The sequence below is a fragment of the Pelodiscus sinensis genome, chromosome 1 (assembly GCF_049634645.1).
Source record: "Pelodiscus sinensis isolate JC-2024 chromosome 1, ASM4963464v1, whole genome shotgun sequence".
Classification (NCBI taxonomy): Eukaryota; Metazoa; Chordata; order Testudines; family Trionychidae; genus Pelodiscus; species Pelodiscus sinensis.
The window spans coordinates 289,826,064-289,942,156 of NC_134711.1; the positions used below are offsets into that span (position 1 = coordinate 289,826,064).

The 116,093-nt window shown below is 43.1% G+C and overlaps 3 protein-coding genes and 2 long non-coding RNA genes across 12 annotated transcripts; 3 read left to right on the forward strand and 2 right to left on the reverse strand.

The window, feature by feature from the left end:
* Nucleotides 1-799: 799 nt before the first annotated feature.
* Nucleotides 800-10,290, reverse strand: LOC142826501 (uncharacterized). The gene is made up of 2 exons (XR_012900678.1): nt 10,151-10,290; nt 800-1,735 (listed from the first exon to the last, which is right to left on the reverse strand). It is a non-coding gene; the product is annotated as an uncharacterized LOC142826501 (long non-coding RNA).
* PHF11 (PHD finger protein 11) lies at nt 10,276-40,594 on the forward strand. Of its 3 annotated transcripts, none has more exons than XM_075919072.1 (11): nt 10,303-10,440; nt 14,441-14,563; nt 15,558-15,690; nt 18,363-18,470; nt 18,903-19,036; nt 20,888-20,934; nt 30,397-30,455; nt 34,209-34,275; nt 37,080-37,202; nt 38,290-38,361; nt 40,405-40,594. In XM_075919072.1, the coding sequence occupies exons 3-11, from the start codon at nt 15,583-15,585 to the stop codon at nt 40,539-40,541; spliced, it is 855 nt and encodes a 284-aa protein (XP_075775187.1). In that variant the 5' UTR covers nt 10,303-10,440; nt 14,441-14,563; nt 15,558-15,582; the 3' UTR covers nt 40,542-40,594. The 3 variants fall into 3 exon arrangements, with proteins under 3 accessions (XP_075775185.1, XP_075775187.1, XP_075775186.1); XM_075919071.1 differs by lacking the exon at nt 10,303-10,440 and adding an exon at nt 10,500-10,637; XM_075919070.1 differs by lacking the exon at nt 14,441-14,563 and having other exon boundaries at nt 10,276-10,637.
* Nucleotides 40,595-47,429: 6,835 nt separating this feature from the next.
* On the reverse strand, nt 47,430-90,155 carry RCBTB1 (RCC1 and BTB domain containing protein 1). 6 transcript variants are annotated; one of them, XM_075919065.1, is made up of 14 exons: nt 89,842-89,996; nt 87,114-87,203; nt 85,808-85,860; nt 73,583-73,756; nt 71,862-72,012; nt 69,703-69,869; nt 65,340-65,498; nt 60,987-61,094; nt 60,040-60,182; nt 56,114-56,304; nt 54,984-55,110; nt 53,873-54,024; nt 52,745-52,875; nt 47,430-48,414 (listed from the first exon to the last, which is right to left on the reverse strand). In XM_075919065.1, the coding sequence occupies exons 4-14, from the start codon at nt 73,706-73,708 to the stop codon at nt 48,274-48,276; spliced, it is 1,596 nt and encodes a 531-aa protein (XP_075775180.1). In that variant the 5' UTR covers nt 73,709-73,756; nt 85,808-85,860; nt 87,114-87,203; nt 89,842-89,996; the 3' UTR covers nt 47,430-48,273. The 6 variants fall into 6 exon arrangements, 5 of the variants coding, with proteins under 5 accessions (XP_075775180.1, XP_075775183.1, XP_075775184.1 ...); XM_075919068.1 differs by lacking the exon at nt 85,808-85,860; XM_075919069.1 differs by lacking the exons at nt 85,808-85,860; nt 87,114-87,203; nt 89,842-89,996 and adding an exon at nt 90,135-90,155.
* LOC112545514 (uncharacterized) lies at nt 90,018-100,054 on the forward strand. Its single transcript, XR_012900679.1, has 4 exons — nt 90,018-90,148; nt 93,255-93,368; nt 93,444-93,555; nt 99,703-100,054. It is a non-coding gene; the product is annotated as an uncharacterized LOC112545514 (long non-coding RNA).
* A 5,679-nt stretch (nt 100,055-105,733) lies between these two features.
* Nucleotides 105,734-108,943, forward strand: ARL11 (ARF like GTPase 11). Its single transcript, XM_006121357.4, has 2 exons — nt 105,734-105,850; nt 106,167-108,943. Exon 2 carries the CDS (start codon nt 106,184-106,186, stop codon nt 106,754-106,756), a length of 573 nt encoding a protein of 190 aa, XP_006121419.1. The 5' UTR covers nt 105,734-105,850; nt 106,167-106,183; the 3' UTR covers nt 106,757-108,943.
* Nucleotides 108,944-116,093: the final 7,150 nt, after the last annotated feature.

Below are 116,093 nucleotides of genomic sequence, written 5' to 3' on the forward strand. Positions count from 1 at the left end.
CCTGCCTCTCTCCTCTGGTCCCTCCCCTGCAGGTGTCTGCCCTTCTGCTTCAGCCCCAGAATCCCCTGGCACCTGCACGCTCCTTCCTTCACTGCCTGGTATCTCCCCCTTCCTTCACTGCCCCTACCCCATTTGCCTTCTTTTTCCCTAATGCCCACCCCCTCACCACCGTCTGCCCCCATTCCCCTCATGCCCTTGTGCCCTCACACATGCCTTGCTCCATCTCCACCTTCCTCGTGCCCACCCCTTCTTTCAAGCCTTCTCCCAGCACCTCCCCTTCCCCCCTGTAGCTCCCAATGCCCTTAACCTCTCCTCTCCCAGCATCACCCTGTGCTCCCTCCCACTGACACCTCCCCTCCTGCCCTTTTCCTCATTATCTCCATTTGGCCCCCTGGCATTTGTCTCTCCTGCACCCCTGTCCCTTGGTGCCTTCCCTTTTCTTTTTCTGACCTCCTCCCCTTCCCTCCCCTCCCCTCTGTACAAGCTCCTTCCCCCTATTTTCCCCCCTTCCCTTCCCCTCCCCTACCTGGCTTCTGCCTTCCAGTTTGCGGGGCTGCCGGAGCCTTTTTTTAATCCGGCGGTTGCCGGCCGTGATGTCACGACACCACGTCACGTCAGCGTCCTGGTGTCTGCTGGTGTGTCACCCTCTGGCTCGCACCCCACCTCCTTGTGCTGGAGCTGCATGCAGGCAGCCCAGCGCCAAGAATCGCGGCACTTACCCCTCTCCAGCAGCACTCCACTTTTTCACCTGGCCGGCGGCTTGTTAGAAGGGACTACCAAAGACCAACAAGGCACCATAGATGAAAAGATTGCTTGGTTCATTCATGCCACAAATTCTTCTTTTCACATTGTTAACAATAAACACCTTAACAACTCAACCAAAGACCAGGCTACACTACACCTGGTAGAGCAGACATTGGTGTAAGATTGTCAGATAAAATGTATGAGAAGGAATGTAAATGGTGTACAAGAAATACAGAGGGGAAGCTTGTTAGTTTGATGGGTGGAGTAATATACACAATGATTTAGTAATATGTGCGTCTATACAACAGAAGATGGAGTTGAATATCTTTCAGAAACAATAGATACATTGGGAAATACCCACACAACAGAATATTTAAAAGAAATGGTCGTGAAAGCTGTACTAAAATGTGAACAAAAACTTAACTGTCACACACACAGTTTTGTCACAGACAATGCTGTAAACATAGCAAAGATGAGAAGATACTTAGAATAAATGGAAGGATGCTCCTTAATATATGGCTGCAGTGTGTCTTCTCCAGGAATAAAAGAAAACGTTGAAGTCACCAAATACTTCTGTAACAATCATTTAGGTTGAGGGTCTCGCTGGACCAACTGTTTCCCAGCACTGCGGGGGCCTTGGTGTCCCCGGGGGATGGGGAAGGGGTGGAGGGTGATGAGGGTGTGGAGGAAGAAGCAGGAGTGGGAGGAGGAGCAGTAGCTGGGGAGGCAGAAGGCACTGGAGCAGCAGGAGACAGCATGCTCTGTACCAGGGTCTGCAGGTGCTGGCAGATGGCACGGCCCTGGGCAAGCTACTCCCGCTGGAGCTGCAGGTCTTCTTGCACCCAGTGCTGGAGGGTGCAGTGCAGGGCTCACAGTGCCCCCAGGTGCTCCTGTTGGTACCCCTCCACTGCAAGGGTGGTCCTGCGAAGCCCTTGGGTGCGGGAGGATGTCCCGGGTGGGGTGGTGTGTTCTGCACATGCACCTGGTGCGGCTGTGAAGAAACAAGAGAATTGGTCAGTTATCCTTGGGGACACAGTGGGTGAAGCCTGGCCCCCCTCTGCAAGGCGAGGATGACTGTGCCCTGCACCATCAGAGCCGATGTGCTTGCACTGAGGCCATGTTTGGAATGTCCTACTATACCTGGGAGTGAGAGCTACTCAAGACCACACCAATGGCCCTGTGCTGTATGCAGCGTTGGCCTGAGCCATTTTGGTGCCCCGGGCCCAGGCGCGCGATGCCGCCCCCAGGTGCACGGCGCATGCGTGGGCCCGCCCCTGGGGCGCATGGCGTATGCACTGTCCGGCTACGGCCGCTGGCACGCAGCCCAGGGCCCGCCCCCGGGGTGCACGGCACATGCGCTGCCCAGCCTGGCCCGGCCACCGCTGCTGCCTGCAGCCTGGGGCAGGCCGCGCCTGACCGTGCAGGGCCCCGCGGCCGTGGGGGGAAGGGCGCTGCTGGCCAGTGCCGCGGAGATGGGGGGGCCGGCGCTGCGGGAGCTGGGCATGTGGTGCCTGATGGCAGCTATGAGGGATGCTCTGCGCCCTTTATAGCTGCCATCAGGCACCCCCTATAGGTTGGCGCCCTGAGCAGCTGCCCCGCTAGCCCATCCCTTAGTCCAGCCCTGGCTGTATGTAGTCTGTGTAGCGTGGCCTTGTAGAGGGAGGGCGTCCTGCTGTCCCCCACCCAGGAGTCAGGAGACTGTCGTGCTTTTTCATACATATACGCATGTGGCTAACAGGGTGTTAGACGGTGGCCGGAGCAGTGAGTGGTCTGTGAGCCCTATCTGATTGTATTTCTTGGGGTGTTGGGACGAGTGCTGCTAAGCGGTTTAGTCCCGCAATGGTTGACAACCCCGTTGCCAATTGGGTCGGGTAGGCAAAGCTGTTTCCCAAGACAACCTCCACTCCAGTCAAAACATACTTCCATCTCTGTCTGGTGGAGGGTAATGGGCCAATGTAATCAATTTGCCAGGTTGCCCATAGTGTTTTTCCCTCTCGTATTCTGGCAAATCGCTGTCCCTTGTTAATGTGCTTTCGGGTCTCAGCACAAAGAGCACAAGCTTGTACTAAGTCCCTAGCTTGCTGATGGGTAATAGGCCACCCCCTGATATGTGCCTGCCTCACCAGTTCCTCATTCCCTGTATGCCCCCAGAGTCTCGTGTAGCCATGTGTGCTTCTAGACTGGCAAGATTTTGCGCAAAAGTGTCTGCTTTTGTGCAAAAACTTGCCAACTGTCTACACTGGCCGCTTGATTTTGTGCAAGAGCACTGACGTTCTACTGTCTGAAATCAGTGCTGCTTGCGCAAATGCTTTGATGCTCCCGTTCAGGAAAAAGCCCTCTTGCGGAAATGATTTTGCGCAAGAGGGCCAGTGTAGACAGGCAGCTAAGACATTTTGTGGAAAAGCAGACTAAACGGAAAAAAGTTTGGAGACTCCGTAGCCATAGTCAGCTCCTGGACTTCCTGGTAACCCGAGCCCCCTTAAAGCAGACGCAGGCTGCTGAGGTCACGAGGCAGGAGCCCTTCTTGAACCTCTGGCCACAGCTCTGCCACGTGGCCCCTACTGTCCCCAACAACACCCAAGACCACGATGGCAGCTCCAGGGGGGGATCAGGCACCCACACCCCCAGCACAGGAGGACTCCAGGGCCAGAACGCAGACAGCACAGGAGGACCCAGCAGGGCCATCCAGCCCTGGAGCAAGTCTGGGCTAAAGTCAAAGAACTGCGCCTGGGCTATGTCCAGGCCAGCGAGGGCCAGGGGGCAGGAGCCGACACCTGCCCCCACTACCGACGGCTCCATGCCATCCTGAGCCAGCCAGCACCGCAGGGACCGGACGTCCCCGTGGACACCTGCATGCGCCGCATGCGCCCCCGTCACCAGGACCACCAAGGCAGGGGAAGGAGACACCAGCAGTGGGTCAGAGGACGAGGCCAGGACTGCCACCCTGCAGGCCCCCTCCGGCAGCCCTGACGTCTCCCGTGCGTCCTTGGAGGCCGGGGAAGGATCCACCGGTGAGTGTTGCACTTTGCACTCACAAGGGCGGGGAGGGGGAGCCAGGCGCCCGGAGTGGGGAGGAGGAGAGCACATCACTCAGACCACATGAGCTGCATGGGCTGTGTAGCATTAGGCAATATGCAGCATGTGCAACCATGTGTCTGCAGCAGGCAGCTCCAGGGCACGCCTGTGACCGTGCTGCTCACAGACATCCGGCGGGACCGGGGGGAAGGGTGGATGCCAGTTGGAACCAGCCAGGGCCCCAGGGGCTCAGGCCAGAGCCCGCACCTCCGTAAGGGTGCAGCATGCAGAATGGCACACTGTCCTATGCCTGGCTGAGAGGCACAGTCAGCTGCTCCTGGGAAAACCGCAGCATCACAGCCCGTGAGCGTGGCCCCCACTGAGCCCCTCGCCTGTTCCCGGTGCCTTGGCTGGCCCCCTGAGGGAAGTCCCCACTGCGGCCACACATGGGCTAAGTGTGTGAGGGCTAGCGGGGTGCAGCTTCACTTTCCTGCCATAGGGCATAGGACATTCCTGTAGCTCCCATGGTGAGGTATAGGTGGAACGGGGCATTGGGATGGATTGGACCCAGAGCTTGATGTGTGTGTATCTCGCTTATTAGCTGCCGCAAAGCTTCCTCATGTGCACTTCCTCGGAGGTGTCTCCCCCTATCAAGATGTCATCTATGTATTGTAGGATTTGGACGCTCAGCGGCATAGTTAAACCGTCCAAAACTTTTGATAGCGCCCCATGGCAAATTGTGGGGGAATGTTTGTACCCTTGTGGCATACGTGTGAAGGTATATTGAACACCCTTTCATGTGAAGGCAAATCTATCCCTATCTGTGGGTTGCAGGGGAACCATGAAAAACATGTCCTTCACATCTAGCACAGCTAGCCACTGTTTGTTCCATGTTTGTATGTTGTTCACTATGTCTACAATGTTGGGGACTGCTGCTGTTAAAGGGCCAGTGTTCCTATTTAACTTCCTGTAATCTATTGTGAGTCTCCATTTACCATTAGGATTCTTAACTGGCCATACTGGTAAATTGTACGGGGAGTGTGTCCGAATTAATATGCCCCATTTCTCCAGGTCTCTGATTAGCTCTGTGACAGGAGTTATAGCTTCAGCGGGAATATTGTATTGTTTTACACTGGTTACAGCTGATGGTGGGAGGGCAGGAGTTTGGGCTAGCAGGTTAATGTTATAGAAGGGAGCTCTTCCCTCATCCAGGACTGTTGCACTGGTTTACAGCCAGCTCCAAATGCCCACCTTTCCCCATTAATAATTCCCTCTTTGCCCCTCAGGATGTCCATGCCGAGTATGTTGGCATTCCCGAGTATTATCTCGTGCTTGGGGCTGTCAGTAGGGGGTCAGGGGGATATTTAGCTTTACTTTGACTAAGAGATAAGGCACGATAGTGCCATTTACCCGTGACCAGTACCTGCTTCCGGCCAGCAGGTGGAGGGCCAGGAAAGCTTTTTCGTTTGATCATTGTTAGTTGAACTCCCGTGTCTATTAAGAAAAACACAGCAATTTTATCATTAACTGTTACTGAGATTCGGGGGGTCTTTGTTGGAGCATTCCTCCTCTGCTGATTTGAGCTCATTAATGCAGAGAAAGGTTCGACCCCCTCCACTTAGTTTCCCTGGTCGATTTCAGCTGAGGGCGTCAGCTCACATAATTGCTGCCATAGTGGCATGTAGAGGGTATCTGAGCCTGGGAGAGCGCTAGGAATTACAGCAGTCTTCCCCCGCTCTATGCCCTTTGAGGAGGCCAGGAGCTGTAGTTTCCCAGTTGGCAATCTGTGTAACAGGTCTCTGGGATATCCTAAATCCAGACACTTTTTCCACAGCTTAATCCTCTGTTCCCTTTCCTCAGGAGTGGCCTCACATCTGGGCTTAAAGCCCCCTTTCCTGTCTCCAGGGTCCCCTTTCAAGTGCTGTACCCTCACTTTAGTCTGGGGCGTCTCATCTTCTCCAAGCTCTCGGAGGTCCCACTGCAAAGACTCAAATAATGTCTGGTAGGAAGGTCCCTGGTCTCAGGCAAGGTTTCTCATGGCTAGTGCTATCGCTTTATAGGACCCGGGAGCTCCCTTCAGTATAGGTCTCATGTCTGCTACTCTGACTCTCTGCTCCCCTGGGCTCTCTTCCTCCTCTCTGTTCCCAGGACCGTCTTGGTGAAGCATAGCCACTATCGATACTGTTTGCAGGGCCTTCCTAAGCTCATCCTCATTAGTCCACGGGGTGCTAAGGGGTTCGCCTCTATCGGCGTGGTGGATTCCCCGAGCCCATGTACAAGCAAAAGTCCAGATCGATTTTGGACCTTCCCCAGGTCTGGGGCTAAGGAATACCCCTGCGCCCAGATTCACTCTCTTGCACTCTTGGGAGGACAACTGTGTGTGACCAGCCCCTGTGTCCCATATTCTAGTTAGCCATTCCACTACTCCTTCCCCGGGCTTCTTTATAAATTCGTCCTGCAGCTTTTTAAGCTCTGCAGGCTCATAGCTCCGTGTAGTCCTACGGGTGGGTCATTCCTTTCTACTATTACTATTATCCCCACTGGCTGAGGGAGCATCACTATCTTTATCCTTATTAGCCCCCTCTCTGGTTCCATCTGCCCCATAGAACACATCTTCCTGGAAGGTGACAATAGGTCTCATCTGAACTGCAGACTTCCTCATCTCATGGGAGGGGTGAGTGAAACACTCATCCTTGGAGGAGTCCTAGATATCTCCATCCCACTCCTCCGGGTCTAACCAGAGAGCAGCCTCCACTTTGGCTCTGTTAATGCTCCGTGGTTTGCTCTCTATTTTTGGTCTCCGTTCTGCTCCCTCCTTTTCTACCAGTGGAACGAGGCGCTGTTCTATTGGTGCACATCATTATTCAGTAGCCGTACCCGGGTGTCTAAGTTCTGGCACCATTGCAATTACTTATTTCTCTCCCTCTGGACTTTCTCTAGTTCTGTTCCTAGGTCCCAGTGGCTCTTATATGCTGCCTGCAGCACACCTTTTAATAACCAGATGCAGACTCCCTTTCCTCTCCCCTTCTTTAACTTGCAGGCAGTTCTCCACTTACAAAACTGCAACCACAATTCTTCAGGATTTCCCCAATCCTTTTCTAACATTTGTTTATCCCATTTTGGGTCGCCCCAACCTTCCTCGGCAAAATTCTTTTTTACTTTACTGAAATCAGTATTTACATGACTGGCTTCATGTTGCTGTATTTAAACTGATAACACAATCCTGCCGACTACGCCAATTCTGTTAGCCAGTGGCCAGGGCAGTGAGTGGTTTGTGAGCCCTATCACACACCCGAGTCTTCAACTGCTAGGACAAAAGTCCTTTCGCAGCAGGCAGCCAGGAAAGCTGACGGGCGCCCTAAGAGTTTGCCCCGTGCAGGCGGCACAACCCAACTTTGATTATTGTCAAGTAGCAGAGGGGTAGCCGTGTTAGTCTGAAACTGCAAAAGCGGCGAGGAGTCCTGTGGCACCTTATAGACTAACAGAAGTGTTGGAGCATAAGCTTTCGTGGGCAAAGACCCACTTTATCAGATGCATGTAGTGGAAATTTCCAGAGGCAGGTATAAATAAACTTTCTTGGTATTCACACCTCCAGATCAGCTACTAGAAGTGGGCCTCATCCTCCCTGATTGGATTCACCTCGTTATCTCTAGCCTGATTCTGGCCTGCATATTTATACCTGCCACTGGAAATTTCCACTACATGCATCTGACGAAGTGGGTCTTTGCCCACGAAAGCTTATGCTCCAACACTTCTGTTAGTCCAGTGGTCCCCAACCTTCAGAGGCTCCCGGGCGCTCGGGAGGTGGGGCCACTCACGCGCCGGGCGCTCGGGAGGTGGGGGCCACTCACGCGCCGGGCACCCGGGGGCGGGGCCGCTCGTCCGGGGGCACGCCAGGGTACTGGGATGCCCTTGCACCCGGCGCCGGCGTGTGCCCTAGGGCCGGGGCTGGGGCCGCCCAAGAGCCTTGTGCCATGGGCCCGGGGCCGGCGCTGCCGCCCAAGCCACGCGCCTGGGGCCGGCACCGGTGCCGCTCGAGCACCGTGCGCCCGAGCGCCTGCATGTGCCCCGGGGCTGGGGCCGCCCGAGCGCCGCGCACCCAGCGCCGGTGCATGTCGCGCACCTGGGGCCGGCGCCTCCTGTGCGCCGGGGGCAGGGCTGGCCCAGGTTGTCGGCGGGCGCCCACGAATGCCCCGGCGGGAGCCATGGCGCCCGCGGGCACCGCATTGGGGACCACAGTGTTAGTCTATAAGGTTCCACAGGACTCCTCGTCACTTTTAATTATTGTGTGGTTAAATGCCATTCCACAACAGTACAATAAACAATCCAGCATTGGCTGTGCTGCTCAAGAAGGGAAGGGAGATTCTATTGGGAACTATTGTTCCTAAATTTGAAATGTAATGTTTTCCAAAAGTTAGTCTTTCAGAAGGATAGCCATGTTAGAGTATGTCTACACTTCATTCCTCTCAAGAGAGAGGAATGAAAATGCAGACATCCGAAATTGGAAATGAAGCGGGGATTTAAATATCCCATGATTCATTTGCATAATCGCATTATGGCACTATTTCAAAATAGCGCTATTTTGAGAGGAAAAATGGGGTTATTTTGAGATAAAACCCTTGTCTCGAAATAACCCTTACTCCTCAAAAAATTAAGTTTAAGGGTTATTTCAAGGGAAGGGTTTTACCTCAAAATAACCGTGTTTTTTCTCTCGAAATAGCGCTGGAAATGTCCTATACTTAGCTTTTGATGTCAATGAGGTGTTAAATATAAGGAACATTGGTTTATAATGGGCAAGCTAGTTAATGCCTGTTTTCAGGCCTAGGGAAACTGTGCCAAATTTGCGTGTGAAGGTCAATTCAGCACTCTCTCTCTGTAGTTAGCTTGTAAAATTCTTTTGTAGAACATTAGTTACTTTTAAATCCATTAATGAGTGCCCAGGCAAGCTAAAATGTTCCCATTTCTGGTATCTTACTTATCCTTTGTCCTAGAGATTGTCCAGTTTGGCCAATATACATGACAGAGGGGCATTGCTGACATTTGATGGCATATTATCACATCAGAGGCTCCTACAACTGCACATCTTCTAATATTGAGACTAATGTGGTTAGGTCCTATGATGGTGACACTTGTGTAGATTTGTGAACAGTGTTGGCAATGGGGTTCATTGCAAAGGTAGGTTCCTGGGTGAGTGTGTCTGAGGTGTGATGTGCGACTACTGGAAAGAATTTGCTTCAAGTTAGGGGGTTGTATGTAGGCAAGGATTGGACTGTCTCCCAAGGCCTGAGAGAGTGAGGGATTTTTTTCCAGGATAGGTTGTAAATGGTCAATAATGCACTAGAGGGGTTTAAGATGGGGCTGTAGGTGATGACTAGTGATGTTCTGTTATTTTCCTTTGTTGGGTGTGTCTTCTATAACAGAACCCCAACATCACAGATAAAGAGCAGCATGGGGCAGCAAGCAGGAGCCCCCTGTGTGGGAGTCCAGCTCAGCTGTTCCTCATCTCTCACAAAATTCTGAGATTATATAGAGGTTCTGATGTTATGTCATCCTCATACATTCCAGTGTGCACTGCTGAACTACAATATCTTGGCTAATTTAAGTTTGACATTTCTTGCTAATTGTTATTGGGATTATTATTGAAGCCTTTGTCTTGGTTGGGAGGCTTTTCTTGGGCATCAAGCAGCTTCAGCTCTTGCTCTCAGCAATTCCAGCTCCCTCCTAAGCAGGGTTTCCAGTCAACTGCTCTGCTGCTGAAAAGCTAGGTTCTCCTTACTTAAGGTTGCAAACTTTTCCTACTGGACACTATTTGTGAATAGCATCCAGTCCAGAAAGCTGGCAACCCTATCAGGATCTTACTCCTGTAGCTGGGTTATTATGCCCTGGGTCCAGCTGACTTCACTACTGTGCCACTCTTTCAATTTTATTATATGTCTTGTGATTTAGTGATAGAAATGTAGCCGTGTTAGTCTGGGGTAGCTGAAGCAAAATGCAGGACAATGTAGCACTTTATGATTTATACACGTTATGATCACACACTTTGTGATTTAGTGTGTTTCTTAAGGTCTCAGCTCCTGGAAACAAGAGATTCAGTGAGACTCTCTCTTTTTTTCCCCTTGGCCACAGAAATATGACCCACGCGCAACCTACCAGCTCCGGGCCCAGGAGGCAATCAACCCCTCTCCCCCCAAATATATTTTTAAACCCTCATGATTGGATCCTGCGTCATCCCCCACCAGCCTGAGCTGCTGAAATCGGCCAAGGCCCCCACCCTGAGCCATCTCCCACTCTCCCGTGGGGTGACTCCTCCCACTCGCATCAGGTGACTCTCCCGGTGCCGAGCGAGAATTAGCACGAAACGCCCCTTCGTGCCCCGCTTCCCCCGCCCTACCGGTGCTCTGCCGCTCCGGGCTCCCGGCGGCTGCCCCCTCTCCCCATGCCGTAGGGTTCCGGCAGCGGGAGCCGCCCCTGCCGCGCTCGCCTCCGCAGCTCGAAGCCGGCACTTCGCCGCAGCCAATGAGGCATCAGCAGCGCCAAGCTCGGGTCAGCTCGTCCCGCGCGGGATTCGAACCCGTCCGCGTCGGCGGGCCCGGCTCAGCATCTCCCCGCCCCTCCGCGGTCTCATTCCGCGGGTGGGGAGCGAGTCGGGCAGGCACCGTTGGGTCAGCGGCTTCGGCAACGGTTAGTGAGCATGCGCAGATGGCTGGTACATGCTCAGTCCCAGGGAATGAGCCGGGTCCATCCGACACTCTCCCCGTCGGGCACGCCCATTTTCTGGCCCCTCCCCCGACCCTTCGGGAGTTTCCAGGATCCTGCCCTGTGTTGAGGCAGACGCAGCAGCTCAGGCGGCGAATCATTGTCCCCTCCCTCCGCCCACGGTAAGTACCATTGGGGTGGGGGGCGAGATCCGGGCTGTGTCCCGTTTTGTGCACCCTCGGTAATGACTGGTTCCCATCCCCCCCCTCACGGCTGCAGCCAATGGGCCGTTCCGCCCCGTCTCCTGGTAGGCGGTGGGGCTGGCAGGGGAGGGGCCCCTAGTATGGGACAGGCTAGGCTGCGGCCACTGGGCTGGCCCTCAGGCGGGGCCGTGCTGACCAATCCTCGTCCCCCCCCCCCCTTCCGGGGAACCTGGGCCAAGCCGGCCTCCTGCCACAGGCCGTCAGAGCCAGCACAGCGCCTCCACCCATCCAGGCGGTCACTCCGCGTGGAGGGTGCCAGGGTGGTGCTTGCGCCACGACGTGCCCTGCACCCCTCTGACCCCTGCGGTGACACAGCCCTTGCTGGATGCCACAACGCACCCTTTGCTGTGCACCACAACACCCCCCTTGCCACGCTCCCTTGAGGAGCCCACAGCACACCCCTTTCACTGGGCACTGGAGCATGTCCTTGCTGGGTGCCAGGATGCTCCTGTCTCTCTCTGGCCTTCACTTTAAGCCGTGGCAGAATCCTGTCCATGTCTGTGGTGTCTGCCATATTGGGGTGTCAACGCGCTTGGCACACACCAGCGTGGGAATCCTGCCCTGGCCCTGTGTATCAAATTAAATAGTTGTATAACTGCATACAAAATATTATCACCCTCTCTCTTACTGTGATGCTGGGGTTGAAGGAGACTGATTTGTTACACAGCTGTTTAAAACAAATAGCTGAATAAGTAGGCAGGTAGGGGTTTTCTCATCTGCAGCATGGAGACTTGTTCATTTCAAAACTGCACCAAAGTCTAGACGATACTAACTCTCTTGCGATTACAAATGACATAGAAAGTAACCAGAACTGGAAGAAATGAGAAAAGCAAAACAACTTTCTCCTTTTTGTTTTTTCTCCTTTTGTTTTGAACAAGTCAACAGCAGGTGGTGCAGAGCCAGTTTCTCTTTTGTTCAGTTTCATTTCCTCTCTGACTAGCAAGTGATGACATTATCCTCACGTTCCAAGTGGAGTTCATACATATCCTTTCTCCCTAGTCCCTAAAATATGGCGTTTAACAGTCCCAAAATAAAAGAGAGCTGCTGGTGTTTTACTATCTATGTAGCTGAAATTTGAAAGTAGCAAATAACTAGACTAGAGAATGCTGTGTTAGTGTGATAGTCAGCATTTTGGCCAACACATAATATTGAACTGGAAGGTCAGCAGTAGGGAGCCCTGCAGGGCTGGCAGGGCAGCAGACTGCCTGCGGCGAGTTGCTGGTGTGGCCGCCCAGCACACGGTAGCGGGGCTGCCCAGCAAGGCTGGGAAACTTGGCATCTGGCTGCCTGGCGGGGCTGGGAGCTGCAGCAATGGTAGTAGTGGCCCAGTGATGCTGGGAATTGCTGCTGTGGCAGCAGCCCAGTGGGGTCCGGAGTGGTGTCGCACAGTTGCCTGGGGGATCCAAGAGCCCCGGTGAATGGCTGCTGCAGGGGCCCAGAGTGGCAGTGTGCAGCTGCCCCTGAGGGGGAGGGGCAAAACCCCTGATGTGTGAAGAGGGGGTGGCAAGAATCCTAGTACACAGCTGCCTGGGGGACCCGAGAGCTGTGGCGCACAGCTGCCTGGGGGATTGGCAGGGTGGCAGACCTTGCAGCAGGTGGGGAGCCAGCTGGGAGCCCAGCAGGCAAGGCTAGAGCTGGAGGGGGACAGCGGCGGGGGGGCCAGAAATGACCACCCCTTGTCCAGCAAAATCCCTCATCTGGGACTGTTTAGGTCCCCATGCTGCCAGACCAGAGAGGTCCAATCTGTAGATACTTCCATGAGACATATGTTCCTCCCATTTATGTACTCTTGATGTCCACTTCTGTACCTGCATGCAAACTCCCATTTGGGATTTTTTGAATGTAACACAGAGACAAACATTAAAAATGGGGAACAACCAATTTAAAAAAAAAAGAAATATCTTTAGAAGGGAGCTGCTTTACTTCTTTTATCTGAAATTGACCAATTTTAGTTTAATGAATGGATCCTGGTAGTACCCTGGTGAAGTATAATTGCACAAGGAAACTGAATCACAGAAAGGTTTGGTGCCCAAAGTCACACAGCATCTGTGTCAGAGCCAGGAACAGAACCCAGGTTCCCTGACTCCCGGTGCCAAGTATGAACACTTACAAGAAAGTTTCCTTCATTATTATTTTGCAGTTTCATTTTACACTATTGGAATGCTCTTTTCAGTCTGCAGATAAATACTAAATATTATTTGCTAATGTAGGAATTTTTTTCTTCATAGTGCTTAGCAAAGTGGAGGTAGTTCTGTGATTTAGATAATGCTGAACAGTGTTCTGTGTATGGGTCTGTAAGAAGACAAACTCTCCCTAAAGAGCTTTCTATCTAACTATTTCCTGCAGCTGGCTCCACACAGGTAGACACATGTACTCTGGCAGATCCAGTTCCAGGCTGTAGCCCTAAATAGACAGCATACAGGAGCTGGAGATAGATAGTACAAGCCTCTTTCTCTTTTCTTCTATTATCCCTTCTTTGTGTGGCATTTGTTTTTATCTGGGCTTTTTTGGTCATAGTTAGCCTTTATGTAAGGGATGTCAATGTGGAGCCAAGTACACGATTACCCAATGAGCCTGGGCATATGGTTAATCCTATTGACTACACACGCTTCCCCCTCCCTGCAGCTGCCTCTGTGTCAGAGGCAACGGGGGGGGGGGGGGGGGGGAAGGGAAAGCTGGTGATTGTGGGGAGCCATTGTTACCTCTCTGTTAGAGGAGGCTGCTGCAGAGCAGCCGCTGTCCACAACAGGCCCAGGCTCACCATGGACAGAGGCTGCTCCGTGGGATGCCAGCGCACCCTCTGTCTGAGGGGAGCTCAGCAGCAGCTGATTTTTAAACTAGCTCCCCTTGCAGATCAGCTCTCGCCTGCCACCCCGCACTGCTGTCTCTGACACAGAGGTATCAGCATGGAGTGACAAGGGGCTCGCTGGCAGTAGGGCCAGGAGCACACTGACTGCTGGCCCCACCCCCGGGGATATCGAATAATTGTGTAACCGCTAAAGTTTAATGCAGTTACACAATCATTCAGTTACATGATATCTAAAAGAGGGATGTCAGTGTATAGCCGAGTAAGTGATTAACTGATAAGCCTAGGCTTATCGATTAATCCTATCAACTATACACATCACCACCCCTTGCTGTCTCCAGGGACTATCGAATAGTCGTATAACCGATAATATTTTGTATGCAGTTACATGGCTATTCAATTACACAATATCTAACATCCCTAATCTAATATACCTACTTCTCTTACATTTTACAAATTATACTTTCTTACATTTTACTAATTATTTGTATTAAGATAATGCCTTGAGTCCCCAGCTAAGATCATGCCTCAATGAGCAAATAGTTAGAAACAGTTTCTACCCCAAAGAGCTTCAAAATAGGCAAAATAGATATTGGTGGGAGGGGAACCAGAGGTAACTTGCCAAAAGTTAAACTGCAGGTCAAGAATAGACCCTTAGTCTCCTGATTCAGTCCAGTGCTCGAGCTTTCCAGCAGACAGTGCTGCCTCCATTTTATGGATAAGAGGACTGAGCCTAAATTACTTGTCCACAGTCCCAAAGAAATGTGAATCAACAACCAGGATTTGAATTTAGGCGTTCCTGGCTCTTGGTGCTGCATTTGACTGTGTAGCTTCTGTCTCACTCATGCAATACAAATACATTTTTAAATCCACATACTCTTGGACAAATTAAAAAGGGCTTTCTCTGTCCTCACAGGTAGTAGGCTACAGTGCTCTCTGTGTGACATCACCAGCAGAGAGCATCTTGAAACATTGCGCCTCATGGGAGCTAGCTGTTGCTGAGGATCTGAGTATCAGGACTTGCATGACAACTGAAAAAGTAAAGCTTATAGTTCTCGTATATTGAATGAACCACTTATCTGGGCTTGTGGGGAAGGAATTTATAATTTTATGGGCAGATTGTACTGACTGAATTTGAATTATGACTTTAATTTGCATATAACCTTAAAAACTCACTGCAACTGTCAGATAAGAAAAATGAGACAATGTGGGAGGTCAAAAGAGGATGAGGAGGAAAGTGTTGGAAGGCTCAAAACAGGAAAAAAAAAGCTTAGAGGATCTCTGTGACAAAGCTAGGGATTTCATATTTTTCTAGCGTATGTAAATTGGGTGTTGTCCTGAGTGGTGCTTGATGGCCTCTTTTCATCTATTATTGAACCATCTTCTAATCTCAAACTTCTTGTCTTTTCCTTTCCCCTTTTTACTTGTAAATCTTTTCACTGTAATCCCTGTATGTTAAGGAAACATATTTTCCTCCTCCTTTCCTGTGAACTCAGGAAAGATATTTGGGGGAACTGAGGGTGGTACTTGTCTTATTTAAACTGTGGCAGATATTTTATTGAAGCTGTAGTCAGATGTGTGGAACAATAAGCTTGAAGTTTTGATGGCAGCAGACTAGCATCTTCTAAACTAAAGGTGATTCGCAAGCCTCTGCCAGGTTGTTGGTATGTGCATGAAATGTTCTTCACTGAGCCGTGTATTGCCAGCAAGTTTGGAAGTTTTCATATTTGTTGCTGCCAGCCCCTCTCTCTCTCCCTCCCCCCGCCCCCTCAGTTACTTTCCAAGAAAAAAATTCTAGTTCCTATTCCTCTAGTACCAACTGCTAGAACACTAGCATCTAGCTTCTGATCTGTTTTCGTCTCAGCAAGTTTTACTCAGGCCAGTCAATTGCTGCTAAAGTGGTTGGGCACAAAGTCTACTTGGGTGCAAGTGGAATAGCAGCTAGGTTGGGAAATGCTAAGGGTCCTCACCAGCTATCCTCTCCCAGCAGGTATAGGGTGGCTGCATTAACGGTTTTATATTTTGTTCAACAGTCTTTGTCCAAGTGGCTTCCAGATAATGGAGAAGATGGTGAAAAGAAAGTGTGCATTTTGTCCAGCAGATGAAGAATGTGCCATAATGTACATTGCAGAAAAGCAAAATCTTGCAGTTCATCAAGATTGTTTGGTGAGAGTTTTTATTAACATATTAAAGCAATCAAAAAGGACCAAAAGGAAACATTTCAAAGACAATATGGACATTATACATAACTGTCTACTTTAGAACAGTGGTTCTCAGCCAGGATGTGCAGAGGTCTTCCTAGGAGTATATCAACTCATCTAGATATTTGCCTAGTTTCTAGAAAAGTCAGTAAAGTAAAATTTCATACAATGACTTGCTTATACTGCTCTATATGCTATATGCTGAAATGTAAGTATAATATTAATATTGCAGTAAATGTATAATTGTATGGTTAAAATGAGCAATTTTTCAATAATAGTGTGTTGTGACACACTTGTATTTTTATCTCTGATTTTTATAAACAAGAAGAGGTGAAACGTGAATATATACAAGACAAATCAGACTCCTGAAAGGGGTACAGTAATTTGGAAAAGTTGAGAATCTCTGCTCTAGAAAAAAACCCAAAACTCATTCCCTCTCTGTTTCAGAATGCAGTGAATCATTTACTATTTCACGGTCTTCTGGAGCTCCAGCGATTAGAGCTTTAGAGAGTTTTATTTTTTCCCAAATAGCTAATGCATTGAACTAAAGGGGAATAAGAAGACTAATGCAGGAGTCAAAATGGCATGTAGAAAGAGTAAAAACTAGCTAATTCACTGTTACCTTGCTCTTTGAATAGTCATCAGTGCCAAGTTACTGTAAAGTGGTGTTATATTAGAATATTAATATTTGACATCCAGTTTTCATGGGTATAACTAGCTACATAAGTTGTAAGACAATACCGGATTGGGCCCCAGATCTTAGTAGGCAGTAGAAGGAAGGACAACAAAAAAGCAGGACTGAAAATATTTGTTTTGCAACTAATTCGCCCATCTCGCTGCCATCAGAGGTTTCAGAGTTCAAGACAAGTTTGATATTTTGGTTAGCCCTTGTTAAATTTAGAAATTATAGAAACTGCCTTAACATTAGATAAGCAGAAGCCACAAGAAAAATGAACTTGTTTTGCAATAACTTTGAAACCCTGTTTCTTCCAATGATTTTGAATGGCAAAATAGGTTATTTCAGTCCCTGGCCCACTCCTGCAAAGATTTATGCACATGCTAAAGATAATGTAATGTGAGTAATTTTGATTGCAATAATGGGATTGGACTTCTTATAGTGTGCAAAGATAAACATGTTGCAAGTCTTTGCAGGATCAGGGCCATCATTTGTATGATCAAGGTGGCAAGATGGCAGTTTCCTGTGTGTCTGAATATATAAGGAATAATTAAGTGTGGTATTCATTAAAGATTTGACTATGTAAAAATGTTCTTGTGAGGTTCTAGGTTTATTTTGATTCTGACTATAAATAAAATGTCTTATATCTACTAAGTGTGCAGTCTTATCCTGGAATCTGAAAGTCAAGCTGAGTTCTTTCCTTCTTTCACATCAGCACCAATAATAAAGATTCTGGACATCATATTCTGCTCTCATCTAGGTTAACTTAAGAGCTGAATTTGGCTGTGCTTTGGACCATAATTAACTATTCCGGAGACCCATATGAGAGAGCCCTCTTCCTAAATTGGTTTGTTTTGCATTAAGTGTGCAGGCACGTTTTTAAATTCACAGGGAGCATTTCTATTGAGTTAAAAGGTGCCATCTTTGCAATCACTTTCCTTGCTATAACTCTACCTAGACATTATTATTTTAGTGTGTAGGTTACCTATTACATTAAACTGGAGTTTTTATTTTTTTGATAACATAAGTCACGGATCCTTTGCTTCTCTTTTATTTCTCCTTTTAATAGTTCAGCTATCTTACTGCTCTTGCTGTGTTTGTAGCATGTACATTTCAAAAGCAGTCCTGGCACCTTGTACATGTACATTTCAAAAGCAGAATCGCAGCAGAATCAGCCCAAGTAGAAACTGCTTCAGTCCTCACTTCTGCCATTTCCCACTGTGCCTCTACCTGGCTTGTGAAGACGGTGCCGGTGCCAGCACCAGCTCCTGCTCTCCCCCCTTGCTGCCTCTCTCTGATAGATGCAGCAAGGGAAGGGAAGTGACTAGTCGCATCACTAGTCAACTAGTCACTTACATCCCTAAATCATATGTAGTTAATTATCCCTGTTAATGACATCGTTCAGTACATCAGCAAGTACTCACACATACATTTCTGTTGCATTTTTGCAGTCACTGTTCAACTTATTTAAGTTGCTTCTCCAATGTCCCATTACCGGTCTTTGCCATATACCACATTGAGGACTTCCTGAAAGTTCCCGTTGTGTTTCAAACCTACTGGGCTGATTGGCCAAAAAAGGGGGACTGGATAGTATGATGGCTTATCAAGGAGGCTCTGCAGAAATGCCATGTTCCTTTAATGTGGAATCTTCTTTAACAGTAGGCGGAGTTTAGTGCCACCGCTTCTGACTTATAGGAGGGTGGAAAAGCTAAGCAGTGTTCCCTACTTAATATGGGATGATGCTTATTACGAACAAAGAAATACAGGTTTGCCCATTTAGGGACCCACTGCTTTGTGGGTTAAATAAAAATGCATATTTTTGAAGTGCACAGTTCTCATGCCTGATATTGAATGGAAACCCCATCTACTTTTTATAATTCCTTACTGATATACATCAGAGTTTCTCACTGATTTACTCTCTGTTAAATATTGCTGTCTTTTGTTGTTCTTGTTGTTCGTAGTTGTATTCCTCAGGATTTGTAGAATCTGAAGAGCATAACCCAGAGAATCAGGAGACAAGGTTTGATGTGGCCTCAGTTCAGGATGAAATCAGAAGAGGAAAGCGGCTGGTAAGACAACTTTTTCAAATATTTTCTCGTTTATAATAACAGTAGCATGCTAGACCATGAAGTTTTGTTTATGGCATTTATATGAGCTACTGACATAGATGCTATATGCTAGGCATTTTTGAAAATTGTACTCAACGTCTGTATACTTGTAAACTGAGCAGATACTGCCACTATCATTGAATCACTTCTAAGACTATTAACTGATTTAAATATAATGTTGTGAGAACAGAGAGAATAATAGAAAGTTGGTTGAAAAATAAGCTGAGTTGGGATTTGGAAGAGTGAGTTTACATGTTGAACAGGAAAATAGAGAGGCTGAGTCAAAGATTTAAGCATGTTCACTGATGAAGATACTTACTCTCCAGTATAAGCTTTTAATTATTCATTATAAAATGCATATACATGCTAAAAACACAATTCCTCCTGCTGTAGATGTGCAACTTCTGTCGCAAGAAAGGAGCCACTGTGGGGTGTGAGATAAAAAACTGCCGCAGGAGTTATCACTACTTTTGTGCACTGTGTGATGATGCAGCATTAGAAACTGATGGAGGACAAGGAATTTACCGGTATTTAACAAACCATTTTCTAATTGTACATTTTGATAGCATTGTTAGAATAGAGGTTAACTTTTTTTTTAATGCTGAAAGCATCGATGTATATGTCCTACCAAAAAGTCCTTCTCAACCCTGCCATGTTTGAAACTATATGTATTTGGGAGCTGTGGAGAAAACGTTCCTATCGAGTACTGCAATGAATAAAAAACTTGATTTAATGACAGGAATATATAGATAGTTCTACTCTCTGGAGTAGTACTTGCTGGTGTCAGGTTGCGGTGTTGCTCTAGTACCCGTTGACCATAGCTGCTTTGGCCCTGTTTATGGTCTGTCTCTGTCTTCCACAGCCCAGTCATCCAACCAGGTCATATTTAAGTTCTGTCTCCTTCCAAGATAATGAAGGTTCAACTAAAAATGAAAATAAAACTCCAGACAGATCTTCCTTCTGCCCCTTCACACTACATTGAAGTTCCCTGTTTTGCACCCCTTATTCCTGAGCACAGCAGAATTCCTTCTTTGCACATTAGATTGAGCTTATTCTCTGGAGGACACCTTCTTAGCAGGTTTCCCGACTCCCTTCCCTCCTCAAGGACTCTGGAATCTTCTCTCGGGGCTTCCCTGCTTTTTATAGGCCATATCTATAAAGCTACTCAGCTTCCTGGGGTTTTCTCCAACCTGCCTTCATGATGCCCTTCCCAGAGACAGGAAATTCCTCTTTCTCTTTCCTTTGGAGGGCCATCCACCCTGGGACAATATCCATAAGTCTGACAGAATCCCAAAAGACCATGGAGCTAAAACTGAGATACAGTTTTTATTAGACACTTATCAATAAAGACAGAGTTTTCTGCCCGACAAGGTAGAGTGTCTGTGAGAGACCAATTCAGGTATGCCACATTCTCTAGGGGACCATCTCACTTAGAAAGTTTTGGTAGTTTTCCTTCTAGTTCAGTACCTGGCATGGTAGTGGAAAACTCTGTGTCCCAACGCAAAAGAACTTCTCATATTTCTTATGTGTTCTGATGACCAACAGAACTAAACTAGCTTTGAATAAGTCTTCTAAATATTCTCAGCCCCACTGTTATGGTGGTATCTGCACGTACTAGAATTTTGTAACTTTAGCACCATAGCTGGTGCTGGTTGTTCAGAGAAAAGAGGTTCTCCCTCATTATTTTAAATGTGGGGATTATAGGTTGCTGATATTTTGGTACAGTTTTGAGTGCTCAGAATCCATAGCACCTGTTCCTGTACTAAGGAATGATCACCGTTAAAGCTTACTCTGTCATTGAGGGTGTGGACTTTATTATTGTTACCACTTCCAAGAAAAGGCAAGGCACTACTCCAGTATTGGTCCTAACATAACAAAATACACGCACCTCTGGATTATTTGGTAGGCCAAGAATGACAACATTGATAGAGGTTAGTTTGGACATTAATTTGGAGCAAATGTTGTGGGGATAGAACCCACGCTTTTTGGGGGGGGGGAGGAGGAGAGGGATTTTACATAGGGCCCTATCAACTTCATGGCTGTGAAAATGCATCACGGACCATGTCACAAGAGAACATGGTGATTTATATGTTAGTTCAAAAATGTGCCATAACAGCATTTGAGTGTAGTCAAGTTCTATAAATAAAGTTACAGGAGTATGTATTATTAAAGTGCCCGCTGTAAGGCTCATTGCTGAGGAGGATAATTTTCAAATTTGAGTTTTAACCAGGTTCAGTTTTGTGTTCAATTTTTTTTGTATCATTAGTATGGATGCTGGTGAAAATAGGGAAAATATCTTGAAAATCAAAGTCAGTGTAACATTGTTTACATATTAATACTCTTTCTCTCTCATTTTTAAAATTGAACCAATATTGTAGAGTGTTCTGTCCAAAACATGACCCAGGCATAAGGACCAATCATTATGGTGAGTTTCTTTAATGACTTGATTTGCTTGATTACTTTAATGGCGTATATTTTTTAAATATGCATTCTACATTATTTGCAGGGAGAGGGGTCAGTAATTCATTTGAACAAAGTCCGTCTCACTCTTTTTCAAATCTTGCAGAAATGGGTCGACTGAGATCTATGATTTGCATAGAAAACTCAAAGAATTTTACTTAAGTATTTTCTATTTAAAAGTTGTTGTGAGCTTTCTCAAATAAATGTTAAAACTATAAAATATAAATAGCGTGGACCAGATTCTCAATAGAACATTAATTTGCATGAGCTGAGAATCTGAGGTATTTAACACTAGCACGTTTACCTGGCATTTTTCGGATCCTTAACTCAATTAATGTTTGTTTTGTTTTTCATTAAAATCATTGCTTGGGGATGGGGATGCGGGGTTCAGTATGCAGGCTGCCCTAGCGAGAGAGAACCACTCCAGTCCTCTCTCACTACAGCAGCTGAGGGCCAGATGAGAAGCGCCTCTCCATGGCAACTGCGGCTGGCACAGCCAGGGGTGGGGTGCATGTCCCTCGGCTGGGAGGACAGACACAGAGAAATAGACATACAAACAAACTCTCTGAAATATATAGTAGGTAGCTGTCCCTTTCTCTACCCTGCCCTCCTGCTGGCCCAGTGGGATTAGTGCTGTCCCAGTCCCCATCTCTGACCCCTTGCTGCCTTTCAGTGGTCATTCTGTAGTATAACTATCCCTCCTAACCAACCCATCTCTTTCCATTTTATGAGAAGAAACTGAATTCCAAGCACATCCCATTGTCTTAGGGGTATTGTTGTGCTATCTTGCTTTGAGTTATGATAAGAGGAAGCTGCATACCAAATTTGGTGGTCCTAGCTCTAACTGTTTAGGAAGAGTTCTTGGACTTACAGACAGAGAGACAGACTAACAGATTCAAATTTCTAAAATATGTACTTAAGATCATAACTTCTTTCTATGGCTCTTATAGGGCATGTATACAGCAGCGTTATTTCTAACATAGAGTGCGTCTACATAGCAAGCTTGTTATTTCGAAATAAATTTGAAATAACGGGCTTCTTACTCTGACTTCTGTAAACTTAATTGTATGAGGAGTAAGGGAATTCGGGGGAAGAGTGCTCTATTTCGAAATAAGTGCTGTGTAGATGTGCCCAAAGTCGAAGTAAGCTATTTCAACTTAAGCTACACAATTGACGTAGCTCAAGTTGCGTCGCTTATTTCAAGTTTAGCCCTGCTGTGTAGACATGCCAACGCTGACAGAGCAACATTTTCAGAAAGTTGTCTTGCATCTACATTTGACTTAAGTGTTTTGTTTTAAAAACATTCCACAGTTTCACACGTGCTTCTTATCTTTTGCACTTTCATATTACTGGGCTGAGCAAAATGGCTTGTAAAATATGAGAACAGTACTAAAGATGCACAAGTTAACACTTGATTTGCCAAAAGAGAGCTGTTAAAATAGTAGTCATTTTGGGAATTGTATTTGTAGTTATATTAAACTTTTTCAAATTAGCATTTTTCTCGTTCAGAGTACTTTATAGTAGCATCATTCTGCAGGATCCCAAAGAGCTTTATAAATGTAACACTGATATATAAACTACATATAAAGACCTCTTCATCTGTCACTTAAATGCAGCCAGTTTGAGAGTGAAACACCTCAGCTTTGTAGCACATTAAAGCCATACAGAATAGAAAATAAAGAAAGCTGAATCTGATTGAACCTGGGATAAAAACTAGGGAGAAATTCTGTGGGTTTTGTAATGACCACAAGAAGGCGAGGCCAATTTCATATCTCATCCAAAACTATGTCCTCTCCAGAATCACAGTATCATCTAATATTATTCTAGGACAGTAATATAATGTCCACTCCTACAGCTGAGTACTGCTCACTGAGGCTTTGTCTATACTTCCAGCATTAAAGCGATTGTGTGGTCCCAGCTTCAGTTGAGGGAGAGCTCTTTCCCAGCACTTTAGGAAAACCACTTCCACAAGGAATGTAGCTCATATCACTGTAACCCTGTCTATACTGGCAAGTTACTGCACTGAAACTTGCTGTGCTCGGCATATGGCTGATTTCTCCTCCCTGCCCCCCGAGCGAGAGAGTTTCAGTGCAGTAACTTGCCAGTGTAAACAAGCCCTGGGTTGGCAACACAAATTTCTGCATCACTTTTATATGGAAGACTTATTAAACTTCAGAGTTTAGATAGGCTTAATTAATGACTGTAAAATGCTGCTTAAGTATTTTTATGAGCACTGTGAAATCTGGTTGTGGATTGAGTTAAAACCCCGTTCAGAAAGATAGGTATGAACTCACATTCGGCTAACGGAACTGTAAGCATCAGCCCTACCTAATATAAAAGGAGTGTGAGCCACCCAGAAGCTTTTTTGGCTGAGTTTGCTTTGTATGGGGGTGGGGAGGGGATGTCTCTGAGTAAGGCTATGCTACCCTTACTCTTGGGACCTGGCATATACAACACTGTCTGTTATTGTCACCTATTAATTGCACTGCGGTGCTTGCTGTCCATGTATAATTATTATGCTGTTTGTCACTGATCCTGAGTTCTGTCACCCGGTGGAATAACAAATAGTAAATGCTTTGAGTAGCGCTTGACATTCTGCAGCATGTGGTGTTAAGTAAGAAAGATGAATTTTTTACCAAAAAATAGATGTATATTGCATACCAAAAGCAGTGCAACAAACCAATGTGCAATGATAAAACAGAATAAAAATGTCTGAAATAAATGAAGAGAATAGAGGAAAGAACATTCATGTCCATTTTAATTCATTTTGACTACACATACAGCTATCCTAACCACTCACCAATAAGCGTATATGAAGCTGTGTTTCTTATTGTGTGTCAGTGTGTAGTGGTAAGGGTGGGGATGAAGCCTTAGATGCCATGTGGAGAGACTGTGGCTGTTGGACCCGTCAGTCAGTAAGAATCTGCAGCATTCGTGTTTGCTGCCAGAGAAGCCCCATTATGTCTTGATGCATCTTAATCTTTAACTCTTGGGCCCCTCTCCATTCAGTCAGCAACATCCACCCTCCATGCTCCGTGCAGCACTGGCTTTCAGGATCACACTATATGTCCTCCTGTGTCGTCTTCTTTCTCCTCCTTATTATGGTGAAGTGTTCTGCATTTGTAGAAGAGAGAGCCCTCCTGGCCAAAGCAGCAGAAGTTACAGATAAAACACACAGAAGTGTTGTATTTAGAGATACAACAGGATGTGAAAATTAAGTTTCAGAGTTCTCTTCCTTTGATCTGCTAAAGTTTTAAGCACGACATGCTTATTGACACTGCAGCCGCACTACCCTCCAGCACCGCACTATCCTCCAACACCAGCAAGGGTTCTGTTTTGGCCAGGGCTGGTAAGGAGGAGGGAATCATTCTGTTGAATGAAACAATACAGTTTCCATAAGCGATGGTGATTCTAGCTGATATGTCACTCCTGAGGGCAATAAAGACGTAGGGTACGTCTACACTATAGCACTAATTCGAACTAACTTAGTTCGAATTAGTTAATTCAAACTAAACTAATTCGACTTAGCGCAGCTAGACTTAAAAACTAGTTCGAATCAGCGTTTTGCTCATTCGAATCAGCGTTTTGCTCATTCGAACTAGCATGTCCACACTGAGTGGACCCTGAACTGGGGTTAAGGATGGCCGGAAGCAGTGCCGGCAGGGCATCAGAATAGGACTTAGAGCATGGAGCTGCTGTCTCAGGCTAGCCGAGGGCTGTGCTTAAAGGGTCCTGACCACCACCCCGGACAGACAGTTCTCAGGGGTTCCCCGCTTGCAAAGCAGTCCTGTCTTGGAGTGCCCTGAGTGCCTACACTCGGCACATCACAGCACTCGGCCATCAGCCTGGCTGCACTTGCCACAGGCTGCCATCCGGGGGGGGGGTCAATCGGGGGGGCTGCAGGAGAGCTTCCACCCCGAGGAGCCCGCAGAGCCATCCCAGTCCTCCCCATCGGGGGCTCGTACCCCATTCCTCACCTCCATCCACTCACCCCTCCCTAGCCCCCCTTCCTGATGTACAAAATAAAGGACACGTGTGTTCAGAAATAGAAACTCTCTTTATTTAACAGAACTCGGGGACACTGGGAAAAGGAGGTGGGAGAGGGGAAGAGAGAGGGTGGGAGAGGGGAGGGCAACTAAAATGATCAGAGGTTTGGAATAGGTCCCATATGAAGAGAGGCTAAAGAGACTGGGACTTTTCAGCTTAGAAAAGAGGAGACTGAGGGGGGATATGATAGAGGTCTATAAAAGCATGAGTGGTGTGGAGAGGGTGCATAAAGAAAAGTTCTTCATTAGTTCCCATAATAGAAGGACTAGAGGACACCAAATGAAATGAATGGGTAGCAGGCTTCAAACTAATAACAGAAAGTTGTTCTTCACAAAGCAAATTGTCAACCTGTGGAACTCCTTGCTGCAGGAGGCTGTGAAGGCTAGAACTAGAACAGAGCTTAAAGAGAAGTGATATAAATTCATGGAGGTTGGGTCCATGGAGTGCTATTATCCAGGGGGTAGAAATGGTGTCCCTGGCCTCTGTGGAAGGCTGGAGATGGATGGCACGAGACAAATGGCTTAGTCATTGTTTCGGTCCATCCCCTCCAGGGTCCCTAGTGTTGGCCACTGTCGGCAGACAGGCTACTGGACTAGATGGACCTTTGGTCTGACCCAGTACAGCCATTCTAAGCTCAGGGCTCAGGGTTGGGGGTCTCAGTGGGCCACCCTGATTTTCATGCACATCTGCTCCTGGGTGGCCAGGCTGGCAGCTATCCTGCCCTAGACGGCCACTTTCCTGTGCCAAGTGCGGAGGTCGTGGATGAGGTCCATGATGTCCGCACTAGACCAGGCGGGCGCCCGCCTCTTGCAGACCCGGGCAGGCTCCCGGGAGCTGTCAGCCTGGTCCCGGGAAGAGGCGGAGGGCTGGGTGACAGCGGGTGGCTGGCTCGAGCCGTGCCAGGTGCAGGGTCTGCTGGCTGGGTGCTGGCAGGCTTGCACCTGGCATGGGCACCGTAGCCAGCCCGTGCCCCTTTAAGAGCTCCGGGGCCGGGAGGGGGGCAGACGAGTTTCCCTGGTGGTGCCCAGAGTGGCCACCAAGGAAAGCTGGGGAGGGCTAGCCTCCCACTAGTTCGAATTAAGTGGCTACACAGCCCTTAATTCGAACTACTTAATTCGAACTAGGCGTTAGTCCTCGTGGAATGAGGTTTACCTAGTTCGAATTAAGTGCTCCGCTAGTTCGAATTAAGTTCGAACTAGCGGTTTGCATGTGTAGCGCCTATCAAAGTTAATTCGAACTAACGTCTGTTAGTTCGAATTAACTTTGTAGTGTAGACATACCCATAGAGAGCAGAGCTGCTGCTTGTGTCCCAAAGCTATCCGGGCCCATATGCAGCTAGCCTGTTTATGGCAATGGTGATGCCAAAGTCACTGTGGAGTGATGTGGGGAAGAGTTCTACCATCCCTAGAAACCTGTGGAAGAGGACTGCAAAGTATGTCCATGGAAGTTTCATTGTTGTCTCCCATCAGGATTCAAGGGTACATACTGATCTGCCTGTGCCTCCCACCCACGCCCATATCTCCTCGGTCCCTGGCTAAGTCTACAGGGGAATGAAAAGCAGATAATAACTGTGCATCTTTGTGTTCTAGTGCCCTACAACATTGGGGTCAGTGGCATCTGCTCTTTTAAGCATTATAATATAAGGGTGGGCTAGATGTGACATGCCAAACCACTGTCTCTAGCCTGCCATCATCCCATGGCCCAATGCTCAAAACAGCCAGCTGTGGGGGCTGGGTGCTCTCTGTGCACTGCATGCCCCAGGAGGAGGGAGCTTTGTGCGCTGCCCCCAGCACAATCTTGCCTGGGCTGTGCTTGCAGTGTGTGGCGCTTCCCCCCCACCCACCCAAAGGGCATGCGGAGAGCACATGGCTCCTGCAGTTGGTTGCTTTGAGCGCTGTGGGGGGGCACAGAAGGCAGGGAGTCTGTGCCAGGGTCTGGCTGGACTGCTGGACAGGAACCACCTAAAGTAAGCACCTCCCAGCCGGAGCCTGCACCTTGCATCCCACCCACTCCCTTCCTCTCCAACCCTCTGCTCCCCCCATATACTCCTGCCTTAAGTCACTGCTCAAACCCCTGCACCTCCTCCTACATCCCTATCCCAGGTCATAATCTTCTGCACCCATACCTCCTCCCGGACCCTACATCCCAGTCCTCTGCATCAGGTCACAACTCCCTCCTTCACCCAAACTCACTCCCATACTGCACGCCACCTCCTGCACCTCACTCCCCTACTTTGAGCTCTCTTCTTCATCCATCCTCCATCCCAGACCCTGCACCTTCTCCATTAATATCATGGAAGAGTGCAACCCTTGACCTCTTATCAAATTCTTGGAGGAGCCCTGCCCTCAAAAATTATTGCCTACCCCTGCTGTAATGGGTTACCTGAGGTTCCTTCCCTGACATTGGATTCACTCATGGTCAGTTGCTGGGATTGTCTAGACTGCAGTGGAGTTTTGGAAAGATCCTGTCTTGTGGCATAATTGGATCCTCAGGCTGTATGTCCCTCATTCTCCTTGCTGAGGGAAACAGCAGGAGTCTGTGTCTGTGGCTCCCTGGAGGTATCCAAAGTGCTGGGCAATGGGCAACCTAGGCCAGCAAATGGACCCAGGATAGGGTAGTTTGGCTAATTTCGCTTGCATACCTAGAGTTTGCAGGATGTGCCAAATGAACCATAGCAGCAGTTTGAATGCAGTGGGAGCACATGGCTTTCACAGTCAATGTTGTATGCAGTCAGTACGCCCTTCACTTCATGTGCCCTAGCTGTAAGTGTCTGTCACTACAGTAATACTAGTAGGAAAGAAATTATGCAGACGGAAACCAGCAGAATCATGGGCAATAGTAAATAAAATGTCTCATGGGCTACACATAGAATTCTGATGGGCCACATGTAGTTCTTGGGCCGCAAGTTGCCCACCACTGGGTTGTGTGGTGTCTACACTTGCACTGAATTGACCACAGTGGGTTGACCATGTCTCAATGCTGTTTGGAGGGATGGCATTACTGTGTCCCCATAGGGAGGCACTTATGTTGGCAGGACACCAGTTTGAGTGTAGACATGTACACAAATAGGTTGATGCAAGATGACTTACTTCAAGCTAACTTCACAGAGTGTAGCTCAACCTTAAGGAACTACTCCTTTTATTTTTGGTTCCTCCTGTATTTAGTGAAGGACTTTGTACATTTCTTGCAAGTAAACAAAATTGCATCAAAGACAATACCATCAATTTCTACTGATTGGGTCAAAAAAGTGCACTAATACCATTAGGTTTCCTGAGAACAGCCTCTCTTCCAGCGCAATACTGCTGCAATTAATATCAGTAGAGGTGCTTAAGCTGGAGGGATGGAGATGGAGTGATGTCCATTCATAAGGGAATCTTTGAAACACACTTCCTCCACTGGTCTAAAGCCACATCTTCACTACCAAGAAGATTGACGCTGCAATGATCAATCTTACGGAGTTCGATTTAGTGAGTCTAGTAAAGACCCACTAAATCAAATGCTGATGGCTCCCCCATTGACGCCATTACTCCTTGATTCATGAGGAGTAAGGGAAGTTGCCAGGAGTGTTTGCTCCCATCAACCTCCCGCAGTGGAGATGGCGCTGAAGGTAAAATTAAGGCAAGTCGACTCCAGCTAGGCCATTAACATAGCTGGAGTTGTGTATCTTAATTCAACCTTCCAAGTAAGTATAGACAAGACCTTAGATGGTTTAGAGCAATAGACTTGAAAAGAATACTGGAAATTCTATCTATTTTTCATTTGGGAATTGCAGTGAGAATAATGTTTCTGGGGAAGGTGAAGTGCTTCGTTTCTTAGTTGTGGGTGGCTCTGTTGATTTGTGGACATTTTATTTTATGAAACGTGGCTTTAATTGATGCCATGGGTGCTTTTATATTGCATTCTAAACCCAATGAATATTCACCAAGTACAAATATTCCTTAATTTGTGAGATCTGATGGCGATAAAAAACCCATGGAGTACCTCATTAATCTGTAGCCATACCATTTTGTGGTATGATCCCAAGAGAGCTTCCCCTGGAGATACAGCATGACTACACTGTCCACTTCACAATGCTGCAGTGGCAGAGTTGTAATGTGGGCAGCATAGACATATGCTTAGACAAGGGGGCGCTCTTAGTGAATAGCTCTTTGTGTGTGAATGAATGTTTTCAAATTTGGGTGACTAAAGTTAAGTGCCTAAATAAATGATACAATTATTTTGAAACAGTTCAGAGTGCCTACAACTCCTTTTAAGTCAGTGGAAGCTGTGGGTGCTCAGCACCAATGGAAACTTGGCACTTAATTATAAACTTAACTTTAGGCTCTTATGTTTGAAGATTTGGCCCTACTGTCAAAAATGGATTGATTAGTTCCTCCCAAAAGAGTGGTGTATAATAATAATAATAATTAATAATAATAATACCTTCACACATTTGACCACACAGAGGCAATTAATTTTGGAAATAAAGAAGGATTGTATAGCCTCTTTTTCAGTTCCGTTTCCAGTTTGTGGGTTTCAGTGGTTTGGGGTTTTTTCACTTGCTAAGAACATTTACATGAAAACAGCATCTGTGTTCTTCAGTTCATTATCTGCGCTTGCTGCTTATGCCTTGCCAGAAGTCATAAGTCTCTGTTTTCAATGGTGGAATCACTTCCATGGGAGCTAGCATGATATCTAAGAAAGTTTGACACATTTTGGCAGCAAGTACAAAGTGGGAGCAGGTGAACTTTTAAGAACAAAGATCCCTGTTTTCATGTAAACATTGCTAAATACTTTACAAACAACACAAACCTGACACAAAAGTAAAATTGTTTCTATATAGAATTTTTTTCTGAGTTTTTCAGGAGGTTGTTTGGTTAAAGTTTGTGAAAGACCACTGTATATGAGGTGATTTGTGGTAAATTTCTCTGAATAAATTTACATTCACAAAATAGTTCTAGTCATGAGTTGCATTAAAATAAACATGGGTTCATTTGTAGATTAAAACTGCTTTCTGAACTATTTGTAACAACTCTTATTTGAAATGTTTCTTTTAAAAATACATGTTTTACTTCTGTCTGTTAGCCCAAACTCGGGAGTGGAAATTACTGTGCAATGTAGAGTTAAAAATCTGAAGTTTTCTTTACAATTTTAGGAGGAAAGAAATCCTAGAGGAAATGTGTAATTATTTACATGCCTTTTTAGGCATCTTTAGTGATTCAGCTATATTTTAGATTTCATTAAATTAATGTCCATCTGAAATGTTAGAAAGTCAGGGAAGCTAAAATGCTGTGACTATTATCCAAAGTGTTTGCCTTTATAGTCCCCAGAATGACAGATGTAAAAATTAAGTGTGAAATGATCTATCTTTTGTCTAAAAATGCTGTCTTTTGATTTCTAGATGCAGACAATAAGAGGAATAGGAATGGAATGAAATCTTCCGCCTTCACGGAAAAAATGGTAATGGTAATTGGAATCCAAGTAGCTGTATTTCAAACCTACCCACCATTGTAGCTAAAGACATGGAGGAATCCATTTTTGTGTTATGAGTTTAGCTGGATTTCAGCAAGAGACTGTGTGAGCATATTTCACAAATGGGAAATCAGGCAATGACTTGAGCCATGCTCACAGGAGCAGCCACATTTAATAGAATCATAGGGTTGGAAGAGACCTTAGGAGGTCATTGAGTCCAACCCCCTGCTTAAGCAGGACCAACCCCAACTAAATCAACCCAGCCAGGCCTTTGTCAAGCCAGGACTTAAAAAGCTCTAGGGATGGAGAGTCCATCACTTCCCTATGTAACCCATTCCAGTGCTTCACCACCCTCCTAGTGAAACAGTTTTTCCTAGTATCCAACCTAGACGTCCCCCACTGTAACTTGAGACCATTGCTCCTCGTTCTGTCATCTGTCACCACTGAAAACAGCCTCTCTTCATCCTCTTTGGAAGCCCTCTTCAGGTAGTTACAGGCTGCTATCAAATCCTCCCCTCATTCTTCTCTTCTGTAAACTACATAAGCACAAATCTCTCATCCTTTCCTCATGTACTCCAGCCCTTTAATCATTTTGGTTGCTCTCTGATGGACTTTCTCCAATGCGTCCTCATCCTTTCTGTAACAGGGGCCCCGGAATTGGACGCAATACTCCAGATGTGGCCTCACCAGTGCCGAATAGAGGGGAATAATCACTACTCTAGATCCTTCTAATGCACCCTACTATGCCATTAATCTTTTTGGCTACAAGGGCACACTCTTGACGCATATGCAGCTTCTGCCTCTCTGTAATGCCCAGGTCCTTTTCTTCAGAACTGCTGCTTAGCCAGTCAGTCCCCATCCTATAATAATCCTTGAATTCTTCCGTCCCAAGTGCAGAATCCTGCACTTGTTCTTGTTGAACCTCAGATTTTTTTTGGCCCAATTCTCCAATTTGTTTCGGTCACTCTGAACTGAATCCCTACCCTCCAGCATATCAACCTCTCCCCTTAGCTTAGTGTCATCTGAGAACATGCTAAGGGTGCAATCCATCCCTTCATCCAGGTCATTAATAAAGATGTTGAACAAAACCGGTCGAAGAACAGATCCTTGGGTCACTCTGCTTGACACCGACCGCCAACCAGACATCGAGCCATTGATCACTGCCTGTTGAGTCCAACAATCTAGCCAGCTTTCTATCCACCTTACAGTCCATTTATCCAATCTATACTTCCTTAATATGCTGGCAAGATTACTGTGGGAGACCGTATCAAAAGCTTTGCTAAAGTCGAGGTATATCATGTCCACCGCCTTCCCCATATCTACAGAGCCATAACAGAAGGCAAACAGATCGGTCAGGCATGAGTTGCCCTTGGTGAATCCATGCTGAGTGTTCCTGATCACTTTCCTCTCTTCCAAGTGCTTCAAAATGGATTCCTTCAGGATCCCTGCCATGATTTTTCCAGAGACTGAGGTGACACTGACTGGTCTGTAGTTCCTTGGATTTCCTGTACAGCAGTTTATATTTCCTTACTTCAATCTTGCAATTCCCTTGGAGCAATACATTTCACCTTCACATATACTTTGAGTGGAGCTAATTCTACCCTGGAATCATCTAGTGCAACTGCACTGGAATTGTGGCCACTTAAACCCAGGGCGGTTTTGGCTCTGTGACTGTGATCTTGGCTTATACAGAAAGGTGGTTTGTTTGTTTGTTTGTTTGTTTGTTTGTTTGTTTTTTCCTGATTTGTATTTCTTCTGTAAAGTGCCAGGTCACACGAAAACACATGAGATTCTATGACATCATTGTCTGATATGACAATCAGCCATACTAGGGCAGCAGGATTCTGAAGCATATGAGAAGAGTGATTTTTCCTTAAACATGGAGGATTTAGATAGCCAAATACCGCATTATCATGGGCCAACACCTGGCATCCCTTTATTAGTAACTCACATTCATTTTAGCTATCATTTACTTCATTTGAGAAACTACAATACAACTATATGGACAGATTTTAAATCTTAACCTGAAGGCTCTCTCAACCTAAGACTGCTTCTGGACTTTCATGAAGGCCTTAGGCCAAAACATGTCTGTGGTTTTTGTTTGTAAAGCAGACTTTTCACTCCAATTTATTTAGACTCTCAGGATGATATCCTGGCTTCATTGAAATCCACATCAAAGCTCCTATTGAATTTCATGGGGTTAAAATTCCACCTGAGTGCACTACAAATACATATATGTGATCTATGGATATAAAAAGCTAAAGAGAGCCTCCAACATCCCGAGTTACACCCATGATTATGAAGATATTTAAAATGACAGGATGTAAAAGTTCATTACTTGATTATATTCTAAACACGAAAAATGTGCTGGCACAGATGTTTCAGGGGATGCCACACCGAGCTCAGAGTTCAGGACAAAATCATAGCTCAGTCTTCTGGTTCTCAGCTGGAGAGCAGCACACTGGTTTCTAAAGAGCAGGATACACTTTATGCATGGTGACAACCCTGCTAACAGAGAGAAGGAGAATTCCTACGTTTCCATGGGAAGACATGTCAAGCTTTCTTCTGTAGACAAATATTTGCTACAACTCCAAAACCTTGATGTTAAAGGCAAACCAAAAGAGGGTGTATGGAGAATCCTCAGCTTTCAGAGTACTATTTTGATTGGTAGATAAGCATATTTAGACAAACTAATCTTTGTCTATAAATCCACTTAAATAGGAAATGTTCTTACCCAGAATTTTTTTTCTGCTAGCAAGTGTCCCCCAATTCTGGATGCCTGGGCTGTTCTATTCCTCTCTGTAGCCGACAGACATTCAGAAATGTGGGAGACACTGGGCTACAAAACAGTGGAATTGCTCCAAGGATGAATTTGGCCCAGCATGCATGCAGCGCTACTTCTGCAGTTTTCCCCATCTGAGAGTACTTCAGAAATGAACACGGACACAGGCAATAAGATGCAGAAGGCCTCCATATGCCTTTAGTTAATTCAGCGTAAATCACTTGTCACAGTACTAACCAGAAACATCTCTGGGATCTGGAATAGTCCAAAGTGTAATTTTTTTTCCCTCAACAGCTTCATATCCTTCGAACACCTTATCCACTTCCATGGATTTGTGGATTAAACATTAGACTGGTACATCTATCATACCAATACAGCAAGTTATAATTTCACTTACAGATTATCTCAATATGGGTTTATTTTGGTTATTTATAGTAATCAGAACACTAAAATCAGAAAAGGGTTTAGAGGGTCTTTTTTAAATCATATCCTTTTTGTTGCCCTTCTTTGGTTGTTTATTTTTTTATTGTAAACACACAGGCTAAATGACTTTAGACAAACTAGGTGTAACTATTTAAATACTGGCTATTTTTCTCTCTCAGGCTTTGGGTACACTAACACATTTGTTGGTCAGGAATATAAAAAAAACCCACACCCTTGATCAGCATAAGTTTTACCAACAAAAGTGCTGGTGTGGACAGTGCTAGGTCAGTAGAGACCCCCTCCTGCTGACACAGCTACTGCTGCTTGTTGGGGGTGGTTTATGCTGGCAGGTGAACTCTCTCCAGCTGGTCTAGAGTTGCTACACAGGAGACCTTACAGTGGTGCAGCCGTGCTGCTGCTAAGGCAGGTATTGTAGACATAGCCTTAGTAAATGTAGAAATAGTTGTTTTCTTTACTCTAAGCAGTAAATGTCCCTACTGGTATAAATGTACAGTATTTTGTTTTGTTTTCAATAGAGCACTGAAGAGACAGCAGCAGAAAATAGTTTACGTCTTTTAAGGAAAAAACATAACAAACACAAAGGTTTGAGAAACCATTCATATTATTACAGCTCTTTGATGCTATCATAAATTGTACTGAAATGGCCAGTCTGGGGTCAGACATGCTGCAAAGCAGCTGAATCTCAATCTTACCTTTCCTCCTTCTCTCAGTTAGCCAGTTCTCCACAGGCTAGCAAGGGAGAGGGATTCTGTTTTGCAGAACAGCTGTGTGATTTCAAAATAATCGTGTAGGGAGCAAACCCCCTCTACTTTGGCAGAGGGTCATTATTATCCAATAAGAGTCGGTGGCTCCTCAGTGGTTATATAATCCCTCTATGCTGAGTGGGTGCTGGTCTCAGAACTCCTCATCCCTAGGCTCATAGCAAACATGGACGCCTCAGCTTCTGCCTACTCTCCTCCCTCCAGATATAAAAGTAGATTACAGTTAGCAAGGAAAATTACACTTAGCTGGAAAATTAACATTAGCCTCCTTTAAGGGGAAAGGAGGAGCAAATCGGGGGAGATATTGAGAAGGCTGCTATGATGTGGGCTTGTGGGGGCAGAAGGTAAGGTTACCATTGTAGGGGCTTTAAAACAACGAGCAGTCCTGTGGCACCTTAGAGCCATAAGTTATATAACACATTGGTGGGTGTTAGTCCTTAATTTTGCATTTTTTAGTCCTTAATTTTGTGTTGCAACGGGGCAGTGAGGGCCTTGAAAATCACCAAAAAACTGTTAACTAATTTATGAAAAACCCTGTTGTGGCTAACAGAATGAGGAGACTTGAGGCCAGTAACCAGTTAGGATTACAGGTGAGAGGATGTCAAGCCCATTTCAGTACAAAAACTATTCAAAGATGTTTCCCGTTACAGCTGGTTGGTAATGAGCTCCTCAAATGTTTTAGGTCACCATGCAATTATTACTTCAAAGGGAAGCACTATCTTTGAATAGTGGATGTACACTACATTATAAAATGCATTGTAATATGTGTGTTCTATTTTGATTTAGCACTTGTAATTGAATGTTTCTGTAGTAAAGCAAGTTGTCAAGCAGCCTGCTTAGTAAGTAGCATTCCTTTCCAATTCTTTATACTGCAAAAAAGCATTCTTGTAATTACCCATTGGGATTACTCTCCCAAATAATTAGAGTATGTCTGTGTTTACCTGGTATCAGCGCTATAGTGATCAATCCACCAGGATTGATTTACTGGGTCTAGTGAAGACCTGCTAAATTGACTGCAGAGCGCTCTTAGAGATATTCAGGGTTAACTAGTTAACCACTTACCCAGTAAGCATGAGCCTTACTGGCGTGCTGTGGACAGGAGAGGTGGGGGCTGTGCCACCCAGCAAGGCCAACCATGCCATGTGGGTGGGGAGCTGCTCCAGCCCAGTTGGGCCAACTGCACAGGCAGGAGGGTGCTCCAGCCTGACCGGGCCAGCTGTGCCCTGAGCGGCAGATGGTCCAGTCCAGCTGGGCTGAAGCAGCACGCTGGTGTGCAGCAGGCCCTTCCCAGCCTGACCAGAGCAGCCCCCACCCGCACCGCGGTGGGCTTGACCCAGCCTGTCCAATGCAGCTCCCCGCCACAGGCTCACAGTTAACTAGTTAAACATTCCGTTTAACCATTTAACTTTTTAACCAGAATTTTACATCCCTAATTGATCTCCTGTTGACTCTAGTGCTTCACCAGAACTAGATGTGTAAGGTAAGTCAATGGGAGTGTTTCTCCCGTTGACCCAGAGAGGTGTAGACACCACAATAATTCATCCTAATCTATGTCAACTCCAGCTATGTTATCCATGTAGCTAGAATTGTGCAATTTATTGTAGGACCAGGCTTGAGAGATTTTGTATTTGAAAAAAGGGTTGTAAGGCAAAAGTGGCATTTACCTACTATGTATGGTGGCTAAATTCATTGAGTTTGAAATACATTCCCATTTTTTTTTAAATTATACCAATCTGTATTACTCCTACAACTGTCTTTCAATTATCAGAAGACCCTCATAAAAATACTGGAATATTTTATTTGTACATTTTAAGACATCCTGTATAATAAGCAGAACTGCTTCCTTTCTCTCAAATTCTCCCCAATAAGAATATATATATACATTAGTCTTTTAACTGGCACTTATTCCTGTAATTTATTTTCCACCTGAAGTCCTAATTCTTAGAGCTGCATCCTCATAATCCTCTTCACAATCACTGATGTCAAAATGTAAGATCATGATTTAAGATGCCAAAAAAACCCTGCAGGAGCAAATGACCGTAGAAAAAACAGCCTCTTTTCATGAAAATGTTGTGCGAAGAAACAAACACAGAGCGAATAGTAATTTTTTGTTTTTGGCATGTTGTCCAAAGTTGCTTATAAGTGTTCAGCAGCTCTTTTAATTGAGAACCCTTGCTTTAATCATGGGATTTGTTATACCATCTCCAGAGGTCTTTATTCAAGCCTTTCAAATAAAGACACAATTTATCGTTTTTCAAAACAAAGGAGGTTCACACTTTAATACAAAGTATACATACACGTGCCTCCTAGCCTTTTTAGCATAATTGATGACTGTTCTGCTGCCCTAACACAGACTAAGAAAAAATAGTACATACATTTTTCTAGTTATTCCACAGCCACAAAGTTGACATATAAAGTAGACCTGCAATAAGGCAAATTAATTAAAATTAGAACAACCAGAAATCTGCATGAATAGCCATGACTGTAGTTTTTTAGCTGTTGTCCAAATCACATCCAGAAGAGGGCGAATAGGAGCTGCTACAGTTGTGTAAGGGGCTTCTAGATACTGCAGTGACTGTGCTGAAACACAATTTCAGTAAAAGTGCGTGTTCTATATTTTTACAGGAAAAATAGACTTTTTTAGGAAGTGCAAGCAGGCTGGACTCCTGGATGGCATATTTAAAGAGATGCTAGACACACTTCAACTTGCAAAGGAAAAACTGATGGATGACAACACTTCTGAAACAGGTACTGGAAACAAACAGGAGCTCTGCTTTCGATAGAGATTCTGAGCTGAGCCATTTAATTCTTAATACCTTTAGCTTTGAGTCATGCTCATCTTTTTGGAGCTCTGAATGGTTTGAGTGTTGGTTACTTAAGAGACTCTCTTTTATTCTGCTATACTACTATAGTAGGGTGTTAGTGACATGAGAGGAAAGAGCTGCCAATAACTCATTCTCTGTGAAAGTGCCTCAAATCTGGCATTTTTTAATCAAGCTCCTTCCACCAACATACATACACAGAGCTTAGGCTGCCAGATACTGGGTACACTGCAAGATGTACTAGACATTTAAAGAGGAGGGTGTTTGAGGGTTGTGAAGATTTTATCTCGACTTGGGTTCTGCTTTATTTGACCAGAGAGTGATCAGCACTTTGTGTTAAATATAGTTACAGTATATGAAAAAAATGCATAAAATGTGTTAAGTCAGGGTTTTGAAACAGTGATTTGTACAAAACACTTTTCTTGAAGCAGTCCCCCTAGCTTTATAAATTCATGGAGAAAGCCTGGCACTGAACTATAATTTAACTATATTATAGTAATAAACCCCATTTAAGGATGTTACAAAGTTGCTTCATGCATTTAGAAATGTAAACAATTTTTAGGCTCTTTTACTGGACACTTTCATGTCATGTGATTTGCAAATAGCAATTAAATTGGTTGCCAGACACTTCTATCATATGGTCCCAGAAGTGTTGCAATAAACTAGATTTTAAAACTGATTAAATACATTACATGAACTTGGTTACCAGACACAAAGGCCCGATTTAAATGGGCCTGTATTGAAGTGGTACAGACTGTATGTAAAACATAATGAGAATCCCATTTATATCTTATGGGCCATTGAAAATTTGTGAATCAGGATTGTGAAATGGACACTTCTGCCTTGGTATAAAAATAGCAGAACGGAGGTTAGTATTTTTCCCATTATTCTAACTTTCTGAGCTTAAAGCCTCATAGCTAAAACAACTTGTGTAATGAACAGATTGGTAAATATAATTGTGCATTTTTAAAGTTTAAGTTGACAGTAAATCAACTTTTTTTTCCAACCCCTAGAATACGAGGAAACAGTAATATCACTTTTTGACTGTAGCCTGTTTGAAAATGTACTTACAAATGTTCATTCAGGTATGTAAATGTATATATGCTACTATATTAAGTAATTCTCCCATACGAGTAATTTTTAGAATTAAAGTTATTTTTCAAAGCTCTATAGCACACTTCCTTAATGTTGTATGGATACCCAGGTGCAATCATTGGCATCACTATCCCCAGTAACATATGTCAACAGCCCTGTCTGTCTGATTTAAAGCAGGACATGAAGGCTCTGTATGGTTTTAACAATTTGAGTATCAAGAACCTCTTCTGACTTCTTGATTCAGTGGACCCTGCCTCTCTCCTACATGACATACTTATATCACAGGATTTCCCAGCGGTTTGGGTTTTGTCCTATATTTCTCCAAGGCCATTATTCAGCCATTCATTTTAGATAGAACTCAGATCTTTCAGGCTGACTGTTTAAACAGGTCTTTCTATTTTCCTGATTCCAACAGTTAGCTCATAGAACTCCATCCGCTTCAAATGATATATATGTAGTAGTGGTGCAAATAGTAAGGATATTAGTAAGGGCAGTAGTAAGGGTCTGCTACCGGCTGAATCAATGGGCAGCGATCGATCCAATGAGGGTCAATTTTTACAGAGTGTAATATAGACACGATGAATCAACTGCAGATCACGCTAGTGTAAATTCCAGTACTCCACTTCAATGAGAAGTACAAGAGAGTCGACTGACAGAAGAGTGTCTCTTGTCCACACAGTGCAGTGACGACATTGCTGTAACCAGATCTAAGTATGGGAACTTCAGCTGAACTTGTGTAACTTAGATCAATCTTGCCCAGTGACATAAATCAGCCCTGAGATTCTTTGAAAGAAGCCTAAAAGGGCAGAGGGAAAGGAATGAAAATGGGGAAATTAAGGGGAAGATAGTTGAGAAGGCAGAAGTGTATTGGAAGGGATATGTTCTCCTTCTGCTGTGCATTTGTTAATGCATCTATAGAAACAACCAATTTTGAAAACAGTGCATCAAGGAGAATACACGGGTGTGTGTTTTGGGCCTACACAGTCTCTGTGCGCACACAACCTTGTGCTTTGATAATGAAGATAGATGCTTTGGAAACTAATGCTGGAACACATGCATCCACATGAAGGCTGCTCTTAGAAACTTTGGCCCTTTCCATTGCTTTTCCTTCAGTTTTAACTTTCTCCACTGGATAGAATCTGACCATATGGCATTTTGAAACAGTCATGGAAGTCATGAGACTATACAAGCTACATCTGACTGCATAGAAGGGAGTATTTTTCAGTCATAGTTGAGAGCTAGGGTAGCAGCCAAGTCTCTAGTAGTAATCTGATGGCCTGATTTGCAGAGGTGCTGAGTGTTTACAAATCCAATTGAAGTAAATGGAAACTGCAAGGCTGTGTCTACATTGGCACCCTTTTCCGGAAAAGGGATGCTTATGAGACAAGTCGGAATTGCAAATGCCGCAGGGGATTTAAATATCCCCCACGGTATTTGCATGAACATGGCTGCCGCTTTTTTCCAGCTTGGAGCTTTGCCGGAGAAAAGCGCCAGTCTAGACGGGATCTTTCGGAAAATAAAGCCTTTTCCAGAAGATCCCTTATTCCTCTTAAAATCAGGAATAAGGGATCTTCCGGAAAAAGCTTTATTTTCCGAAAGATCCCGTCTAGACTGGCGCTTTTCTCTAGCAAAGCCCCGAGCCGGAAAAAAGCGGCAGCCATGTTCATGCAAATGCCGCGAGTGATATTTAAATCCCCCGCGGCATTTGCAATTCCAACTTGTCTCATTAGCATCTCTTTTCCGAAAAAGGGTGCCAATGTAGACACAGACTATGTATTCCCCACTCTTCCACAGTTCAGCAACTCCAGTGCTTATATTGATTTTATTCAAATAAAGTAAAAATACCACCTTTTGGTAGAGACCAACCATAGTAGTGGTTAGCTTAAGGAATTTTGTTTGAGAAAGGTATGAAGATTTAATATTAAATCACAACTTTTACTTAAAGCCAGAGATAACACTCTTGTTAAATTATATGAATATGCCTATATTTATGTTCTTTACTGTGAACAGTGCTTTTTGTTTTGTTATTACAGGAACAGAGAAAAAACTTCAGGAGCTTCTGGAAACACGGAAAAAACTGGATACCCAGATTGAACTACTGAAAGATTTAAAAGAAGTCATTCCTTTCCAGGAAAATATAGCTAGTGCATCTAGTTCAGTGTCTGAATAACCAATACTTACTTCTCTCTATATCAATTCCATATTAAAGATTTTCTACTCATGGTCAATGTATAAAAGAGATTTGTTGAGGGCACACAAGAAACAATTAGGTGGTTTATTCATGTTTTATACCTCACTTTTGCAATAACTTTGTTATTTGTCCTTTTCCTTTTCAATTTTGTGTGGTTTAAAGAGTGTTAAAATTTAAAATCCTTCTGTACAAGGTTTTTTTTTTAAGTACTCCACAAGCCACTTTTTAAAATAATTTCAGTTACAGCAACCCCTATCATGTGATTTATCTGTGATTCAATGTCTGCTTATTAGAGACAGCAGACAAAATAATTGTTAAGGCTTTCCAAAGAAGAATTAACAAGACTTGCACTTGAAGAAGCCTTCTGAGTTCGAAGAAGCAGAAGGTGTTTTTTATTATGCTTTCTCATTTTATGGTTCGCGTAAGCAATTCTGTTTTAACTTCAATGGAGAGAGGTGGTATCCTTTAGTTGCTTGCAAACACTTAAGGATGGCTGGTGATCACCCTCTGAAAAATCATTTATGTAAAATAGTTAGGGAGTCAAGTACTACAGTAAGAACATTTATGGCTTCCATGTGTTATTTTGTCTTAAGATTATAATATTAATTGTTTAAATACAGAAAAGCAGAACATTTAGCTACAGAATTGCAAGGTAATGAAAAACTTGACAATAAAATGTTTTTTGTAAAGAAAGCTGTGTGTTGAGGAAAACTAGTAACAAAAAACAGTTTATGCACCAAAATATTTGTGTTTACAGTACAGCCCTGTAGTTTCCTGTGGCTAATCCACAGCTTTACCAGTTCTCAAAAAACCCTTGGCTTCATCTAGGAATGTTAAATTTTGATTAATTAACTAATCAAATAGTTGATGGGATTTCCATCGACTATTCCATTAGTCGAAAAGAACTAGCATGTTCTGCCTTTGAAATGTGCAAGAGCCCGAGTGGAGGCTCTTGTACATTTCAAAACAGAAGCACCACATGGAGCCTGGGGTCAGTGGAGGAGTCTGAGTTTTCCGCTGACTCTGCCCCCCGCTGATCCCAGGCTCCCCATAGCGCTTCTGCTTTGAAATGCACAAGAGCCCTCACTGGGGCTCTTGGCATTTCAAAGATTGAATGCCACGTGGAACTGGGGCCAGCAAGGAGTCCTCTGCTAACCCCCAGTTCCATGAGCGCTTCCACTGTGAAATGTACAAGAGCCCCAGCGGGGACTCTTGTACATTTCATCATTGGAAAGCTGCCGCTGTGCCCCTGCCCCCTCCCACAGAGCTGGAGCTGGGGGGAACCGGCTTTTAAACCAGCTTTGCCCCAACACTCCCTCCTCTTACCCCCCCATTGCTGCCTCTTTGTGATAGAGGCAGCAAGAGGGGGGAACCGACTAGTCGACTAGTGTGTCGAGTATCCAATAAGCTTTTGCTTACATCCCTAGATTCATCATACTTCAGAGCACAGCTGTAACAGAAGATGCAGTACAATAGGAGAGTCATAGTAAGATTTTTTTCTTAAATATACTCAAGAGCCTTTGCTGCCTTACTACGAAATACATGAAATTAAACTACTTAAAAATAAAATATCTCTTGGTGCATTTAACACTTCACTTACTGTTATATAAAGTTAATAATGCACTCTGTCATTAGTGCAAATTAATATTTTTATTGTCAGCCAAAATATTTTGCAAGAGTCCTAAAGTCACAGATTAATATTTCCAAATAACTAGACAATCTATCAAAGTCTTTCATCTCTCCCTTCTAGGGAAAAGCTACTAGAAATGCTAGATCAGGGTGTGAGGAAACTTTTTGGGGATCAAGGGCCGCTGACCCACAGAAAAATCAGTCGGGGGCCATGCACAACTGAGAAGCAAAACAAAAACAAACAAATCCTCACTGATATGGTCCCCAACTGCTGAGGAGAAAAACGCTTCCTACATTTCCCTTGCACACCAGAACCTGGGGCGGGGGACTCAGCCTAGTAGATTTTGTGTGCTCTAGTCCAGCAGTGGGGGAACTGGAGCACCAGCACAGGCTCCCCAACGCTGGAGGGGCCCGGAGTCTCGGGAGGAGGGGGCAGATTTATGTGAGCCAGGGGCCCCCTGGGCCTGAGGTTCTCCATCCCTATGCTAGATAGTATAGTATCGAGCAAATGTACACCCTATCTGTGTTCATAGCTCTATTTTTATCTTGTGCTAATCTGAATTTAGACTGGGGTTTTCAAAAATGCCTAGCAGATGGGATCCCAAATCCCATTAATTTCAAATGTGGGTTGGGCACTTAGTGCCCTAAACCTTTTTTTAGAAATCTAAGTCTTGCTCTCCTGGTACAGTGGTTGGCTTTCATATGTACACTGTGCAGTTATATTAATGCACGTATCCCAGGTGAGGGGCAAAGCTGTACCCCAGCAGTTTGTGTGGTGTTGCAGCTACTTAGAGCAAAGCTAGCAGATAGAAATGTGCAGGAGCTAGAAATAATACATGCAACTCCATACAGTTGCACTCACAGTAGCAACAACTTGGATAATACTATGCAATATCATTTGCAAAATTGCTTAAGCAGTCTAAGAGTGTAAGAGTATTGAATTTCTGGAGGACTTAGGCTCTTTACCAGATTTGAAAACAGAATTTTATCCAGTGTTAGTCACAACATGTTCACACACCACAGCCTAACAGCCCCTCAACCTGAAGGGAAGAGCGAGGGCCATGGTAAGCTCTAGAACCTCTGCCTTTCCAGGAATACTGGACTTTTTTTTCCTTTGGAGACACCTGTGTGAAGTAACCCATACAAACAAATTTTAAAAGACAAGATTTTTAGTAGTATTAAAACAAAAGAAACTGGTTAAACATTTATATTTGCATTTAGCTGAACTCATAGGATTCTCAGTTTAGACAGGGAAAAAGTGACACAACCCTTTTTCTGACCACTCTGATTTTCCTGTCAGTGACAATAGCTGCCCAGATAGCAGCCGCCCTTTCGCTGCCTCTAGAACTTGCTTTTCAAAACCTTGTCACCAGGTCAGCTTGTATGTCCAGACATGACTCTCCCTAGGTGTCCCTCATACGTCTGTTACTGTAGCAGGTAGGTTTTATTAACATTTACAAAAGTAGCCTTTGGTCAGGAATGCCATTTGAGTGACAGAAAACCCATGAATGATGATTAACAGTGGCCTTTCAAAGGCTTAGTTTCCCCACTGCCAGCGCCTTTAGCTGCAGTGGGAACGGTTCCAATAGCAGGACAATACACTGCTAAAAGTAGCCGTGTAGATGGGAAAAGCTCTGCTAGGCAGAAAGAACCAACCACGTAAAGTACAGAGCCTAGGGTTCAGGCCTGTAAGGCATTCTGTTCCCCTAAGCCAGTGGTTCCCAACCTTTTGTGGCTGCTGGGTGTCTCGGGGTGGGGCCACTCGTGCCACACGCCCGGGGTAGGGGTCGCCCACGCACCTGGGGCCACCACTGCGCATGTGCCGCACACCAGGGGAAGGGGACCACCCATGCGCCCTAAGCCCAGGGCTGGCACCGCGCATGTGCCGTGCGCCAAGGGGGTGGCAAGCCCAGATGTTTCAGCGGGAGCACACCTCTCTCCATTGAAGTTAAAACAGAATTGCTTGAAATGCGGTGCCCAGAACTGGACACAATACTCCAATTGAGGCCTGATCTGAACAGAGTAGAACGGAAGAATGACTTCTCGTGTCTTGCTCACAACACACCTGTTAATACGTCCCAGAATCATGTTTGCTTTTTTTGCAACAGCATCACACTGCTGACTCATTCAGCTTGTGGTCCACTATAACCCCTAGATCCCTTTCTGCCATACTCCTTCCTAGGCAGTCGCTTCCCATTCTGTTATGTGTAAAACTGATTGTTCCTTCCTAAGTGAAGCACTTTACATTTGTCTTTATAAAACTTCATCCTGTTTACCTCAGACCATTTCTCCAATTTGTCCAGATCATTTTGAATTATGACCCGATCCCTCCAGAGTAGTCGCAACCCCTCCCAGCTTGGTATCATCTGCAAACTTAATACGTGTACTTTCTATGCCAATATCTAAATTGTTGAAGATATTGAACAGAGCCAGTCCCAAAACAGACCCCTGTGGAACCCCACTTGTTATGCCCTTCCAGCAGGATTGTGAACCATTAATAACTACTGAGTACGGTTAGCCAGCCAGTTATGTACCCACCTTATAGTAGCCCCATCTAAGTTTTATTTGCCTACTTTATTGAGAAGAATATCATGTGAGACCGTATCATAGAATCATAGAATAATAGGACTGGAAGGGACCTCGAGAGGTCATTGAGTCCAGCCCCCCACCTAAGTAGTTTGTTCCAGTGCTCAACTATCTGACAGTAAATGTTGCCTAACATCTAATCTAATCTCCCTTATTACAATTTAAACCCATTATTTCTTGTTCTGGCATCAGTGGATGAGTAGACTTTATCACTTTTCCCTCTTTAGAACCATTTTTCATGTACTCAAAGATTGTTATGTTGTCCCTCAGTCTCCTCTTCTGCATACTAAAACCCACGCTTTTTCAGTCTTTCCTCAAATGATGTAGGGCAGTGGTCACCAACCAGTAGATCAGGAACTAATGGTAGATTTTGGAGCCTCTGACAGGTGATTCCGACTGGTTTGGCCAAGAGGCTATCAAGTGCCAGCACTTCAGCTGCCCTCCCCCTCCCTGCTGCTCCTCTCCTGTCCTTTGCCTTGGAGCTGCCCCCCCCCCCTTTTCTGGAGTCTGCTGCTTGCAGTACAGAGCAGGGAAGGGAGAGGAGGGGGTGCTGATGTCAGGGTGCCCCCCTCTCCCACCCTGTATTCTATTTCCACAGAACAGAAGTGGGGGGCACAACAGGGCTTTGGATGGAGGGAGTTTGCTGGCTGCCTTGGGAGTGGTGCAGATCCAGGGCAGTGGTGAGCCTGCCTTAGCCCCACTGCACCACCACCCAGGAGCCACCTGAGGTAAGCGGTGTCCAGCTGGAGCCAGCTCTGAACACCTGCCCCAGTCATAAACCCTCTCCTGCACCCCAACTGCCTGCCCTAGGCTCAGTTCAGAGCCCCTCTCACACTCCAAATCACTTAGCCCAAGACCAGAGCCAGCATCCCAACCCTCTGCCCCAGCCTGGTGAAAGGGAGGAAAGGTGGGGAAGGGAGGATGGAGTGAGCAGGGGCAGGGCCTCAGAAGGGACACAAAGGAGGTGGGGCAAGGATATTTCAGTTTAAGGTAGCTCTTACATTCCACTTGAATTCAAATAGTGATCCTGTGATTAAAAAGGTTGGAGACCACGGATGTAGGGTGTAGAAAATGAATTATGTTGCTCTCCTCTGGATTTTCTCTAAGACCATTTACTGATAAGCTGATGCTTATCAGTTAAACAGTTGATCCATTCAGTTCAAAAATCCCTAATAGTCTGTTCTTGAGCCTTTAATAAATGTCTATTCAAACAGCTACCAAACTCTCCTGATATCTTTTTTCCTTTAATGTTAGTTTTGCATCCAAGATCTATTCTTTTAATCCAGATACTAGCCACCCCTCCACCCCAACTAAAAGTAGATAAAACTAAAGACTGAGAGCCATTAGACACTAGCTCTCTGTGTGCCTTTACTCAGGAGGCAGGAGAGAAAAGCCAATTAACACTCTCCTCCAAAAGACTGACTCTTTTCCCAGATATTCTCCTAGAGCACCACAAAACTGCAAGTGAGTTGTCCTTGAACTCAGAATGCATTAAATCTAAAAGCATGAGCCTTAATTGCTTGAACTAGAGGACTTGCACACTTTTAGCAAAAACAGATTCAAAATTTCTATGCCACTAGAGTAGAAAGACCCAAACTGTTAATGGGGGTACACATTTGTCTTAATTTTATTCCAAAGCCACAACTGAAAAATTTATAGCAGCACAACTACAGTGCTGTTGTGCTTCCGCTGAAGACTTCTAAGCCAATGGGAGTGAGCTCTTCTACTGGCTTAACTCTACCACAGTGGGAGCTGGCAGCTTATGTCAGCAGATCTTCTCTTGATAATATAGCACCATCTATACTGGTGTTTAGGACTGCATAACTGCATTGCCTAAGAGTGTGGATTATCCATATATCTGAACAGCAGTTATAATGAAGTAGATTTGCAGTGTAGACTAGGGCTAAGTCATATTACAACTATCTTTCCTGTTTTACAATAGAAAAATCTACACTATTGCCTAAAACTTGAAAGCAATTTCCTTTAGAGGACAATCCATCCATTTCCAAACTCTGCTCTTCCCAAATCAACTGTTTATTGTACTGTAATTCACACTGCTTCTCTGAACTGTTTTGTTTTTGGCTTGCAAAATAAATTCCTTGAGGTACTTAAATGCATTATTTTAGAAGAAAACACAAAAATATCAGATGCCAAATATCTTTTGGAATAAGAATAATCATAGAAAGTGAATATACTGATCTCTGAAATGCTATGCAAGAGTTGTAATTCAGAGAGGAAGGATGGTTCTGTGATTAAAGCACTGTGCAAGCTCCGAGTTTTCGGTTTTGCCACTTTTTTTTGTGTGTGGGCGGGTCACGGTGCCTCAGTTCTTCTGAGACATGGACATAATATTTTCCTATTTTACCGTAGCACCCTTTTTGTCTAAGCACTTCCCAAACACTTCAGGGAAACCCCTACATCTCTCTCATAGGATTGTCATGATAAAGTAATTTGACATTTGAGAGAGACATATTATATTGATGAGGGTCAAGCACATGAATAAATTCTCTATTTCCTGAAGTATGGATTGTTTGTTATGTGGAGCTGGACTGGAACTGGATTCTGTCAATATACATTTGCAACTTTATTTGTGGTAGATGTAATAAGAGATATGATATATCCCTCAAGTCAAAAGAGTTTACAGTGAATAAGTCAAAGAAATGTAATTTTATTACATGTAATTTTACAGTTTTTTTATACAATATTCCAATGCAAAACCCCCCAACTTTCCAACAGATTCCTCTCCCCTTATGTGGGATAGCCTCAACTTGATTTGGCCCTCAAAACCAAGCAGTAATATCTTTCAATTACTATTATAAATCTTCAAACAGCTAGGTTATATGTTGCAATTTGCATGTCAAAGTATGCCTAAAGGGCAGCTTTACTTCCAGTTCGATTAGTAAATTATCTGAGCATATTTTATAGCGACATCATCTTTCCTGCAGTTGTCTCTAAGCTTTGAATACATTTGATTATTTATACATAACAAAACTGCTACAAATGCATAATCATGCAACCACAATACAAAGAAATCTATCCTGTTTGTTCCTTCAGAGTAATTCTACAGAGCTAACATTTACAGGAAATGTTTCAATGGCTCAGTTCAGCTTATTCTGCAATGCTCAGGAGGTCCCAAAAGATAAGTTAGGAAATCCCAATTCCTGGCACCAAATATCCTCCTATCCCCTTCCTGATTCATTTCCTCCCACCTCAGAAGTAAACTCAAACACAGCAATGTGAAGATTTCCAGCTCTCCAAATGTGAGTGAATGTTAATCTTCTGACTTGCATCAGTTCAGAGTTTTTAAAGCATGGATACAGCACACAGATAATTTGCTGCAATTTCTGTATAGAGTTTTATATCCTCGATATTATGCAATTAGGTTTGGTTTGTTTTTCTTTACCTGCAGGGTTACATAATCCTCTTACGCATGAATACAGCAAACCAACTATGCCTGGTGCAACCCTACATCGTCCAAAACTTACAGCCGTGTGTTTCAGTTCTTAAAGGCGCCACATTTACTGGCTTTAGCAATGAATTCCTTTAGCAGAGGGCCATCCATTTGCCAAAACGCTGCAGTCTGTGTCACTTCCGTCAAATGATTGACACAAAACTTAAAGCAGAATTCTTCTAAATCCTAGACACAAAACAAAACAAAAAAGCCTTTTTATTAGCTTTTGTTAGACCATAAGAGACTATTTAGAACCAGGCTCAAATGCTTTTACATGTCTTTTGTAAATACATTGGAATTAAAAACAGATTACAGCGCTACATCAACACTATCCCAGCTGTTCTCAAAACTTTTCTATACCATGCCCCATATTGCAACAGAAAACAAATCCTCCAAATTAACCACGAAGAAAAGAGGATACCCATGACTTTCAAACCTGTTTACAACTCTCAGTTTGAGCATCCATGTTCTATTCAAAAAAGCACATTTTACTGAAGACAGATTCAACTGCCTCATCTCACCTCAAAATTTTTCCCTAACCTAATCAAGAGTGTTGGCAGATTGGATTGGTTTCAGCTACTTCAGGAGGTGGCATGCAGGATGAACTGAGAACGCTGACAGATGAGCAAATGCCATCTTTGAAAAACAATACCAAGGACTGTGGATTGAGAAAATTCAGAGTAATTCTATTTCCACATTAAAGCCTGGTATAAATACAAAGTTACACTGGTTTACCTAATGGAGTGATGCTGTACTGGTTTAAAGCAAAGCTAATTACAGTATATCATATCTAGATGGAGATGTCTTTTAAAAAAAAACAACCAATAATGTTGATGCAGGACACCTCTATCAGAAATAAACCAGTAGTGAAATGACAATTTGTTTCTCATAGAAATAGTTAGCAGGAATGTATTGGGCATAAGGCAGCCCAAGCCCTGTACTTCAGTTCTACACCACACTAAAGTCTGACCCACAGCCAACCCAGAGAGCACCTTTCATCAAAAGATCAAAAAGCACCTCAAATAATTCACTTTGCACCCACGTGCTATTAATATTACATATAGAGTTACTAATTCTGCAGCCAAAAGCGAAGTCAGCCATAAATCCCAGATGTTGGCAGAGGATTCAATGATGATTGAAGTAGTCAGCTGTTCCATTTTAGAGAGGAACTTTATCATAATCTAGCATTGTAGCATGAAAGATAATCTGTTATAGCAAGGACTGCTGCATCCTAAGTATCCCCGCTCCGTGGAGAAGAGCATCAAAGTGACAGACTTATCCAGTCTTATTTCAACAGCCAGTCAACAGAACATGTAATATTAGTTTTAAAGGAAGACAAGCCACCGATCACGTGCAAGTGTGATTAGGTGAAGCCATATTTACATTTCTGCACTTTTAGCCATTATGGAGAATTAGCTCATTGACATCAAATCAACCTTTCTTGACATAGGAATGCAAAAAATGCACAGGATCAGGATCGCTGTATCTGCATGCATGTCTTTGCTTGTGTTATATCATGTCTGTGTAATAAGTAACAGGCTTATGAAAAGATGAACATAGCCGTGAATTTTTATAACAAATGGACTAAAGTGATTTTAAATAAAACTACATCACATACACATTTACTGTAGTACTTTATTAATAGATTCCCATACTCCAAGTCCGTAACAAAAATACAAGCAGTATTACCATTACATGAAGAGACTTTGGAAAGTTTAGAAATGTCATAAAATTCAATAAGTCATATTTGTACACTGGATCAAAGTACAACCTCCATGTGTATACATAGTGATAAATGACAGAGGCACAAAATACTTCCAGTGATTAGTTAGCTGCAGAGAGAAACTGGACCTACAGTATTATTCTGACCATTACAATTCATTAATCCCAGAGAAACCAATTGTATCTTAGTTCTGAAAAGCATACAATTTCATCAAATGGAAGCTTAAATAGATTATGCAGTTTTAACTGATATTTTCTAGAGAAAGGACGTCCCATGGTATAACTACATTACTAAAGTCACCTGAACTTTCCATTTAGCTTACTGCACATGTCATTATATATTAGTGACATTTAAAATTGGCCTTTTGTATATTATAAATGCCCAAGAAAAGCTCAGGCCCGCAGTGCTTTCTATTTTTCTTTGGTTTGGCTTTTACACCTGTCAGTTTGTAAGGCTGGCTGGGTACACAAACCTCAATTAGCAAAAGGCAGAATGGTCATCCTGTAGCAGAGCAGCTTTCTTCTCCCACTCTTTAAAAAGGAGAATCATGAAGGCACATGGGAAACACATTCTGCAGGACTATTTCACCTCCGCCTCCCAAACCATACCTGCCTTTGTGAAATTAAAACAGATAACTTTCCATTTAGAATAAAAAGCTTTGTATTGTCATCTATTATCTCCAAAACAAAAAGACTTTGCAAGTAGCAAAAGGTTTGAGAAGTGCAATTCTTTTAACAGATGAAGTTAAGCTTTAAGGTAAGCACAAGTTCAAATGGATACCTATGTACATCTACAAAACACAAGAAAAAAGTGAATGATATGTGATCTATGAAATAACAGCCTTTGATAAGAGTGAAGAACCTATAGGAATGTACTGAGCTCCAGCAAAGTTGCACATTCGGTAGCAAAGGCTAGTCTGAATACAAAAATGCCAAAGGAAATCAAGAATCAACAATGAGGACCTATAGATCCTCAAAGAGCAATCTGCCAGCTGGTCTGATTAAACAGCAAAAGTTAAATATTACTTCATAATGAGAAAAATGTAGTTTACATGTCCCCTCCATGTGCCACCTGCCTGACTTCATAGTTTAGTTAGCTGGCTCCATGAGGAGTTTTTCTTCCTGCCATTAATTCCGCTGTAGCAACAGATTCACGATTAAGGGTTGGAAAGGAACTGTACTTTGATTATAAATTGATTTTTGTTAAGTTAATCAAAACAACGCTTATTTCACTATATTTATTAGTTGAGTAATTAAAGAATTTAGATCTCTCAAAAAACTGAGACACTGATTGGGAGTTGGAAAACCAGTAAAGATTGTTTTCTACTTCAAATATAGGAGTAAGAATTGCTATGAGAGTGGCTACATCACTTACTCAACTTCTAATTTATTGTTTGTGCCTTTAGAAGCCATATGCCTGAAGATTAAAAACCAGGTGAGAGGATGAGTTCTCCAAATTCTAAAAACTTGAAGGAGATGGTCACCAGAAGAAAGTTTATTTCACTAACAGATAATACTTACTTTGTTGAATAAATCAATGTTTTAAATGCAAAACAGGTATTGTTGGAAACTTTTCTCTTATGCATTTAGCATATTTTAGATAGTTTCATTTAATTAATGAAAAGCAATTTTAAATTACAGTTTGTGCATTTAATTGTATTCCCAATTCCAACCAAATGCATCTTGACACGTTATGACTAAAAATTAATCTACTATATATGTAAAGCATCATTCACCATTTTCTAACAATAAAAATGTAGCAACACTGAATATAGTTATTATACATAATTTCTTAAATAAATATGGAGAGAGGCATATAATGTAACCGCCTAGTTAGCAGAAAGTACCACCACATTTAGTGTAAAGGCTATATTTAGTTGCAAATCAACATTTAATAATTACCAACCCGTGAGACTTTAAAGTAGTTAAGGAAATAAACAAAACAAAAAAGGATAAAATGTGAAACAAGATTAAAATCAATTTCCTGCTTGCCAATTTAAATTGGTGATTAAAATTGCTTTGATTTAAAGTCAATCTACCCGGAGTGCAAGGGAATGGAAATTTCTATAGTACCACTTTGATTCTAAGTATAAATCAAGAGGAAGCAAACAGGTCCATCTGGTGCCTATTGTGTCACCTACTTCTAAGTTACTTTATTAACAAAGTTCAGACACCACCGTCAGTACCCCACCATCAATAATGTTACAAGAAAAATCCTGAACACATGAAGAGGATTTAAAAAGCTGTACATATTTAAACGTATTAAACAAAGATTAGTGTTATAAAACCAATCAGCAGGACTTTTAGAATCCCCAGGTTTTGCTTTCTTTTTAATGCCTGCCCTTTATTTGCAAGGTAGTATTTTCAACCTCCAGATAAAAAGTTTTCAGCATAGAATTTTTTCCCCCCAGATAACATGGAGCAATGCTTTAGGAAGCTAGGAAAAACGGCATAAAATTGCTACTATGAACTAGACAAAATGGAAGTTATTTATATTATGCCTCATTCAGTAAGTTGATTATATATGCATAAGGATTATTTCAAAATGGTAGTTAATTTGTCTACTACAAGTTCAGTGGAAAGATCTGGCTTTCAATCTGAACAGAATGGCTACACAATCCAAGGAACAGGGCCAGAACTGTACTGCTCTGATTCTGAGCGCAACAAGCAATTCTCTCAATTAAAATGGAGATGTATTAATACAGTTTTTTTTTAAAAAGCTGTCAGCTATGCTCCATGGTTCTGGTCAAAACGTAGTTGTCTATTTAGTGAATTTAGTCTTTTAGAAGTTTACCTCTGCATCATATCTCACTGCAGCAGAGAGCAATGAAAACGCATTTTCCACAGTGATTCCTCTCTTGATAATGTGTTGACACAGTTTTTTCAATCTGTTTTCACAATAAGATGTAGCCAAATCCAAAAGTCCTGAAATTAAAATGCCATTATATTAGCCACTTCTACTCTCAACTTTTACAGTACGAAGGCAAGCTCTAAACCATGTCTTCATTCTATGCATGAAGTATAGTTATGTCTACACTGCAGCTGAGAGCCTACCTCCCAGCCTCAGTTGATGGGGAGGAACTGTGCTTGAACTAGCACACTACAAACACTGCAGAGTAGGTGGTAACCTGGGCTAATCATTCACATGACAAGGATCTGAGCTAGCCCAAACTGCCACCTGTGGCCACAACTGCTATTGTAAGCTTGAGCAGATCTAGTACATGTGTGTAACTATCCAGGCTGGAAAGCACACTCCCAGCTGCAATATAGACATACCCAAATACTACACCATACATACATTGAACTGGGTGTTATTTCAGAAGATCAGCTTTACTGACAGGCAAGAAGAAACAGAGGACTTTTCACTACTTTTAAGCACCATCCCATTAACACTTACATAAGAGCTTATCCCTAAGCACAAGCTGTTCCACTGACATCAACAGGACTACACAGATGCATAAAACGTTAAGTACACGTGTAAGTGCTTGCAACATAGGAGCCCTGGTTACAGAACAGGGAAAGTATAAAGTGCAAAACTGTTATTATAAAAGCTAGAGTTTAACTCAGGGCATGTCCACTCTTCTGGGAAAAAACTACCACATTATATGAACTGAATTTTTTGTTCAAGTAATTTCAAAGCATAATTGATTCAATTTAGCAAATGTATAAATGCTTTCTTCTGAAGAGAAATTTAAGCACCTCCTGTACCCTTTTAGTCTCTGTATTTGCTGCTCAATTTATTCACAGCTTACACAGTATATCTGTAGCAAGTTGTTAGTTTACTTTTAAAGCATAAGTTATCATAAAACTGATCATATGTTGGTCTTAAAAACCATACATGCATCATTATTCCCCCGCACCTTTTTTACCCGTTTATCAAGACACTGAATTTATATAATGTGGCCAAAGAAGGCTGTGCTACCTATCGCATCTTCAGGTGGCAGATCAACGCTGTCTGTATATAGGTACTCAAGGAAGGCACGATACACTGGGTAAGAAAACTGGTCTATTTCTATCACCTCTTTCATGTCCTCATTCCAATATGACTGGAACATGGTTCTGAAGTGTTCACATCTGGAACAGGAAGGCAGAATATTTCTCTGGCATATAACATGACAAATGAACACTATATTAGAGGACATTTTAAATAAAACTTCTCTTCATTTTATCTAAATACAAATGTCACTAACTACCAAAAAGAGTATGTTCTCTTCCCAATACTGGCGTACATAAAAAGTAATATTTGTCATCAAGAAATGAAAAGCAATTGTGTGTATGACACATCAGACAAGAATTTGAAATAAAGAATTAAGTTTGGTACACATGGAATTTAATAAAAGGTTTTAATAATTTTTAAATAAAGAAACAAGCCCTTGCTGTTAAGTCTGAATAACATCTTCTGAGACTGGATTAGTAAAAACTGGCATTTTGATTCCTTCTCAAATTTAGTATTTAACATTCTCATTCCAGTAGGTTACACTTAGAAAAATAAAATGTAAAAAGAATGGTGTTTCATTCATGTGTATTAAGAGTCAATGCAATTAACCATTTAGTCACTTATCTTTGTTAACCAGATCTTTTAAAAACAAGATATTACCCAAGAAAATTCCAAGACAGCTACTGACCCTTGAAAAAATAAAGATATCAACACACTGATTCAGACAAATCACCCTCATTTCTAAATATATTTTTGTGGAAACTGTGTCGAACTCTTCATCTGAAGAAGTGGGTTGTGCCCACAAAACCTCATGATACCATCTACATTTTTTGTTAGTCTCTAAGGTGCTAAACTATTTGCTGTTTAAGTTTTTTCACAGCTACCCCTCTGAAACTTGTGTCAAACTCATCCTTTTAAGTAGTCCAAAATACAAACTTAAATAATTTCAATAATAGTGAACTGTCTTAAAAGTTCAAGTACACCTTCGCTGTTGGACAGCACTGTAGATGGATTTCTTTGACAAGACAAGTTAATGGGTTGCTCTCTATGCAGTGTAGGAATTGCTGACCAAGAATCCATGAAACATGAACACTACCTGATTTTTAGAACAGCTTTATGGACATGGATGTATTTTCCATCTACACGGAATTTTAGGTCTGATGTTTCTGGACTGTCAAATTCTTTCTTCAGAGACTCAGCTACTGTTAAGGAGTCTTCATGCTCTAATGATTTAAAAAAAAAACAAGTTTTGAAAACAAAATACATTCTGCCTAATACATTTGCAAACTGGCTAGACAACAAGAGAAGATGATAACTACATGATGTTTACTTCCTAAACATCTGGCAGATCTATGCTGGTAACCCTAACTGTGGTTCAGTGTTACCAAGTGCTCACTTTATAAGCCAATTATGAGAACACAACATATGATCAGTGTGTCATGAAAAGAGAGGGCGATATGACAGCCTTACAACTGCTATCAAGGATACAGTAATTCAGATTTAATTTTCAAAACAACCCACCAAAATGTATGTTAGCATTAGTGAAAGGTGCTGGATTAAGCCTGGCAACTGAAATCCTTCATTTACCTATAAAAGTGTACAAGTCAGTAGCAGCACAAGCTTTCAGAGACTAGGGGCACTGCGAGAAACCTAACCATGAACTCAGTAACCCCAATTCTGACCACCCCCAAGAACTGGTGAGAGCCCAGTGGGATCTACTGCAAGCGTGTTTCATGAGAATGCATGAAGAATGATTAAGAGCATCATTTCATGTAGTATGCTGTGCCCCACAATGCTATTCTCTTACTCATCTGACAGCGTTCCAACTGCCCTTCATTGTACTAGTTACAGCGTTGCTTACTGGTGCAGGGAATACTGACACCAGCTTTCCACAGCACACGTTGTGATACATCTGCACCCAGGGACCCCTCATTTCTATGCAGAGTTGTAAGTCATGCAAGCAGAGAAGCACAGTGGTCTATTCTATTCTTCTGATGGTGGATTTCTAGCAGTCCAGTAGCATACATGACAATGGTAAGTGCACATTATGTGGATTTTTAAGTATGTAAACATCTATCACAAAACAAACTGGTTTTACCCTTAGCTATAATGGAGCTACTGCTCCACACTTTTATACAGATTCTAAGCACACACATTTTTAAACTAATAGGAAATTGGTTCCATACAAACACTTGCACTGCATAACAAGTCCCAGCTTGCTCTCACCTACTGAGAGGATGCGCCACATCACAGCAGGAGTAGAAAAGCAAGCAAACACATCATCAGTGCATGTAAAGTGAGTGAGGTGAGGAAGAACAACAGACTGGCCACGGCACTGGCCCCACATGTACACTTGGCCACCTTGGGTCTTGGCAGCAGAAGTGTGAGAAGAGTGGCAGGCTGCAATCTCTACAACCCTATGAATGGGGGGGAAAAAAAATCAAAAGAAAGTGCAGTTTGTCTACAACGTGTATTTAAAAATCAGATGCATAAAATTCAAGGATAACTTAAGTGTGTTCATAGGAAAAGTAGAAAATATGCTAATCTGCACTCCTGTATTTTCTTTTGACTGGTTATCAATTCAAGCCAAATTGAACAGCCTTCACATAAACAGATTCAGTATTAAGTTACAAAAACATAAGCATGCGCGGTATCAGATTAGTGTGACATTTCCAGAAAATGGCACCCAAGTCTTTCAACCAACATTCTTCACATCTTATCCGCAATAGGTACTTAACGGGCAAAGGTTTCTAATACAAATAATCAGGTATTGCAATACATATAAGCAAAACCTAAGGATAAGCATGAAAAAAATTACTGCCTTCATATTTGTGACTAGATTTGGGAAGTAGCCTGGAAAGCTATTCCAAAATTAATGGTACATGCTTTCCACACCTTCTGTTTTCAAACACTTCCATGAGATAGTTCTCTCATTTTAAATTATTAATATCACTGCATTAAACATGTCTTTTGAAGCAAGCACTTAAAATACTTTATTAAAGAATCTCCCAGGCCCTCTTTGTATGGGCTCCAATATTTAGATAGGGATACAGCCTGCCATAAAACATGCCTATGTTTTTGGCATCATGTTTCATTTAGTCCCACAACCTACCCCCACACTGTTTAATACCCGTTTGGAAAACAACAAATTGACAGGATCATAATTTTAAATATTCACATTATTCCAAAAACTGAATAAGTTTACAGTAAAAAATATGTCCACAGTGTTTGAAGAACTGCAGCTGCTGTCCTACACTTATTCTGCTCTCTGTGCTCAAATGATCGCTGAACTATTATCTGAAATAATTATATACACATAATCACATTCCCATAAATAGAATTGTAAGGACATGTCCAGAATCTTGTTCAGCTGGAGAACAATGCCATAGAAACAAAGAGCAGGGGGATAAGAACTGTCTTTTCTTGTTTCTCCCCCACCCTCCCTTCCCCATGTTAAAAATATAGCCACCAGTGTTTCAGGTTCTTTTCACATTTAAAAAAGTCAGTGGTAGAGCATAAGAATGGCCTTGCTAGACAGACCAAAGATCCATCTAGCCCAGTATCCTGTCCAACAGTGGCCAATGCCAGGTGCCCCAGAGGGAATGAACAGAACAGGGAACCTCCCTTATTACTCATTCCCAGCTTCTGACATTCTTCTGAGGGTAGGGACACCATTCCTGAACTTACCTGACTAGTTTTCCTGCCCATCTTGGCTAATAGCAACTGATGGACCTAACAGCCATGAATTTATCTAGTTCGTTTTTTAACCCTATTAAAGTCCTGGTCTCCACAGCATCCTCTGCAAGGAGTTCCACAGGTTGACTGTGTTTTGCATGAAGAAATACTTTTTTGTTTGAATCGTCGGCTGTGGTGTTCATGCTCTGGGAGGGAGGGGGAAGATAGGGACAGATCATGAATCAAAGAATCTGTGGCACTCTGAAACTGTTAGGAGGAAAGGGGAGGAGTAAAAGTGCATGGCTCCAGTGTCCCAGTGTGAAAGATGCATGGAAGAGGAGTACAGACAGGGTTCCCACTAAGATTTTCCACCCATGAGTGAAGCGAGTTTTGTCTTGTGCACCAGTACTGAGTTCATGTGCACTTGTTCGGATGTGTGCCACTGTGGCATTCAAGTTATTAATAAATAGCTTATAAACCTCTCCCTTTTCCCTTCTGCTGTCATGTCTCCCACCCCTCAACCTCTGTTGTCTTGGCTCCTTCCCTTCTCACTCCCTTCACCCCTATGCTATTTTTAGTGCCACAGTCCTGGCCCCAGCTGCTCCCAGGGCAGGACCACATGCCGGGACTGGAGCAGAGGCCACCCACAGGGCTGGTTCCTGCAGACGGCCTTGGCTCCAGCTGGAGTAAAGCAGCAGCCACACGAGGCCTGTTCTAGCTGAGGCAGCCTCATGGGAACAGCCTCACCTCATGTGCCCTGGCTCCAAACGGGACAAAAGGGCAGCTGCCCACCACCAGGAACCCACCAGGCCAGAGGCTGCCACCACTCACCTTCCGTTCCAGCAGGAAGGCTCTTACAAGGATGAGAGCAGACCTAAAATTGTGTGTGTGGCCGTGCAGTTTAGAGGGAACACGGATACAGACAGGAGGTATGCAGGCCACAGAAGGAACCCCAGTGAGCTGGAGGCTGCAGATTGCCCACCACTGGTCATGTAGCCCACTTAGTGGAAGGAGTGCCAATCATCTGGCCCACTCTCTAGTTCTGGTTGCTCATCACTGTTTGAGAATATAAGCTCCTATGGTCAAAGTTGGTCTGTATTATAGCGAATCAAGCACATAGCCTTTTATTTATTTCTTTGATAGAGGTCCTCTATTTGGTGGTCAGCTATACTCCAATTCTTTTCCTCAAGGTTAAAGCTCCAAGTTACCTCAAACTTCCTTTTAAACTATTAGGCTTCATCCTGGATGTGCAATCCAAATTCAATGACACATCATACTTATTTCTCAGGGCGGCATGGCACTCCAAAAAGATTTGCAAATAGCTTGTATTAGCAGTATTTATATAGACAGCATATTGGGTAATATGTACAGAAAACAGGAGCAGCAAGCATTAAAATATAGCCCACCTGAAAAAAACTGTCATATAGGCACTGACTCCAAGAAAAACTAGTCAGGTAAGTTCAGTAAGGGAGGGTAGGTTCATCTAAATTGCTTTTTTTCCTGGAACATTTTTCCCATTTTATCATTAGCAAGCTATTATCCACTTCATATTTCTGAAATACAGATTTTTAAAACAAAAATCCCATGCCTCAAGACAAATTCAGAACCAATCATAAGTTCTCCATGCACCTCACTTGAACCACTATTTAAGAGAAAATAAAACCCTCTTCTGATCTTTCCTCCCATCAGTGTTCTCCATCATCCAGTTTGTTTCTGATTCTTTCACTTGAATTCCTTTGCAAAAGCACCATTTTTTACCCTCTTTAGTGTTGCTGAATTTTTAGCAGACTCAAGACTGAAAAGTTTTGTCACCTCACAATAAGATGCAAAGACATTTTGTGAATGGCCTTGGTTTCCGAAATGGAAGATGTAGCTGTATAAAGAAAAGAAAGCCAGATGCTGAATGTCTGCCCATTAGATAATTGCACAAACAGGACTAGGTACAATGAGAACAGATCACTTATTAAAAATTGACATAATTCGGAAACATTTTGACTTTTAAGAGGAACTTACAGAACACACTGTTGGCTTTTGACTATAGACGCTCTCAGACTTCTGACTTTCCTATTTCTTCTGCATCATCAATCATCATCTACCAAGCTGTTAGTTTTTTTTAAATTTAGGCATCAATATAGTTAACTTGGAACATATAAGCCAAATGTTTTGATGAAAGAGGTCATTAGTGGAATGACTTGTTGAAATTAACATTTGGACTCCTTGTCCATTATATCTCTGCACAAGCTATGGATAGAATTTACATGCTTTCAAAGGTTAGCATAGGACGCATTACAGATACCAAAAAGCACCCACCTTGAATTTAGGGGGGAAAAAATAGGATAAGAGTATGGCAGAGTCCATGATTAACAAAAATAGGAACAAGTATTCATAAAGCAAGAAACACCTTTCTAGAACTACAGACTGCATAATGCATGCTCGCACAACCCAATTTAGAAATACGTTAGCTGGAGCAACATTACCTTTCTTTTTCCGTCATGATCTGGACTGGGCTTAGCTGGTTACTTTTACTGCCAGTTCCCAGCTGCCCGTAAGTGTTAGCTCCCCACGAATAGAGCAAACCCTCATCTGTTAGTGCTAGTGTGTGTGCATAGCCACAGGCAATCTGTAAGTAAATTTACAAGGATGACTATTAAAAAGAGAAATGAGTGGAAGACAAATTACACTGATTACATTAATATACCTGAAGTATGTTAAATACCTCCATCATTCTCCATTTTCCACCAGAAACTACTATTTCCTGATACTTACAGCTAACATAAAATGCATTAGCCCCAAGTACAAGAAAACCCCAAGCACTGTTAATTTAGTGTTCACTGTTTATTCCTCACTGTTTGCTGAAATTCAATTAACAAGTAATTAAAAAAAAATCTAGTATTCTTTGTTTCCAAAAGCTAAACAATCTGTCATAGATGAGAAACAAATTGGGTGGGGTCACACAACCACTTAACCTGGTCTACATCAGTCCTAACTGGAATGCTTTCTCCTGACTCCTAGCTCTGAGGTGCTGCTCACTAGTTTCTTTTCCCTAACCCACTAGATAGATAGCATATTAAGGCAAATCCTTTGAACTTCTTAGTTTCCCTGTTCTTACATGCCTTACATTCCTTACATGCTTGCCCACCATATCCCTCTTCACCATGCCCCACAATATATAGAGATGGCACCTGCATGACATATTGCATGCACCATTTATTTACATGATTCAGTTATAATGTATTTTGAAACATTCATGAGGTTATACAAAAGCAAGCATTATACAGATTATCCACAATCCGTCAGCTTTAATAGGTTTTACAAGAGCCTGACAACTAGAACACTGAAATCCTGAATTTAGAAACATGCTTATGACTCTGGGTGAAATTGAGACACAACAGTCACACACTGTTTACTTCTACTTTGGACTTACCTGAAGTATACATACACCATGCAATGCTGCCACTCTACAAGGTGTGAGTTGATTGCCATTGTTTCCCAGACCTAGCTGACCATTACCATTGTAACCCCAGCCATATACCTAGTTTAAGAAAACAAATATTAAGCTACCTGTTGTGTATGTAAGAATACAGAAAATATAAGTTGTAACCAGAGACAATAGAAGTCTGTGGAGAGTGTCCCTTGAGATATTAAATCTCCACAAATCTAACAAGGGAGAGGGGAATGGAGATGAGGGTATATTATATTAATTTGATTTCTCCAACTTCTCAACATTTTAAAAGAAAGTTGGCTTTTTAAAATATGCCTGCGTTACTGTATCAATCTTTACTAACTCCATTCATCTAAAGAAGTGGGTTGTGCCCACAAAAGCTCATACCATCTATGGCTATGTCTACACTGGAGCCTATTGCGCAAAAACATGCAAATGAAGTGAAGCGTGGAATATTGCATGCCTAATTTGCATAATTAATTAGGCTCCATTTTTGCACAAACCCCCCCTCTTGTACAAGCCTCTTGCGCAAAAATGGAGCCTCGTTGATTATACAAATAAGGCGCAGCGATATTCCACACTTTGCCTAAATTGCATATTTTTTGTGCAAAAAGGGGCGCAGCGTAGACATAACCTGCATGTTTTTGTTAGTCTTTAAGGTGCTGCATGACAATTTGTTTTTTTCTTTTATCGGTCTAGTTTCCCAGAAGACATACCACTATCACAAAATCCCAGAAGTCTTTCTATGCTGGTCTAATATTTTTCAGCTGGCATAACTGTAAAGCAATCATCTTGATCAACAGAACCCCAACAGCAGAGCAGGCCATTGCTTCCCTGTTCAGAATTTGTCACTTTTCTACTGGCTTCCAGAAGAATGGAGAACATCAGAACACAACAGGTACAGTGCAACCCAGTTATCCACAGGTCACTAGGGGAAAAGTAACACAATGGAAAGACTGAGGATCCTTCAGACTCAGCCATCCTTCAACGGGAGATGCTGTGCTCTGGAAGTGGGGTATCAGAAGCAGAGGAACAAATATCCAATTGGACGTTTCCAGTAGTGAGGCCACATTACAAACTTTTTGGAATCACGAAACGCAGTTAGATAAAGGCTAGAACAACTCTCATGATCTGTAGTTCACTTTTGCAGTGCACAGGACCACTGTATTAAATCTAAATTAAATGTGCTAGCTTATAGATTATCATTTAAGCCTCACATACGATTCCCTATGGAGATGAATACATTTATACTTCAGAGCTGTTTCAGTCTTCTAGCTACAGACTCAGGGAAACATGCATCAATGCAACCTTTGCAACCAGAAAAAGTCTACAAGTTACACTGGGGGAAGAAAAAGCACACACTGTATCTGGAAAGATACTTGAACAAGTTGCTAAACCACCAATTTGGAAGCACCTGCATCATAATAAATAGGTTTGTAAGGAACAGCCAGCATTGATTTCTCAAGAACAAATCATGCCAAATCAACTTCAATTCCTAGTCTGAAAAGGGTTACTAACCTGACAGATGGGGAGGAAAGAAGTAGATGTAATATATGAATTTTGACAGGAATAGAGGAAGCTATATGGTGGGTACACAACTGGTTGAAAGAGTATTTAAGAGTAATTATCAATGGTTCAATGTAAAACTGGAAAAGCCCCTAGTGGGATCCTGGAGGGATCAGTCCTATTCAATATTTTCATTAATGACATGGATAATGGAGTGGAGAGAATTCAGATGATAGATACCAAGCTGCAGCAGCTGCAAGCACTTTGGAGGACAGATTCAAAATTCTTAAGGACCATGACAAATTGGAAGACTGGTCTGAATTCAAGATGAAGAAATTCAACCAAGGAAACTGTACAGTATTCCACTGGGGGGAGGGGAGAAATCACATGCATAACTACAGAAAGGGGAATAAGTAACCTGGTGGCAGGGCTCTACTTAACAGTCCTGCTCTACTTCACACTGATGAAAAACTTCAGCTGGTGTACTGTGTCCAGTTGTGTGTCACATTTTAGGAAGGATGTAAACAGATTGAAGAGCAATTCAAAGAGTAACAAAAATTAGGTCTCAAAAACTAGACCTGTGAGGAAAGATTAAAAATATTGGGCATATTTAGACTTCTTTGATGGGATCAACAAGCACACAGACAAGAATGTTCCCATGAATATAGTACACTTTTACTTTCAGAAAGCCTTTGACAAGGTCCCTCACCTAAGGCAGCAATCATGGGATAGGAGGGAAGATCCTCTCATGGATCAGTAACTGATTACAAGACAGGAAACAAAAGGCAGGTATATAAGGTTGGTTTTCACAATGGAGAGAGGTAAATAGCAGGGTCCCCCAAAGATCTCTATAGGAATCAATGTTGTACAATATTTATAAGTGATGGATCTGGAAAAGGGGGTAAAACAGTGAGGGGGCAAAGTTTGTAGATGAAATAAAAACTACTCAAGATAGTTCCTTTTGTAGTTCATTCCAAGAGAACTCGCAAAATTGGATTGACTAGACAACAAAATTGCATATGAAATTAAATAAATGCAAAGCAACATGCAGTGGAAAATATAATCCCAACTATGCATACAAAATTATCGGGTATAAATTAGCTGTTTCCATTCAAGAAAAAGCACTCATTCTCTGCTGCCCAAAAATTAACAAAATGTTAGTAACCATTAGAAAAGACGACAACAGAAAATAATGCCACTATATAAATCATTGGTCTGCCCATATTTTGAGTACAACATGCAACTCTGGTCACTTAATCTCAGAAAAGATTATTTTGGATAAGGAGCAAGGAAGGGCAACAAAAATAGTTAAGGGTCTGGAACAGCTTCCATTTGAGGAGAGATTAAAACAACAGGCTATTTAGCTTAGAAAAGACAATTAAGGAGAGGGTATAACAGTGGGCTATAAAATCAATGCTGTGAAGGAAGTGAATAGTAGAATTTATTCACCCCATTATGTAACACATGAACCATGTACTACACAATGAAACTATTAGACAGCAGATTTAAGAGCAGAGTATCTCTTCACAATACACTGTTAACCTGTGGTACTCATTGCAACAGAATGTTGTGAAAACCAAAAGTATAAATGGGTTAAAAAAGTGCTTAGATAAGTTCATGCAGGATAGATCGAGCAGTGATTGTTAGCCAAGATGGCCAGGGATGCAACCCTATCCCCAGGAGTCACTAAATTCCCAACAGTCAGAAGTTGGGACTGGATGATATGGGATGGGTCTACTCAAACTGCCCTGTTCTGTTCATGGCCTCTGAATCACCTGGCAGGAATTACTGTCAGAAACAAGATACTGGGCTAGATGGACCACTGCTCTGACCTTGTATGGCCAGTCTCATTCTTATAGAACTAGGTATTACACGTGGAACCTCTGGTCCAGCACCCTGGGGACCTGACCAGTCCCACACAGCAGAGTTTACTGGACCAGTGGAGATTAAGGGTCCCCTCCCAGCTGTTGGCTCTGCTCCCCGCTGCAGGCCCGATGCCCCCAACTTCACCAGATCAGAGCTATGCTCCGCAGCACGCTGACCCTGGCAGGAGCTGAGCTCTGGCTGCCAGCTGCGCTGCACTCCTGGGCTCTAGTACAGGCTGTCTCTGGTGGGGCTATAGTTCCTGCTATGCCGACCCTGGCCAAGGATGTCACACCAACCCCCACAGGCTGAAGCGGAGCTCCCGAGCCCACTACATCCCTGCTGTGCTCACCCCATGCTCCCCGCCATGCTGACCCTCCACCACTGGGGCTGTGCTCCCCACCACCTGCCCAGCTGAGGCTCTCTGCTCCAGAAATATCCAAATGATGTTGCCAGACGAGAGACCCCCAGAATTTAGAGGTTCAACCTATATACACATGTGCAGACTTTCAGCACCGATGACTTTCTATTTTCTCAGATTACAAAAATACAGAAGACACATTACAATACAAACATGTCAACGTATCTTTTAGAGACTGGAAACTGGTTACTTTCAACCTCTGTGCTGCATCTAGAAGTTATTTCTTACCACAGAGAAAGCACCTGAAAGGTAACTAGGAAGCGGATACTTAAAATAACTGTTCTGTAAAACAGTAACCTATTCCATGAATTGTGTTAGTAAAAATCCCTGTTAATAGCATGAACAAACATGCAGGTAACTCTCCTACTGTTCATGTTCAAGCCATGACCGTTGTACAGTTATACAAAGGTATTTCTTATGGACTGTAAACTTCCACAGCAGTTACTCATTTATGTTCCACAACTGGAGGTTCTCCATGCCAGCATTTCTCATCTCCATGAAGTCATAAACAGACAACAATGTATCATATTATGAAAAAAGCTTACCTCACCATTATCTATTACAGCCATGGAGGAGGTTTGACCACAAGCAATACTGACCACCATTTTAGTCTGTAAACAATTTGAGACTTTGCGAGGTGTTGGCTGATTTGCTGTAGATCCAGATCCAACCTGACCACAGTTGTTATAGCCCCACGCATATACCTGCCCATTGAAAGATACATACATATAGTTTAGAGCTAAAATGTTTAGCTTTGCTACTAAGGTCTTAAGAAATATGACATGCCTAACCCTAGCTAAATCCAATCACCGACCTTTTGTTTTACTTTAACTATTGAGCTAGATTTGGTACTGCAAGTATAAACATGGAATTTTTATTACCACTGTAAAAGAAAAAGGTGGCATGAGGACACACAACTTGGTGGGCTGAATTTGGCCACATCTTTTCCAATACACTGCAAGACAGTTAAGCACAATAGAAAATACAGTCAAGGATCCCATTTCTTATCCACCTGAAACAGGCAAGAAAAGTGAGAAGAGGGGAATTCTGTAAAGGTGGAAAAGAGTTTAAACCATGCTTGGGGTTCCTTATCCCCCCCATGCCATTGGAGCTTGTCAATGGGGAATTGTCATATTACTTAGTTTTAAGGGGAGCAGCCAGATCACTGCTGCACCCACGGAGGGGGGGGAGGGGAGGGTTTCCCCAGAAGTTGATACAAAGGGGACCACGTGAGGTGTGAAACAAACGCTTACTGTCTACTGATTATGTGTATGCTCCTCATATGCCTGTATGTGGAATTATAAATATGTACTCTGTGTTAATACTGGACACTTCGCTGTCTGTGGCTGAGCAATGGATATGCTGATGAGCAAGGCTTCAGGGACAATGAACCTCTATAGGCCAAAGACACACCTCAGGAATGTGACTGATACTTAAGGGCTACCAGCAGGGAACACAGGGATAGGCCACTGGCCAGGTGACCTGCTGCAGCCAAGAAGAGACGAGGAAGGAGGTATACAGAGGTTATGTGGCATCCTCCATTTTGTCTTCAAGATTTGCTCCTAATCTCAGATGCAGCCTCACAGGGAACTACAAGCTGGAAAGAACTGTGGACCCATCCTGACATAGGACGTACACCAAAGACTTTTAAGCTAGCACTTTATAACATCTCTGCTACACGTCTGCATCGAGAACTGGGAGATTAGATGCATGTAATGTATTATAGTTTAACAACCTTACTCTCATGCTTTTCTTTCTCTTAGTAATAAACCTTTAGATTTTAGATTCTAAAGGGTTGGCTCAGCGCGATTTGTGGGTAAGATCCAGAGCGTAAGTTGACCTGGGATCTGTGGCTGGTTTCTTGGGACCGGAGAACCCGTTCGGGATAGGTGAGATTGGGTCCTATAACCCCTCACCTGTGTGCAGGCCCAGGGCAGTTTGGGGCACGGATATAGCTGAGGTGTCAAAGGGGTTTTGCACGTGAGGCTTCTGGCGGGCCAGACAGACAGCTGAAGTGCTCTGTGGAACTGGTTTGTGGCCTATTTGGGAAGGTCTCCAGTCTGGGGCTATAAGGAATCCCAAGTCTGAACAATTTGCCCTGAGCGGACGCCCTCAGCGGTGCCCATACCCAGCCCCGTCAGTCACAGGAATTTTGGCTGATTATACAAGTTTTAGCAACAATGATATTTGATACTGATTGCATTAAGGAAAACACTGATTTTGGTAGCTGTATTGTACTAGAATTTGTGGCTATTGAAAATGGCTAAAACAGAGAGCAAGATGTTTTGTGTGTTCATAAAGTCTAAAATACTTCAAATATGTACTCCCTCAGGTGACTTTTCCCCCTCCTCTAAAGTTTAATACATATTATTTCTTAGGTTATCTAGTTCATTCCTGGGGAAAATGTAAGAATAGTTCCTATAGTTTACTCTCCAGTGTTTTATCCTGTTTTAAGTTAACATCTTTTCCACAAAGGCAGTCAGACATACTTCTGATTGCAACTGCAATTGCAAGACTGAGACTGTCTTTGCATGAAGTCTATATATCCTTTTGGTGCCAACTGATCATTTTACTTCGATAGCTAGGGATAGAAGATAAATGAGAAAATAACCTGCATGAAAAGTATCAGTCACATATATTATAAAAGAACCTGGTGCTTTAATTTCCATGGTGGTAATTTCTCCTTAACTATATTACATTCTTTGCTTTTAACAGCTATTCAATTTCATCTAAAACTGAATACTTACTGGATATATGGAGGGGGAAAGGTTTGGGGGACACATTTCAAGATACATAGTCAAGAGTTACAGAGAATGGAGGTTGTTTGTAAACTTTGAAATATTTGTAACTCTAAACAAAAAATTATGGCCGCTTTCAGTGTTCAGTTGTAAACTTAACTCAATACAACTTTGAAACTTTTTTGTGCATAACTGCTGCCTTTAACCATCTTAATTTAAATGAAACATGCACAAAAACAATTTCCTTACAGTGTCACATCTTTTTGTTTAAGCTTTTCCTTTATTTTGCCACTAGTTTATGTTCAAACAGTACTATATTTGCTTTTTTATTTTTGTATTGGCTTCTGCCCAATTGAGTACTTCTGTTCCAAATGAGCTGTGTGGTTGACCTATCAGTTCATAATTCTGGTGTTCATAGCTATATCGAATGTAACCTTTGTATAACTAATACCCTCTACATGTTCAGCTACAATGAAGATGTTTTCAAAGACAATTTAATTTTTCAGAATTATAATGGAAGAGTGAGCCTCTAAATTTAAAGATTCTTAGAGGTTAAATCTCGCATACACTTAAGCATATTTTCTCCCCTCCTTTTAGCAAGCCACCACTAGAATGTGACACATATCACTGTTTTCTTGTTCTAAAGACAGCCACCTGTGATTCTGCTCTTGAAACTATGGAAAGAACTGGCTGCCTCTATTCATTTGTTCAACAGTTCGACAAATTTGGCAATTGCTGATTGTCTGCCGCCCTTCACTTACCTTTCTTTATCCACTCTAGAGCTAATCACTTACCACCACAAGAATAGTGTCTATATGACACTAACAACCTCCTGAAATTCCAAAGATTAAAGTCATGTACTTTCACAGTCAAACCTTTCTGTAAATATTATTCCATATGATGATTATACTAAACAAAGGAATATTATACATCTTATAACAATGAAGCCCCAAACACTAGGAGAATGCAGCATAATATAATTTAAGGCTTGTTTACACTGGTAAATTACTGTGCTATAATTTTCTCATGCAGGGGTGTGAAATACCAGCTCCCAAACACAAGTTTCAGGGATGTAAAACGCCTGTGTATTAGTCCACCAATTAGGGATGTAAATAGTTACCTGTTAAGTATCAGGTTTACTGGATAGGTAACCAGTTAACCAGGTTGGGTGGCAGAAACCCATACAGAGCAGCAGGCAGACCCATAGTGGCCCCAGAGGCAGCCCCGGCTATCCCAGCATCCCCAGCCATGTCGCATATCAAGTAGAGGAAGGCAGGATTAGGGATGTTAAGGACTAGTTGACTATCCAATAAGCATTTGCTTATCAGATAGTAGACAGGATAGTCGACTAGTTGCTTCCCCCGCCACTTGCTGCCTCTGATAGAGTCAGCAAAGGGGAGGTGGAATAGGGAAGGTATTTCAAATCGGCACTGTCGCACAGAGCCTGGGGTCAGCTGCTCCAGGTGGCAGCAGCGTTTCAAAGGGGCAGTGCCACGTGGGATCAGCTGGGGACATTTTCAAAGGAGCAGTACCGCCTGATCGACTAGTCAATGCAAAAATGTATCAACTATTCAATTAGTCAATAACACGATACTTAACATCCTTAGGCAATACCCCAGCCATGTCCGCAGCCCCAGGCCTGAGTGAGGACAGGGGTCACCCCAGCTGTGCCGCAGAACCAGCCAGGCTAGAGCACCCCACCGCCTACATCCTACTCCAGGCAGGGAAGGGGGACTACTCCAGCCACAGTCCCCCGCCACAGGATCAGTTAAACATTTCAGCTGCCAGGCCCTGGGGGCTGCCACCATTTCCTGGCCTCGGTGCCATGGGAGCCCTCCACCCATGGCAAGGGGGACGCTCCCAGGCAGTGATTAACCATTCACATTGCTACTTTCCAGTTTCAGTCTTATTGAGTGTGTCCAATGCATTAAAAAAAAAAAAAAACGACTCACAATTTTCAAATCACTTAGGAAAGAATTAAAATTGGCCTGGAAATGAACAACCCCCTCACACCTTCAGTGAAACAGTGCCTTAGGTTTGAGGCACATTGGTAAGGCAGCGTAGGAAAAGTTACTTTGTAAAAGTACTATGGACAGCTTTGGAGACTGAAGTCCTTTCTACCAATCTGGTTCCTTTCATGAACTCCAAGTTAAAAGAAAATATGACTTACATCTCCATCAGATGATAAGGCCATAGAATGATGAGAGCCACAAGCCACTTCAATCACCCTCTTAATTAGCAAGTTGGTACAGACTTGAATAGGAGTAATGCCCTGATTGGTTGTTCCATTCCCAAGCTGGCTGTATCCATTGTGTCCCCAAGCATAAACTTCACCATCTGTACAAAAACACATATGTTTGTGATATCACCTTCACCAATTCCAGTAAATACAATTAATGTAAAATTGATGTCAACTGTCTGAACAATACAGACAAAAGCTATTTCCCACAAACCAGCTTTTGATATTGTGATGGAGGAGTGCTGACCAACACCCGGTGACTAAGGTGTTAAACTCAGGTAACTAGCAAGGGTTTTGGCAGGGGGACAGAACAACCAATGGCAATACAGAGCTGACATCTGAATTGTATTTAGATACCTTACCTGCTTTTTTTTTTTTTTTTAAACAAACATCTCTAAGTTAAGGGCTAAAGGAATCAGATGCAGTAATCAGTATTACCATGCCCATAAGAAATATTGGACATGGGAATGAACTAGGCCTTGAAGTACGGATCATGAGTAGAGGGAAAACGTGCAGTTAGTTGCGATCAGTATTTCTCTTTATTTTGGTTAAACGTCTCTGTGTGAATCTATGTGTCCCTCCCCAACTCACCATTTAAGTTTCAGTCTGAAGAACTATGATTATTTGTTTTTTCATCTGTTCTTTTCTTAGTTGCTCTGTAACACTTGGCAACCAAGTATGCTTTATCAAATATATCTTTTTGTTTTGTTAATAAAATAATCTTTAAGGTGACTATTTGATTGTTGGGTTCTGGAAGGTAATAGGAGGTCTGTGTTTGTCTAGCTTGGAGGTCAGCTATCAGAGACACAGCTTATTTTTCTGTGATTTTTGCTTCTTTTTTCAAGCTCTCTTGGGGGAAAAGAGCTAGGAATATCCAGGGAAGGAATTCAAGTATTCCTTCTTGGTTTTCAGGGTTAAATCATTTGATGCTGGCAGCTATCCCCCAAAGTCAGTAAATCTGTGACTTTAGGGAGTTTTTGAAAGCAGAGCCCATAGAAGCAAGGTATTTAAGGTCCCTTGCAGGCCCCATCTTCTGCACCCAGTGTGCCAGAGTGGGGAAAAGCCTGGAGATGGGAATTTGCTTTTTTATAAGGAAATCCACACAAGAAGCAATTCTGAGTGGCCACTTCCTAAACTCCATTTAGTTTCCTTCTCTTCCTTGAACTCAACATTCTTCAACATTGAGAATTTCCCAAGTAACCTCTCTGCTTGTCCTCTGATTTTCTGCTTTCCCCTGGCTTCTTTTTTAATAGATTCTATCTTGCCTCTTGTCAATTCAAGGCAAAGAAGACTCATTCAAATGAGTCCATATTAACTAATTTTGATTATTTTTAATCCAAGAAAAAAAAATGAGCAAAGCATTTCAATGTGCTCATAATCCAACACTCCTAAAAGAACAAGGCAAACAATTTAGAGAAGAGCGTGAGCAGTCTCATTTTATTCATGATACTGCAGAAGCTTAAAGCCATATACTACAAGCACATAAGAATTTAGTTAAATTTGTCAGTTTAAACAACCATTTAAAAACAAGGAAAAGTCTAATGCTATGGTTTGAAGCCATCAAATCAGGACCCTTAATTTAATCAGCAGTACCTCAATAGTCAGCCAATAATCTCTACAACTTCATGCTGGAGTCCAGTTTCCAATTTTACATTCAAAGTGTAAAATACATTCATGCCCTGCTACTGTTTACTAGCCACTCTGTATTGCAAAATTACCTGCCACTAAAGTAGAATATACTATTTGATTCCAATGGTCACCAGATTTGGAAAAGTTTATTTGATCATTCAGTTCTGATAATTAGTAATGCCTGTGGCTCCTCCTTCCCAGAGGGAAGATTAAGCATGTCCATCATGGTACATTTTGGGCCAGTTCCTCAGCTATTTTAAGTGACTTAAGTGAATCTATGCTCTACGTAAATTGAGAGACCTGGCCTTTGAATTTTGTTGGCGGAGGATAAAAATGCCCAGAAGAGCAACACAAACCTAAATGCTGGCCAAGTAGAATCTTCCGACATATCTCCACTTCCATTCTTAGTTAACCCTGATAGGATTTGCAACTCATTATTTCATGTAGTAAATGTTTTCTACCTTCAGTGCTAAGTATAACATGTGGTCCACTTCCATAACTGAGACTGTTAATCTTCTTCCCACATAAGGCTTCCAATTTCTTTGGTACTATTGTGCTTTGATTATCTCCAGTTCCCAAGCAATTACTACAGTTTAGTCCAAACACAAATACCTGGAGGGAAAAGAATAATTTGCATTTTAAACTATTAAGATTCATATTTATGGAGAGACACACTCACAAATGGGGTGAAATGTGGCTCTAATGAAGTCAATGAGAGTTTTGAAATCAACTTCAATCAGGCTAAGATTTCATCCAAGGAACTTAGTGCTAGTTCAAAGGGTTTTCTACATCTAGTTCTAGATTCAAAATTTAGATTTTTGTTTAATACATGCAGAAGATTTACAAAACCTAATGGAAATCATTCTTCTGAAAAATCATAGGTCTTTAAATGTGTACTGAAGTGTTTTTATTGTATGTTTGCATGCTTTCTAGTCAGGCATCCAAATATCTCCTTGTTTTGGGTGTTTAATCTTATTTAGGGCAACACACTCCTTCCATAAAAAGCTGTGACAATTATATTTTAATAAAAATGGTATTTAAATTCATAAGGATATCTCTAGCTGGGTTGTATCCTGAACTGGAGAGTAATTTGTATTACACCTGCTCTATCCAAGAGTGATAAGTATAATAAGTTCTAACATTTGCCATAATAATTGTCTGGTTATACAGTAATTCCTCATTTAACACTATAGATATGTTTCAGAAAATGATGGTGTCAAGTGAAAACACATTATGCGGGGTCAATTTTTCCATTGAAAATAATGGAAAAGGTGGGGGTTGCGTTTCAAGCGGTGGTGTCTGTTGGGACAAGGACATAAGGTTGGGGAAGAAAGGGGACTGGGTTACAGCAGGGAGGGGAGGGGGACTGGGTTGGGAGTATGCCCCTGTGACGGGTGTGCCGGGACCCGCACTGTGTCCGGTGAGGGGAAGAGGAGGGGGGTCACTGGGGAACGGCGCGGTGAGCAGCGAACCGTCCGCCGCTTTGCAGGGTGGCGGGGGAAGCCCCAAGCAGCTGCTGGCGATGGGCCAGGTGGGGAAACCCAGCCGCCGGCTTGCAGGCGGGGGTAGATGAGAGGGGGCAAGGCTCCTGGTGAGGGGAGTCAGCAGGGAACAGCGCAGCGAGTGGCAAACCCTCCGCCGCTTTGCAGGGAGGAGGAGGAGGACGCCGCGTGCAGCCGCCAGCGACAGGCCGGCTGGGGAAATAGTGTTATTCCAGGGACAGTAGTGTAATTCAAAAAACGCTCCCTTAAAAAAAAAAAAAAAAAAAAAAAAATCATGCTATCACGAAAACATGTTAAGCTGGTACAATGTTAAATGAGGAATTACTGAATTTAAATGTGTGCAAGTGTAGGAGACCCACGAAGAGAAAGTGACCAGTCTAATTCAGTTGTCCAAGTGAAATGAAAAGTAAAGAGTCTCAGTTTAGGTAACAAGTTTATTAGAAAAGATAAGAAAATATTTTTTTTAAGTCTGTGTTGTTATGAATCCTTTCACTCTCTTTCCAGTTATGTCCTCATGCAAGATTTCAAATATTTACAAATCATTTCACCACTTTCATTCTTAGACTGAGACACAGTTTCCTGCATAGTGCCTTTTGTAGGCTGTTTATTTACAAGCATTACAAGGGGGTTAGAATTACATCAAAAAACAGATCATATAATTCATTTTCTTATAGACTTACCTCATCATTATAGGTTATGTATATAGCTTCATTGGCCGACGTGCCAAACACGCATGCTTTCCGAATAGATGCTATTTCTTGAGGTGAAAGCAAGGTAAATATTGGCCACTTTCCTACATCCACCATGACGATGTTGATGGTAATATAATTCCTATACGTAAGTTGACATTTCTGCTGTAATTAGAAAAATTAAGCTTTTAACAATTTTTCTCCCCCAATAAAAGGTACAAGATATTCTTCGTTAGCAAAGGAAAAAAGTTCTTAAAATTTAACTGCAAGGACATTAGTCTCTCTAATGATGAATATTCTCTTCCTATATAAGATGTGTATAACATACCAAGGAAGAACCAATAAGCTACTCCTAGATTAGTGGTCTACAACCTTTTTAACCACAAGATCACATTTTCAGTTTAAGTGCAATCAACCTCAAACCCAAATACCACTGTCCCATTTCCTTCTCACCCCTTCAGCACTAGACTGGAAGATGTAAGGAACAGAAAGCTTAGTCTAGTTGGAATTGAATCTTGATGACAAAGCCAAAGACTTCCCAATCCAGCATGGCTGAAATTGTGAAGTACTCAAGACACTTTAGGTGTCCCATCCTTGATTTCAGATCCTTTAGAAGTATCTTATCCAAGAGGCTTGATCAACAAGATATCTTGCAACAGAGCAGCTTGAAGTTTTGTCTAGTAACATGGGCCTGAGAAAGACCCCAAATAGCACACCACAAACATGAATGCCTTTCTCCGAGACATTGCAGTACTGAACATGCACACTGGATGACATGAAGACAACCGGGTGTGACAAACACCCTTTCTTGATCTTCACATCTGCCATGCTATTGTATAAGTAATTTACTGTAAACTGAAACTTAATCTAAACCTGTTTCTAAAACTAGCTTACTTTAAAAATCAGTAACTACTAACTAATCAGGTATGGACAGATTTTATATCTATGGATCCTTGCAATCTGTACCGTCTGTGTACGTTCACTGTTGCAGTTGGCAGGAAGTGAGGCAGCAACCAGCTTGATGCTCCCATTTATAGCCACACTCTCAGAATGAGTTAGAACATTAAGAAGGGGGAGGGGGAAGAGATCTGTGAACATTCTAACATACAACCAGAACAATGCTCTTCCCAAACTGCATCTTAAAATTAGAAATATGTACTCAGCACTGGAAGGAAAAGGCACTTCGCTAACAGCACACAATATCTCTTCCAAATTCTAAGTGCTATAGCTCTTCAATGAAATGATTCTTTAATATTGTGGGAAAAATGTTTGCAAAGATGCATTGTTTGCTCAACTCATACTTGGAAATAGATTAACTGCTTTAGTCTTAAGTTTTCAAAAATTCAACAAACAGTTCAACAAACTTTGTTTAAGAGTTACAAAACAACTGAAGACAGGTTCTTATAATGCAAGTATCAACCAACCTTAACTAAAGGTAGCCTCAACAAGTTCAGCCTACACATACTTTTTAAAAAAACAACAACAAAAAACACTAAATCAGATTGTGTAGCTGCATTCTACTCAATGCAGTACTGCTGTTCACAGTTCATCAACTTTTCACAATGGTACAGCTCTCAGTTATCATCCATAGCTCTGACCCAGGAAGTCATCCTGAGTGACTGGACCCCTGTATTTCACCTTTGCTGGTGACCAGTCCCTAGATGCACCTCAATGAAGTCAATGGAAAAATATATGGGCTTCCTATTCAGAGGTTCTCCTATGGGAGGGTCTTCCTACGCAGAGTAAAACACATCAACTACTGACTCCAACTAAGGAAATCGATTCCTAATCTGGAGCCAGAAGTTGATAGTACTTATGTGGTTGTAAAATAGGCAATACACTTATTAGATATGCCCAGGGCTTGACAAATGGCCGCAAAATCTACTTGCCAGCCCTGCACTGCGCATGCGCAAGACCCGCATTGCACATGCGCGTGCCGCCGGTAAACAGGGCAACCGACTGAAATCTACTTGCCACAGGCGAGTAGAAACAGCGATTTGTCGAGCCCTGCCTATGCCTTATGGAGAATGAAGAGTTAGTTAAATGTTCAAACACTGAACAATAGAGTGCTTACGAGAAAACTATCTTTACTATTGTTTACCACAGCAGCGAGGAGTCCTGTGGCACCTTATAGACTAACTGAAGTGTTGGAGCATAAGCTTTCATGGGCAAAGACCCACGTCATCAGATGCATGTGTTTACCACAACACTCAAAAAAAATCCTCAAGATTTAATAGCCTGATTTGTGTTTTAAAACTACAGGGACCATTTGTAGGCTCAAAATAGAAAAATGAAAAGGTGACACATACACGTACTTCAGAAGTCAGAAATGTAAATATCTGCCATCCTGACCAGTTGATAGAACTTTTAAAAGCATTACAAAGCAAGTGCCACTGATGCACTGTGTGATCTTGAGCTTGTCTCTTCAAATCTTTGTGTTCTTGCTTCCCCTTTGGTGCCATATTGTGCTAAAGACTGTAAGATAGCATAAACTCCTTGGTAAGGACATGCTGAGTAGACAATCTTAGTTCAGACCTACATATGTTACTGTGATACAGATAACAGACTTCCATAGAAGTGTATGAAAATTGATGGAATTACTCTTCATTAAGGTCTGCATTTAAAATAGGTCACGCATTCTTCCATACAACGTTAACTTAGATTATTAAAACTCTGATGCAGCTATTGTGGTCTACGTTTCTTTTTGTTTCTACATCCAATAAAAAACACAAGCAATATAGTAATTAACAGCATTAACTCCAAAAGATTCAAAAGTCTACAACAGGTGAAAAAGAAAAGAATTACCGAGCAAGGGAACTCCAGTGAGCCAAAGGCCAAATCTACGACACAGAATTTTACCGACAAGTTCTCCGTTGATGCTATTTGTGACATAGTGGGGATTGTTTGCGCTCTGTTCACTGTGTTACATTGTAGGTGATTCCTACGGTCCTGTTCTGTTGTAACTGTGTGCGCATGTGCCTCGGTTTCCCTGGGCACTGCACTGGTGCCTGGCTGGGGATGGGAATGTTGAGTGTTGTCTCTGAGGGGAAGGCTGCCCCATCTTAGCATGTACACAACAATAGCTCAGGCTGTCCTGTAACTTGCTCCCCTGACCCAGGCTCAACCAGGTGACACCTTATCCCGGATGTGAACAAAGGAGGGGGCAGAGCTGACTCCAGGCTGGAGGACAAGTTTCTGGGTGTGTGAGCTCTCTCGGATGGTGGAGGATGCAGGGAGGGGCCCAGGGCGCTGGCTCTGGGCTCCTCCATTCCCAACTTGGATTGTACTGTCTGCTTCTGGTTCCTGCATTAACAACAAGTCTGGTCTACGCTGTGTCCCTGTCAACGAATAAACCTTTCTATTTGCTGGCTAAGAGTCACATCTGGCTGCAAACGGGGGTGCAGGGCCCGGTGACTCCCTCACACTTGCTGATACTATTTTAGTTCAGCTGCAGGAGTTAGTTTGGTACTGATGGTAAGGATGCCAGAAGCTACCTTACTATAAGGAGAGCGGTCATCATAGTATCATAGGGCTGAAAGAGACCTCAGCAGGTCATTGAGTGGAACCTGCTCCTAGAAGCGGGGCCAGGGCTGTGTCAAGCCGGGACTCAACCTCTAGGGGTGGAAATTCCACCACCTCCCTAGGTAACTCATTCCAGTGCTTCACCCTCCTCCTCAGGAAATACTTTTTCACCCCCAATATCCAACCTAGACCTCCCACACTGCAACTGGAGACCATTACTTCTTGTTGTGTCATATGCCACCACTGAGAACAGTCCCTCTCCATTGTCTTTGAAACCCCCTTCAGGTATTTGAAGGCTGTTATCACATCCCCCTCCCACCCCACTCTTCTCTTCTATAGACTGAATAAGCCCAAATCCCTCAGCCGCTCCTCACAGGTCATGTGCTCCAGCCCCTTAATCATTTTTGTTGCCCTACGCTGGACTTTCTCCAATGCATCCATATGCTTCCTGTAATGCGAAGCCCAGAACTGGACACAATACTCCAGATGTAACCTCACCAGTGCCAAATAAAGGGGAATAATCACTTCCCTGGATCTACTGGTAATGCTCCTACTAATATGTCATTAGCCTTTTGGCCACAAGGGCACACTCTTAACTCATATCCAGCTTCTCACTCTCTGTAATGCCCAGGTCCTTTTCTTCAGAACTTCTGCTTGGACAGTTGGTCCCCATCCTATAACAGTCCTTGAATTCTTCTGTCCCGCGTGCAGAGTCCTGCACTTGTTCTTGTTGAACCTCAGATTTTTTTGGACCAATCCTCCAATTTGTCTTGGTCACTCTGAACCCAATCCCTACCCTCCAGCATATCAACCTCTCCCCTTAGCTTAGTGTCATCTGAGAACATGCTTAAGGGTGCAATCCATCCCTTCATCCAGATCATTAATAAAGACGTTGAACAAAACCAGCCCTCAAACCGACCCCTTGGGGCACCCACTTGATACTGACTGCCAACCAGACAATGAGTCATTGAGCCTGACTATCTAGTCAGCTTTCTATCCCCCTGCAGTCCATTTATCTAATTCATACTTCCTTAACTTGCTGGCAAGAATACCGTGGGAGACTGTATCAAAAAGCTTTGCTAAAGTCACCACCTTCCCCATATCCACAGAACCAATCAGGTTGGTCAGGCACGACTTTCCCTTGGTGAATCCATGTTGACCATCATGGAGTATCCCCGCCATGATTCTTCTGGGGACTGAGGTGATAGTGACCAGTCTATAGTTCCCTGGATTCTCCATCTTCCCTTCTTAAAGACTGGGCACTGCATTTGCCTTTTTCCAATCATCCGGTATCTCACCCAATCACCATGAATGTTCAAGGTGAATGGCCAATAGCTCTGTAATCACATCAGCCAACTCCCTCAGCACCCTTGGATGCCTTAGGTCCAGCCCCATGGATGTATATATATATATCCAGCTTTTCTAAATACAGGCAGTCCCCGGGTTACGTACAAGATAGGGACTATAGGTTTGTTCTTAAGTTGAATTTGTACGTAACTCGGAACTGGCTCCAGATTCAGCCGCTGCTGCTGAAACTGACCAGGGGCTGACTACAGGAAGCCAAGGCAGAGTTGCTCTTCCCCCAGCTTCCTGGAATCAGCCACTGATCAGTTTCAACAGCGGCTGAATCTGGAGTCTGGGACAGAACAGCTGGGGCGCTGCCGGGTAGGCCCCCCCAGGACCAACCCAGCAGCACCCCAGCTGCTCTACCCCAGGCGTCCACAACAAAAGCCTGGTCTGGTGGGGGGGGGGGCGCCTCCGCGGCTTTGCTCCGGGTGTCCCTGGTCTGCTGGGGGCCCTCCCAGCAGACCAGGGACACCTGGAGCAGCTTTTCTCGCCCCGGAGGACGCAGTGGCAGGACCACTGCGCATCTGGGTGGTCCCGCCGCCCGCGAGTTCCGGGGTGAGAAAAGCCCTGTTCGTAAGTGCGGATCCGACATAAGTCGGATCCGCGTAACTCAGGGACTGCCTGTAGTTCTTAACCTGTTTTCTCCACAGACAACTACCCTCCTCCTTCCTGTACTGTGTTGCATAATGCAGCAGTCTGGTAGCTGACCTTGTCTGTGAAGACAGAGGCAAAAAAAAGCATTGAGTACTTCAGCTTCTCCCACGATCTATCACCAGGTTACCTCCCTCATTAATTAAGGGTCCCATTCCTTCCCTGACCATCCTCTTATTGCTAACATGCCTGCAGAAACTTTTCTTCTTACCCTTCACATCCCTTACTAGCTGCAATTCCAAATGGTTCAACGAGCTGAACCAGTGGAAATATTTTGATGGAATTATTTGATGCAGAAAAGTCCTAAATAAGCAGCCATACTAGGTAAATTGTGACCCTAAGGTTCAAAGTGAAATTGCAGGGCAACATACAGGACAAGTTTCAATGCTCAGTTTATGTAAATAGGGTGGGGAGGAGTGTTTGTTTTTTAATGCAAAAAGTTGTGAAACCATAACATTATCCTTAAAACTTTGACAAAATATTTAAAGGCTATAAAATCATAAAAGCATGCACGTATGTATATGTTTTAAAGAGACATCTCCAACATCAGGTAAAGAGGAAAGAAAAGCAACCAATAATGCAAACATTACCTAAAATAACAGAGCAAAAGTTATTTGTGATTATTTCATTTGTTTACTTTGTGCATTTAACTGTACTTCCACTATAGTAAGTTCCTCCTTTTGTGTTCCTGGATATTTACATAGTAACAGGAATAAACACATTTAGCCATTTTCCTAACCTTTTAAAAGAAAACAGAAGCTGGCAGACCTCTCCATAGCAAACTTAATACTTAATACTTTTGATTCGTTTTTTAAAGTTGACTACAGCAAAGAATCTCTCAAAATAGTAGTCTAAAGGTACCTACCGCATTTTCAAGAGCGCTGAGTACCCAAGCGGAGGCTACTAGATATTTAGCACTCTTGAAAAATAACTTAGGTGCTTGCACATGGATTTAGGAGCCTAAATTTAGGCAACTATATTTGATAACTATGGCCTATGTCAGTGGTTTTCAAACTTTAGCAACCTGAGGAAGCTCATTTTGATTGATTTTTTTTGTTTTTGCAGACCCCACTGCAGCTTTTAATTTTCACCAGGGGTGCTCAGTGACCCATTCAACCCTTTCCCACATCACCCCTGTTCCTCTTCTTCCCCACCTCTTTTCATCCCTCTCCTCCAAGCATACCCCAAGCCTACTCTTCCCTTTCCCTCGCAATGCCTCTTACAAGCAGCTGAACAGCTGTTTCACGGCATATGGGAGGCACTGGGAAGGAAGGGGAGATATTAATCAGCAGGGGCCCCACATATGATTCACAGACCTCCTGGAGTATCCCAGTTTGAGAACCAGTCAGTGGTCTAGATTTCAAGTATATAATCTCCATATAATTATTACTGATTCCACAAAAGCTTTTTTACAAAGTTCTCAAAAATAAGCAGCAGGAAGACCTACACCGCATTGTAATTAATAAAGCTAAACAATGAGTTTGTATTCAAACCCTCTTAATCAGTTGGGAGCTAATTAGTTGCCACAATCTAAAAACCTTTGGAATGATTTACCAACTTCAATAAATCTGTAAACTTAAACTTCACATCATACCATACTTACTATCACACCATTTCTTAGAAACCATCACCTTGACTTTGAACACCATCTGCTTTGATTAATACTGAATTCCTCTAGCACTGACGTCCAATATCTTCTTTACTCTACATGAAGAAAGAAGCAGGCCTACTGGAGGATAATAAATCTTAGACATCCTAAGCTACAGACAATATGTTCTTTGTATTTGCTTCTAATTTAAAAAACAAAACAGCCCCTGATATTTTGTATCTATCAAGACAACTACATATAGGATTTTTAAACTAAGTGCTTTGTAACTTACAGACAAAAAGATGAATTCAGCAACTACGTTCCTCTGCCATATATACATGTTAGCTCAAAGGGTTCCCTGGTGTTATTTAGAAGGTCTGACACATCATTGTAACAGACCCTTCTGGCCTTAACCTATTAGGCTTTATTCCTACATGCACAAATTTGGCAATTATGTATATATGTATAGTCAGTTCCTCCTTTTGTGTTCCTGGAATAAACACATTTAGCCATTTTCCTAACTTTAACAAAGCAGAAGTTGGCAGAGCCTATAAAAGCCATTAGGAAATTTTTCTTGTGGCAAAACCTTTCTTCACTAGATGAGTTATAAGGCTCACAGCAACTAATAATTTCAACCCAAAATGTACTGCTATCTGTGAAATGGTGATCTATGAAAATATGGCTAAACTGAAGAGAGAAAAAAAGAAAAAGCCACACAAGACCCAAGGCTGCAAGTCTCTGCACCTGGGTCAATTGACTCAAGCTCACACTACAGGGCTAAAAACAGCAATGTAAACATTTGGGCTCAGGCTGGGGATTAGCTCTGAAAGCGAGTGAGGAAGGAAGGGAGGGGAAAGGAAGGTCTGAAGGCTCAGGTCCCAGCCCTAACCCAAATGTCTACACTGCTATTTTTAAGCCCAGTAGCACAAGCTCCGATCAAGACCTAGAGACTTGCTGCCACTGGTCTTTTTCTGCAGAGCTGATAAACCCTTAAAAAGTCCTACAAATTAATGTCCAACTTGTAAGTTTATTTGGCATATTTGCGGACTAATTATCCACATGATTCAAGAGACAGACTCATGTACACACTATTTAGCACAAAGGAAAAAATACTGGAAGTGAAAGCTATAGCAATACACACAAGCAATAAAAGACCAGAAAACTACTGAAAGATGCAAAGCGCTATAGATAAGAGATTACAAACTGATCTGACATGGAATGAAATTAAAGCTACGTCTGCCTATTATTTTGAAGAATAAGAGGGATCTCTTCCTAAGATCAACTTTTTACACTGCAATACCTAAAGAAGGTGTAAGGGCTCAGTGAAGCATCAGATTCACCTTGTCTGCCCAGAATCAATTGTCTGTTGTGTTGGCAGTACACCTCTTAGTCTGGGAATATGACAGAGTACACATGTAAACGGTTAACCAATGAGCCTGGGCTTATCAGTTAACCTTTAATGATAGACAGCACAGGGGAGGGGAGAGGTGGAGACCAGTATGAGGAGACAGCTTTTAAGTGTGTTCCCCAGGAACTGCCGGCCCTCCTGCACTGCTGCCTCTGATGGGAGAGGGAAGCTCCATGGGGACCCAGTTTAAAAGCATTTTAACATCTCTACATTTAGCAATCTGTATAGTCAAGGCTAATTCTAAACTACAAGAACTATAGCAACATGGCTGCAGCTCCAAGACTAGGGGTTCTTCTGTTGATGTAATCAATCCACTTTTCCAAGAGGCAGTATCTAGCTGAACAGAAGAATTCTTCCTCTGACCTAGCTGTATGTACTCTGGAGATAGATTGACCTAACTATGGTGCTCACAGTTAGAAGGTGCTCACAGTTCTCTTCTAATTTTAAGAACAGACTAAACCTTACTGTAGCTCCTATATTTAGTATCTTACATGTGATCAATTTACCATCTAATGTGCTACCACCTATATGATCAAAATATTTTAAAGAACAGCTACATTGTTTTTCTGTGTACTACTCCCAACATTAATTGCAAATATTAAAATCTTCATTTTAAAACCTTCAGAGTGAGATTTATTAACATTGATATTTCTTTCCTGGCTACTGCAGCAAATAACTGAAGACAGCAGTGTAAAACACACTCCTAGGAAGACTAAGAATTCATTAGCCATTAAGAAAACCAATTACAGTTAATAGCACATGTTGGGAACAGTGTAAAATGAACTTCTTAGATGTGCCATTTGAGTATATCATGCAAGAAAGATACATTTCTGATTCTCTTATTTCCCCCCTCTCTCAATCTGAGATTACTTTTTCTATTCCACATCATATAATCTAATTTTACCCACTGACATCTGAAAGGGAATCTTGTAAAATGCTTTTAAAAAAGTCTAGATGTATTAGAGCCACTGCATTTCTCATCTATAGGAATAGTATTTAAAAGAACTCCAGCACATTATTCAACTAGGACCAAAAGCCATGCTGGGATTTTTTAAGTCTCACCATCAGCATTCCATATAAGCTCTGTGCTTCATCAGCTGCTCAAGAGAGAATCAAATGCCATCTCACTGATTAGCAGAGTGCCCACAGCTAGGTTTTGTCTTTCTGTTGGTGGTAGGGATGTTAAATATTGACTAATCAAGTAGTCAATGCATTTTGCATCAACTATTCAATGAGTGGCTAGGACGCCTTTGTCTTTGAAGTGTAGCAACAGCTATAGGGCTAGTGCTATACTTCAAAGGCAAAAGTGCTTCATGGAGCCCAGGATCAGCTGGGGACTCCCCGCTGACTCTGGGCTCCATAGAGCACTGCCGCTTTGAAACAGTACGAGGAGCCTAACACCAAGCTCCCTGTGGCATTTGAAAGTGGCAGCGCCGCATGAAGCCCGGGGTCAGTGGGGAAGTCCCCAGCTGATCCCAGGCTCCATGCAGCAGCTGTTGCTTTGAAATGCCATGTGCAGCCTAGGGACACCCTATCTGGCCCCAGGCTGCACATGGCATTTCAAAGCAGCAGCACTGCGTGGAGCCCAGGGCCTGCCGCTTTGAAGTACCCTCACCTCTTCTCCGCAACTTGCTGCCTCTTTCTGATAGAGGCAGCAAAGGGGAGGGGGAAAAGCAACTAGTCCTTCACATCCCTCTGCGATGCACATTAGCAAATGCTAGGGATGTGACACGTTAACCAGTTAACTGGTAATCACCCTTAGCAGGTAATATTTACTGTTTCTGATTAGCTGCCATGGGCAGGAGATTGCTCCAGCTACACTGCTGACAGGCATGTTCCATGCCACACCTCGGCCTCCCTTTAATCGGTTAACTGGTTGTTTAACCCGTTAAATTAAATGGGATTTTATATCCCTAGCACATACACATAACAAATGAATTCTGCACCTGTAAAAAAATCTGCACATGGATAGAAAAGAGTACAAGGAACATTGCTCACCATTACATCTTAAAATAATTACAAGAATTCTTTCCCTCCCATCAAAAACAAATCTTTTGCCTATGAAGTTCTAGTTTGTCTCTCAACTATTCACTATAATTATGTTTACAAATTCACAACCCCCAAATCTTTCTGAAATAGTGAACAATTAAAGCCTCATAGATATTTTAATTAACTTCCTGCCTGCTGGGTAATATGAAAGTATTATTTATAATAGTGGGTTTCCCCATATACCTTCTTTGTTGCAGTGATTAACTACTGCCAATAGATGGTGCAATTTGCTACAATATTTTGTTATGAATTGGCATTGTTTTAAATTAATTTCAGGAGCTCTTTTGTTTTTTATGAAGTCTAAATTAATAAAACACTTCCTTTAAAGCTCATTTCACAATATCTGACCTACTGCTGTCAGCTTTAAGAGTATCCAGCGGTTTTAAAAGCTGTCAGTTGTACACAAGATCCTCTGTTGTCCAAGGAAAAATTAATTCCCAACCAGATCATAAGTATACTCTTTTGCTCTAAGAACAGAATAAAACTTCCTTATAGGAGAATAAAAACTTTTTTTGGAAATTAGCTTATAGTTGCATCTGTAATCACAGCAATGCCCCACTTGGTTTCTGAATCCTCTGACAATAGGTTAAGACAAGCAAACCTTACAGGAACTAGACAATTTACAATATATTATTACTGTTCCAAGCTTCACCATGTTCTAAATAGAACCTCAGATTCTGGTGCACAGCTCTCTAGGTAAGTCATGTACAGCCGCTCTCTGAGTTACAAACAAGTTACAGACCAACATTTCGTCCGTAACTCAAACTGTTCGAAACTTGGATCCCATAGAATTACATGGCGACCGCGCTGTTCGTAAGCGCGGATTGCCATTCGTAACTTGGATCCACATTTACGACCGCTTTGGTCATAAGTGCGGATGGTCGTAAGTGGAGGTGGCCGTAAGTCGGGGAGCAGCTGTATTATCATTTTTATTTTTGCAGGAACAGTCCAGAAGAAGCTACTCAGCTATAAAAGTGTAGGGATGAATTTTCATCCTTCAAAATCCATCCATACGATGATAAATTATGGAACAGGATACCCAAATAATGTAGTGTTATCTTTTTCAAATCCTTTTTCCAACAAAGGTAATGTTTATTATTTATTTGTATTGTGGTAACCCCTAGAGACCTCAGCCGATTGTGCTATACTATACAAACATAGAAAAGACAATCTTTGCCTTGAAGAGCTTATATTCTAAGCTTTCTATATATATGCCAGAGAAGACATTACAGGTGAAAACACACCAGGATTTGAAAGTACCATGGCAAAAATCAGTTTTAAGGAGGATCTAGGAAAATTCTGAACTTCATCTGTGTATCATAATCAACATCACACCTGAAGTGCACATTTAAAAAAGTTTCTGTATCAAGATATTCCTGGATAAATAGCTCATGAATTGATTAGTATTTTCACTTCTAGGCCTTTTCAAAAGGTTTAATTTAAAATAAAAATATATAGGACCTGCAATGTTTTGTGTTGCACTCTGGCAGAACTAGCCAGAAGAAGCATAAATTAACCAACCCCATTTCCAGGGCTGTGATGACATCTTTGAAGTGATACAATGTTCTAGTGGTCAAACAAAGACAAAAAGCAAAGAGTTGTGTTAATTTCAGCTCCACTGAAATGCAAAGAAATGAACAAAAGTGTTTACCAAACAAGGGGAGGACAGTCCAGTAGGGAATAAAGCTGAAGCTTCTACACATCCTATTGAAAAAAAAAAAGTCAAAGAAACTAATTCCAGTATCTTTATTAACATCTGGAAAAATACAGATATTTAATCTGTATACATTTGGATAAGTAAAACAAAAAATAATACAAATAAACTTTGAAAAACAAAAGCATTCAAAAACTTCAACTAGACCACTGCTCATAAGTTCTCTTCATTAGTTTGCTTTTCATAATATTTTACAAGCTGATATGGAGAAGGATCATTTGGCCATTTAGGAGTCCCCATCTGTCCTCTTACAAAGTCAATAAAAGGAAATATTTAAAAAATGCTTTTAACTGACTTTTTTAAATTATTTCTAACATTTTATAATTCAGATGAATACAATTGTGCTTATAAGGACATAATCAACTGAAATGCACTTCTGCATGAAGACAGTATACTTTCTATTATTACAAATAACATCCAAGAGGACAAACTGAACCGCTGTGTCTAGACTGCATCCCTTTTACGGAAAAGGGATGCAAATTAGACGTATCGCAATTGCTAATGAAGTGGGGATTTAAATCCCCCCCCCGCTTCATTAGCATAAAAATGGCTGCCGCTTTTTTCCGGCTCGGAGCTTTGCCGGAAAAAAGCGCCAGTCTAGACGCAGATCTTCCGGAAAATAAAGCCTTTTCCGAAAGATCCCTTATCCCTTATTTTAAGAGGGATAAGGGATCTTTCGGAAAAGGCTTTATTTTCCGGAAGATCTGCGTCTAGATTGGCGCTTTTTTCCGGCAAAGCTCCATGCAGAAAAAAGCGGCAGCCATTTTTATGCTAATGAAGCGGGGGAGATTTAAATCCCCGCTTCATTAGCAATTGCGATACGTCTAATTTGCATCCCTTTTTCGTAATCTAGACATAGCCAACAAGTTTAGAGAAAAATATTTCTATTTTTAGAATGTATTTGAGCATTTGCTAATGTATTGATGGATATACCCACTTCAAATTTTTCCCTCAGTTGTACTTCAATCCTGCAACAGTTCAATCCAAGCAAAGACGAATCATCATCATTACGTGATGAAGCGGTCTGACTATCTTTAACAGCTCCTAAAACAGTTATCTGTTTCAATTTGATGAAACAGAGAGGAAATTATTTTAAATTATAGGAAAATGTTTTCAGAGCCTCTCTCAGACATCTCAAATGTTTGTCCCTTTTATGGATTCTCCTCTCTTCCCCCCCCCCCCCCCCCCAAGAAGGCCAATGATGGATTTGGTTCTCAAAACATGCACATTTAATTATGGTTACCTGTAGTCTTGAACGGTGCAATATCCCACTTTTATTTTATATTCCTTCAAAGGCTTTTGCATGGCTCAAGACTTCTTCTAGATTTTGCAGCTTAATGTATGACGGAAAGATAAAGCTGTTTTTAATTAGTTAGGATCCTTTAACAACCAATGAAAGCTATAATTATATTTGTATCACAGTTATTTCTGCATGAACTTCAATATTAATATTATTTAAAAGTAAGATCCGAAAAACTTTTATATGGAAAAAACTATTCTTTAGACTAAGAGTTTACAGTAGAAACCATATGAAAACGTTACACACAACTTTTCCATGACTGCAAGAGATGAAAAGCAAGGGTGAACAACCTCTGCAGAGATGTCACCTGAAGAGAGAGTTATTACAGAAACCTCCAAAGCCTTCATTTCCATAGAGCAGAAAGAAGGCAAGCCCCACTATTAACAAAAAAAGATAAGCAAGCTAAACAAAAATATTTAGCTAGAAAGCACTGATAACTGTGGGGGGGATGGATGGGGGAAAGGAGAAGAGTTCTGGTAGAACTATTATGCTGGAAGTTTCCTACATAGATGAAAAATTCAAGAAGAGGTTGGAACTTGTTACCAATCTAAGTTCCAGCGCTATAGAAAGCCAGCACTTATTTAATTTAAAAAACATCTGTGCTCAGGATTAGAATAAGACATTTGCATACCAGGAACAAGAGAACAACTTCTCAGGTTTTTTTGTAACCTTACATTCTTATAGGACTCTGGTGAAAAAGATATATACTTCTATACTGCCTAATACAGTGCAGAATCTGTACAGTAAATGTAACAGTTTCTTTGCACATCTTATGCAAGATTAGTACTCTAAATTATATTAATGAAATATTTGTTATCTTTACTACTCACATTTGGAAATGATACAGCTATCACAGCAAAATAGCATGGTGGTTTAGTGTTGAGTATCTTTCTGTGACTAATTACCAGCATTACTCTCTTCAGTACAAATGAAGTACTACTCCTTGCAGAAAACATCCCTCTAGTAGTACATTTGACAAATGAAGTATTTTCTAATCTTTCCGTTGCTTCAGGTAAGCACTGGAAAATTACTCAAGGCTTCTGCAAGAAACTGACTTTCTAGTCTTCTGCAGTGCCACACAGATAACACTAGTTTGATTCCTTGCCTACTTCTTTATAAGCTATGAATACTGCAGTCATAAAATATTCATCCATTAAGAGTGAAGAAGTCATTTATGTCATCCAAAAATAGACTTCTTTATTTCATCATCCATCTATGCAGTAGCAAGTATTGAAGAATCCTATGGAATTCTCCAAAGAAAGATGGGTACAATAATTGAGGTTCTTGATTAAGAGAAAGCTCAAGTAGGACGAGGGACAGAACAGAAAGGCCAATACTTAAAAGTTCAGTGAAGGAAGAGAAGGCCCAATGTTCACTGCAAGCTGTGTGCTTATGCCCCACACCTGATTATCAGATCACGCACAGCTAGGTTTTTTTTTTGTTTGTGCCTAATTGCACATGCCTTGGTGCACATAAACACATTTATTCTGCCCATGAAAGGAAAAGATTAGAGGAAACACTGAAAGACATGCAGAAAAAAAATACTAGAATGTCATAAGGCATTCACATTCCAGAAAAGTGCAAGGAATTTAAAAAAGCATTACAAAGTCTAAAAACATAATTTCTTACAGTGCAGTGAAAGGGTAACATCTGTCACTTCATCTTTAAAGCCCAATATAGCACAATTCTTCTAGTTAGGGGGAGATCTGAGAACAGTGTATGACTGACATACCATATATGTTAAAACATCCACACACCACTGGACAGCTGCAGTGCCCTAGGCAAAGTGTCAGCCTTAATTTCAATTTGAATTTCCCAGAGTTCAGGGTTTAAGTCAACTATATCATACAAACCCAAGTTTTTGCTTTTCTTTTGTGACAGTCTCTGGAACAAATCCCTGGGCGTTAACAGACGCTTGTTCACCTGTGAGCTTAAGTATCAAGCTTTGTGAAGTGTTTTTCCTTCCCTTTTTTCCCCTAAGTTTTATTTGAGCATCCAAGGAACTAGTTCAGATACAAAGCAAACACACACACCTCCTTACATGTCTGCATGCATGTCGGGGTGTGTGGAAGAAAAGCTACCCAAACCCCCGGTATAGAAAACACCCCCGCCCTTCCCCAGCGCTGACCCGCGGGACACAGTTTAACCTGCTCCGACCACGCGTCTCGATCCAGAGTCACTCCAGAGCACGGATCATCTGTGACAACCACATCCCAGCCCGGGAGCTGTAACGCAGGCTCCGTGCACAGCAGCGTTGAAAATCAGCCACCTCCGGAGAGTGCAGCCAACGCCGGGAAAGAGCTATAGGCAAGGCAACCTGCCACATACGGCAGGGAAGGGGGAGCCGGCGCCCCCACAGGGGCTCCCCGGGGTCAAAGGCTTTGCCCTCAGCAGCTACCCCCACATCCTTCCCCAGTCACCCCCTTGCTCCCCATCATCACCCCAAACTTGCCCTCCGCCCCGAAACTCGTCGGAGCAGAGCCAGCGCGTCTGCGGAGCAGCTGCCGGTCCAGCGCCAGCAAAGCGAGCGACGCAGGAGCCAAGGGCCCCGAGCAGCTCACGCGGGGCTGCCGTGGGCAGAGACACTGCGCCCGCCCCACACGCGCACCCCGCGCACCGGTACCCGCCTGCCCCGCGTCCGTTCGCCGCCCGCAGCCCCGCCGCAGGGTACCTGGAGGGGAGCTAGGAGCGTCCTGCCCGGCCGAGCCCCGGCCCGCGGAGGGGGGCAGGGTCGCTGCTGTCCCGAAGGCCCCACGAGGCACCTGGATGCGGCCACCCCGGCAGCGCGCGGACCAGCCCCGGCCGGTCCCGATCACGTGACGGGACGGACCGAGACGCCCAACCTTCGTCACGTGATAAAAGAACCCCGCCCTCTCTTCTCCCGGCTCGAGCGCAACGGACTTCACTGTTCCTCCTCCCAGGCCTCACGCGCGCAGGGACAGGTCCCGCCCATTGGGCGCTTGCCTCGGTAGCTGAGGGTGAGGCGCTGCGCTCTGATTGGCCGATGGTATCAGGCTCAGACAAGCCTAAAGCAAGTGACTAACAGACCCGCTCTTCCCTGGTGCCGCTGTTATATCGCTTGGAGTCTCGGAAGCGATAGCTCCGCCCCCAACCCTTGCCCCTCCCCCCTCGTCAGCCTCACGCTCACTCTGGCGGGGGAGGGGCGCTCCCAGGGGAGCTTTCATGGCCAGGGCGGCCTCGGGACGCGACAGTGCGAGGATTGGAGGGGGGGGGGGGGGATTAATCCGGGGCAGGCAGATGGGTGAGAGGGGGCGGGGGAGAGCTATTTCCAAGGAATGTTTGAATCCTCAAGCAGTGGATGGCGCCTGCCAGTGTAACCCACACACCTACAATATGTCTACACTTGTTGCATCAGCAGTATGCAAATGAGGCTAAGCGTAGAATATCGCCCAGCCTCATTTGAATACCTAATGAGCTGCCATTTTTGCAGAAGAGGCTCTTGCGCCAGAAGGAGCTGTCTACACGGCCCCTTCTTGCGCACGAAAAACCCTCTTACGCAATGCTGCTATGGTGATTATTTTTAGGAATAACAGCATTGCGCAAGAGGGTTTTTCCTGCGCAAGAAGGGGCAGTGTAGACAGCTCCTTCTGGCGCAAGAGCCTCTTCTGCAAAAATGGCAGCTCATTAGGTATTCAAATGAGGCTGGGCGATATTCCACGCTTAGCCTCATTTGCATACTTCTGGCACAACAACCCGCCAGTGTAGACATAGCCATAGTGTGGTTACTGAGCAGTGCAAGTGGTACCTAGACCACAGCAACAGTTAAGATCAAGAGACCTCTGCAGCATGGGCTGAGACACAATGGGCTTTTAGTTCAGAGGTTAGAGACTCCTATACTCAGCTCCAGAAGGCCCAGGTTCAAATCCACCTGGTGGTACTTACATGAATACTGAGGGTCTGCCCTCCTCAGATAAGCAAGGGGCCACAGGAATTAGGAGACAACTGACTGTAGGGGGCAAAAAATGGGAAAACACACAGGAGTGAGGCTATAGGTATAAAATGAGGTAATCAGGTGAGGACACAAAGCAAAGAACCTCCAATAATGCCCACAGCTTCGAAGAGTTTGAGTGACTGGATGCCACCCAGGGAAAATATCCCCAGGTATGTGAGATGGGTGTAGATCCCTACCAAATTCACAGTCCATTTTGATTACTTGCATAGTCTTATTAAAAAATATAGGAGTTTAGGGTTTTAGAGTTGGAAAAAATCTTAGGAGGTCATTAAGTTCAACCCCTTTGCTCCCCACAGGATCAACCACAACTAAATCATCCCAGCCAAGGCTTTGTTAAGCTTGGCCTTAAAAATCTCTAAGGATGGAGATTCCACCACCTTCCTAGCAACTCATTCCAGTGTTTCACCACCTTCCTAATGAACTAGCTTTTCTTAATGTAACCGCCACCAGGTGGATTTGAACCTGGGAGCTCACTTTAGGAACCTCTACCATTTGATCTAAAAGTCAGATGATGCTCGACCGAGCTCCCTTGTTCTTAACTCTCACTATAAGTGGTCTAAGTGCCACTCCATGGGACAGTGAACCACACTAGGTGTGCGGGTTATGCTAATATCCAATCTAGATCTCTCTACTGCAACTTGAGATCATTGCATTGCTCCCTGTTCTGTCATCTGCCACCACTGACAACAATTATGGTTGGTGGCACATTTTTCATGGCTGTGAAGTTTGTAGGATCCTAGGGTATGTCTACATTTCATTCCTCTTCCGAGAGAGAAATGCAAATTCAGACACCTGAAATTGCAAATGAAGCATGGATTTGAATTTCCCATGCTTCATTTGCATAATCGCAGGCTGCCACTTTTCCGGAATAGTGCTATTTCAAGGGGAAAAAGGGGTTATTTCAAGATAAAACCCTTCCTTTGAAATAACCCTTATTCATTTTTTGAGGAGTAAGCATTATTTTGAAGGAAGGGTTTTATCTTGAAATAGCGCTATTCCGGAAAAGTAGCAGTCTGTGATTATGCAAATGAAGCATGGGAAATTCAAATTCACACTTCATTTGCAATTTCGGGTGTCTGCATTTGCATTCCTCTCTTGGAAGTAGAATGAAATGTAGACATACTCCTAGAGATCCTACAATTGTAGGGAACCCCTCTGCTAAGCTTCCTCCGCCTGGACTGAGAGATGGCCTTCTTGGTCAGCACTACGAGGAGATTCTACAGCTTTGTGGGAACACATAGAAAGGGCATAAATAAGAAAGTGTGGGGAAAAATGCAGCCAGAACCTCCACTAAAGTTCATCTCAAATATTTCAGATCCTGGTTTCTCCCTTTGTGCTGTATTGTGAGAGCTCTATCTTATTACCCTGCTGACAACAGCTAGAGCAGTATGGTACTAGAAGAAAGATGCTCTCCCAGGTACCCAGATTCAAACCACTTGTGACTTTAAAGGTTAACATAGTGAATTCCACCCAGAAGCCCAAAGGCAATTTGAATCAGCGGTTTCACACTTACATACATACTGCTGCAATAAGAAAGCTTGGAGATTGTGACTGTGTATGCAAGCATCACTATGACTAGATCCAAATTCAACAGGAGAAGCCACAATCTTTTATAGGCTGTAGATGGGAAAGGGTGTGTTTTGTGCTCAGGGCTATTTGGATATCCAGAAGTAGTGAGGAGTCCTAGTGAACATCCAGGCTATGAAATGGCAGACACCCTCTAAGACAGGGCTACTCAACATGTGGCCTGTGGGTGGAATCCTTTGAACATTGTGAGGCATCTTTCAGGGTGAACAATGAAAGACGCAAGCGGATGAGCTGGCTAGAACAGACAGGTACAGGATGTTGGCATTTCTAGCCCCAGGGAGGAGGTTCCAGGAGTGCCAGGGCATTGTGGGAAGTGCTTTGTAATCATGCCTGTCAGTGTAAAATAAGCTATTACATATATTGTATATATATTTTAATGTAGATGCAACCACACTTAAATTCCAGTCCTTGGCATGTGCTGAGAGTATCATTGTGGCCCCTGGGGCTTCCAAAGTTGAGTCGCCCTGCTCTAAGAGGATAATGTAATAAAAGCAAATTCTTTAAAGTGCTTCTCTATTCCCCAGACAGTCTCACTTGAGCTTTTCCAGGATTCAACAGGCTAATCTTCATCCAGTTGCCAGTCACAACCAAGCCCTTGGAGAAGTGGAAGACAGTGTTATCTGAGTCTGATATGAAAAGTATGTAGAAGTGAGAGTAAACTTGCTGACATTTTAATTCATGCTGCTTCACATTGTTCACTTGCTGCTTTTTAGAGATATTGAACAGGATTGGGGAGAGGAGGTATCCCTGTGAAACAACCACAGAAAAAAGGACTAGACGTGGAGGAGCCAGTGCACATCAGAAGTGTGGATTAATACCTCTCAGGTGAGGAGGAAGGATAACCTGGGTCAAGACTGACCTCTAGAATAAACACTCTTCTGAAGCTATATCTTCACTACAATATTTACAGCTGTGTTGCTGCAGTGCTTATGGTGGAAAGACTCTTAGATGATAGAGAAAGCTCTCCCATATGTTTAATAACTCTCTGTCAGAGGGAGAAGCTCTCCTGTTGACATAGTGCTGACTACACTGGCTCTTAGGTCAGTGTAACTTATGCCACTTAGGGGTGTGGCTTATTCACACTCCTGAGTGACATAAGATATACAGAGTAAACTGTAGTGTAGACAAGATCTGTATCACAGAACTTTGAAACTGGTTCCTTTTAAAGTACAGTTTTCCTACCCCTTAGAGATTGTGTCTCGTTTAAAAATATGTGGAATAAGGGTGACACTCTGTGGTAAAACAGAAGAAATGCAGTTTCTTAACACCCAGTCTCATGTTTGGTTTGCTTCCGTCTATCTTATTGAACAAGAAGGAATTAAAGATTGGGTTGGCAGTCTCATTTTATTGGCTATTTCCATTATCTATGGATAATTTTCTACATAGGCCCTTTTTATTGTTGTACAGCACTCTGATCAGATAGACTAAAATAGTAAAAAAGAAACTAAAACATTATTACAGAATCTGAAGGGATGGACAGGACCTAAACCAAAACCCAGATTCAAAATCCCTAAATATTGGGAACATTCGGTTTAGGATCCAAATGTTGTGACTATTATTTATCAGAACCTTGGTTGTTTGTATGACTCAAGTTTTCTGATTCCAATGTGCTGACCTATTTGTCTCTTTGTAATCAATGTTTCTTCCCATGTCCTTTGAACTGGGTCATAGACAGCATTTTCTCCAGATTATCCTGTATGTGCAAGTAAAATCCAATTCATAGTACGTTAATAAAGTTACCCCCAAACTTTTGAATGTCAACTTTCCACAGCCTGAGTAGTTGCAGAAGTGTTTACTGTGTTGACCCATCAGTATTACACTGATCCAGATGTGTGCCTGTGCATAAGTAGTTCCTAGTCTGAGTAATTTTGCCTGGTGCTGTACATAAGCAAAATAGGATGGATTTTGGCTTATGGAACTCAAAATCTAATTTAAAACAAGAGTTAAGAATCCTGCATTCAATAATAGTGGCTTGGCCTAGACTTGTTTCTTCAGGGTACATCTACACTTGCACCCTAGTTCGAACTAGGGATGCAAATGCAGGCAACCGAAATTGCTAATGAAGCAGGGATTTCATTAGCATGATCTTGTCGGCGCATTACTCCACTGAACAGCTGTTTTGAAAGTGTAACTGCGTACTGGGACGCGTTAGTTCAAACCAAACCCCTTGGTTCAAACTAATGTTACTCCTCATTTTTTGAGGAGTTACGTTAGTTCGAACCAAGGGGTTTGGTTCGAACTAACGCGTCCTGGCATGCAGTTACACTTTCAAAACAGCTTTTCAGTGGAGTAACACGCCCGTGAGATCATGCTAATGAAGCGCGGGATATTTAAATCCCTGCTTCATTAGCAATTTCGGGTCACCTACATTTGCATCCCTAGTTCGAACTAGAGTGTAAGTGTAGACGTACCCTCAGAGAAAAAACAGACTCCAGCTATGTATCAACCAGTTGTGCCTTATTCAGGGGTTCTTTTCCAGGCCCACAGACCAACATAATACAGCCTGAATCCTTTGTAAATGTCTTGCCTAGATAGCACATTGGTGTCATCCTTCTTAGCATAAATATCAAATGTGCTTTCAATCTACCCCACTGCTCCCTCAGTAACATCTCATATTTTGCATCTATGCCACAGTTTTAAAAAAAATCAATTTTATTTATTTTAAATCTTGTTGCTTTCCAGTTTTATCATATTATGGGAAACACATCCGTCTGATTATTAGAGCTTTTTTGATGTAAGGCAAAATACCATCATCTGTGAAGAAATTCTGAGTTGTTGGAGGAAAGTCTGCTCACACTTTATGTTAAAATTTATCAGCTGGCTTCAGCCTCGGTAAAACTAAGCTTTCATGTGTCATTAATGTTCTTCTTTGATGCAAATGTCACTGCATGTTTGAATTAAGAGAAAGAGAGCTGTAGGGACTGTTTATCTCTAGCAAATTAGCTCACTAACTGGAAGGGTCACACATTACCAACTTGGAAGCTTCTGCCTTGATTTTTTTGGGAAGCTTTTGACAGGAACACAGTCAGCACTGGCATCCAGTGAAGTTCTTGGCGCAGTCTTGGCTAGCTCAGATGGTCTCTCTCCTGGTGTGACAGCACTGTAACAGAGATCAACTGAGGCAGTCATGCTAGCGGGCTCATGGTTTTATCCCGAGGGAAGAGGAAACAAGATGTTTTCAGTGAGGAATCCTCAAGTATGCCATTTGTTTTCCCTTGTCAGCTTTCCAAAGCACAAACCTGTTGACTCATACTTCATACTGCAAACCCCACTTGTCTCCTCAAGGTTTTTTGGTAGGGTCCCAATGAGATCTGGAGGAGGTGGGCAGGGTTCTGTTTGTAGACATTGGGCTTAATTATTGTTCTTTATAATGAATGTCAGTGAGCCTAAGCACTGGATAAGCACACTTTTATAAACTAAAATAATATTAAAATCAAATGTAAATATTTGGGGTTTTCCCCTTTGGTTTTTAATCAAAATTAGCTACCACAATTTCTGTTCTTATATACCTTGGGCTGCTCAACAAGAAAATAATATTGCTTTTTGCCTCATAGGAGAAGTTGAATGTTGCAATGATGGGATTTCTGAATTAATTATAGTATAGCTTTTCTTTTCTAGAAATAGATGTCTGTTTTGACTGGAGTCTAGCCTCACAAAGAGATGATCTCATCTGCTTATTATTTACTTTTTAACAGACATGTAACTATGTATTATTTATAGGAAGTTTTTGCTTCTGATTGCATCCACTTGGAGCTGGTATATCTCTATTAGGGACTTTTTGTCCATTCCCTTGTATGTTTTAACTTTTTTATTCCAACATGCCAACTCGCCAGTGCTTAGTTTGTAAAGAAAGAGGTGCTGGGGCTAAAGCAGGTTTCTTATATTCATAACTGATGCAGCAAACCCACAGGTGTCACTGCTATGAACTGACACACCTGGAGGTGCTGAGATTTAGCCCTGGCACAAATTAAGCATTGCAGATCCCCCTTCCTCTACTACTTTTTTACATTATACATCAAAGTGTGCTCTGCTCCAAAGTGCATTGCTCTTCCTGCAAAGTGACTCGTAAGAATAGTTCATTCACTCTGAGCACTGGTAGGGCAGGGATCACCCAACAGATTATGTGTGGCATTCCCTGGGAGAAAGGTGTCATGACTGGGATATGGGTGCTCCCTGGGTAGGACCAGGGGTCACAGAGAGGGATCGGACAACAGGAGTCTGGTTGAGGATCAGAAATCAGGCCAAAGGCCAAGTCAGGGGGCAAGCCAGAAATCAAAGCCAAAGAACAGATCTGGAGTCCAAAGCAGGGAATGAAAGCAAGAACTATTGCAGCAACCGGCCAGGGATTACACAAGCATCTTCTTGGAATGCCTTTCATGCTTAAATAGCATGTCTGGACCCAATCCGTTGTTGACAGTAAGTTAGACTATTAAGCTCAAGGACATTACAACCAAAAGGACACTAAAATCAAAATGGAGTCCTGAATGTTACACAGAAATCAAAATGGAACCCAAAGGATTCAAAGACTTTTTGGCGCCGAAAGCCATCATCTGCACACAGCACATGGCTGTGCACACAGCACTGTTGCTCTGCACACGGCACTAAAGTCTGCACCAGGAACGCTAATCTGCACCCAACACTACACCTTGTGCACTAGAGATGCTCCTGCTGTTTTCCCGCCTTGGGATCTTTATAAGCTCCTCCCCTGAAGGGATCGGGCTCTCTGCTGTTCCACCCTGCTGCTCCGCTCTCGCTCTCGCTCTCCTCCTGTTCCTGGTTCCTGCTCCTGTTGAAGAAGAGCTGTGGCATAGGCTGGGACCTGCTTCCAACAGACCAGACCAGACCAGATTCCATTCCACCGCTACCTATAGGGTGCATTAGCTCACTAGTGTGGCAATTGCCCAGCGCGTTGTGGGTTATAGCTACCTATAGCTCCGGACCGAGAGCAGCTGCCTATCACCCAGTTCCACTCCAACCATTGTGGCGAAGGCCCTATTTTGGAGCTGAGAACTGTTTACCATCGAGTGCTTGTGTAACATCATACCAGCAACAAATCATCAATTGGACTCCTCGGTGTTCCTTCCCTGAGGCTGCCTATGCTAGCGAGCCTGAGCCTCGGTTGTCATCTACCCCTAGAACAGACTGGCTGTGTCTACATTGGCACCCTTTTCCATAAAAGGGATGCTAATGAGACACTTTGGAATTGCAAATGCCGCGGGGGATTTAAATATCCCCCGCGGCATTTGCATGAACATGGCTGCCGCTTATTGAAAGTAGGAATAAGGGATCTTCCGGAAAAGGACTTATTTTCCGCAAGATCCCGTCTAGACTGGTGCTTTTCTCCGGCAAAACCCCGAGCCAGGATATTTAAATCCCCCGCGGCATTTGCAATTCCTAAGTGTCTCATTAGCATCCTTTTAGTGCTTTTCTTGTTATACTGTGCTATCTTCTATTACTTCTGGGGTAAGGGATTGGTTTATGCAGTGTTGTATTCTGGGGTTATTCTTTGTGTTGTTACCTGTTGTATTCAATAAACCTTTTAAATTTGGCATTCGTGTCTGTGTTTATTTCGGCCTGGAGAAATCTGCTGGTGATTTCCAGGTCGGACCACCTTCTGGGACAAAGGCATTTTCCATCTGTTTGGCCCCACACTAAATTTAGTTTACTAGTGCACCTTTGCTGGTAACACCGTGGTCATGGAGGGTGATGGTGATGGGGTCTCCTCTGTGTGGCATTTTGTGTGGTGCTTAGCTCCCATGTTGATAGGGCATGAATTATGGCTCTGCTATGGCTGCCATATGATGGCATGGAAGCGTTAGTCACCTGTTTGTGTCTAAACTACACCCCTCTGTTGGCAGAGGGATGTAAATTAGACACATTGAAAGTGCAAATGAAACGGGAATTTAAATATCCTGCGTTTCATTTGCATAATGATGGCCACCGCTTTTTTTCGAAACGGGGCTTCAAAATGTAAAATCCTGTACATTTTTTGAGGAGTACACAATCTTTCAAAATGGGGCATTTATGTCAAAAATGCCCTGTCTAAACTGCCATTTTGTTTGAAAAGCCCCGTTTAGAAAAAAAGTGGTGGCTACCATTATGCAAATGAAGCATGGGATATTTAAATCGCGGCTTCATTTGCACTTTCAATGTGTCTAATTTTACATCCCTTTGCCGACAGAGGGGTGTAGTTTAGACATATCCCTGGAGCCCTGCAGACCCACTTTCCACGCCCCCAGATCCTTAAAAAGGATTTGAAAAAAGAGAAGGAGGGGGAATAGCCCGGAAAGGGCAGGTTTGTGTACAGGTGGTTGCTGTGAGGTGAAAGGGGAGAACAAACAATAGCCCAGGGACAAAGAGCTAAGAAGGTGCAGCAGAAAGGTGAGCTTCAGCATTGCCTTAATTATCCAGTGTTCTTACAAAGTACCTGCCTGCAAAGGGATATTTACTCAACTTTATTCAGTGAGGTTTCTAGAGAGTGGAGTGTTCTAGTTGATGGCTTTATTATGAACAATTTGCTATGATTATTCAATATGATACCTTTAATATCTGAGTTGTGTTAATTATATGGGGGTGATTGACAAGACACATCCTTGTATTGTTTCTGTGCTACGACTGGATGAAAGTGCACCTACTTGCAGCATGAATAGCAGCACATGCAAATGTAGAAATTGGTTTCATGAACACTCCCACATTTGCTAGATACTGCAAATACTACAGTTGTGTACACATGAGTAGAAGGGAGGACATATCATTAGACAGGGCAGATAGCTGCAACTCTTACGTTTGTTTTGTCACTTTCTTCCCATTATCTTCCAGAAACTGCCTAAAAGTGGAAATACTCACTGAATCTTAGAGACCAAAATATAGCTTAGTCCAGTTGAAATGACACTTGAGATTATTGTGACAAGCAATTTATAGCCAAGCCCTCTACCCACTTACTTTATATTCATTTTTCCTCTTGTTCAACAGGCTTCCGGAGGAGATGATATTCAACAGAATTGTCTGTGTTCAGCGTGGAAAGCTTCTCTCAGGCCAGATTCTGCCCCAAGATACTAACATCTCCAGACCTTAGGAAGTCTGGATCCAGTTCAAAACTTGCACAACTGATAGCTGGCTCTACAAGAGGCAACACTTGATCCATGTCTCCACTCCCTGGAATTAGGGGATGATTGGATCTAGATGTGAACTTTGTGACTAAAGCCCATTGCTGTTCTGTTAAATCCTGTGCTCTGCATTTACTGCTGGGAGAGAAGTCATATCATGAGCAGAATTCTGATACAAAATTATTTTGCATAGTGTCTCCCCTACATCCATATCCCGTTACATTGGCTATTCTGGATTTATTTCTCTCCATATTTCAGACAATATGCATTCCTGTAGCACACACATTTCTGATTTAGGTTTAGGTTGGACATTAGGAAAAAATTCCTAATTGTCAGGGTGGTTAAACACTGGAATTAATTGTCTAGGGAGGTTGTGGAATCTGCATCCCTGGAGATATTTAAGAGCAGGGTGGATGGGCACCTTTCGGATGATCTAGACCAGAGCAACTCAACTTTGAAAGCCCCGGGGAGCCACAATGATATTCACAGCACATGCCGAGGGCTGCAGCGTAAGTGTGGTTGCATATACATGCATAAATATATGCAAATAGCTTATTTTGCACTGACGGGCGTGAATACAAAGATTAAGGCTAGACTACACAACATGCAGGCCCCATTTAAGTCAGTTCTGCTGATACTAATAAAATGCAATATTTACCCAATTTCCACCCATATGACAGCACTTTTAATAAGCAATGACAATCCAGGAATTTAACTACTAAAATGCATATCAACAGAAGACCATTATATTGATTGCTTTTTTGTTTTGGCTTCACAATTTTAACAAATCAAACAAAAATTGCCAATACGATATTTACTGAAATATAAGTACAATCAATGTGAAGTGGCACCTGGTGCTGGCCACTGTCAGCAGACAGGATACTGGGCTAAATGGACCTTTGGTCTAACCCAGTACGGCCGTTCTTATGTTCTAAGTTAAAGACACCGAGGGGAGAAGTGGCATGGCTAGAAAAGGAACCCAGGAATCCTGTTTCCCAGAATCCTTCCTTTCCCCTGCCCGCCCTACCAACCACCAGCTCCAACAGTCCTCACAAAGCAGAGACTGGAACCCCCAAATCTAATGAACAGACCCACTGCCCACATACAGGAAAGGAAAGGAGTCAGAAGTTTTAACACCCAGTTCCCTGCTCTAACCCAATTCACCTACCTGTCCTCCAGAGCCAGGCACCCCAGCCACCCTGCTCCAGCCCAATGCCCTTTCCCTCTTCTAGAGCCAGGTACCCCCCAGCCTCCCTGCTCTAACCCAGTGCCCCTCCCATCCCCCAGAACCAGGCACCCCCAGCCTCCCTGCTCTAACCCAGTGCCCCACCCCTCCCTCAGAGCCAGGCAACCTCAGCCCCCTGGCTCTAATCCAATGCCCTTTCCCGCCCGCAGAGCCAGGGACATAAATCAGAGTGAAGGGTAATGCTGTGGGTCTCACCGGAGCCACACACGCGCCTTTCTCTCCAGGCACTGGGGCCCGTACACAAAGTGGCTATGAATGGTCTGGGCGTACGGCTCTGAACATTCCATTGACAGCACATGCCGCTGCCTCAGCCTCGCCCCCCAGCCCGCCCTTTCTGCCTAGGCCACATACTCTCCATCATGGGGAGGGAGGAAGGTACATGGCCCAAGCCTCCCCGGCCCTGGAGCACAGGGAGGGTGGGTGGCACGTAGCCTGAACCTCCCCAGTCCCGGAACATGGGGAGGGTGGCAGCACATGGGCTGAGCCTCCCCACCCCCAGAGCAGAGGGAGGGCGGATGCTCTGGGGCAGCAACACTCCACAAGGACCAGGCTGTCAATTTGGGAAGGCAATGCCTTCCTCTGCCTAGCATACCGGCTACCCACGACAATAAGAGCATGTTAAGTACTAAGAACTGGATCCCAAATCCATTAACATTTAAAAAAATATTTATTGATTGGTTTTATAGTCCTCTGCAGCCCAGCACATCTAGATTTAATTCCTAGCCTCTTAGATGCCTGTTATGCTCTGGGCCTATCTGCCGGCTGAGGTGCCACTCACATTTTCAAACCTGTCACTCGACTGCTGGCTAATCCCAGAGGTGCTAAAGTCCCTAAAGTGCCTCGGTTTCTGCCACTCAGCATTTCAAAGCCACCTGAGCCCTGATGCCACCCCACAGTTAATGAGTAGCTTGAGCCCTCACACAAGCTGAAGTCCCAGAGGTCTCTCATATGTAGGATTCTCCCACCAAGCAAGGAAATGTCAATCTCACCAGTGGTACCCAACCCAGCAGATGTGTTCTGGGTGTACGTAACACTCCTGAGGGAATTTGTGCCAAAACATTAAAAATTTCATATGCAATATTTTAAAATTCTGCATATTTTGTCAAAATAATACACCATAATTACACCAGTTTCAATTATTTTGGTAATTTATTTCAAAATACCTGTCAGCAATATGTCTGTAACAATGCAGAGAACAAAAAAGATCCAGGGAATGTTTAAGATAAATAGATTCCTTACTAGGCATATCAATACAGAACACTGAGTAAACTACAAAACAGAAAGGCATTTCTTGCACCCCTCAGAAGCAGTGCAAAGGCTCGGGAAAGTCAGGTGCAATGGAAGAGCTGAGGGAGAGGGAAGCAAGTGTTGGGAAGGAGCCTGCAAGTGAACATAGAGGGCTATTGGGTGTGAAAACATGAAATAGGGGTTTTGGGGAAGAACAGATTGCTTGGGAGTTGGGAACCTCCACCATGCAGACCCTGGCTGACCCCTGGCCTCTCCCATTCAAGTCAGTCAAATCTGCCCCATCCCTATGAATCCCGGTGTGACGAAGTCTAGATTGGCACGGACGCTTTTCCACAAAAAGTGCTTTTGTGGAAAAGCGTCCGTGCCAATCTAGATGCTCTTTTCCGCAAATGCTTTTAACAGAAAAACTTAGTCTACTTAGACATAGTCTCTGTGTGTGCCTCAGTTTCCCTAGATGAGAGTTTTGGGTATAACTGTCACTGAGGGGGAGGCTGCCCAGCTCAGCACATACACAATAAGGCTATGTCTACACTGGCACGATCTTGCGCCAGCGTTATGCAAATGAGGCTAAACGTGGAATATTGCCGAGCCTCATTTGTATATCTAATGAGCTGCCATTTTTGCGGAAGAGGGTCTTGCACTAGAAGGAGCTGTCTACACTGCCCCTTTTTGCGCAAGAAAAACCCTCTTGCGCAATGCTGTTATGCTGATTATTTTCAGGCATAACTGCATTGCGTAATAGGGTTTTTCTTGCGCAAGAAGGGACAGTGTAGACAGCTCCTTCTTGCGCAAGAGCCTCTTCCGCAAAAATGGCGGCTCATTAGATATGCAAATGAGGCTCGGCGATATTCCACGCTTAGCCTTATTTGCATAGCTCTGGTGCAAGATCGCGCCAGTGTAGACATAGCCTAATAGTTCAGTCTCTCCTGTAATCTGAGCCTAGATGGGGGAGCAACCGTGTGACATCAGGTGACACCTTTTTATCCAGGAAGGGGACAAAGGAAGAGGCAGGGCTACTTGCAGGCTAGAACCAGTTGCTGAGTGTGTGAATTCTTAGGATGCAGGGAGGAGGCCCAAGCTCTGGGCCCCTCTCTCCCCAGGATGGATTTTACTGGCTCTTCCTGGTTCCTGTGTCAACAAGTCTGTGCTACGCTGTCCAGGAGCGGCCCTAGACTAGCTGCCAGCAACTGGCGCCCTAGGTGAACCATGCAATCGGCGCCCCCTCCCAAACCCCTCAAAGATATTGTGCCACCATTTGGCACCCCATGGCGCCCCATTTAACTTGGCGCCCTAGGTGACCGCCTAGTTCGCCTATATGGACAGGCCGCCCCTGGCTGTATCCCTGTGAGCGAATAAACCTTCTGTTCTACTCGATGACTGAGTCACAACTGGCTGCGAATGGGGGTGCAGGAACCAGAGACTCTCCACTCCTCCGTGATATCCTGCACCCCCACTCAGTCACCCTTCCTCCCCATGGGCCCCTGCACTCTCCTCCCTCTACCGCCAGGCATCCCTCCCCATCTTCATGTGTCCCTGCATCCCCACTCAGACACCCCATACCACTCTTCCCCCATCTGTCCCTGACCCTCCATTCAGCTGCTATCACTATGGCTCTGCCCCTCAGCTCCCCAGTCTCCCTCAACCCCCAATACTCCTTCAGCTCCCCACCCTAGTCTGTCTCCCTACTAGCCCTTTTGAATCCCAGTGTATGTGATCCCCCCCAGCAGCCATATGCCACCGCAAGTTGTCTCCCCCCCCATATCCTGTGCCTCTTCGCCTGACCCCACAGACAAGGCGCTGTAAGGAACGCAGCCTTTCTTCCTCCCTGCTGGTTGCTATGCTGAGGCGACCACCCTCTGTTCTGGAGCCATACCGCATCCCCTAGTGGGTGAACAGTGCAATAGCAATGCCTCTCCAATGTTTTTTCTGCAGAGAAAAAGGGTCTGCAGGGTCCATTAATTCTGCACATGCGCAGTGACAGAAAATTCCCCCGGGGTAACATTAGCGGCAGGAGGGCTGGATGCAGGCCACAGTTAGGTGAGGCACAGCACAAAAGACAGCACACAAAAGACAGTAGTGACCACACAAAAACATTGGGCAAGTGTGAGAGAGATATTGCATGTGAGCGAGACAAAGACTGTTCTGGCACCTAGGACAGGGTTACCTGAGTGACTCACCATGCTTCATTCTAGAAATGGGCTCATGGATGAGGATCCTGAGCAGAAGGAGGTTCATCAGCCAGACATGCCAAATCAGTTACATAGGTGCCTAAGCCACTCTTCTCTCCATTTCAGACCTGGTTAGCTTAGGCAGCTCCCCAGTTTGCCAGCTTCTGAGGATCCATTTCTTCGGCACTTAACTCTCCCCGTGCATTGTATGGGTTGCCTGGGCACCTTGCTTGAGGCTGAGGACTCCACTAGGCAGTAAGCTGCTCAGGGGTGACTACCTGAGTGAAGCAAGACTTAAGTACCTTTGAGAATCAGTGCCCTAATCATCAGACCACCAGAGGCTGAGCATGCTGCAAAGACAAAACGTGCAGCCCCAGTGGGGGCACATGCCTATCATTGTTCACTCGTGACCTCCACAGCTGATCAAGGAGTCACTTCCAGGCTACAATGAAAATCATCCAGCCTGACTGCTCAGAAAAACTGTGACTTGTAATGTGCATCCTTTAGTTGGAGAATATCAGATGATATTTGCAACTTCCACAGGAATGTGGAAGAGCCCTGTTTGTCAATCAAATTCCTGCGGGTCTCTTTCTCTACATTTAGGTAAATTGGTTAGAAACACAAATCTCTCATGACATTGGGTCCAGAGATTTACATCCTGCATGGCTTGCATTGCTCTGTGTGTATCTGACCAGACTGCTAGTGTGCAAGTCCTGCCACAGTTTGGTAAGGATCTGTTTTGCTGGCGCACTGCACAACTGCTAGGCTGAAAAGAGCTGATCTTGTCTGAGTGACAGCAAGATATTCAAGTGGCACAAAATCTCCTATTCATCCAACCACCTCACTGGTATGTACAACTCTCAGGTTGTGGCTGTCTAGCTAAACAATACTATTTTTGTTGAAGGATGATAAAAGTATTTGCTGTTGCTATAGAAGACTGACCCATATTTCATTTATTTGAGCTTCACTGTAAAGCACTTTAGTCTTTTCATCTTTTGATTATTACTGGCTGCATTTCAATGAGCAATTTAAAATATAATTCATACATTTCATTAAATCTTCATTTCTGTTGTCTGCTCAGCAGCTGGGGAAAGCCACTGTTAGGAAAGACTATTTTTCTTTAACTAAGAGTGGCTAAGAAGCCTTTTCATGGTCTCTCTTGCTGTTCTCGAAAGTGATGACTTACCAGTCTCTGATTCAGCACTTATCACAAGTGATGCTTGCTTTGCAACAGTTCAATTTCCTCAGATGGGGCTGGATTTCCCCTGGAGAGGCTCCTGAACAAAACATCAGTTTTATTTCTGTGTAACATGAGGAGAAAACTACACTGGGACTTCATCTCTCTCTAAAAGGTCTGTTTCCCTCAACCCTTTGCAGTTTTGATTTTCAGATGAATATGGAATTTAGAGACAGCAAAGCAGGAACACAGCAGCCATTTGTTATTTTACATTTATTTGCTCTCATAAATAATATCAGTCACCTTGTTTTAGCTACAAAGTAAAGCATAGAAGCTGATTGTTTCTTTCTGCAGCAAATATTACACATGAATCCAAAGTGTTCTCTCTCACACACTCCTTAGTCCTTCTACTAGACAGTGCCATTATTAAATGAAGTAAGAATGTTTCTTTTTGAAAAGGAGTAATTTTTAATTTTTACTTTTTCAACAAGATTTCAGCAGCAGCACAATGGGGACCTTGAGCTCCAAGGCTTGGTACAAAAGAGATGCCCGGGTGGTGATGATGGGATTGGATTTTTCTGGTAAATCTACCATCTTGTCTAAATTGAAGAGCAATGAACCTGTGAAGACTTCCCCGACAGTGGGCTTCAATGTGGCATCCCTGGAAACCCCTGGTCATCTATCCTTGAGTCTCTGGGATGTAGGAGGTCAAGATAAGCTGCGTGCTAGTTGGAAGGATTATCTCGAGGACACGGATGCTCTCATCTTTGTGCTGGATAGTGCCGACAAAACCCGGCTGCCAGAGGCAATGGCCGAATTGGAGAAAGTTCTGAACAACATAAACATGATTGGGGTTCCAGTCTTGGTTCTGGCCAACAAGCAGGAGCTGCCAGGGTCCCTCTCACTCTCAGAGCTGCAGAAGATGCTGAATCTGGAACAGTTCGGTGACAGAAGTTGGGAGTTGAGAGGGTGCAGTGCTCACAATGGCAAAGGGATTAGGGAAGCCTTACTGGCCCTGGCAGAACTCCTTAAGAGCCAGGATAAGAACTCCTGTGAATGTGTCTGTGTGCCATTACAGTGATGAGGACATCTTTAATCTCTGACTTGACTGGAGGGGAGAACTTGAGGAAAAAACTTAGAAAATTAGGTAACTTCTTCCACTAGTAATTCCTTAGCACTGTTTGTTATCCCCTCTGTTCCTCAGTGTGTTAAAAGAACTCCATATAACCTGTGCAATACTCCAAAATATGCCATAGTTCTACTGCACCATGAAATTACCTCAGGAAAATCCTTTACAAAGCTGTTATTGATCTTGCTTTGCCAATTATTCCTAATCTGCTCCACCAATAAATTTGGCTCACACCACAGGTATTAATTACTCGGGTTAAATTTATTTTGTTCATGTTAAATGTCGATGTGTTTTGGGCGTGGGTTTTGACCTGATGAAGAAGATATTGCTGGGTGTCAGTCTTTATTTTTATTCCTCTATGCTCAGATGTACTCAGTACAGAGTAACAGTTCCTGAGGGGATATATTTGAATGACTTCAGTTCCACTTCCCTCACAACTTAGCACAGATGTTTGCTGATCTGAAACAGAGCAGAATATAAAAAGAATGTCTGAACAAAAGAAATTAACCACAAGAATTTATACCTAATTGGTTTTTACAGTGTCCTTTGTGAGCATCTTCCTGAACCCATGAAGTGTGTTCAGGATTAGGTTCTGTGTTATGTTTTTAGAATATCTGTGTGGATTTGTGTGCCTCCTGTTTTGTATAATTTTCAAATGTATTTAGACATATATTCTTGTTTCAATAAAAATAAGGTAAGTGGTAAACATTTTTCTTTGGGTTAAGTTAAAATAAAACTAAGTTTTAAATGGTAGGAAAAGCATTTTGTGGACTAATCTGACAAGAGGAATCTTAGGAGTTTGGAATCTTGGGTGTTTTAAAAAGTAAACACTAAAAATGTACTGTAAAATGTATCCTGCACAGGCAGAGTGATAGTTTAGATTAGAGGACTTTAACCTCTGCTGTTTTCAGTGGGAATTGAGGTAGCTGTCAGGTAGTGCTGGGCACATTTCAAGATCAGGCCCCTGATTTTCAATGGAAATTTCTATTTGATTCCACTGACTCTTACTCTGAAGGGTGGCCCTATGAAGCCTATTGCTAAACTTAAAAATTTAAACCAAAGCAATACCACATTTAGTTTGCATTAGGTTATGATGCTATTAAGAGAAAAAGGGGGAAAAAACAACCTGAGAATATAAGGCAGTGAGTTTCAAAAGAGGATACAAAATACACACGATACAAAAATAAAAAGAACCATGCACTTTTCTTGTGACCATCTCACAATATTTTACATGCATTAATGAATTAAGCTTCAAAACATTATTGGAAAATAAGGCAGTGTTATCGGCCTTATTTTACAGAAGGTGAAACTGGAATAAGGTTAAGTAATGTGACAAGATGCCTGTGATGAAGTCAGAATAGAATTGAAGCTGCATGACTCCCAGTGATATGACATAGCCACAAGATCACTGATGGAAGGGAAATCCGCCATAAAATAAACCCTATCAGCCACCCTAAGCTATATACAGAATAGTATGTGTTATGCTGAGAGAGTAAATAAATGGTCCAGTGTGGATTTGGCATAAATGATTGTGGCTATCAGTAAAAGAGCCATATACTAGAATTGCACTAAAATACATTGTGAGTCTGTGCTCTAGGCAAGGCTGTACCTTTGTTACAAACTAGCACATGATCATTTGGAGGATACTCTCATGACTTAAGAACAGTTTGTAACTGCAGTTACTGTGAATGGGTTGATTTTTCCATTGTTGGTTGAATGGTTGTAAATGCAAGATTCCAATAAACTGAGAAAAAACACTGATATGAACTGAATTTTTTTTAGCTGCCTCTTGCCTCCATGGCTTTTTACAGTCTCCATGTCCAGCCATCTGAATGCGCTGGGTCAGATTCTCACTTCCCACTCTAGCCCTTAACACCAGGTAAGGGAATGGGCAGGGCTCCAAAAGTTGTAAGTCTGTTGGGATAGAATTCCTTTAGAGCAAGAACTGATACCAATGGTCTCAGGCGGTCCTTTCAAGGGCTGCCTTGCAAGCCCTCGTGTAGGGGGCATGGCTGAAGAGATGGGTAGTTGAAAGGGTGTTATATCATACAACACTGCTATGCATAGCCAGACAGCGGGAGGCTGTTGTGACCTTATCCATATGATGAATGACTGACAGATGTATAGCAGTGAAATTATTATAGGACTACATCTATTCCAGTAACTGTGCATGTAGATTTTCTGTTGTGGAACAGAAGTGACTCTCAAGATGACCAGCAGGAATAAAGCTATTTTCCCATGTAGACAAGCCTCAGGCTGGGATGGTTAAATTACGACAAGGCCACTCTGACCCTTGGAGCAGCTTCTTGTTGTGAGAGTGCAAAGGTGCTGAGCTTGTCCCACTCTGATACTGCACCTCTAAGGAGCCCAGCACAGCAGCTGACCTAATAGCAGTAAAACACTGATCTGGAAGGAGTGGAAGTTCTCAAATGCAGACAAACAAGCCTTGGCTTTTCAAATGTGAGCTCTTCGGGGAAGAGACTGGCTTTTGTAGCTTTTATAGTGCCAACCACACAACTGCCACTTACACAATAAGTTACTCTGTGATGTGTAGCCTTTACTCCTTCTTTGTTATACAGTGCGTTCTGAATTCATGACTTATTGGTTTCCTAAAGACAACAAAACACCACACTTTTGTACTCCTTTGTACTCCCAGCAGGCACCAATTCTAATCAAGGGCTAGCTAGTATATGTACCCGATAAAGAATTTAACTGAAAATTATTGAACAGCCATGATTTAAATTCTACTTGGAGAAAATACAGAATAGTTATTAGACAAGGGATTAGTTTTGAAGGATTCCTAAGGCGTAAATATTTAAGAATAAAAAAACCTAGAATTCTGCATCTGAGTTACTGCATGGTCTGCTCCTATCAGATTTCACAAGGGAAATACATGCTTTCCATTCACAATGAACAGCCACGAACTGTCAGTTTTAAATACTCATTTTATGTTAGCATAAAACAAAAATTCCACTAGAGCACAGTAAGTTGTATGTGGACTGAACATGAAATGGCAGCTGCTTCCAGCAGACTGCTGGGTAATGTCTACACAAGCACTTACGTTGGCTAAACTTTTGTCACTCACAGGTGTGAAAAAACCTGTTCCTGCTTCCCCTCACCCCCAAGCAGCATCAGTTTTGCCAGCGTAAGAGCTTGTGTGCACAACTTTCCCATCTATGTAGCTACTGCCACTCATTGACCTGGTTTTGTTATGTCAATGGGAGAGCGCCTTCCTGTCAGCCTAATGTGGCTATGTGAGCGATTGTACAGCAGCACAATTATTGATACAGCTGCGCTGCTGTAAGCTTGTCAGTATAGACATGGTCCTAGAAATTTAAAACTGCAATACAGAAAACAAAATCATCACAATTACAAAGCTACATATACCATAATTAGCACTTGGCTGGAAAGGAAATTCCTCAGCACTGCAGGAGTTACATGCTGCTGTTTCAGAAACTGGCCTTCCCATTGTGACCAAAAAATAGGAGCACAGAATATTCCAGATAAAGCTGAAATTCCACTGATTAAAAGAAACAAGTGAATCTCCTCTTTATGCTTGTGAAAGAAGATACTAGCCTGGCAGCCTTCGACTGAAATCCTCTGTTCATCCATATACAAAGGCAGGAAAAGTGTAGGCCCTGGCTGCCTTGCTAGTGTGCCACAACCACACACTTTCAAGCATCAACTTTACAGTGTCTAGCACAAGGGGCCTTGACTCTTACTGGAGTACTTTGGCGGTAGATTTATGTACACAAGGAGGCTGGGAACTAGCCTGTGATCATCAAGCTCAATTCAGATAAGCCACCAAATAGCCATTGAATAGTTATGACTTACCTTTCCAAGTACTCATGTCGACTGTGTTTGAATCCATGTCCTAAGTACAGTAAAAGTCTTAGTATCTCATTATTAAGCCAAAACACAACCCTGAATTCACCTGCTGGCACTTGGATATTGCAGCACTGATGGTATGCAATGCCCTACCATGCACTAGGCACAGACCACCCCATTACTTCAGACCCAACATTGTGAATTACAGACTGGTTGACAGCAGCTCAAAGACAAAGTCACTCTCTTCTCAATGTTCTGGCCTTTGCTATGCATGTTAAATCCAACTTTACAGAATTCCTCTTTTTTTTTGGGTGACTAAAGAAAAATTGTAAGTTCTCATAGATGAATGTTTAAAAAACAGGGGGAGTGGGAGGCTGTTTGCAAACTGGCTTGTGCTGAAGCCACTGGAAGCAGGAACAGGTTTTGAAGAAGGCACATTGATTGACTATATAAATCCACATGTGAGAGGGAGGCAGATTTCTTTTTCCAGCAGTGGGGACCTTAAGCATCTTAAACTGATTTATCAACATCCTGTTTACAGAAAAAACTCTCACTTCCCTCTAGGCAGTGACTTGACAGTGTCTCCTGTCTTGGAGGATGTCATGGGACTTGTTAGTCTCATTTTCTGGGAACAGAGTTGTTTCTTGAGACCTCTCATTCCTATTGTTGAGCTGATTTATACCACTGCTTGAATGTTTCTACAGTGTGTTGGCTCATAACATGCCCGAGTGGCAACATAGACTGCTTTTGTTCTACGCATTTTCCCTTGCAATGGAAAAGTGCATTAAATATCAGATCCTGCTTCTGCTGGGTGTTTTACTGTGCCCACCTCTATGGCATCTCAGGCCTCATTATCAAAGCACCTACTGACTTAAAATGGAGAAGGTTTGAGCCTTTATCTAAACATTATTGTAATTATCATCTATAGGCAGTAAAATTGGTTGCTATTTTAAGCGATAGGCAATTTTATTAGATAATTACCCAGTTTACCAAAGTTATTAAAATATCATTACCATGAAATTCGTGGAGTTGAAATATAAGTACCATCTGACTAGGTTATTTTGTTGCCTTCTCCTTAGACTTGTATTCTGAACTGTAGATTATCTCCTTGTTAGATTAAAAACAAACAAAATAATAGTTTCAGGGGGTATCAGCAATTATTTACTTTAGGAAATAATATTTTTTCCTTTAGCAGAAATATGACAATTTACAATAATTATTACCATGAAAAGTTCTTATTCCTTGTGGTTTTCAAGCTTCAGCTTGCTAAATAACACATGCAGTTATATGGGACTAAATGATTAATTGAAGTGCTTTTAATTCTATTAAATATATTGAAAATACTTACCATTCTGTTTTTCACAGGATTATTAAATTCAGTGCATAAGGACTGAATTAAAATAGTTCCAGGACTCTGAATCTTTACAGTCAGTATATCATCTACCTCTAAATGGATTTTAGTCAAAATTAACTGAAATTTCAGAAAAAGTGACTGCAATTCTTGATTGCTACCATTACCACCTCATAAAAATAATTAATGTGAAGACTCCCCTCCCCAGTATCTCCAATTAATCCATCCTCTCAGTGTCCAGTACTATCTGCTGTTTCTATTGATTATTCATAACCCTAATCAACTCTGTTCCACCTACATCTCTGACCTTATCTCTTGTCACATTCCCACCCTTCCCATCTGCTCTGCAAATGGCAGGAAACTTGACACCCTCGACTACATTTGCTTCTCCTATTCCCACCTCTGCACCTTCTGTATGCATTCACTTATGGGTGGAATTACCTTCCAAAACCTGTTTGCTAAACCTCCACTGCCTTGTCAGTCTGTCTTATTTTCTAAATTTAGAAGTTCTGAAGACATCATAACTCCAGGTTCCTTTTTCTGTCCAACAGCCTATTACAATTTTGGGAACATTACTGGAATTCACCCTTTCTGTCACGAAATCCTTTACTAAGCCATTATCACTTCATATCATTTACTGACATTCTTTTTTTCCCTTCAGAACATCATTTAGCTGGACATTTCAAAATGTCACAGCTTACCTGATAGACAGAGGTGAATGCGTAACACTTTGTGGTGGACTCAGGCAGCTCCACCAAAGGTATAGAACTATTCCTGGAGCCCCATAAGATCAAAGGTAGAAAACCCTATAGGCTCAAGAGCTTTCACATCTTGATGTGAACAGCCAGGGCCCTTCAGAGGGGGACTCAGGGCCTGGGGCAACCACTCCCCCCCACAAGTGTCCTAGATGTGGGAGCTGAGGCAACTCCCCTACTGCAGTCTCTGCCCTTGCTACTCCCCTTCCATGAGTCCTGTCTCCCACTCACCACTTAGGTGTCAGGAGACAGAGCAGCCCAGGCGCCTGCTCTACCCCTCTGTGCCATCCTGGCCCACTGTGCCTCATTTCTTTGCAGTGGCAAGAAGTGGAGAGCTCTGGAGCCAGGTGCTGTTTCTCCCTGCCATTGAGAAGCCATGCACAGCAGGCCAGGAGGGCAGCACGGTGCAGGCTGCTGGGCCATTGTGGCTCCCAGTGCCCATGTGATGAAAGGGAGAAGGGGAGAAGAACCTTGCTGCTGCCACACCAGGTCCCCATAATCCCCCAGGTTCTCTCCTGTCCGTAGCACGATTGGGGCACCTGACAGGGCACCTCAAAAGCATTTTGTCCTATAGACAGGATGGCTCTGTCAATAGCAAACTAATTGGTCCAGTGGTAATTACCACCATAGTTTTGTCCACTCTGTTATCGACTGGAATGTCCATAATTAAAGAAATTTCAGGAGATGCTTGTACATATTAAAATAGTTACTATGTGAGATATCAGGAGATACAGCTCAAGCATATGCAGCTAGTTCCTGGGTTTTGTAGGATCAGTAAATTATCTGGTGCACTTCAAATACCTTCCACATTGTGGCTTTTAGTGATAGCCATCCTCAGCCATAAACAGGCAGGGTGTATTACTATCTTTGTATATATTAGAGTGTTTGGGGAGTCCAAAAAATTAGCATTAAGAGGTTCTATGTGCAGCTCATAAATCTCACCTTGTGGCTAGGGTGTTTGTTTGAATGTTAGGGCAAATGCATAATGCACAGAGAATGAAGCATCAGCTATATAGCATTTAGAAAGGACCACGTAGTTTCTCTCGCTTCCCTGTTCTTTGACGCTGAAATTAATGCTCTCCATTCTGCCTCTGACTCTCTCTACCTGCTTCTTATTTATTCTCTCTGCTCCTCAGTCTTGGCCTCTGTGCTTTCCCCTTCTCTTCTCAATTCCCCATGGTATTGCAGTGTGTGGAATTGCTCTTTCACACACGCAGCACCATCTGTTTGGAACCCTTCCTCCTTTGAAAATACTGAGTCACTTCTACCACCTCGCACTTTAAAAATCCTTCTTCTCCCACACCAGAAATGCTCTTTATAAGGGACACTATAAAATTGTTCAGTGTATACCTGAATTTGAGAGTTATTTTTTCCACTTTTAGGAATAGTCTGAATTATTTTAGTTGCTTTTTTAAAAAAGCAAAACTTTAATGAACTATTTTGTTGAATGCTTCACAGATCATATTATTTTTTAAACAAACAATCCTCCACCACCTCCCAGAGTTTATAATATGCTGAAACCCAGTTAAGTCAATAATTCTCTATAGTAGAAAACCATTTCTAGTAGAGCATCACAGAGTATTTTTATTCTTATTTGAGAGTGGCAGTGGTGGTTGAAATTTAGGACTACTAGGCTGCGTCTAGACTGGCATGATTTTGCGGAAATACTTTTAACGGAAAAGGTTTTCCGTTAAGTATTTCTGCAAAAGCGCATCTAGATTGGCACGGATGCTTCTGCGCAAAAGTCTAGACACGACTTTGTGCAAGAAAGCCCCGATCGCCATTTTAGCCATCGGAGCTTTTTTGCGCAAAACAGTTCTTCCTTGTTTACACTGGCCCTCTTGAGCAAGTATTATTGCGCAAGAAGGCTTTTTCCTGAGCGGGAGCGTGAAAGTATTTGCACAAGAAGCACTGATTTTGTACATTACAAAGTCACTGCTTTTGCGCAAATTCAAGCGGCCAGTGTAGACAGCTGGCAAGTTTTTGCGCAAAAGACGCACCCCTAGTGTATAATAATTTTATTAATACTGTAGGTATCTGGTTAGTGAGATAGAAACTGTGTAGCTATATTAAGTTACAAGCCTCTCTCATATCAATGTATCAATCTCTCTTAAGAGGATGCTATTGGAAACTCCCCCACCCCAGGAAAGCCACAAAATTGATCTACATAAGAACGGCCATGCTGGGTCAGACCAAAGGTTCATCTAGCCCAGTATCCTGTCTTCCGATAGTGGCCAATACCAAATGCCCCAGAGAGAGGGAACACAACAGGTAATCCTCATGTGATCCCTCTTCTGTCACCCATTTACAAACAGAGTCTAAGGACACCACTCTTACCCATCCTAGCCATTGATGGACCTAACCTCCATGAATCTATCCAGCTCTTTTTTGAACCCTGTTAAAGTCCTAGTCTTCACCACATCCTCAGGCAAGGAGTTCCACAGGTTGACAATGCACTGAGTGAAGAAAAACCTCCTTTTGTTTGTTTTAAACCTTCTGCCTATTAATTTCATTTGGTGACTCCTAGTTCTTATGTTGTGGGAATGAGTAAATAACTTTTCCTTATTCACTTTTTCCACACTAGGCATGATTTTATAGACCTGTATCATATTCCCCATTCATCTCCTTTCTTCTAAGCTGAAAAGTCCAAGTCTTTTTAATCTCTCTTCATGTGGGACCTGTTCCAAACCCCTAATCATTTTTGTTGCTCTTTTCTGAACCTAGATAAGTAGCCTCCCAAACACATATTTAGGGTGCAATTACAAGACAATGGTCAAGCTATTTGCAGGGAAGATGCCACTTGCAGGCTCCAGCCCAAAGAGACTTTTTGCCAGGGCTGGGAACTGAGAAATTGTTACAAAGGCTCTTTGGAGAGAGGGATAGGGAGCTGTAAGTGAGCTGTTTGTATGGGGAACAGACTGGCATGGACACAGACAAGTCCTTCACCATCTGAAGGAGATGGGCCCTTCTGCAGCTTCCAGGAGGTGGCGAGCCCTAGGGCAGTGGTCCTCAACCGCGGTGCCCACGGGTGCCATGGCGCCCACCGGGGCATTTATGTGCACCCGCCTAGTGACCAGGGCCAGACCGAGCCATTCTCGTGCCCCGGGCCCTGGCGCAGGTGTGGCCCCCACCCCCGATGGCCCAGCAGCCCCAAAAGGTTGGGGACCACTGCTCTAGGGAAAGGCAGGCATGCCTACAGACTGGCTATCATTATGTTTTTCTTTGAAATGCTTTGATTCAAAACAAACAATACAGAGCTTTGAGAAGGCCGTTTGGCCATAGGCTATTACTGGTCATAGCTCCTGAAGAGCAGAAACGCGGGCACTACACATAAGTCAGCCCTGCTGAGGAAATC

Coding starts and splice junctions, on each gene's coding strand:
- PHF11 (XM_075919070.1), top strand. CDS start 10,276: ATGAGGCATCAGCAGCGCCAAGCTCGGGTCAGCTCGTCCCGCGCGGGA. Junction 15,691..18,362: donor CAGTTCATCAAGATTGTTTG/GTGAGAGTTTTT, acceptor TGTTGTTCGTAG/TTGTATTCCTCAGGATTTGT. Junction 38,362..40,404: donor ACTTACAAATGTTCATTCAG/GTATGTAAATGT, acceptor TTGTTATTACAG/GAACAGAGAAAAAACTTCAG.
- RCBTB1 (XM_075919069.1), bottom strand. CDS start 73,708: ATGGTGGATGTAGGAAAGTGGCCAATATTTACCTTGCTTTCACCTCAA. Junction 55,111..56,113: donor GTGGCGCATCCTCTCAGTAG/GTGAGAGCAAGC, acceptor TTAAATCATTAG/AGCATGAAGACTCCTTAACA. Junction 48,415..52,744: donor CAGTGAGATATGATGCAGAG/GTAAACTTCTAA, acceptor TTTTGTGTCTAG/GATTTAGAAGAATTCTGCTT.
- ARL11 (XM_006121357.4), top strand. CDS start 106,184: ATGGGGACCTTGAGCTCCAAGGCTTGGTACAAAAGAGATGCCCGGGTG.